This window comes from Pan troglodytes, chromosome 10, assembly GCF_028858775.2.
Source record: "Pan troglodytes isolate AG18354 chromosome 10, NHGRI_mPanTro3-v2.0_pri, whole genome shotgun sequence".
Lineage (NCBI taxonomy): Eukaryota > Metazoa > Chordata > Mammalia > Primates > Hominidae > Pan > Pan troglodytes.
The window spans coordinates 82974164-83112500 of record NC_072408.2 but is presented as its reverse complement, the minus strand read 5'-3'; the positions used below and the strand labels follow the sequence as shown (position 1 = coordinate 83112500).

The 138337-nt window shown below is 42.2% G+C and overlaps 1 long non-coding RNA gene and 1 pseudogene across 1 annotated transcript; one reads left to right on the top strand and one right to left on the bottom strand.

Annotated features, from left to right (window-relative positions):
• Positions 1 to 18710: 18710 nt before the first annotated feature.
• LOC134807534 (tigger transposable element-derived protein 1-like) lies at positions 18711 to 27383 on the top strand (annotated as a pseudogene).
• Positions 27384 to 28553: 1170 nt separating this feature from the next.
• On the bottom strand, positions 28554 to 83477 carry LOC134807491 (uncharacterized). Its single transcript, XR_010148089.1, has 4 exons — positions 83379 to 83477; positions 42266 to 42420; positions 40529 to 40721; positions 28554 to 30041 (listed from the first exon to the last, which is right to left on the bottom strand). It is a non-coding gene; the product is annotated as an uncharacterized LOC134807491 (long non-coding RNA).
• Positions 83478 to 138337: the final 54860 nt, after the last annotated feature.

Below are 138337 nucleotides of genomic sequence, written 5' to 3'. Positions count from 1 at the left end.
CATTTTTTAATTTTTTTATTTTTTGAGATGGAGTATAGTTCTATTGCCCAGGCTGGAGTGCAGTGGCACAATATCGGCTCACTGCAACCTCCACCTCCTGGGTTCAAACAATTCTCCCGCCTCGGCCTCCTGGAACAGCTGTGATTACAGGCACGTGCCACCAGTCCCAGCTAATTTTTGTATTTTTATTAGAGACAGGATTTTACCATGTTGGCCAGGGTGGCCTCGAACTCCTGACCTCAGGTGATGCGCCCGCCTTGGCCTCCCAAAGTGCTAGGATTGCAGGCGTGAGCCACCGAACCTGGATAAGAACAGTGACTTTTAACAACACTCCTGCTGCATTCAATTCATGAGAAGTGAGTCACAGAGTCAGCTCACACTCTAGGTGAGGGGAATTAGTCTCCACTCTTTATTAGAGGGAGGAGTGTCAAAGAATTTATAGATGTGGTTTAAAATCATTAAGTCAGTAAAACAGAAACAATAAGATCGACCTTATCTTACACTTTAAAGGGTCAAAGGTAAACATCAAGAACCATGCTGGCTTGGAAACATATATGCATTTACTGAGTCTTCATTGAGTACCCTCCTGGGCTGCACACTCAGGATTAAACAATGAGCAAAACTCATAGAATTCCTGCCCTCATGAAGCTCACAGTTTAAAAATGGGGAAGATTGACATGAATCAAATGTTACATAAACAAATGTAAAATTGCTGCCTCAATATATGCATGGTGCACAGTAGAGGGATTTGATCTAATCAGGAAAGTTTCTCTGAGGAAATTATGTTGACACTGAGATCTCAGGGTTGAGTAAGAGTTGATGAGGTGCAGAAGGAAGAGAAGAGAGTTCTAGGTGAAATATTCAACAGACATGAGACTTGTGGGCGGAGGCGTGGAGAGGACAAGGCACTGAGGAGGCCTTGTCCTCCTCAGTGGGGCAAGGGAGGCTGGGGCAGGGGAGGCTGCACTTGGATGCAGGAGAGGTGTATTAGTCCATTTTCACGCTGCTGATAAAGATATACCAAGACTAGGAAGAAAAAGAGGTTTAATTGGACTTACAGTTCCATATGCCTGGGGAGGCCTCAGAAGCATGGTGGGAGGAAAAAGGAGCTTCTAACATGGTGGCAGCAAGAGAAAAATGAAGAAGAAGCAAAGGCAGAAATCCCCTGATAAACCCATCGAATCTCATGAGGCTTATTCACTACCAGGAGAATAACACAGGAAAAACTGGCCCCCATGATTCAATTACCTCTCCCTGGGTCCCTCCCACAACAAGTGGGAATTCTAGGAGATACAATTCAAGTTGAGATTTGGGTGAGGACACAGTCAAACCCTATCAAGAGGGAACAAGGAGTCAGACCTCACCCTACTCATCTGTCTCTAATAAAGGAAGAGAAGAAAACATTTTATACGCTTATGTGAAATCAGTGGTTGCCAGGGAATAGAGTCTGGGGTAAGGATTAACTATGAAGGGGAATGAATGGACTTTTGGGGATGATGGGCTGTTGTGTATCTTGACTGTGGTGATGGCTACAAAACTGTATGTGCTCATCAGAACTTATAGAACTGTGGACTGAACAGGATGAATTTTACTATAAGTAAATTATGCCTCAATAAACTGGACCTTTTTTTTTTTAAAAAAAAAAAGACACTTTTATGCAGGCACTTTAACAGAGGGGTACCATAACATAGTGAATTTTTCTATGATATGGGTTTTGGATTTCATCCAAACAGGTGTAATTCCTGTCACATCAAAAGAAGACTGTCATCACGAGGCTTAACCTGTCCAGTGGTTATCTGTAAAACCTCCCAGTCAATGATAGTGAGCTGTGTGTGTGGGTGTGTGTTTGTGTTTTGGTGGGAGAGATAAACACATTTCAAGGTAAATTTAGTAGAGTTTTTGGTATTAAAATAACAAGTTTTCATAACTTTGCAAAACACAAAGGGAAGGAACATTTTAGAGGTAATGAATCAAGTGACTATATAATATAAATGCTCTTTTTTGATTGCTCTGTTTTTATTCTGAAAAGTTTGTTGTATAAATACGATTCTAAGATAACAGTGATGCTTAACAATGGAATTTAAAAGATTATTATTTGTTACAAAACCTTTAACAGATATAAAGCAAAACAGGTTTTCCTAACTCAGAAGCTGATATAGTACTTGAGATATTATCCTTAGGCACGACACTGATGCCATTAAGCTTTTGTGAAATTAAAGATTTGAGAAGAACATTGATCATTGCAGCATTGGACTTCAACAGCTAAGCTCTCAAGGTTTTCAATGTAAGATGTTGTTAATGAAAATGAAAGGTATAGTATTCCACTATATAAATATGCTACCATTGATTTATTCATTACAAAGCAATGGGAATGACAGCCCACAACTACACACAATACTGTGAATTGACCTCATAAATAAAAGAAGGCAGGTACAAAAGTATATACTGTATGATTTCACCTATGTAAAGCATCAAACCTGGAAAAGCTAGTCAATGCTATTGCAGGCCAGTGCAACAGTCCCCTTGCAGGGCAGCAAGGGGATCTAGTGACTGAAAGAGAGCATGTTGTGGATTTCTTGGTATGGATAATGTTCTATTTCTTTATCTGGGATCTGGTTACATAAACGTGTTCAGTTTGTTATTCATCAAGCTATACACTTATTTGCATTTATATATATGCTATACTTCAATAAAAAGGTTTTTTTAAAATAAAAAAGAAATATATGGCACAATAGCAGAAGACCGTGTCGTAAAACAGAAAATTAGGACATTAGCCTACACTTCTCATGATCACCGATTGCTCTAACAAAAGGCTACTATACACTTGACAACAGAACTGTCCTATCTGAGCAGATGCCCCTCTTTGGTTATTTTTTAAATTTTTTAAATTAACAGATAAAATTGTATGTATTTACTGTGTACTACATGATGTGAAGTATATATACATTGTGAAATGATTAAATTTAGCTAATTAACATATGCATTACCTTGCAGAGCTATTTTTGGGATAACACTTGACATCCACTCTCGGCATTTTTCAAGAATACAATATGTAATGAACTATAGTCGTCCAGTTGTACAATAGATGCTTTCAACTTATTCCCAACCACCTTATTCCCTGGTAACCATCATTCTACTGGCTACTTCTATGAGATTACATAGAAGTAGACTCTGCATCTAAATGAGACCATGCAGTATTTGTCTTCCTCTGGCTGGCTTATTTCATTTAACATCATGTCTTTCAGGTTCATCCATGTTGTCACAAATGGCAGGATTTCTTCTTTTTTATGGCTGAATAGTACTCAGTTGTGTATGTATACCACATTTCTCTTCATTCATTCATGTACTGATGTACACTTAGGTGGATTCCGAATCCCGGCGATTGTGAATAGTGCTGCAGTAAACATGGAAGTGCTGCTATCCCCTCAACATGTTGATTTCATTTCCTTCGCATATGTACCCAGTAGTGGGATTACTGAAACATGGTAGTTCTGTTTTTAATTTTTTGAAACATCTCCACACTGTTTTTCATAATGGCTGTACTAATCTACATTCCCACCAATTGTGTACAAAAGTTGCCTTTTTTTCCATATTCTTGTCAATGCTTGTTAACGTTTGTCTTTTTGATAGTAGCCATTCTAACAGGTGAGATGTGATATATCCTTATAGTTTTAATTTGCATTTCCTTGATGATTAGTGATGTGCAGCACTTTTAAATATACCTGTTAGCCACTTGTATGGAAGACCCCCTACCCCTCTCTTTGGGCAGGCAGCTTCAGGAGAGGTTCAGGAGCAAGGGAGCACAAAATCAAGCCTAGCAGCCAACAAGGTGACAGACATCATAGCCCAATCACCTTCATGTTCTCATTAAAAGATTTGGGACTTTTACATAACAAATTCAGTTGCTTAAAAACTGAGCCAGACATTAATACGTCACAGTGTTGGGGCATAGCACTTCTATAGGGCTTGGAAGTTGGAAAATCTGTTCTCTTGTATTTCTCCTGCTTTCACTAATTATAAGCAAATTTATCAAGCACAATTTTATGCAATTCCCTTTGCCAGAAGCTGTGGGGGATGAAAAGATACGTAAGACACAGTTCTTGACTTCAATAAGCTTGTGATTTCATAGGGAGAAAGCCTCACACCATGAAAAGATTAACCAAAAATACATAGCGGTATGTAAAGGTTGAATGGGGGAGTGCTGATTAAATGCAGCTTTTATCATGTGAGGTGAGAGCTTACTGTGGGCAATAAAGGACAGAGAAAGCTTATCAAAGGAAAGTAAACTTGAGTCGGAATTTGAAGGAAAGGATGTAAAGGAATAAGCCAGACATGAAAGTAAGCTAGAGGGGAAATTTCAAGAGAGAAATAATGTAAATAAAGATGCTAAGGGATCAATACACAAAGGACATTTAATTGGGATTGCCTCATGGCGCAGAGTCTGAGAAAATATATTCAAAGAAACAGTCCAGCAATTAAAAGTAATTCAAATCTTTGCTGGAATCTTTCAAAGGCTGTCCACAGGGATCTATCCAATTGGTAATCCCAAGCATAATTTCCTATAATATCCTTTTCTACATTTCTTGAGGTCTAATATCTCTCACATATTGCAGCTATAACTAGACCAAGGGTTGGCGAATTTTTTCTGTAAAGAACCAGATAGTAAATATTTTAGTCTTTGCGGGCCAGATAGGATCTGTTGTAATTATTTCACTCTGCAGCTGTAGCCACAAAAGCAGCCATAGACAATATGTTAATGATGAATATGGCTGTATTTCAATAAAACTTTATTAGCAATAATAGGTGGCAGGCTGCATTTGGCCCGCAGGCCATAGTTTGCATATCCCCGAACAAGACTTATTTCCAATACCCCCAGCAAAGTCAACCTCTCCTTACAACCTAAGTTCTCCTTTTCTTTTTTATCCTTCCCCTGTCCTTTTTCTTGTCTCTCACAGTTAAATTTTATTCCCTATGATGCCAGTTCCTGTTTTTCATTAAGAATCAGGATCAATGGGTAGAGAAAAACAGAATAGGAATCATGACATACCAGGGAACTATTGACCATTTCTAACAAGGAAGAGTGAGTCAACTCAAGGAATATTTTAAGAAAATTAACCTGGCAGCACTGTGTGGGATGGATTTTAGTGGGTATTAGCAGGAAGCAAAGAGACCTGTTAAGAGGTTATGGCAAAGAACTGATGCAATAGATGTGGAGTATAAACTAGAATGTCAGATAGGAATGGGAAGAAGGGATGGGCGTGGGACAAAGTGTGACTCAAAGATTAGCTGGAATTGACACTGATTAGATGCAGGGGAAGGAGTCAAAGTCAGTAAGTGGAGGATTCCTGAGATACAAAAGCTGAGTCAGTAGGAAAATATTTGAATCATTTTTGTCTAATTTTTGAGTTTTTCTTTTTGACCCGCAAATGTTAGTGTTCCTCAGGTTTCTTTAGCTTTCTCTTCTCTTCTCTCCTCTTCTCTTCTCTTCTTCTCTTCTTCTCCTCTTTTCACTTAATAAAATTTTCCTGGGTAGCAGGATTTAAATTCTTGGCTTTGACTATGACTGCTCAGCTGATAATTTCCAAATCTGTTATCTCTAGCCCAAATGTCTCTGGTGAGCTGCAGACCTATTTATTCAACTCCCTAGTTGGTGTTTCCAGGAAACAGGAAGACCCCAAGGCCCCTCAACTCAGGGTCCAGTTGACTTTTGATTTTATACTACTTTCAAGCAAATAAGTTAGCCTGTTACTATTTTATGGATGCAGACAGAAGAAACTGAGTCAGAGACAAAGGTCCTTTTTACTCACAGCACAGCAAGCAGCATGAGCATTAGCATGCTGGCATCAATTACCCTTGCACCCCAAATCCCATGAAGATGAATTGGGGGGCCCGATGGAGGCCCGCACATGCAGTTGATTGTGTTACAAGAAAGGACAGGAAGCTTGAGGAACCTACTATTTTATAGCAGGCAATGAGCAAGCTTGCTGCCTGTTCTGGAAGGAGTCCTTCAAGGTTGCTCACTGCAAAAAGAAGGCTGAGATATGGCCCAGGTAAAGAGTGGTCAAGGCCAGCTGGGCACAGTGGCTCATGCCTGTAATCCCAGCACTTTGGGAGGCCAAGGCAGGCGGATCATTTGAGGTCAGGAGTTTGAGCCCAGACTGGCCAACATGGTGAAACCCCATCTCTATTAAAAATGCAAAAATTAGCCAGGCATGGGGGCGGGCAACTGTAATCCCAGCTTCTCAGGAGGCTGAGGTGCAAGAATCACTTGAACACAGAGGGCGGATGTTGCAGTGAGCTGAGATCGTACCGCTGCACTCCAGCCTGTGTGGCAGAGTGAGACCCTGCCTCAAAAATGAAACAAAAGAGTTGTCAAGGCCTTACATTCTTAGCATATTCAGATGTAAAGGATCACAAGAGACCCATGGAAGATTGTTCCAACACTCAGCATGTCCAAAACTGAATTCACCAGCTTCTTCCTTCAACCTGCTCTTCTATTTCCACACTTGGAAAAGGGCACCATCTCCTATTGTAATCACTCAAACCCCAAATTAGCAGTTATCTCAGGGTCCTCCCTATCACTTTATTTGTTTCCTGTGACTGCTTAACAAATTAGGCCAGGCATGATGGCACATGCCTGTAATTTCAGCTATGTGGGAGGCTGAGGCAGGAGAATTGCTTGAGCCCAGGAGTTCAAGACCACCCTGGGCAACATAGTGAGACCCCATCCCCTGCCAAAAAAATGAAAAAGCAAATGATCACAAACTGGATGGCTTAAAACAACATAAACTTATTCTCTCACAGTTCTGAAGGCCAGAAGTCACTGAAGGCATTGGAGGGCTGTTCTCCCTCAGAAGGCTCTTGAGGAAAATCTGTTTCTTACCTCTCCCAGCTTCTGGGAGCTCCAGGAGCAGCTTAGTTTGTCATCATATCACGTCCAGCTCTGTCTCTATGGTGACATCGCCTCGTCCTCCTCTCCCGTCAAATCTCACTTGACCTCACCCTTATGAGGATGCTTATCACTGGATTTAGAGCCTACCTGGATAATCCAGGCTAAGATCATCCTCTCAAAAATCCTTACTTTAATCACATGTTTTGCCATATAAGGTAATAATCACAGGTTCTAAAGATTCGGGTGTGGACATATTTTTGGGGGCCACCCTTCAGTTGACTGCAGCCACCAAGTTCTCTAAACTCTCTGGCATAGTCATTTTTAATGCAATAAATATCCATTGAATTTAGGAGTTAGCTGCATAGAAATAATAGTTAAAGCTATGAAAATAGATGAGTCTCACTTCAGGAAGGAGAAAAGAAGGAACTATTCTTTATGGAGCTTGGAGCTTGGTGTTCTTATATAATTTTTTTTTTTTTTGAGATGGAGTCTAGCTCTGTTGCCCAGGCTGGAGTGGAGTGGCGTGGTCTCGGCTCTCTGCACCTCCGCCTCCTGGGTTTAAGCGATTCTCCTGCCCCAGCCTCCTAAGTAGCTGGGACACAGCCGTGCACCACTATGCCTAGCTAATTTTTGTATTTTTAGTAGAGACCAGGTTTCACCACGTTGGTCAGGCTGGTCTCGAACTCCTGACCTCATGATGTGCCCACCTTGGCCTCCCAAAGTGCTAGGATTACAGGTGTGAGCCACTGCGCCTGGCCCTCTTATAAATTTTTTAAAAAATAATCACGACCAGGCGAGGTGGCTCATGCCTGTTAATTCTCACACTTTGGGAGGCCGAGATGGGAGGATGGCTTGAGTCCAGGAGTTTGAGACCAGCCTGGGCAACATAATGAGACCCATCTCTATGTTTTTTAATAAATAAATAAAATAAAAATAAAAATAATCCCATAATTCCTATAAAGGAAGTATTTTATTTCCATTTTACACAAGATTAAACTCTGGTTCACAGAGGGCAAGGAATTAATTTTTGAAATCATTCTGGTAATAAGTGACACAGTCAGGATTCAGATCCAGATCTGAATGAAGAAAAAAAATCCATCATTTTTCTACTGTATCACTCACAATTCAGCAGCCTACCTCTGGAGACATGGTGGCCCCTCAGTGCATTTGTCCAATATGTGAGGTGAGTGAGTGTGGAGTAAATGTGGATTTTCTACAGGAATTGGGGCATGAGAAATTCTCAAAAAAATGCTTGTGGCTTAGGTGAAGGACAGGCCAGATGTGGAACACACACGGCCCAGCGTCTGGGTCTATCTGGAAATAACTGCTTGGCACAGCGACTTCTTGCAGGCAGGCTCTTAGGAGTCTGTGTGGAAGGAGACTTGGACAAGCAGAAGTATGCAGAGTTGGAGTGGGGTGGGGAGAGGAACAAGGCAAGGCTGGAGGGACAGCAGGGACCAGGTGGGAAACAAGGCAGACACTGAAGACAGCATCTGTGCGGTGAGGCCTGGACACTGGCGTAAGAGATCAGAGTAGGCTGTGTACGATGTTAAATGACTTGACGGTGGTCAATTAGATGGAGAGGGCAGGAACCTTGAAGGTCCTGACACTTGTTGAATGGAACTTAAGTATTCTCAGGAGTGATCAAATTGGAGACTGGGCATCAAAAACTATACCTGATATTAAAAACAGCAACAAAAGGCTGAGCTCACACCTGTAATCCCAGCACTTTGGGAGGCCGAGGTGGACAGATCACGAGGTCAGGAGATCGACACCATCCTGGCTAACACAGTGAAACCCCGTCTCTACTAAAAATACAAAACATTAGCCAGGCGTGGTGGCATGTGCCTGTAGTCCCAGCTACTCAGGAGGCTGAGGCAGGACAATCGCTTGAACCCGGGAGGCGGAGGTTGCAGTGAGCCGAGATCACGCCACTGCACTCCAGCCTGGGCAACAGAGCGAGACTCTGTCTCAAAAAAAAAAATTTATGTATTTATTTATTTATTTATTTATGTATTTATTATTATTATACTTCAAGTTTTAGGGTACATGTGCACAATGTGCAGGTTAGTTACATGTGTATACATGTGCCATGCTGGTGTGCTGCACCCACTAACTCGTCATCTAGCATTAGGTATATCTCCCAATGCTATCCCTCCCCCTCCCCCCACCCCACAACAGTCCCCAGAGTGTGATGTTCCCCTTCCTGTGTCCATGTGTTCTCATTGTTCAATTCCCACCTATGAGTGAGAATATGCCGTGTTTGGTTTTTTGTTCTTGCGATAGTTTACTGAGAATGCTGATTTCCAATTTCATCCATGTCCCTACAAAGGACATGAACTCATCATTTTTTATGGCTGCATAGTATTCCATGGTGTATATGTGCCACATTTTCTTAATCCAGTCTATCATTGTTGGACATTTGGGTTGGTTCCAAGTCTTTGCTATTGTGAATAATGCCGCAATAAACATACGTGTGCATGTGTCTTTATAGCAGTATGATTTATACTCCTTTGGGTATATACCCAGTAATGGGATGGCTGGGTCAAATGGTATTTCTAGTTCTAGATCCCTGAGGAATTGCCACACTGACTTCCACAATGGTTGAACTAGTTTACAGTACCACCAACAGTGTAAAAGTGTTCCTATTTCTCCACATCCTCTCCAGCACCTGTTGTTTCCTGACTTTTTAATGATTGCCAATCTAACTGGTGTGAAATGGTATCTCATTGTGGTTTTGATTTGCATTTCTCTGATGGCCAGTGATGATGAGCATTTTTTCATGTTTTTTTTGGCTGCATAAATGTCTTCTTTTGAGAAGTGTCTGTTCATGTCCTTTGCCCACTTTTTGATGGCGTTGTTTGTTTTTTTCTTGTAAATTTGTTTGAGTTCATTGTAGATTCTGGATATTAGCCCTTTGTCAGATGAGTAGGTTGTGAAAATTTTCTCCCATTTTGTAGGTTGCCTGTTCACTCTGATGGTAGTTTCTTTTGCTGTGCAGAAGCTCTTTAGTTTAATTAGATCCCATCTCTCAATTTTGGCTTTTGTTGCCATTGCTTTTGGTGTTTTAGACGTGAAGTCCTTGCCCATGCCTATGTCCTGAATGGTAATGCCTAGGTTTTCTTCTAGGGTTTTTATGGTTTTAGGTCGAACATTTAAGTCTTTAATCCATCTTGAATTGATTTTTGTATAAGGTGTAAGGAAGGGATCCAGTTTCAGCTTTCTACATATGGCTAGCCAGTTTTCCCAGCACCATTTATTAAATAGGGAATCCTTTCCCCATTGCTTGTTTTTCTCAGGTTTGTCAAAGATCAGATAGTGGTAGATATGTGGCGTTATTTCTGAGGGCTCTGTTCTGTTCCATTGATCTATATCTCTGTTTTGGTACCAGTACCATGCTGTTTTGGTTACTGTAGCCTTGTAGTATAGTTTGAAGTCAGGTAGTGTGATGTCTCCAGCTTTGTTCTTTTGGCTCAGGATTGACTTGGCGATGCGGGCTCTTTTTTTGGTTCCACATGAACTTTAAAGTAGTTTTTTCCAATTCTGTGAAGAAAGTCATTGGTAGCTTGATGGGGATGGCATTGAATCTGTAAATTACCTTGGGCAGTATGGCCATTTTCACAATATTGATTCTTCCTACCCATGAGCATGGAATGTTCTTCCATTTCTTTGTATCCTCTTTTATTTCATTGAGCAGTGGTTTGTAGTTCTCTCTTGAAGAGGTCCTTCACATCCCTTGTAAGTTGGATTCCTAGGTATTTTATTCTCTTTGAAGCAATTGTGAATGGGAGTTCACTCATGATTTGGCTCTCTGTTTGTCTGTTGTTAGTGTATAAGAATGCTTGTGATTTTTGTCCATTGATTTTGTATCCTGAGACTTTGCTGAAGTTGCTTATCAGCTTAAGGAGATTTTAGGCTGAGACAATGGGGTTTTCTAGATATACAATCATGTCATCTGCAAACAGGGACAATTTGACTTCCTCTTTTCCTAATTGAATACCCTTTATTTCCTTCTCCTGCCTAATTGCCCTGGCCAGAACTTCCAACACTATGTTGAATAGGAGTGGTGAGAGAGGGCATCCCTGTCTTGTGCCAGTTTTCAAAGGGAATGCTTCCAGTTTTTGCCCATTCAGTATGATATTGGTTGTGGGTTTGTCATAGATAGCTCTTATTATTTTGAGATACATCCCATCAATACCTAATTTATTGAGAGTTTTTAGCATGAAGCATTGTTGAATTTTGTCAAAGGCCTTTTCTGCATCTGTTGAGATAATCATGTGGTTTTTGTCTTTGGTTCTGTTTATATGCTGGATTACATTTATTGCTTTGCGTATATTGAACCAGCCTTGCATCCCAGGGATGAAGCCCACTTGATCATGGTGGATAAGCTTTTTGATGTGCTGCTGGATTCGGTTTCCCAGTATTTTATTGAGGATTTTTGCATCAATGTTCATCAAGGATATTGGTCTAAAATTCTCTTTTTTTGTTGTGTCTCTGCCCGGCTTTGGTATCAGGATGATGCTGGCCTCATAAAATGAGTTAGGGAGGATTCCCTCTTTTTCTATTGATTAGAATAGTTTCAGAAGGAATGGTACCAGTTCCTCCTTGTACCTCTGGTAGAATTCGGCTGTGAATCCATCTGGTCCTGGACTCTTTTTCATTGGTAAGCTATGGATTATTGCCACAATTTCAGCTCCTGTTATTGGTCTATTCAGAGATTCAACTTCTTCCTGGTTTAGTTTTGGGAGAGTGTATGTGTCAAGGAATTTATCCATTTCTTCTAGATTTTCAAGTTTATTTGCGTAGAGGTGTTTGTAGTATTCTCTGATGGTAGTTTGTATTTCTGTGGGATTGGTGGTGATATTCCCTTTATCATTTTTTATTGTGTCTATTTGATTCTTCTCTCTTTTTTCTTTATTAGTCTTGCTAGCGGTCTATCAATTTTGTTGATCCTTTCAAAAAACCAGCTCCTGGATTCGTTAATTTTTTGAAGGGTTTTTTGTGTCTCTATTTCCTTCAGTTCTGCTCGGATTTTAGTTATTTCTTGCCTTCTGCTAGCTTTTGAATGTGTTTGCTCTTGCTTTTCTAGTTCTTTTAATTGTGATGTTAGGGTGTCAATTTTGGATCTTTCCTGCTTTCTCTTGTGGGCATTTAGTGCTATAAATTGCCCTCTACACACTGCTTTGAATGCGTCCCAGAGATTCTGGTATGTTGTGTCTTTGTTCTCGTTGGTTTCAAAGAACATCTTTATTTCTGCCTTCATTTCATTATGTACCCAGTAGTCATTCAGGAGCAGGTTGTTCAGTTTCCATGTAGTTGAGTGGTTTTGAGTGAGATTCTTAATCCTGAGTTCTAATTTGAGTGGTTTTGAGTGAGATTCCTAATCCTGAGTTCTAATTTGATTGCACTGTGGTCTGAGAGATACTTTGTTATAATTTCTGTTCTTTTACATTTGCTGAGGAGAGCTTTACTTCCAAGTATGTGGTCAATTTTGGAATAGGTGTGGTGTGGTGCTGAAAAAAGTGTATATTCTGTTGATTTGGGGTGGAGAGTTCTGTAGATGTCTATTAGGTCCGCTTGGTGCAGAGCTGAGTTCAATTCCTGGGTATCCTTGTTGACTTTCTGTCTCATTGATCTGTCTAATGTTGACAGTGGGGTGTTAAATTCTCCCATTATTAATGTGTGGGAGTCTAAGTCTCTTTGTAGGTCACTCAGGACTTGCTTTATGAATCGGGGTGCTCCTGTATTGGGTGCATATATATTTAGGATAGTTAGCTCTTCTTGTTGAATTGATCCCTTTACCATTAAGTAATGGCCTTCTTTGTCTCTTTTGATCTTTGTTGGTTAAAATCTGTTTTATCAGAGACTAGGATTGCAACCCCTGCCTTTTTTTTGTTTTCCATTTGCTTGGTAGATCTTCCTCCATCCTTTTATTTTGAGCCTGTTTGTGTCTCTGCCTGTGAGATGTGTTTCCTGAATACAGCACACTGATGGGCCTTGACTCTTTATCCAATTTGCCAGTCTGTGTCTTTTAATTGGAGCATTTAGTCCATTTACATTTAAAGTTAATATTGTTATGTGTGAATTTGATCCTGTCATTATGATGTTAGCTGGTTATTTTGCTCGTTAGTTGATGCAGTTTCTTCCTAGTCTCGATGGACTTTACATTTTGGCATGATTTTGCAGTGGCTGGTACCGGTTGTTCCTTTCCATGTTTAGCGCTTCCCTCAGGAGCTCTTTTAGGGCAGGCCTGGTGGTGACAAAATCTCTCAGCATTTGCTTGTCTGTAAAGTATTTTATTTCTCCTTTACTTATGAAGCTTAGTTTGGCTGGATATGAAATTCCGGGTTGAAAATTCTTTTCTTTAAGAATGTTGAATATTGGCCCCCACTCTCTTCTGGCTTGTAGAGTTTCTGCCGAGAGATCTGCTGTTAGTCTGATCGGCTTCCCTTTGAGGGTAACCTGACCTTTCTCTCTGGCTCCCCTTAACATTTTTTCCTTAATTTCAACTTTGGTGAATCTGACAATTATGTGTCTTGGTGTTGCTCTTCTCAAGGAGTATCTTTGTGGCGTTCTCTGTATTTCCTGAATCTGAATGTTGGCCTGCCTTGCTAGATTGGGGAAGTTCTCCTGGATAATATTCTGCAGAGTGTTTTCCAACTTGGTTCCATTCTCCCCGTCACTTTCAGGTACACCAATCAGACGTTGATTTGGTCTTTTCACATAGTCCCATATGTCTTGGAGGCTTTGCTCGTTTCTTTTTATTCTTTTTTCTTTAAACTTCCCTTCTTGCTTCATTTCATTCATTTCATCTTCCATCGCTGATACCCTTTCTTCCAGTTGATGGCATTGGCTCCTGAGGCTTCTGCATTCTTCACGTAGTTCTCGTGCCTTGGTTTTCAGCTCCATCAGCTCCTTTAAGCACTTCTCTGTATTGGTTATTCTATTTATACATTCTTCTAAATTTTTTTCCAAGTTTTCAACTTCTTTGCCTTTGGTTTGAATGTCCTCCCATAGCTCGGAGTAATTTGATCATCTGAAGGCTTCTTCTCTCAGCTCGTCAACGTCATTCTCCAACCAGCTTTGTTCCATTGCTGGTGAGGAGCTGCATTCCTTTGGAGGAGGAGAGGCGCTCTGCTTTTTAGAGTTTCCAGTTTTTCTGCTCTGTTTTTTCCCCATCTTTGTGGTTTTATCTACTTTTGGTCTTTGATGATGGTGATGTACAAATGGGTTTTCGGTGTGGATGTCCTTTCTGTTTGTTAGTTTTCCTTCTAACAGACAGGACCCTCAGCTGCAGGTCTGTTGGTGTACCGTGTGAGGTGTCAATTTGCCCCTGCTGTGGGGTGCCTCCCAGTTAGGCTGCTCGGGAGTCAGGGGTCAGGGACCCACTTGAGGAGGCAGTCTGCCTGTTCTCAGATCTCCAGCTGCGTGCTGGGAGAACCACTGCTCTCTTCAAAGCTGTCAGACAGGGACATTTAAGTCTGCAGAGGTTACTGCTGTCTTTTTGTTTGTCTGTGCCCTGCCCCCAGAGGTGGAGCCTACAGAGGCAGGCAGGCAGGCCTCCTTGAGCTGTGGTGGGCTCCACCCAGTTCGAGCTTCCCGGCTGCTTTGTTTACCTAAGCGAGCCTGGGCAATGGCAGGCACCCCTCCCCCAGCCTCGCTGCCACCTTGCAGTTTGATCTCAGACTGCTGTGCTAGCAATCAGTGAGACTCCGTGGGCGTAGGACCCTCCAAGCCAGGTGCAGGATATAATCTCCTGGTGTGCCGTTTTTAAAGCCCATCAGAAAAGCGCAGTATTCGGGTGGGAGTGACCCGATTTTCCAGGTGCCGTCTGTCACCACTTTCTTTGACTAGGAAAGGGAACTCCCTGACCCCTTGCACTTCCCGAGTGAGGCAATGCCTCGCCCTGCTTCAGCTCGCGCACGGTGCGTGCACTCACTGACCTGCGCCCACTGTCTGGCTCTCCCTAGTGAGATGAACCCAGTACCTCAGATGGAAATGCAGAAATCACCCGTCTTCTGCATCGCTCACACTGGGAGCTGTAGACTGGAGCTGTTCCTATTCGGCCATCTTGGCTCCTCCCCCACCCCAAAAAAAATTTAACCAGCAACAAAAATGTTGATGATGATAATGATCTTGATGATAATGACAGATTAAGACTGACACACACACACACACACACTCACAGAGAAAGAGAGAGAGATGATGTGGGGAGATAGATAAATAGATTAGATAGAAAGATACATAGATACATAGATTGAATCTATTGTGCATCTATGTGGCAGGCACTTATCAAACATTATCTCATTTAAGCAAGGAATAGGCCCAATGAATGAGATACTAGTGGAATTATTTTTATAGGAAACCCATGCTCAGCAAGGGGAAGTGATTTGCCTGATGTCATACATGTAGCTATGTATGAACAGCTATGCCAGATTCAAACCCAGACTGTAGGACTCCAAAGTCATGCACTTAATCACTAACTTGTACTGTCATCTACCCTTTTTAACATTACTAAATATGTTCAAAAATCAGTAGCTGTAGAAAGGAAGCATAGGCTTAAGTCTCACCAATATCCACTAGACTCTTGGCCTGGCAAGGGTTCCATGGACCATAAGAAGCCCTTTGCACCCTCATTGCCCCCAAAAGCCTCCCCCTACTGAAAATTAATGTGGTGCTTGGATGGCCTATGACTCAGTAACCAGAGAACTGAATTCCCTTCCTTGCCAGTTCCTTTGGATTTTCAGTTCAGTGCCCTGAGTTCCAGTCTGGGGAGTAAAAATGTCCATGACCATCATCTGTGTTCCCAGTGAGTTCTCTAAGGGGTAGTTGGTGCAGTATGATGAGAGTCAGCACTGACGAGAGGCATTGATATTCAGCTTCTCATTTTGCTGAAAGAACAGTGATGCAGGAGAAAGGAGGTGGAAGCAGAGGACCTGATATCAGACAGTCCTGGCTCTAATGCCAGCTCAGTGATCCTAGGAGAGTTGCTTAACCTCCCTTACCTGTACAATGGTGATAATAATTGCAATTGTTTCATACATTCTTGGGGTGATGAAAGGAGGTGATATACATTGAGGTCTGGGCACAATGCCATGTAACAAGTGGTGATGTTCCATTCGGAATAGCCACAGCTCATTCTTCCACAGGAGACCCTGAGCTGATTTTGCCCAGTTCCAACTTAGATAGGTATAAGAGCCCTCCTTTCATGTCAGTACCACACTTGCAAGGGTATGCACTTTCCATTCCTGGAAAGGGATCTCACTTTCCATTCCTGGGATGTCCTGCCAGTGCATGGGTGTTTCTCTCACAGAGAAGTACAAGCACAGAGGAACATTATTTCTGATGGGCAAGGGACAGGCAATGTGCTGGTGGATGGAGTTTTCTCCTCCAAAGGCTCATCACCAGATCTTGTCATCTCTTATCTTAGTGATCCCTCCCCTTCACCTGTGTTAGCACCAGATATGTTTTAGCTAGCCTGCAGTTGAAGAAACTGCAGATGTATACCTCAAATGTATATCTGCATATGTATAACCACAAATGTATGTCCTCTCCCAGTCTTAAATTGGCAGCTTTAAAATTTAGTAGCCAGGAGCCCAGGAACTATACTGGTTAAATAAAAGTCCCTGGAACTGCACCTGCAAAACTTGCAATAGAATGACTACCTCCTGGTGTAGTCAATTTTCTTTGTAGATTTTATATTCTGTGACCTTGTTTATACATGGGCAGGTGCTCTCAGGCTCTTGTAAAGTTGCTTCTACAGTTCTTAAGTCATAAACTCACAGCTCTTTTGAATTGTAAATATAACATAAATACAACAGGTTTCAAGTTGAAGATGTTCAAGATGTCAGACAGGGAATACATCAACTGCTTTCCCTCCCAAGATCCCATTGAAAAGACAGAAATAATTTTAAAGTGATAAATAAATAGCATTGAAAACTCATTGGAGACTAGGAAAAGGAGACTAGGAAAAGGTCTTCAGAGGGCCAAACATGTAAGGAAGAGCTGGAGGAGAGAAAGTAGAGGGATTGGGTTGACTGAGAAAGCCCAGAAACCTTGGAGAAATGTTAAGCCCTGAGTAACATGTGTACGCACTACTTCTATTTTTTTTAATTGTGTTCTTTGCTTTCTGATTTTTGAGTTTTAAAAGGTCTTTTTATATTTTGGATAAAGTATTTTATATGATATGTGTTTTGCAAATATTTTTCCCAATCTGTAGCTTGTGTTTTGATTCTCTTAATAATGTCTTTTGCAGAGCTAAAGTTTTTATTAATAAACTCTAATTTATTATTTTTTTCTTGATGGTGTTTTTGATGTTGTATCTAAAAACTCATCACCATACCCAAGGACACAGATTTTCTCTTATGTTTTCTCTCAGAAGTTTTATAGTGTTGCATTTTGTATTTAAGTCTATGATCCAGTTTGAGCAATGTTTGTGAAATCTATTTTTATTAAAGAAGAAAAAGATAGGACGAGGAGGAGGAGAAGGAAAAGCAGCAGAGAATTTTTGTCCTCTAGGCCTAATGAGAACACTGGAGCATAAATCCTTAGGACTTATGAAGCACTTTATATTTCATAAGCACTTACCTAAATTAATCACGTAATTAATCTCCAAGGATGGTAACCAAGTGATTTCTTCTAAAAACTATCATTATTTATTAATAGATTAGAAAGCTGATGGAGAGTTTTGCATAAGCTTCCATAGGGGAAATTGGAGTTACTGAAGAACCAAATCCCAATCTCTTCAAGGTCTTTCAGCTGAAAAGTAACAGAACCCAAACTCATGGCAGCAAGTGGGACCACAGAGGTGGAAGACTGGAGTCTGCCCAGCCACACTGTGTGACAGTCATAAACAGTAACTAAACCCCGCGGGGTGTCCATTTCTCTGTTGCTAACCACAACACGAGAATCCTGCCCCGCTGCCCTTGCTGAGCTGACAAGGTAGTCTTGATTGAAATGAACATCCTGGGAATGTTGATTAAATTGCATATTACATTAATTTGAAATAAACTATAATTAAACAAGAATGCTTTGAAATCATGGATCCCTGAACTATCAGTTATTACGTAACCAGCTTTGCTACAGTTATAGCGTATTGTGTTGTAGTGGAGAACACAGGCTCTGGAGCCAGATTGCAGGATTTTGATCTCATTTACCACCTAGGTGAGTTTGGGCAAGTTACTTGCAAGTTACCACCTAGTTTTTTTTCTCCCCCCCATAAAATGAGCATCACGATAGTACCTGCAAGACAGGGTCGTTTTGAGAATTGAATGAGTCAAATATGTGAAAGCATTTAACCTGGGTCCAGGTACATGGTAAGTGCCCAATAAAGTTTCATATCTACACAACCCATAAAGGACTTGGACATTTTATCATAACAAAGAGGGAACATGGATATATCACCACATTTCTTTTCTGTTTCCACAACCTTTAACTAGGTGGGTCCTGACCAAGGGTCCTGCAGATCCACTCACCTGCCTAAGACGCTCTTCTCTGTTCCTGACCTCTCTTTGTCTCTGTCTCTGTCTTTCTGTTATTCTAGCTCCTTATCTTCTCCTTCCTCCCCTTGTCTTTTCATCCCCCTCTGTCTTTTTCCTCAGTATTCAGGATAAGGAGGGACCCTACAATTCGCTGGGTTGGCTTGTGGGAATTATTTTATCTAATGGAGCATCAGAGAAAAACAACCAGGCCTGTCAAGGCGTCTGAACTGGCTCCCTCTGTGGCTGTGTCTCTATCCCACTTTTGGGGAGCTTGTTTGGAGGTTCTAGCAGGGGAGCGCAGTTACTCTTGGCCTTGACGGAAGACCGGTCTATCGGGGATGGTCGTCCTCTTCCAGGGAGCGCACAGCTTCAGGAGAGACACACATGGAGCCATGAGGGAGGAAGGGGACACCCACCCAGACTGCCAGATCAGCCGATTCAACCCTGGCAGTCAATGGGGTGACAGATGTCACAGCCAGATCACTCTCATATCTCCCACTTTTTATATCTCTCTCTCTGTCCGCGTGCCTCTCTACTTGTCTCTGCTTCTGTCTGCCTCTCTTGGTGCCTCTTACATCTCTTTTTTGCTCTCTCCATGTCTCTTGGCTTGCATGTCTTTCTATTTCTCTCTGTATCTCTCTGATACTATCTTATGATGTGTGTGTGGGGTTGGGGGAGGGGACAGTGATTGTGTACAGATGTGTCCTGTCCTTTTAGCTATGTATGTCCCCTTAGCTATGGGAGATGAGCTCCCTGGGCCCTCTGATATCCTGTGGGGATGGGAGAGGAAGAAAAGGGAGAGAGCCCAATACTTTCTTCTTCCCTGCATTGGGATGCGGTTGAGAGGGCTTTCTCAAACTACAGTACCTGTCAATACAGCCTGGCAAGCAGTTCTGGAATCTGGGGAGTCAGGCCCCTCTTGATAGCCCCTGAAGTAGCAGGGACTTTAAGCAATGTCTCCGTGAACGAGTGTCCAAGCTGCACACTCCACGTACTACAAAGTCTGAGCAGAACGTCTAAGTAGAGCAGAGCCCATCATTCTAATCAAGACAACGTACATGAAAGTTAACTGGGCACATATTTAATGATACACATGATTATGATTGTGCTGCATGGTAATTAAGCATAAATGGTGAGGGGCTCATGTAAATGACTGTAATTAGTATTACTTTTTCACAGCTAAGCCAAATTTCATTTCCCCTTTCTACATTGCTAATTTGCCAGCATCTGTAATCAGTGTCAATGTTGATAATTTCTGATGTCACATACTGTTTAATCATCACATCCCATGAACATACACAGATCCAGGCACAAAAATGCACATGGATGCACACACATACACATCCCCACGTGCACACATGCTCACCCCACCCCTGCCTTCACACACACACACACACACACACACAGAGCCTGGAGGTAACACTGAAATGAGGGGACCTGGTCCCTGGTCTATGTACCCCATTCTTCAGGGCAGAGGTTTCCTGTGTTTCTTTTTTTCTCTCTTTCTTCCTTCCTTCCTCCCTCCCTCCCTCCCTCCCTCTCTTTCTTTCTTTCTTTCTTTTTCTTTCTCTTTCTTTCTTTCTTTCTTTCTTTCTTTCTTTCTTTCTTTCTTTCTTCTTTCTTTTCTTTTCTTTCTTCTTTCTTTCATCTTTCTTTTTGACAGAGTCTCACTCTGTTGCCCAGGCTGGAGTGCAGTGGCGCCATCTCAGCTCACTGCAACCTCTGCCTCCCAGGTTCAAGCAATTCTCCTTCTTCAGCCTCCCAAGTAGCTGGGATTACAGGCACCTGCCACCACACCCTGGCTAATTTTTGTATTTTTAGTAGAGACAGGGTTTCACCATGTTAGCCAGGCTGGTCTTGAAATCCTGACCTCAAGTGATCTGCCCACCTCAGCCTCCCAAAGTGCTGGGATCACAGGCATGAGACGTCACGCCCAGCGCTCCTATGTTCCAATTTTCCTACTTTCTGGCCCTGGAGCAACTGAGGCCACTTTAGAGAAGTGACAGCTTGACCACCACCTGAGATCATCTGAGGTCTTAATTGTAAAATTCTATTTTAAAAATGCTAATATTGGGAGTGGTGATGGTGGTAAAATCATATTTTTATATTTTTAATATACATAATTTTATTTAATTATTTACTTTCATGTTATCACCATTTTTATAATCACAAAAATTACTGTAATTTTGGATTTTAATATATGTCAGACACAATGGCATATTCTTTACATGCATTATTCCTCTAAATTTTGAGGTACATGTTATTCCCCATTTCCTAAATAAGAAGCTGGGGCTTACTGAGGTTAAGTATTTGCCCAAGGTCACGGAATCAGTAAGTGGGAAGCCAGGACTCAAATTCTGTGGATTTTGAGTTAAAGTCCATGACTGTAACTACTCTGCTCTTCTGGCAAAATGATGAGGACAGATATTTCCTTTCCTAAATCTTAATTTTTTCACCAGTAACGATGTTCATAGCTCACATCTGTCTTATTTTTTATAGAGAAGAAGGGGCTTGGATATTTGAAAAGGGTTTTTCTGCCAAAAAGAGGAGAGAGAAAAGGATGAAGAGGCACCCAGCACTGCCAATGCAGGCATGAAGCCAAACCCGTTTGTCTTCCCTGGTACACAGAGTGACCACAGGGGTCATTTTAAAAGCTCTAGGGAGTTAGAGAGTGCTGAAGAAGAAATCTGGGCAGCAGGGCTGCGGCCAGCCTTTCAGCAGTTTGTGCTGGGAGCTGCTCCCCACTGAGACTTTCACCTCAGCTGGGTTTGCGCTCCGTACTCCCTAGGCTGAAAGTTCTCTGGATTGGTCTCCTCGAAGCAGTGCTCCCGACAGGCAGCACTGAGCCTTTCACCTGGAAGGAGGAAAAGAAGGGTTTCCTAGACACAAATGGGGAGGAAGGCGAGGGCTGCCCTGTTACTGCGATGCCCTCATCAGCCAAGTCTGGGCTGCTCCCTTTTTTTTTTTTTTTTTTTTTTTTTTTTGAGACGGAGTCTTTCTCTGTCACCCAGGCTGGACTGCAGTGGCGCTATCTCGGCTCACTGCAAGCTCCACCTCCCGGGTTCATGCCATTCTCCTGCCTCAGCCTCCGGAGTAGCTGGGACTACAGGGCTTGCCACCGCGCCTGGAGAATTTTTTGTATTTTTAGTAGAGACGGGGTTTCACCGTGTTAGCCAGGATGGCCTCGATCTCCTGACCTCGTGATCCTCCCGCCTCGGCCTCCCAAAGTGCTGGCATTACAGGCGTGAGCCACCGCGCCCGGCCCGCTGCTCCCTCTTTTTAAAGAGCGGCTCCTCCCCCTGTTCTAGCTTTCAGGTCTGACCAGAAACAGTCTCTTCTTTGACTCTGCCTCCTTGACCACAGTGAGTGGTCCAGGGATAAACAAGTCAGATTGACTGAAGTGGGGAGAAGGCTCTCAAAGGTCCTGAGACTGTAAGATGTAAGAGACTCTGAAGAAATGAAAAATTTCCACTGTAGGCCTCCATGTCCTTGTCCACTGTAGCTGTACCTCCCCACCCCCGCCGCTCACACATGACCGGACTGTTCCTCCCACTCCTCTTGGTAAAATCCAAGTTGTCCAAACAGTGACCGCTAATTGCTAAAGAAAATTCCTTCCTTTTCTAGGAACCATCTTTGTTCTTAAAACAAAGTGAACTTGAGCTGACCCTGCCTGCTGAAGCCCTATAAAAAATTCCACCCTCCTTCCCAAGTTAGAACGCTCCTTTTCACGCCGGCATTACTGAAAGGCTTATGCTAATGGTGCTCTTGGTTTTTTCCACAGAGGATATAAGTTAAGAGATGTTGAGATGCTAGCAGCAGGTCTACAGCTTGTGGAGAAGCCAGTCTGGGAGAAGGAAATTAACGTGCAAACAGGTTAAGAAATAAGTGGTAGAAGGAGAGACAGAGAGATCCCCTCGCGTTTAATTTTCCATCTTGCTTCTCTAAGACCAGGATTCTTCCCTGTTCTTCTCATTTTTGGTTATGTAAGTAAATTAGTTAAAAATGTAAGATTAAAAAAAGGAGCACCACAACATCTTCAAATGTGGCTGTGCAAACGTAATGTTATAACTGTATACTGAAAGAAATTCGAATTTAGAGCCTCGGTGTCCAGGAATAAGGGTAAACATTATCTTGTCCTTTCACATAGCTCTGTCAGCTCACTCTCTTCTGGGTAAATGATGAGTCAGAAACACAGGATTCTTCTCTCATTCAATGCCACCCTCACTTCTGGGAATGAATAAGTTGCTGGAGAGTCAGGATGTTGAAGAGTAATTTTTAAAAAACACATGCAATTACACAATGCCAAAAATCTTGTTTCACTTATTATTTATTTATTTTTACTTATTTATTTTTTTTGAGACGGAGTCTCGCTCTGTCGCCCAGGCTGGAGTGCAGTGGCACAATCTCCGCTCACAGCAAGTTCTCCCTCCCGGGTTCACGCCATTCTCTTGCCTCAGCCTCCCGAGTAGCTGGGACTACAGGTGCCCGCCACCACGCCCAGCTAATTTTTTCTATTTTTAGTAGAGACGGGGTTTCACCATGTTAGCCAGGATGGTCTCGATCTCCTGACCTCGTGATCTGCCTGCCTCGGCCTCCCAAAGTGCTGGGATTACAGGCGTGAGCCACCGCGCCCAGTCTATTTCACTTATTATTTAATAAGGAAACCAGTAAGAAGTAAAAATTGGTTGAAAGGAGAATTCAAGGACAAAACACATATATAGGCAATCAGAAATATTGAATTAATTTTGCCTATAGATGCAAAACTAGCCTCTTCCATAGAGTGGAAATCAATACACCTTCATTGGACAAAAGTCATTCTTATTTCTAACAACAGGAATCATGTACATCACCACCAACCTTCCACCACTTAACTTCAATTTCTACAGATTTGCAAAATAGTCAAGGACAATGAAAGACACAGACCCACGTAGAATTTGATAACCCTGAAAGGGTCCTTTTTCCAGAAATTTTGTCAAGAATTCAATCTGTGTAATTTGATCCCCTACACAGGATCCATAGACTGGCTTAAATAGATGTGAGATTTGAATAACTGAATTTGAGAAATTGCCGGAAAATACACTATACATTTCCATCAAACCAAGAATATTCCTCTATTTTCATACAGTCCCCAAACTCAATTCACGGTCATTGTGACAACACAGCAACCACCTACATTTCTAGTTTGCCCCATAAATTTTAGTTATGACAGGTTAGCCAGGCACACTGGAAAATCTCGCCACCAGCCCTTTGCACCCCACAATGAGATGCATGTGCAGATGGAGAGCTGTTGCAAAAACTAGGGCTTCCGTAGGGAGAGGGGGAAGGTTTACAGATTCCAAAATCAGAAGAAACACAACATCTGAATATGAACTTGTAGCCCCAATTAGGAAAATCTGAAAATCATGAGGGAAAGACTTTTAAACCAGCACCTCTCTTATGGGGCCCCTACCTGCTGCTTGGACATGATATACTCACATTTTGATATTCCATCCTGACTGTTTGTATTAGAAAGTATGATCCACACTCTTTCTTAGGCAAAGGCTCAAGAAATAAAAATGCTCAGTCTGGTGTGATTGTTCCTCAGAGCTTATGGTGGATTTTCTTGCTTCTTACTAGGAGAAAAAAATGGTCAAATAAAGCAAATTGAACACCTCACAAGCAAGTAGAGAATCAGCCTTGGATAGTTTCCCCATTCATAGCTGTGAAAGAGGTGGACACAGAGCCTGAGAGTCAGTAACTGCAAAGACAAAGCCAAAGGAAGGATCAGCACAGGCCCAAGTGAGGGAGTGCCACGGTAGACTTACAACTCTGGAGCAAGTCTAAAGACTCTTACTGTTGTCGATAGAGCATGACTCATTTATTTGGCATGGTTTGGGATGCTCCCCTATGGTTGAAATACCAGAGTTGGTATTGTACCTGGTAGTACAGTCTAGGTTCATTCTTTTATCCATTTCTTCATTCACACACAGGCATACCTTGTTTTACTGTTTTTCACTTTATTGCACTTCTCAGATACTGCATTTTTAAAACATGGAAGGTTTGGCTGGGCACGGTGGCTCACGCCTGTAATCCCAGCAGTTTGGGAGGCCAAGGCGGGTGGATCACCTGAGGTCAGGAGTTCAAGACCAGCCTGCCTAGCATGGAGAAACTCTGTCTCTACTAAAAATACAAAATTAGCTGGGCTTGGTGGTGCATACCTGTAATCTCAGCTACTCAGGAGGGTGAGGTAGGAGAACTGATTGAACCCGGGAGGCGGAGGTTGCGGTGAGCTGAGATCGTGCAATTGCACTCCAGCCTGGGCAACAAGAGCAAAACTCCATCTCAAAAAAACAAAAAACAAAAAACAAAAACAAGGAAGGTTTGTGGTAGCTCTGTGTTAAGCAAGCCTATCAGTTCCATTTTCAACAGCACGTGCTCACTTCGTGTCTCTGTGTCATATTTTGGTGATTCGCACAGTATTTTTAACTTTTTCATTATTATTATATATACATGGAGATCTGTGATCAGTTATTTATTTATGTATTTATTTATTTATTTATTTATTTTTGAGACAAGGTCTTACTCTGTCATCCAGGCTGGAGTGTAGTGACATGAACACAGCTCATTGCAGCCTTGACTTCCTGGGCTCAGGAGAGCCTCCCCTCAGCCTCCCGAATAGCTAGGACCACAGGTGCACATCAACATGCCCGGCTAATTTTTTAGCTGTTTTTGTAGAGATGGGGTCTCACCATATTGCCCAGGCTGATCTTGAACTCCTGGGCTTAGGTAATCCTCTTGCCTCAGCCTCCCAAACTGCTGGGATTACAGGTATGAGCCACTATGTCCAGCCTTTGATCAATGATTTTTGATGTAACTATTGTAATTGTTTTGGGGCACCATGATCCATGCCCGTAGAAGATAGTGAACTTAATTTATAAATGTCATATGTGTTCTGACTGTTCCGCCGACTGGCTGTTTCCCTTTCTCTCTCCCTGATCTTGGGTCTCCTATTCTGAGACATAGCAGTGTTGAAGTTAGGTCAATTAATAACCCTACAAAGGCCTCCAAGTTTTCAACTGAAAGGAATAGTTACTTGTCTTTCACTTTAAACAAAAGCTGGAAATGATTAAGCTTAGTGAGGAAGGCATGTCTAAAGCTGAGATAGGCCAAAAGCTAGGCCTCTTGCACTGGTCGGTGAAGTTGTGAATGCAAAGAAAAAGTTCTGGAAGGAAATTAAAAGTGCTACTCCAGTGAACACACAAATGATAAGAAAGCAAAACAGCCTTCTTGCTGATATGGAGAAAGTTTTAGTGGTAGGATAAAATTTCAAACCTGCCACAACATTCCCTTAAGCCAAAGCCTAATTCAGAGCAAGGCCCTAACTCTCTTCCATTCCATGAAGGCTGGGAGAGGTGAGGAAGCTGCAGAAGAAAGGTTTGAAGCCAGCAGAGGTTGGTTCATGAGGTTTAAGGAAAGAAGCCATCTCTATAACATCAAAGTGCAAGGTGAAGCACTTTCTCCAAAAGCAGAAGCTGCAGCAAGTTATCCAAAAGATATAGCTAAGATCATTGATGAAGGTGGCTACTTTAAACAACAGGTTTTCAATGCTGATGAAACAGCCTTCTATTGGAAGAACACGCCACCTAGAACTTCCATAGCTGGAGAGAAGTTAATGCCTGGTTTCCATGTTTTAAAGGATGGGCTCTCTTGTTAGGGGATAATGCTGCTGGGGATTTGAAGTTGAAGCCAATGCTCATTGACCATTCAAAAAATCCTAGGGTCCTTCAGAATGATGCTAAATCTACTCTACCTGTGTGCTCTAACTGAAACAACAGAGCCTGCGTGACAGCACATCTGTTTATAGCATCTTTTACTGAATATTTTAAGCCCACTCTTTTTTAATTTAAAAAATTTTTATTACTTTTTAGTTCTTTGTAGAGATGGGGTCTCCCTATGTTGTCCAGGCTGATCTTGAACTCCCGAGCTTAAGTGATCCTCTCGCCTCAGCCTCCTGCAATAATTGGGTTACAAGTGTGAGCCACCATGCCTGGTCAAGCCCACCATTTAAGACCTATTGCTCAGAAAAAAAGATTTCTTTCAAAATATTTCTGCTCATTAACAATGCATCTGATCACCCAAGAGTTCTGATGGAGATGTACTAAGAGATTAATGTTGTTTCATGCTTGCTAACATAATATCCATTCTGTAGCACATGGATCAAGGAGTAGTTTCAACTTTAAAGACTTATTCTTAAGAAAAATGTTTCTTAAGGCTATAACTGCCACACGTAAGGATTCCTCTGATGGATCTGGGCAATGTATATTGAAAACATTCTGGAAAGAATTTACCATTCTGGTTGCCACTAAGAATATTTGTGATTCATGGGAAGAGGTCAAAATACCAACATGAGCAGGAGTTTGGAATAAGTTGGTTCCAACCCTCATGGATGACTTGCAGAGGTTCAAGACTTCACTGGAGGAAGTCACGGCAGATGAGGTGGAAATAGCAATAAAATTAGAATCAAAAGTAGAGTCTGAAGATGTGACTGAATGCTGCCATCTCAAGGTAAAACCTGAATGGACAAGGAGTTGCTTCTTATGGATGAGCAAAGAAAGTGCTTTCTGGAGAGGGTATCTACTCCTGGTGACGATGCCATGTACAATGTTGAAATGACAACAAAAGATTTAGAAGATAACATCAACTTAGTTGATAAAGCAGAAAGCAGTAGCAGGTTTGAGAGGATTGTCTCCAATTTTGAAAGAACTTCTATGGTGGATAAAATGCTATCAAACAGCATTCCATTCTATGGAGAGATCTTTCATAAAAGGGAGAGTCAATTGATGCAGTGAACTTCATTGCTGCCTTATTTTAAGAAATTGCCACACCTACCCCATCCTTTGGCAACCACCACCCTGATTAGTCAGCAGCCATCAACATCAAGGCAAGACTCTACCCACAAAAAGATTACTGAAGTCATTGAAGGCTCAGATGATCATGAAAATTTTTCCGCAATAAACCATTTTTTAAATTAAGGTATATACATTGCTTTCTTAAGACATAATGCTATTGCACACTTAATAGACTACAGTGTAGAATAAACACAATTTTATGTGCACAAGGAAACAAAAATATTCTTGTGACTCACGTTATTGTGATATCTGCTTTATTGCAGTAGTCTGGACCCAAACCCATAATATCTCTGAGGCATACCTACATATACAAAGCACACACTGTCATCTTGGTGTCCCTATGTCTTCCAGCCTTGGGTAGTATATGTATACATTTAATGTTAAAATAAAAATGGCAGCCAGGTGTGGTGGCTCATGCTTGTAATCTCAGCACTTTGGAAGACTGAGGCAGGAGGATCATTTGAGCCCAAGAATTTGAGACCGGCCTTGGCAACATAGTTAGACTCCATCTCTACCAAAAAAAATTTGTTTTTAATTAGCTGGGCATGGGCTGGGTGTGGTGGTTCACCCTTGTAATCCCAGCACTTTGGGAGGCCGAGGCAGGTGGATCACTTGAGGTCAGGAGTTTGAGACCAGCCTGGCCAACATGGCAAAACTCCATCTCTACTAAAAATACAAAAATTTAGCCAGGCGTGGTGGCAGGTGCATGTAATCCCAGCTACTTGGGAGGCTGAGGCAGGAGAATCGCTTGAACCCAAGAGGCAGAGGTTGAAGTGAGCCAAGATCATGCCACTGCACTGCAGCCTGGGCAAAAGAGCAAGACTCCGTCTCAAAAACAAAAAAAACAAAAAACAAAAAACCCAGCCGGGAGTAGTAGTACCTGCCTGTCGTCCCAGCTACTTGGGAGGCTGAAGCAGGAAGATCACTTGAGCACAGGAAGTTGAGGCTGCAGTGGACCATGATTATGCCACTGCACTCCAGCCTGAGTGACAAAGAGACCTTGTCTCAATGTCTCAAAAAAAAAAAAAAAAAAAAAGACTCAAGTCCTTATCCTACATACTGTGGAAAGTTCAGTGCCTTTCCCATGATTTCTGCAAACCCTAAGGTGCCTCTGTTGCTGGGGTCACTCCTGCTTAGATTTCCTGGTCCCACTAAACTCTCAATCCACCTCACATTCCACTTCTTATGGTTCTTCTCTTCTCTCTGTTACTGTCCAACGGGTTCTTCCTGCCCACTGCAAAACAAAATCAATTCATAGAGACCATGGCATTGCAGTAAAGAAAGAGTTTAATTGACACGAGGCCAGCCACGCCATGTGGGAGACAGAGTTATTACTTAAATCAATCTCACCAAAGAATCAGAGGTTAGGAGTTTCTTAAAGATAGTTTGCTGTGCAGGGGATAGGGTATGGGTGCTGCTGATTGGTTTGGGATGCAATCATAAGGGTGTGGAAAACAGTCCTCATGCACTGAGTCCATTTTTGGATGAAGGCTATAGGACTGGTTGAGTCACGGGTCTGCGTGGGGCCATCTAGTTGTCAGAAATGCAAAAGGCTGTCAAAAGGCCAATCTTAGGTTCTACAATACTGAAGTTATTTACAGGAGTAACTGGGGAGGTTGCACATCTTGTGACTTCCAGAATAATGGCTGAATTCAGGCCCTTCTCATCCTCCTAACTTGGTGGCCTTTCATTAATTTTACAAGGGTAGTTTAGTTTTGGGGAAAGGCTATTATCGTTTACACTATAAACTCAATTTCTGCCAAAGTTAGCTTGGCTCATGCCCAGGAATGAGCCAAGACAGCCAACCTGTGAGGCTAAAAGCAAGATGGAGTCTGCCATGTCCAATTTCTCTTATTGCCATAATTTTGCAAAGGTGGTTTCATCTCCATCCATTGTCAACTTACAAGGGAAAAACAGCATCATTTTTCTCTGATTTCCTTAACAATGCAAGAAGTTCATGTGTATCAGACATTTACCGAAGTTTGAAATAACCCATAGTTTTATAAGACCAAGGAGCACTGCAGATAATTTAAAATAACAAGCATGACTCTTCTTTAAAAACCCTTGGAGAAAATAGATGAGGTAAATAGGCCAAAAAGGTAATAACATCTAAAACTGGATAGTTACACAGTGTTATCTTGCTATTTTATTTGATTTTTAATATTTTATTTATATAGTTTTTATAATGAGTTTAAACAACGATATTAGTCATGGGGCCACAGAAGATACTTTGCTGTCTGTGTTAGGATAAAGGCAAAACTGCCATAACAAAGAATTTCTGAAATGCAGGGGCTAGTGATACAGAAGTTTATTTCACCCTCACACAACAGTCTTCGGGGTGAGTGGCCCAGGTGGGTGAGATGACTCCACATGGCCACATAGGGATCCAAGTTGTTGGGTCCAAGTTGTTCCATCTTGTTTCTCCACCTTCCCCTAGGGCCTTGTACTTTGCTGCACAAAGTCGGGCTGCAGACACAGCCATGTTCCCATTCACAGATAAGACAAAGAGTGGAAATGTAGGGCGGTCATATTTTTTTTAAAACCAGTGAACCCAAGTGCATACATCACTTCCACTTACATTCCATTGTCACGTGGCCACACCTAGCCACAAGGGTGACTAAGAGGTGCAGTCTTTAGGTAGGTAGCCATAGGCCCAGCTAAATGCTGTTCTTCTGGAAGAAAGGGAGAATGGCCTTTGGTGAATTCATGGCAGGCTCCACTTCACTGTCGGTCTCCCTCTATGGGACCCTGGCATTCCTCCCTGCGGTGGCGCTCTTTTGTCTAAAAGGAAGTGAAAGGCTTTTCTCATGAAATACGATTTAAACAGAGACTTGAAGGCAGCTGCGTGGGTATCTGAGTAAGAACATTCCAGCACAGGGAACGACAAGTGTCAGAGGCATTTAAACCAAACAGACTCCATCTTGAAAAGTGGCTGGGTAAAATAAGGCTGAGACCTACTGGGCTGCATTCTCAGGAGGTCAGGCTTTCTTAGTTATGGGATGAGATAGGAGGTTGGCCACAAGGTGCAAGTCATAAAGACCTTGCTGATAAAACAGGATGTGGTAAAGAAGCTGGCTAAAACCCACCATAACCAAGATGGTGATGAAAGTGACTTCTGGTCGTCCTCACTGCTTACTATACTCTAATTATAAGGCATTAGCATGCTGAAAGATATTCTCACCAGCACCACGACAGTTTACAAATGCCATGGCAACGTCAAGAAGTTAACCCTATGGTCTAAAAGGGAGAGGAACCCTCAGTTCCAGGAATTGCCCACCCCTTTCCCAGAAAACTCATGATTAATCCACCCCTTGTGTAGCATATAATCAAGAAATAACTATAAGTATGCTCAGTTGGGCAGCCCAGGCCACTGCTCTGCCTATGGAATAGCCATTCTTTTATTTCTTTACTTTCTTAATAAACTTGCTTTCACTTTATGGACTTGGCCTGAATTCTTTCTTGCGTGAGGTCCAACAGCCCTCTCTTGGGGTCTAGATCAGGACCTCTTTCTGGTAATACAAGTACCAAGCCCATCCAGACACTGCAAGGTGCCAGAGGTCTCAGAGAGTGAAAGGAAGTGATGCCCATTGTCAGCCATAGCCAAGCAGTTGGATTGATTCTGAGATGATGTGTCACTGGAGGGCTCCAAGCAGAAAAGTAATATGATCTGGTTTATACTTTATAAGGATTATTTCAGCTGCTGTGTGAAAAATAGCCTGTGGGGGTAAGAGTGAAGACTGACAGGCTCATTCGGAGGCTACTGAAATAGTCTAGGACAGAGACACTGGTGGCTTGGGTGTGGAGGTGTTGTGGAGGTGGGGACAAGTGGTCAGGCTCCAGACACATTTTTTTCGATGGAGCCAAAAGGACTTAAAGGAATGCATGTAGGATGTGAGAGAAGTAGAGGAATCCAAGATGACTTCAGAGATTTGTCCTGAGCCACTAATAGGCTGGCATTGCCATTGACAGAGCTGCATAGGGCTGGAGAATGAATGGGTTGGGGTGGTGGGGCAAGGAATATTGAGCTCATTTGTAGATATATTGGCAACGCCATGTTGCAGAGTGACTGACTATACAACTCATGGGAGGGCTAAGTCATTAGTATATAAATAGCATTTAAAGCCATGGGCTTGGATGAGATCCCTAGGAAGTGAGTGTAGCCAGAAAGGGAGAGTGGCCAAGGCTGGAGCTCTGGGAGCTCCAATATTCAGATGGCAGGAAGATGCAGACCAAAGGAGTTTGAGAGAAAGCAGCCAATGAAGTAAGAAGGGAACTCAAAGTGGCATGACATCTGTATCAGTCCACTTTCACACTGTGATAAAGATACTACCTAAGACTGGATCATTTATAAACAAAAGAGGTTCAATTGACTCACAGTTCCACATAGCTGGGGAGGCCTCAGGAAACTTACAATCATGGTGGAAGGCAAACGAAAAGCGAGGGAAGACTTACATGGTGGCAGGAGAGAGCGTCCATAGGGGAAACTCCAGACACTTAAAAAAAAAACAAACAAAAACAAAACAAAACAAAAAAACAAACAAAAAACACATCGCGTGAGAACTCCTTCACTATCATGAGGATAGCATGGGGGAAACAGCCCCTATGATCCAATCACCTCCCACCAGGTCTCTCCCTTGACATGTGGCGATTACAATTCGAAATGAGATTTGGAAGTGAGTGTAGCCAAAGCATGTCAACGACCCAAAGGGAAATTGCAGAAAGGGCCCCAAGGAGGTGAGATGAGTGCTGGGAATTGACCACAGGGCTCAGCAATTGGAAGCACATGGTAATAGCACTGTCAGTGAAGTTGTGGGCATCATGGCCTGGCTGGAGTAGATCCACGAGAGAATGACCCATGAGAGGAGCTGGAGACAGAAACTAAAGATATGGCTCGTGAAGTTTGGCTTAAAGGAGATCAGGGAAATTGGGTGGTAGCTTGAAGAAGATGTGGATTTAAGGGAATATTTCTCTTTTTTTTTCTTTCTTTTAAAAAAAAGATGAAGAGATATGAAATACTGATGGGAATTACCCAGTAGGAAGGAAGAGGGCACAACTGCAGGAGCCGAGTGCTTGAGTAGGTGAGAGGGGCTGGGACCCACTTCACAGGACTTTAAGGAGAGCCCAGGTGGTTGATGGTAGCAGGAAGGCTGAAGGCCAGGTGTGAGGCGCAGGCACAGCCTCCTCAGGAGAATCCGTGGTGGAAGCAGGTGAAGGTTATCTTCTGATTTTCTCAGTAAATTAAGAATTTGAGGTTAGGCACAGTGGCTCACACCTGTAATCCCAGCACTTTGGGGAGGCCAAGGCAAGAGAATCGCTTGAGGCCAGAAGTTCAAGACCAAACTGAGCAACATAGCAAGCCCCTGTCTGCAAAAAATGTAAAAAAACAAAATTAACCAAGTGTGGTGGTGCGTGTCTATAGTCTCAGCTACTCAGAAGGCTGAGGTGGGAGGATCACTTGAGCCTGGAAGGTGGAGGCTGCAGTGAGCTTTACCATTGCACTCCAGCCTGGGTGACAGAGCAAGACCCTATCTAAAAAAAAAAAAAAAAAAAAAAAAAAAAAAAAAAAAAAATTCAGATAGGAGGTTGTGGGTGTCACAGGGGAAGGGTCATATGAATTTGGAGGAGAGGGGAGAAGTATGAAATTGTCTCAAGATGGGGAGAATAAGTTGACTAGGGAAGTGGCTCTCAAACTTGACGGCACATCAGCATCACCTGGAGGACTTGACAAAGCAGATTGACAGGCCCCGCCTTCTGAGTTTTTAATTCAGGAGGTCTGAGGTGGAGCCTGAGAATTTGCTTTTCTAACAAGTTCCTGGTGTGATATGGTTTGTTTCTTCTCACTTTCCTCCTGCTGCCTTGTGAAGAAAGTGCCTGCTTCTCCTTTGCCTTCCACCATAATTGTAAGTTTCCTGAGGCCTTCCCAGCCATTTGAAACTGTGAGTCAACTAAACCTCCTTTCTTTATAAATGACCCAGTCTCAGGTAGTATTCATTATAGCAGTGTGGAAATAGACTAATACATGGCGATATTGATGCTGCTGGGCCAGGAACCTCACTTCGAGAACCGCTGGACTAGGAAATGTGGAGAGATTCCTGAGGAGCATGAGAGGTCCTTGTGAGGTTAGTGTCCTGAGAACTGTGAGCAAGGGTGGGTGTTTTTCTCCAGCCATGTGCAATGTCTCAGGTGCTGGCATGGATTTAACCAGAGTGGTGTTTTGCCAGATAAACAGGAGAGAGGCACTGGGTATTTATTATAATGGATTATGCTGTCTAGCTTAGGTAAGAAGTAAGTTAGACTGGGGCTAGTGTGAGGCACAGGCCAGGTGCCTAGGGTGCACCATTTAAAGAGACAAAATTTGCAAGTGCCCACCTGCTCTCGCAGGACCCTGAGAGTGTGTGTTTCCTTAGATGTTGCACCCTAGGCTCTCCCTTGTCTCACTCTAGTCCTGGCTATGGAAGTGAGGACATAGGGCATTTGGGGGAGTAAATAGGTAATAGGATCAGTAGTTTAGAGATCCTCACTGGGTTGAAGAATTATTAAAATTGGGGTACTAGAGGAAGTGACTCAAAAATATGAGATAGTTTAAGATTTAGATGTTTGAGTGTAAGACTATGGAGTAAACGTGAGCAACATAATGAAATCTTTATAAAAAATAAAAAATTAGCTGGACACAGTGGCTCATGCCTGTAGTCCTAGCTACTTGGGAGGCTGAGGCAGGAATATTGCTTTCGCCCAGAAGTTCAAGGCTGCAATGAGCTATGACTGTACCACAGCAGTCCAGCCTGGATGACAGAGCGAGACCCTGTTGTCTCTTAAAAAAATTTTAAAGACTATGGAGTAGATACAATTCTTGCCATTCATGAAGTCTAGACACGTATATGACTAAGGGAGTAAGCGGGTGGCTAAGAAGTGGAGGACAAAATCATTACAGGTGAAGCAGTTGAGGAAATTTTAAAGGCCAGGGAACTAGAAGAATCATCTTCATGGACACTAAACCCCCCAAGAATCATGACTAGAGCTGTAGAGATAGAACTAGTAAACCTGGACCTAAAATTTTCCAGGAACGAGGGAGAGTAACTTCAGGTCCTACATAATTGAAACTTCTGTGATTCTGAGATAATCCCTTAGGAATTCTGTCCCTGCTGGGGAAGTCCCGGTGTGACAGCTGGTGTGACACAATGCCTGCTTACTGGATCAGACATTTCCGATGCCTCACTCAGGAGGAGGCTGAGATCCTGATATATATTAAATATATATTTTTAATATATTTTAACATATATTTAATATATCCAGGATATATTCAGAGTTGAGCCCAGTTGTTGCATGGAATCCTTAACCAGAGGTTTAACGTCCAGATGAAGTGCTGCTCCTATTCCATGTTGAATGTTTTCTGACACAAAAGCAAGAATGCTCTCCCTGCCCTCCAGCTGTCAATAATTATAAAAGATGACCATCAAGAACATAAGTATAAAACAGAAGATCTGGTCACAGCCCAGTGTGGGTTCTCTTGAGTTTTCATTTGCACAGAACCACGGCCACCAAACCACAGCATAGGTTTCTGCTGTTTTTGAGCCAGCTCATGGGTTAATGTTTGCCAGTCCTGGTCATTTGGAGTCAGTGGTCCACAGTGCATACTATGCATTTGCTTCTTCATCCATTCCCATCTTAATCCCTACAGTGACACTTCTAGTCACCCCCAATCAAAAAATGTATAATTATTTCCAGTCTTCATTCTTCTTGATGACATTCTATCATAATTTGCCTGATGACTGTCCTTTTCTGGTTTGATCCCCCACCCTTTCCCCTGCTGGTCCCTTTCCTTGCACCCTCTTCATTCTGTGATCTCGTATCCCTTTTGCCCTGTAAGGGCTCATTTGTTGGCTCAAATTCATCCCAGACTGAACTGAACTAGACAATTTACAAATTTTCTGAATTTATAAATTTTCTAACTTAGTAATAAGCTGATGTTGCTGGTGGTCCTGTTCTGGCTTTGTTACCCTGGGAGTGGGACTAGGTTTCTACCTGTCCATACTTTCCAGAAGTTGAGTCCTAAACACGCTGGAGGAGGCTTTGTTCCTCTTAAGATGACAGGCAGCTCAGATTAGTTCTCTCCTCTGTCACATTAGACCAAGCGCTTACCACCTGACCTCCTGATTAAGACAACAGACTTGTTGCTGAATTATTTGGCTCTGGGGTCTTCCCTTCTCTAACCCCTTAGACGCTGTTGCCAGCAAAATTTTCCCAAAGCACACGTCTACAGGAATGACATTCAAAAAAACCAACAACTGGTAAGGCAACAACTGGTATGTGAGCCACTATGTCTGGCCCATAATTTTCTTAATAATACTTTATTTTCTCTAGTTTACTTCATTGTAATAATACAGTATATGATCTATATAACATATAAAATATGTCTTAATTATTATTAACACAGGCCTGGCATATTGGCTCACACCTGTAATCCCAGCATTTTGAAAGGCCAAGGCAGGCGGATCACCGGAGGTCAGGGGTTCAAAACCAGCCTGGCCAACATGGTGAAACCCCATCTCTACTAAAAATACAAAGATTAGCTAGACGTGGTGGCGAGTGCCTATAATCCCAGCTACTTGGGAGGCTGAAGGACGAGAGTCACTTTTATCTGGGAGGTGGAGGTTGCAGTGAGCGGAGATTGCACCACTGCACTCCAGCCTGGGTGACAGAGCGAGACTCCATCTCAAAAAAAAAAATTATTATTAACACATATTACTGTGTTATCAGTGAGATTTTGGTTAACAGCAGGCTATTAAGATTTGGGATAATCAAAAGTTATATGCATATTTTTGACTACATGAGGCTCAGCACCCCTAACCCCTGCATTGTTCAAGGGTCAGCTGTATGTCAAAATTCTAACAACTGCTATAGTCATGTTGGCATACTAGGTGAACTCTAGACTTCTATAATGTCATTTCTCTTCTCAAGAACATTCAATAATAGTCCATCTTTAAGTACTGGATCAATGAGTATACATCAAAGTGCATTGTATCAGATACCAATATACATCTTTAGGAAGGTGGGCTCTGAAACATCTCAAACAGGCACCTTTACAAGCAAACCTCATTCCTTGAAAATAATTTGGAATGGCCTCACCTGAACCCTAGTATTTGCACTTTGTCTGCAACAAGACTGTAACACAGAGGTGTATATTACACAAGGGCATTTGGGTAGAAGACTGTGCAGAAAAGTTATTGGAATTCCAACAGAAGAGAGTTTCAAATGGGGATGCAAAGTGGCTATTCAAGGCCGGGCATGGTGGCTCATCCCTGTAATCCCAGCACTTTGGGAGACCAAGGCAGACAGATCGCTTGAGCTCAAGAGTTCAAGACCAGCCTGGGAAACATGGTGAAACTCTTTCTCTACAAAAAATACAAAAATTAGCCAGGCATGGTGGTGCATGCCTGTAGTCCCTAGCTATTCAGGGGGCTGAGGTGGGAGGACGACTTGAGCCCATTGTCACGCACGTCCGTGTGAAGAGACGACCAAACAGGCTTTGTGTGAGCAACAAGGCTGTTTATTTCACCTGGTTGCAGGTGGGCTGAGTCCAAAAAGAGAGTCAGCGAAGGGAGATAGGGGTGGGGCTGTTTTACAGGATTTGGGTGGGTAGTGGACAATTACAGTCAAAGGGGGTTGCTCTCTTATGGGCAGGGGCGGGGGTCACAAGGTGCTCAGCGGGGGAGCTTCTGAGCCAGGAAAGGAATTTCACAAGGTTAATCACTCAGTTAAGGTGGGGCAGGAACAAATCACAATGGTGGAATGTCATCAGTTAAGGCAGGAACCAGCCATTTTCACTTCTTTTGTGATTCTTCACTTGCTTCAGGCCATCTGGATGTATATGTGCAGGCTTGGGCTCAGAGGCCTGACATTCCCGTCTTCTTATATTAATAAGAAAAATAAAACAAAATAGTGTTGAAGTGTTGGGGCGGTGAAAATTTTTTGGGGGTGGTATGGAGAGATAATGGGTGATGTTTCTCAGGGCTGCTTCGAGTGGGATTAGGGGCGGCGTGGGAACCTACAGTGGGAGAGATTAAGCTGAAGGAAGATTTTGTGGTAAGGGGCAATATTGTGGGGTTGTTAAAAAGAGCATTTGTCATATACAAAGATTGGTGATGGCCTGGATGCAGTTTTGTATGAATTGAGAAACTGAACAGAAGACACAAGGTCTGAATAAGCGAAGGGGAAAAACAGGTATTAAAGGACTAAGAATTGGGAGGACCCAGGACATCCAATTAGAGAGTGTCCAAGGGGGTTCAGCGTAATTACTTGTTTGGTTGGTGAGTTTTTGGGCTCTATTCTTGACAGAGTCCTTTTTGTTAAGTTGGAGGCTGAGCTTGGTGAGGTGTGTTTTTAAAAGACCATTAGCCTGTTCTACCTTTCGTGAAGATTGAGGATGGTAAGGGGTATGAAGGTTTCACTGAATACCAAGAGCCTGAGAAACTGCTTGGGTGATTTGACTAGTAAAGGCCGGTCCGTTATCGGACTGTATTGAGGTGGGAAGGCCAAACTGAGGAATTATGACCGCAGTGGCCTTTTCAGACCCTGTAGGAAAGGCCTCTACCCATCCAGTGAAAGTGTCTACCCAGACCAAGAGGTTATTTTAGTTTCCTGACTTGAAGCATGTGAGAAAATTCAATTTGCCAGTCCTGGGCCGGGGCAAATCCCTGAGCTTGATGTGTAGGGAAGGGAGGGGGCCTGAACAATCCCTGAGGAGTAGTAGAATAGCAGATGGAACACTGAGAAGTGATTTCCTTAAGGACAGATTTCCAAGATGGAAAGGAAATGAGAGGTTCTAAGAGGCGGGCTAGCAACTTGTAACCTACATGGAAGAGATTATGAAATGATGATAGAATAGAATGGGCCTGTGAGGCTGGAAGGAGATATTTTTCTTAGTCCAAGAACCATTTGCCTTGTGTGGGAAGAGATTGATAGGTGGAAGTTTCAGTGGGGGAGTAGGTGGGAGTGACTGATGAGAGGGAGAAAAACTGGCCGTGAGGGACAGAAGTTGGAATGCTAGCTGCTTCTTTAGCTACCTTATCAGCATAAGTGTTACCTTGAGCAATGGGATCTGATGCCTTTTGATGGCCTTTGCAGTGAATGGCTCCAGCTTCCTTTGGAAGTAAAGCAGCCTTGAGAAGAGTTTTTATTAAGGAGGCATTAATGATGGAGGACCCTTGAGTAGTGAGGAAACCTCTTTCAGCCCATATAACAGCATGGTGGTGTAGGATATGGAAGACATATTTAGAGTAAGTATAAACATTGATGTGTAGTCCCTTTCCAAGAGTGAAGGCCTGAGTTAAGGCAATGAGTTCAGCTTACTGAGAGGTAGTGGAGGGAGCAGAGCAGTAGCCTCAATGATAGATGTGGAAGACACTATAGCATAGCCTGCCTTTGTTGGTGAGTGGCTATTAGGCCTGCTGGAACTGCCATCAATAAACCAAGTGTGATCAGGATGAGGAACAGAAAAGGAGGAAATATGGGAAATGGAGTGAATGTCAGGTGGATCAGAGATACAGTCATGGGGGTCAGGTGTGGTATCAGGAATAATGTGGGAGGCTGGATTGAAGTCCGGGCCAGGAACAATGGTAATTGTGGGAGACTCAACAAAGAGTGAGTACAGCTGAAGGAGCTGGGGAGCAGAAAGTATATGCATCAGGTGGGAGGAAGAAAATAGATTTTGGAAGTTATGAGAACTGTAGAGAGTGAGTTGAGCATAGTTTGTGATTTTTAGGGCCTCTAAAAGTATTAGGGTGGCGGCAGCCACTGCACAGAGACATGATGGCCAGCCTAAATGGTAAAGTCAAGTTGTTTGGACAAAAAGGCTACAGGGTATGGTCCCGGTCCTTGTGTAAGAATTCCGACTGCACAGCCCTGCACTTTGGCTGTGTGTAATGAAAAGGTTTGGGATAAGTCAGGGAGAGCTAGTGTGGGAGCAGTCTCTAAAGCTGTCTTCAAGGAATGGAAAGAGGAGTGGGGAAAGGATTTAGGATCTATGGGGTCAACTAGGTTTCCTTTTGTGAGTTTATATAACGGTTTCGTTAGGAGGCAAAACCAGGTATCCAAAGGCGAAAGTATCCAACCATGTTTAGGAAGGAAAGGAGTTGTTATTTTGTAGAAGGGGTTGGGGTTTGAGAGATCAGTCAGACATGATTGGCAGGGAGAGCACGTGTGTTTTTATGAAGAATTATGCTGAGATAGGTAACAGATGGAGAAGTAATTTGAGCTTTGGAGGATACCCGATATCCTTTGGAGAATAAATGTTGAAGGAGCAGGAGGGTGTCTTGTTGAGAAGATTCAAAGCAGGGGCTACAAAGTAGAAGGTCATCAATATATTGAATAAGGTGAGAAGTGGAGGGGTGGAAAGAAAGTAAATCATGAGAAAGAGCTTGGCTGAAGTAACGAGGGCTGTCCCTGAAGGCTTGTGGCAGCATAGCCCAGGTAAGCTGCTGGGACTGATGGATGTCAGGGTCAGTCCAGGTAAAAGCAAAGAGAGGCTAGGACAAGGGGTGTAGGGGAATAGTGAAAAAAAGCATCTTTAACATCAAGAATGGAATAGTGAGTTGTGGAGGAAGGTATTGAGGACAAAAGAGTGTACAGGTTGGGCACCACAGGGTGGATAGGCAAAACAGTTTGGTTGATAAGGCACAGATCCTGAACTAACCTGTAAGACTTGTCTGGTTTTTGAACAGGTAAAATGGGAGAATTGTAAGGAGAGTTTATAGGCTTTAAAAGGCCATGCGGTAACAGGTGAGTGATAACAGGCTTTAATCCTTTTAAAGCGTGCTGTGGGATGGGATACTGGCGTTGAGCGGGGTAAGGGTGATAAGGTTTTAATGTGATGGTAAGGGGTGCATCATCCATCGCCAAGGAGGGAGTAGAGGTATCCTATACTTGTGGATTAAGGTGGGGAGATGCAAGGACAGGATGTGAAGGAGGCTTTGAACTGGGGGGAAAGGCGGCAATGAGGTGTGGCTGTAGCCCAGGAATAGTCAGGAAAGCAGACAATTTAGTTAAAATGTCTCAACCTAATAAGGGAGCTGGGCAGGTGGGGATAACTAAAAAGGAGAGCATAAAAGAATGTTGTCCAAGTTGGCACAAGAGTTGGGGAGTTTTAAGAGACTTAGAAGCCTGGCCATCAATACCCACAACAGTTATGGAGGCAGAGGAAACACGCCCTTGAAAAGAGGGTAATGTGGTGTTGGTAGCCTCTGTATTGATTACGAAGGGGACAGACTTACCCTTCACCGTAAGAGTTATCCAAAGTGTCTGTGATGGTCCCATAGGCTTCCCAGGCAATCAAGCAGTGTCAGTCTTCAGCTGCTGAGCCGAGAAGATCTGGGAAGGAGTCAGTCAGAGAGCCTTGGGCCAGAGTTCCAGGGGCTCTGGGAGTGGCTGTTGGGTGAGTTGGACAGTCCAATTTCCAGTGGGGTCCTCCACAGATGGGACATGGCTTAGGAGGAATCCCAGGCTGTGGGCATTCCTTGGCCCAGTGGCCAGATTTCTGGCACTTGAAGCAAGCTCCTTGGGGAGGAGGTCCTGGAGGAACGCCTGGCCACTGCAGTTAAGACGTTTTGAAGTTCTTGTGTGCTGGAGATGTGGCTAGAGTTTCTCTCACAGTAGAGGCAAGTAATTGCAACTCAGAAATATGTTGCTACTTGGCTGCCTCTACTCTATTATTGTACACCTTGAAGGCAAGGTTAATTAGGTCCTGTTGTGGGTTTTGAGGGCTAGAATCTAATTTTTGGAGCTTTTTCTAATGTCAGGAGGGGATTGGATAATAAAATGCATATTGAGAATAAGACAGCCTTCTGGCCCCTCTGGGTCTAGGGCGGTAAAGTGTCTAAGGGTTCTTGCCAAACGGGCCATGCACTGGGTTTTCATACTTGGTGAAAAAGAGCCTAAACGCTAACTGACTTGGGAGAGGTTGGATAAAGAAAAAGGAGCATTAACTTTGGCTATGCCTTCAGCTCCAGCCACCTCTCTAAGAGGAAATTGTTGGGCAGGTGGGGGAGGGCTAGTCGCCGAATGAAGCTGTAAGCCAGACCAGGCGTGAAGAAGGAAGGTAATAGAAGGGTTATAGGGTAGGGGAGCGGAGGCTGAAGAAGAGTTGGGACCTGGATCGGCCTGGCAAGGAGCAGCCTGGGGAGGAGGGGAAAGGTCAGATGGGTCTGTAGAAAACGAGGATTCCCATGACTCAGAGCTTGGGGTGGAGACTGAAGGAACTGACAGGAGAGAAAGAAGAAAGATTTGGGACGAGTCGCATTGGGAGCAGAGACTAGGGAGAGACTGATGTGTAAAAGAATGCCTGGACGTCAGGCACCTCAGACCATTTGCCCATTTTTTGGCAAAAATTATCTAGGTCTCGTAGGATGGAGAAATCAAAAGGGTCATTTTCTGGCCATTTAGAACCATTGTCAAGTTTGTATTGGGGCCAAGCGGTGTTGCAGAAGAAAATAAGACACTTAGATTTTAGGTCAGGCAAGAGTTGAAGAGGTTTTAAGTTCTTGAGAACACAGGATAAGGGAGAAGAAAGAGGAATGGAGGGTGGAAGCATGCCCATAGTGAAGGAGGCAAGTTTAAAAAGAAGGGTAGAGACACGGAGAAGGGGTGTGGGGAGCAGCCCTGGGCTGCAATGTGGGTGAGCAGCCAAAGCAAACGTCCCCGTGACTGACTTGCCACCAAGGGAATGTGGGTGAAAGACCAAGGCAGGCGTCCCTGCGGTGATCAGACACCAATGGATTGTGGGTGAATAATCAGGCAGGCATCCCCGCAGTGATTAAACACCAAGGGAAGACTGTCTTCCCAAGTCCATGACTGGCGCTAGAGTTTTGGGTCCACGGATAAAATGTGTCTCCTTGTCTCTACTAGAGAAGAAAAAGAACTGGAATTGGAAGGACAGGGAGATTGAAGGGTAGCAAGAGAGGAAGATTGAAGGGTAGTGAGAGAGGCTGGAGAAAAGTGAAAAGACCGCTTACCCGATTTGAAATTGGTGAGATGTTCCTTGAGCTGGTTGGTCTGAGGACCTGAGGTCGTAGGTGGGTCTCCTCACGGAGTGAGGGCAAGGACAGGGGACTGGTCCCCCAAAGGAGTCTCTCTGACCCGGGTCTTCAGCACCAAATGTCACGCATGTCTGTGTAAAGAGACCACCAAACAGGCTTTGTGTGAGCAACGAGGCTGTTTATTTCACCTGGGTGCAGGTGGGCTGAGTCCAAAAAGAGAGTGAGGGGAGATAGGGGTGGGGCTGTTTTATAGGATTTGGGTGGGTAGTGGAAAATTACAGTCAAAGGGGGTTGTTCTCTTATTGGTCAGGGGCGGGGGTCACAAGGTGCTCAGTGGGGGAGCTTCTGAGCCAGGAGAAGGAATTTCACAAGGTTAATCACTCAGTTAAGGTGGGGCAGGAACAAATCACAATGGTGGAATGTCATCAGTTAAGGCAGGAACCAGCCATTTTCACTTCTTTTGTGATTCTTCACTTGCTTCAGGCCCTCTGGATGTATATGTGCAGGCTTGGGCTCAGAGGCCTGACACCCATGAGGTTGAGGCCGCAGTAAGCCATGATTGCACCACTGCATTCCAGCTTGGGTGACAGAGCTAGACCCTGTCTCAGAAAACAAACAACAAACAAACCAAAAGAAAAAACAAAAAACCAAAGTGGCTCTCCAGCCAGCACATAAAAATGTGTAAAGACAAAGGAAGATTATATTGACACATGGAGAGAAAAGAAGCCAACCCATTCCCTTTATTAGAAGGCTGGGATCTCTAAGAAGCAGATTACAAAATAAGTCCAGCAACCAAGCACACAGGGGAGGTCCCTCCATAAATGGTGGGTGAGGAGACATGGAGGGTAAAGATCAGCCATGTGAATGGGATAAGTATTCAGATAACATTTTGGGGTTCAAGCAATTTTGGCTTCTACAAAAACATTGACTTGATCTTTGTTGCATGCTACTTGCAAATGTTGTTTTCTTTTCCAGAAAACTCTTTGGTAATGGTGTCTATTCTGCAATTCACATACTTTCTGAAATTCTAGGAAAAGGGGAATAAGTCAACAGCAGCCATATTCCAGGAATTTAATGGCAGGGGAATTGTTGAAACCAGTGCCCAGAAATAAGAGTAACATCTGTTTGTTACTCCTTTCAGATCTGATCTTAAGACGTTCCTGTTGCATCTATCTTCCACAGTTACATCCTCAGACTTTTGACATCCCCTACTTGGCTATTCTGGGTGTCATTTTGCTAACCTCTTCAGTCATGCCAGTCTCAAGTTTATCTCTAACCTGTCCACTTGATTCTTCTGGTCCTCCACTGATTTTCATCTGTCTCAATCCTGCATTAAGAGCTCACATCATCACCATTAGTAACATGGCAGAGTGGATAATTCCCACCTCCATATTTTTATTCATTTTTTTGAGACAGTCTTGCTCTGTTGCTCTACAGGCTGGAGTGCAGTGGTGCGATCTTGGCTCACTGCAACCTCCACTTCCTGGGTTCAAGCAATTCTCATGCCTCAGCCTCCTGAGTAGCTGAGACTACAGGTGTGCACCACCACGCCTGGCTAATTTTTTTGTATTTTTAGTAGAGATGGAGTTTCACTATGTTGGTCAGGCTGGTCTTGAACTCCTGTCCACAAGTGATCCACCCTCTTTGGCCTCCCAAAGTGCTGGGATTACGAGTGTAAACCACTGTGCCCAGCCATATTTTTATTCATTTATTCACCCATTCATTCATTCAATAAGCATTGAGTACCTCCTATAGCTCAGGAAATATGCTAGATCCTGGGGCTTGAGAGATAAATGAGACACAGATTCTGTCCTTTTTAGAGCTCATAGTCTAGTTCATGGGTGGGAATAGATGTGCTAAGAAGTAATGGGCACATAGTGTATTATATGTCCCCAATCTGCACATAGTATAATATATTCCCCAATAGAACCATGCAAATGGCATAATATAAACAGAACAGGGGGTAAAGAACTCTGCTGGAGGAAGGCACAGAGAGGACTTCCCAGAGGAGGTAACATTTGATGTGTCGTAAAGAAGGTTTCCGTTCAAAGGAAGGGATAAGAGCATTTCACACAGAAGGAATGGGAAGACAACGGTTTCAAAGGAGTATGGCATGTTCAGGAGATGGCAATCAGTTTGACAAGGCAAAGGAGGCTGTTTTGTGCTTAATCATGCATGGTTTTAAAGCTAGACTGTATGAAAGTACCCAGTGTGCATTTCGACAAGCTATTAAACTTATGTGCCTCAGTTTTCCTATATGTAAAATGTGGATAAATACAGCTTCTATCCCATAGGATCGTTTTGAAATTTTAATGTGTTAACACACCTAAACACTCAAAAACAAAGCTTTATATGTTGTAACTGCACAGAAAAATGTTTGGTGTCATTTACTTATTGCCATCATTGTTGTCATCATCATCATCCCTGCTTTGCCTCTTTTTATCCTTACATTTAACTAGTCACTAAGTTGTCTCTGTTCTACTCAATATTTCTCAAATCCATATCCTTATTACTATCCCCATTCCTATTGCCTTAATTTAAGCTCTTATCCTCTAATACTTAGTCTTGCTGCCTCCGATGATTTCTCTAGCAGTTGAAGTCGTACACATTCCATCAAGCCTTGGAGGAAGGAAACCAATGGAGATGAGATTAGAAAAGTAATCAGGGACTAGATAATCAAGAGTCTGCTATGGCACCATAAGAGGTTTTGACTTTATTCTGTAGCTTATGAAGAGCCATTAAATATTTTAAGCAGAGAAGTGGCAATAGGATTTGCACTTTATAAGGACAATGTGGAAATTTAGAGATGTAGTCTACAGGTGTCTTTGGAAGATTGGCTGGTGAGGAGAAGAGGAGAGGCAGGGGAAGGAAGGAATCAAGAAGACGCTTAGGGTTTGGGGCTTGAGAAACTTGGTGGATCAGGTACCATCTTCTGAGATGACTGGAGTATGGAGTTTGGGAGAGGGTGTGGCTGGAAATGAAACTAGAGAGGAAAGAATGACTTAAATCACAAAACACTTTGGGTTTTATCCTCTGAGTCCAGAAGTACAGGCGAAGAAATAGACACTTTTTTTTCTTGGGAAAAAAAGATAGGAAAAATTAGAGCATTCATTCTCTTCTGTTGGCTTCTCTTCCTTGCATCCTATGATAAAGTCCTTCTCTTATCCAATCCTTGAATGCCCTCATTTGCCCTTTCAGGTTATTTAAAATGTAATTGTCATTAAAGAACCAGAGAAAGTCTATCTCTTCTCAACATTGATGGAGTCTGACTACCTCGGCCCACACTAAATCTCTTTTCTGATTGCTTATTGTATTAAATATTCTGATGCTCAGTTTAGTGCTTAATAGGTCTCTACTTCCTGTCATAGCTTTATCTTCCTAACTACATTGAATTGCTACCTTTAAAGGCAAAAAAAATTACTGAATCCTCCAAAAGGCATACAGTAGAAACTCTATACTACCTTATGGGTTCAGAGAGTGTTAGAGGGAACCTTAAGACTAACTTGTCTAGTGGTGTTCAACCTAGAATTTCACATTCCAATATGGTTATAATAGTGTCCGCATGCTGTTTTTCTTAGTTTAAGCCTCTAATAGCTGTTGCATATTTTCTTATATAAAGTCTGTACAAGCTTCTTTGGGCAATAGTTATATTAATCCAGTTTAGTAACACTGGGGATCACATAAGAAATGAATCAGTTACTTAACAACTTCTGGTTGATTAAAAAAAATTCTTTCAAAAGATAGCAAGTATGAGAAAGGATAAAAGCATTTCTTGGTGGTAACATCACTAATCATCAAGGATATACAAATCAAAACCACAGTGCAATGTCATTTCACACCTGTTTAAAATGGTTATTATCAAAAAGATGAGGCAATTTTTGGCAAGAGTGTGGAGAAAAGGAGACCTTTGTACATGGTTGGTGGGAATGTAAATTAGTATAATCAATATGGAAAACAGAACAGAGGCTCCTCAAAGCTAAAAATAGAAATACCATATATCCAGCAATCTATCTATGGGTGCATAACCAAAGGAAATGAAATTACCACCCCCATGTTTATGCATTATAATTATGCAGCATAATTTATTGCAGCATAATTCACAATATCCAAGATCTGGAAACAATAACCAAGATATGGAAACAACCTAAGTGTCCATTGATGAATGAATAGATAAAGAATTTATGGTACATGTCTATAACGGAATATGATTCAGCCTTAAAAAAGAGAGATCTTGCCGTTTGTGACATGGTTGAACCTAGAGGACGTTATGCTAAGTGAAATAAGCCAGACATGGAAAGAAAAGTACTATATGATCTCATTTATGTGCAATCTAAAAAGAAAAACAAAGCTCAAATGCATAGAAACAGAATAGAACAGGGGTGGGGAGATGAAGAGACAGAAGTCAAAGGGTAAAAAGTTAGTTATGTAGGATGAAGAAATCTGGAGATCTAGTGTATAACATAACTATCCTATAGTTAACAGAATTGTATTTTATACTGAAAATTCACTGAAAGTAGACCTTATGTACTTTTGCCACCCACACTAAAAAAGTAACTATGTGAGATGATGAATATGCTAATTTGCTTCTTGACTGTAGTGACCATTTCATTATGTATGTTTGTCAAGACATCATGTTGTACACCTTAAATATATACTTTTTTTTTTTTAATTACTTGGTGGTAGAAATTAGCAAACACTAATCTAGGCCAGCTCTCTTATTTTAGTGGTGTGCAAACTGAGACAGAAGGCCCTAGCTGAGGAACTAGCCCAAGGTCATAACCTACTCAATAGCTGGCACAGGGCTGGAAAGCAGACCCTCACACTCTAGCTCGGTGCTGGTCTACCGAGAGTTTCCCATTTCTACTGGGAATTGCTATTGACACATGCAGGGCAGAGGAAAAGGAAACTAATAATTGTTGAAGGCTTAATATTTACAAGTCACTGTATGGATGCTTTATTATGTATTATCTCCTTTCTCCTCTGCACACACACGCACACACATGTGTGCACACACACCCACACAAAACCCTACGAAGTGGCTCTTAATTTCCTTTCTTTCTCTCTCCTTCTTCCTCTTTTTCTTCTTTCCTCCTCCATCCCTCCCTCCCTCCCTTCCTTCCCTTTCTTTCTTTCTACAAAACTGAGACCATCAAGGATTAAGAAATGCTGCCCAAGTCAGCCAAGTCTAAAGTGTCTCTCCAAATCTAGAATATTTCAGGATATTTACATGGCTCTCAAGTGCACACCTTCCTGTTTTTGAGAAAAGTTCATGGGATGGGAACCTTGAAAGGTCCTGGGAAAGATATGGTGGCCTAGTGCTCAAGAGAGTACTAGAGAAAATGGTAAAAGTCCCAGGTAAACCAGAAAATTCTTCAAACCCAGTTCTTTTCAGATTTTGTATCTGGCCTGAACCACATTATCTGCCTCCCTCTACTCTCCAGTTCTCTGTCTCTATTGGCACAGCCCAGCCCCTCTCTCCTCCCCTAACCTTCTGAGATCTCCACTAAGGGACAGTCTAAGCAATGGAAATAGGCAACTTTGCCCTTTATCTCTAGGTCCTTCCTCTATCCTGACACGGCTATCTAGTTGCAAATCCAGATATCAAGTTGAACTTCAAGTTTACAATGTGTCAATCTTCAACTAGCTCCTCTTCCACTATTTCCCATTTCTGCAATGGCATTATGATCTCCCCAGTCAGCGAGGCTTGACCCTCAGAAATCTCTCTTGTCTCACATCGTTGCAGGTCTAAGCCCTGTAGGAGCCACTCCCTAATTTCCTTCACAGTCTTTCCTACCATCCACGGCCACCACCAATTCTCCATCACAGCCTTCATAGCCCCTCACCTGGATTACTGCGATGACCTCTTGCTTTCCTGTCCCATCTCAATCACTCTCTCATTCTGTCCATCCCATTTCCATATCTTGCCAGGTTAATTTTTTTGAAAGCTCAGCTCTGATCATGTCATATGACTCCTTAAAAACTGCCAGTGTTTTCCTGTCACTACCAAGGTAAATACAAAGCTTGACTCATGTTCAAGCCTCACCCAATTTCATTTCTCATCTCCAGTATCCCTATAGCATCTTCTATGGATGACAACAGTAAACTGCTTCTATACCATTATTTCCCCCTGACTCTTCCATCTCAAAGCTTTTCCATCTCCATGGAGCAGTTGATACTACCGTTCCCTTTTCCTGGGATGCCTCCACATTCAAGACAAGGGATGAAAGGAAGGATGATAGGAAAATTATTATAGGACTTTTCATAATCATTTTAGTTTGTTATAGGCAAACACTGGTATATGAGGAATGACATTTTGACTGCTTGGGGGAGGTATTTTTAAAACATCTTTTGCAGTGTATGTACAAAAATGAAGCTGCTGCTTATACTCAAGTGCTGGTCAACTTTCTGGTATTTTCTGCCTTTGTGAACCAAGACATTTCATGTATTTCCTACGCTTCCTTGGTGGAAAAAAAAAAAAAAAACCATAGTGTTCTAGAAAAGCATGAGAAAAAATAGCCTTTCCACCCAAACACAGGCTTTGTTACCAACCAGGCAGCTTGAGGTGTTGGGGACCCATCAAAGAGGAGGGTTGAGACTTTAGGTTGCAGGCCTGGGCAGAGAGTGGTGGGTGGGGCCCAAAGGCAGACTCTGCAGGGGCCTGGAATTTAACCTTGTGACCAGAGAAAGTGCTTGTGTTTGCATTTGCAACATGTGTTTATTGTAATCATTACAAAAGAATCCTAATTTAAGCCTGTGTTCTCTGCGTGTGGTCCATAGACCATCTGTATCAGAATCAGCTGGAGAGCTTGTTTAAAGGCAGGTTACTGGGCCCCTGAGAATTCTATCAATCAGGACTGAGGCACTGGGACCCTGGCATTTCTGTTTCCAACAAGCCACCCGCCTCTGAAACTTGGGAGCCCCTGTAGGCTGTGCTCTCCTCACAGGCAGAGACGCTATGGAGAGGTCTTGGGTCCAGGGCTGTTCGTCTACTTGTAACAAAACCACTGAAGCCCCCAATTTCCACTTCCTACCCTTCCTGATAGCACATCTTCCCAGAACAATGACATATTTGTTCCCTACTAGTTACTGATTTTTAAACTCTTTTTTCTTTATTCTGTCTTCTATTTCTCCCACTTCCTACTCATTGAGACCATAGTTTTATTCAGTCAACCAGAGTCCTAAGTTTCCATTGTTAGGGAAATTTTGCAATTTGTCTCTCAAGTTGCTCTCCAAATCAGTCACAGTCTGGCCAAGATTGATCTCAGATGTACTCTACAACTCCGGTAATACTTTCCCTGTGAAATTTCAGAATTCTTTTTGCTCCAAATTTGAGATATACTTTCAGTCCTTTAATGTCCTCTGTGAAATGTGGTACCTTTATTTCAATAATTCCTTCCTTGGCTGAATGTGCAGACTTTCCTGTGTCTTCTTTCTTGGAAATAATAGAATCATGGAAGAACAGAACCACTAGGCAGGTGACCGTAATTGTGTGTGGAACTACACAAATATTTTTTTTTTTTGCAGAGCTCTTGTCTATATTAACAATTGGAGCCACTCCAAATCAGCATGTCAGCATCATTCTGGTGGACCAATCTCATGTGATCCTGTTAAAGAAACATCTGCTGGCCAAGCCGCCCTTCTGGCATACAGGCCAGGCAAGAGCGTTCCACATGTCCCCATAGGTATGAGTCTGGTCCAGGTTCGCTGTACCCCATCCAGATGTCACTGCCAGCTCTGGCTGGCCCCAATCACCAGAGGTAAACTAAAAATTCAAGGAAGAAGTTCCAAATTCTAGGACACTTTGAGTCAAGGCCCTGTTGGTCCAGCTCTAAGGGTGAGACTGCCAGTATCAACACCATAACTTCCAGGTTGAGATCAGTTAGCTGTATCTAAAGACAGCTGAGGATGTTCATTTGTTTACCCTTTATGAGGTAGTGGTTGTTTTATATTATTTTGAAAGTTTTTACTTCTGATAATGAGAAAACTCCTATTCTAATACTAGGTACTATATGAATTATATCCCTTCTTCTCTCCCTCCCTTCCTCCCTCCCTTCCCTTCTTCCTCCCTTCCTCTTTTCCTTCCTTCCCTCCTTCTTTCCCTCCTTGTCCTGCCTGCCATGGTGAAATGCACAGCTGTACTAACTTGCCTGGCCTAACACAAACCATTACAAAGGGCCACAATTGAAGGCCCTGCTCACACACCCAAGTCCAAGCCCCAAAGTCACCAAAATCCTCTCTACAGGTATACAATATTTCTTTCAATCAAAATTCCACTGTTTTATTTGCTCAGTTAAATGCTGAGTGGACAATGAAATTGCTCAAGGACCAAATTATTTTCTGAGGAGTCAGGCCTCTTCTCATCTGAGTTCTTAACTGAGAAATAAAACAAAGGGTGACCGAAAGAGACATAAATATAATGATTGTTATTACCAGTAATAATAAAATCTGAGGCACGAATAGGGATTTGTAACTAAATTAGGCAGAGAGTCACAGCAGAGCCAATGACCAATTTCCTTCCAAGAGTAAAGTCGGTGAAGCTGAGGGGAACATGCCTGGTTTATTTTTTGTCAAGGTTGCCAATCTGGGTAATCACCGTCCTCCTCATGCCCTTCTCACAGGCTGTGTGCAGGGCTACAAAGGGAGGGCCAAGAGTGATTAACCGGAAGCCATCCATTTGGAAGTAAACATAAATGAAAGAGTTATTTCTCCCGCAAAATTATTTTATGAACCAAATTGTTATTAGAAGTCCATAATTCTTTATCAAAATCAAAAGAGCTGTCAAAAAAAAATTTCTTATGAGTTTGCAAAAAAACACGTGGTGGCAAAATCTTACCTAAAATGACATGAGGTTACCTAAGACATTTACTTATCCCATCTAATTGAATATTTATATGCTTTGATACTAAAATATAAAAGTTTTGATTATGGGGTGCAGACACAGTTGGGTATGCTATTTTAAATGCAGTATGTGCACCACGTTACTGTTCTGAAATGTATACAATTCTGAGTCATGAAACGTAATGATGGAGTAGCATATGCATAGAATCATAGGTAAGAATGAAAAGGAGAAGGAGGAAAGAGAACATACATTCCTTCTTTATCCCCCATCAATCCTGAGAGGTAGATATTCTTCCCATTTAACAGTCAGAGAATGGTGGTCCAGGAAAGATGGACAAACTGAGGCCCAATAAAAGGCCAGGGTTAGGACTCAGGCCAAGGACTCAGTCAGTTTGGCTAACTTCCCTCCTTCCTGACCATGACCCCAGAAGTGCGTTGGTCAATGCCATCATGTTAGGATGAGGAAATTGGAGACCAAAGAGTAGAGTATCTTGCCCTGGGACTAGAATCCTGGTGTGTTTCTGGCTACAATTTGCCTCCTCTGAAAATAAAATTTCATACCAATTCCTCCCCTTCCCCACGATACAAAAACAATGACTGAACAGAATGAAGGATTTCTAGATCCTTGCTTTCATGTATAGATTTCCTTTATAAAAATGCATTTAATGTGTGATTGTTCATTTGCATGTCCATTTTCCGACAATATTGGTCCTTAAAGCAGAGGACCAGGTCTTTCTTTTTTGTACCCCTCAGAGCTGAGCACAATTCTCAGCATGTAACAGGTGGTCCATCAGTAAACAGAATGAATAAATGAATGAATGAAAAGTTTGAGGTCTCTGTGTCTGCAGCGTTAATCCAGGCTGCCTGGGGTAACTCCTATCTCACCTCCACATTTTCCCGATCCTCCAGACCTTAGGGTACCCCCTACCCACAGACTCCCACCTACAGAACAGCAGGTACATTGCAACACAAACCCACCAAGGGACAAACATCAGAGAGGATATGAGAACCTGTTCCTATAAAGCATAGGTGGGTCTTACTGGAGTTCTCTGTTTATCAGGCCTCTCTAGGATCTTTACCTTTAGAAACAACTTAGAAAGCAAGAGAGAAAGAGAAGGTGGTAAAGAAGACAGGAGTCTTTAATTCTGGGTCAACTTTCACTTCTTTACACGCAGCAAGGTCTATTAGAAAATGCTACCACAGCAGGAGTTATTGTTTCCTAGGGTATCAGAGAAGAGAGAAACTGATTTAAAGCTGTATATAAGTACATAACATTTTATGTCAATTTTTTGAAATTAAAGTTTAAAAAAGTCAGGTGTTAACGGAACCCAGAGAGCAGGAGAACATTTTCCCTTATTTTTATTTTTTAGAAGGAATCTCGCTCTGTCACACAGGCTGGAGTGCAGTGATGTGATCTCGGCTCACTGCAACCTCTGACTCCTGGGTTCAAGCGATTCTCCTGCCTCAGCCTCCCAAGTAGCTGGGATTACACGTGTGTGCCACCACACCCAGCTAATTTTTGTATTTTTAGTAGAGACGAGGTTTCACCATGATGTCCAGGCTGGTCTTGAACTCCTGACCTCAGGTGATCCGCCTGCCTCGGCCTCCCAAAGTGCTGGGATTATAGACGTGAGCCACTACGCCTGACCAGGACTCGATTTCTTTAAGCTCCTCGTGTTCTCTGTGGCTGATCCATCACCTCTGTGGCATAAGTAAATGTGGGGAAGACTGCTACTTCTTCTAGCTGGTCAGAACCTTTATGGAGACATAGATTTAAAAAAAAAAAAACTTTCCTGCAAGGCTGGATAGCCAGTTATTTTAATGATCTGAAATCACCTAAGATTAAAGTACTTTGAATTTGATTTTGATACATAGTGTTCTATAGAAAGCACAAGCAAAAATAAATAATTCATGAATTACGTAGTACATTTATGATTTACTTACAGCTCAGAACTCATGCTAACTCAGAGAACATCAAACGCCCTACACCCTGGCCTGCCATTTAAAGCAGCATTTAGGGGGATGAAGGATAAGACAGAACACAGGAGATGCACTGTAACTTTATATATGGCAATAAAAAACTTACATATTTGCTGGGAAATAAATTGAACAATGATGAACATAAAAGGTGGCTTTGAGAAAACTAGAAGTATCAAGAGATTGACTACTGATGCCATGAAATAAATCATAATTGAGCCTTTAACAACATGGGGATTCGGGGCACTGACCCCCTGAGCCCTTGAAAATCCACAGATAACTTGACTCCCCCAAAACTTGACTACTAATAGCCTACTGTTGACGGGAAGTCTTACTGATAACATAAACAACACACATTTTGTATGCTATAAGTAGTATATACTGAATTCTTACAATAAGATAAGCAAGAGAAAGAAAATATTATTTTAAAAATCAGAAAAAGGGAATATATTTACTATTTATTAAATGGAAGAAATCATCAGAAAGATCTTCATCCTTGTCTTCATGTTGAGCAGGCTAAGGAGGAGGAGGAGGAGGAGGAAGGAGTTGGTCTTGTTCCAGGAGTGGCAGAGGTGGAAGAAAATCTGCGTCTAAGTGGTCCCACACATTCAAACCCAAGTTGTTCCCGGGTCCACTGTATGTCTGTTATGTTACAGCCTTCTCGCTAGGCTTTTTCCTAATTAATTCTTCATAATATCTTGTGATTTTTTTCAGTCTTTTCTGAATATTCCTGTTTCCTAATAAAATTTTAACTATTAAAAAAAAACCCTAAAATCCCTACAATGATCAGGAGAGGAACATAATTTTGTAAGTTTCCAGTGTATTTACTAGATCATTGTTTTGCAAACATTTTGTTAAATAGCACAAATCTGTCTCCCCCTCACCAGCCATTGTCCTCCTCCTTTAGCCCACAGAGCCTCGGCTGGGAGGCTGTTTCAGGCATGACTCCTTCCTGCTGCTGTGTTACATTAATTGAGTTACCCTATGGGTGATCAAACAGTTGTAGAGGTGTAGGGGTGACATAGTATCTGCCTTTGGTTAAACTGTATTTTCATCACAAAAAAGTGATTATATCAATTAAATAGAGAAAAATAATGAAAAATTACCTTTAAATCCTTTATTAGTTTTATAAAATGCAATCCTTTGCACTCTGGGGACATCAAGGCTAATGAGCACCTTCCACCTGGCCCTAGCCCAGGGGAAAGTACATGTGTCCTGAACCAGGGCAGGGATCAGATCCTTCATTAGTTCTATATCCTCCATTAGTTTATTAGTATATTAGTTTAAATCCTTCATTAGTTTTATAAAATGCAATCCTTTGCACTCTAGGGACATCAAGGCAAATGAGCGCCTTCCACCTGGCCCTAGCCCAGGGGAAAGTGCATGTGTCCTGAGCCCGGGTAGGAATCAGATGGGAGGCCTTGGCTACCTGAGGCTGGAATTGACCCTACAATTTCAGTTGAGGTGAATCCTCAATGACGAACAAGCTTGTAGTGAAAAGAGGTTCATTCCCACTAAGTTCTGCCTTTTCCATGAAGCCGCCTCAGTTGTAAACACCATCTCACTAATGTCTTTGTCTTTGTTAAAGATAAACATCAACAGTAACACCTCATTCCGAGGGGGAATTGTCATGCATATAATGCCCTCCTTCCACCTCTGTATGGATGGAAATAATCACTCTTCCTGGAAAACCAGTCCTTAGCAGAGGTTTTATCTCTTTCCTTCTCTTCAAATGTAACTAATTCTTGTGTGAAACTTCTAGTCAGTTTTGGCCTGCTATAACAAATTACTATGGACTGGGTGGCTTATACTCAATTTATTTCTCACAGTTTTGGAAGCTGGAAGTTCAAGATCAACGTTCTGGCAGATGTGGGGTCTGATGAGGGTTCTCTTCCTGATTTGCAGATGGCCACCTTCTTGCTGTATCCTCACATGATGGAGACAGAGATCATTTCTCTCATGTTGCTTATTGGGCACTGATCCCATTCATGAGGGATCCACGCTCATGATCTAATTATGTTCCAAAGGCTCTACCTCCAGATACCATCTCACTGGCGATTAGGGCTTCAATGTATGAATTTGGCGGAGGAGGGGGCAAACATTCAGTCCATAGCAGAATTTATTCCTAAGTTAAAAAAAAATCAACCCCAGAAATTCTGAAAAGATGAAAGATACTCAGTAGGCTAAGACCATAGAGGTCTGTGAGATCAGGGCTGCCAGCTGTGGTGCAGCATTTGATAACACCAAAAATTAACTATCACACCTGCTGCATGACTAGCCATGGTTGCTCCAGTGACTCAATCATTCTAAGGCTTTGCAAGAGGCATGTTAACCTATGTAGGCAATCAGAGTAGCACTTAGGGTGGCACATAAAGGAGATCTCCATCATATTAAATTTTTGCCATATTCAAGCCTGTCTTTAAGGCATGATATCCACACAAAGCAGGTGTGATAGCCAACGTGGCAGGTACCAGGCTGCAGAACTCTTGATAAGATCATAAGACGAACTGACTCCATCAACTATAAAATAAGTGGTTCTTTCCCCCACTTCCCCTCCCTTGAGTTTTTGAGTTAGTCTATGTGACATTATTAGCATCTGTCTTACTCGCTCTTTTAAAACAAATAAGACAGTCAGTTACTTTAGGAGAAAGAATAAGTCTTGCCAAACAGAGAGGAGAACTGGGCTCTTTGGAATGTGCAGGCCCCAGTGGAATATGAAAAAGTGAAGTAGACCCCCAGTCATTGAAGGAATGCACACAGAGCTCCTCAAAGGGAAATCCTGCCACCCACTCTGTGTGGCATGGGCATTTGGGCATTTTGTATAGCATGAACATCTCCCACAGCCACACACACTACCATGCCAAGCCCAAGCAGCAGCCTAGATTATGAGGCTTTTAGGGAGCTTGAACACACAAGCAAATGACGTTCACCAATGGCCATGAACAGACTGGATGTTGTGCACCAGTTTTGTGAGTTGGTTCATCTAAAACAGTAGCCTCCGTGGGGTAGCGTCTCCCCGAGATCAGCCTTCAGCATTTGCCACTACAGGGGTTGGAAGAAGGGTACAGGGATGGGAGGCTTGTCATGAAATCTGCTTTAGCTAAGATAAGACCCTCATCCAAGCCTCTCTCTCTCTGGAGCAAACTACCAGGATCAGGATCAGTCTTCTGCCATGACCTGAAGCGACCAGGGGGCAACTCACCTAAAACGGGACTGAGCCTACAGCGGAGCAGCCTGTGTGGTAGCTGAGAGTGGGTCAGAGAGAACCAGCTAACCAAGGTGTTTATTTCAAAATGCTGAAGTCCTCTGGTCTGCATGACAAGCACAGTACAGTGGACTGGGGGGATTCAGTATGGGCTGAAAGTGATCAGATGTGAGCTTGTACACAATGGCAAATGGGTTTTAATGGATACATTAAGCACCTCTGGCTCATAGATGCTCTCTTGGGGATGATCTGGAGGCTGTATCTGAGCCCAACAGGAAAGAGGACCATGATTAGTGGTGCTACGATTAGTGGGAATATCTTCCATGGACCAGGGATGGAAGTGTGGTGGCACATGTACCCTATACATACCATCTCTGAGCTACACACTGACATTAAAAGTTCTGTGTCTGGAAAAGTAAGTTGGAATCTAATCATGGAAAGCTTTAAATGTTAGACTGAAGAATTTGGCCTTTATTTTGTGGAATTTTGTGGTTTGTCTGGTCAGAACACTAGCTATAAAAATAAAGACAGGAAATGCCTTCAGCAGGATTCACACTCTGCACCTGCCGGAGGAGCTATGCAGCACCCTAGTGTCTTATGCTCAGTCGTGTCTCACATTTAAATCACCTGACGGTCTTCCAGTTTGCAAGCCTGCTGCAGGTATTAGAAAAACACTGAGGAACTGAGTGTTGGAAAATGACATTATCAGAAGGTATTTTAGGCAGGGATGTGAAAGTTGGATAGAAGAATGGAGAAAAAAGGGTAGAAGCTGCAATACTAGTTAAGAAGCATTGAAAGTCTCCATTTAAGAATCATACATACCTTGATTAGAACTGTGAAAATAGAAAAGAGGGAAAGAGCTAAGAGATGTTGCAGAAGTGAGCCATATTAATTTAGCTTGGGTGTAGGGGACAGAGAGAAGAGAGACTTCAAAAGTGTTATGTCAAAGTTTTAAACCTAAGGGACTGGGGAAAGACTGCTGGTCCTATGAACAGAAATAGGGAATTCAAATAAATGAACAAATTTAGACTGGCCTGTGGGGAGGTGGGGAGGAAGGAGATGAGTGGATGCATTTTAGAACCCAGTTATTTTTTGATGATGCCACTGTTACAGACAAACCCACTCACACACAGCCTTTCCCCGACAAAAGACATTGTGTCTTGTCCTATCTTTCCCAGACTAAGGGAGGACATCCAATTAGGACAGCTGGCTGGGTTAAAGGTTCAGTCTGTGGCCATGGACTAAAGCCAAATTAACTGGGATGGAATCTGTGCCCTTGACCAAAAGAGCAAAGGACTAACTGGTAATCAGTTTCAGCCATTTCTGCTGTAACATCTAATCAGATATTGGCTTCCTGTCCTCAGCCTTCTTGCCAGCTGGATGGTCACCTTGCCTTACTGCCTGTCCCAGCTATGGGTAGATGTCACACTGAACGTGTTCATCTTTCAGCTGTCTTCTCATCTCTCTCAATCAAGGGTGAGAATGGATCAGGGAGTGGGAGAGTTTGGCTAGGTCAACAAAGAAACGTGTGTAATGCCATGCCGGATGCCTGGTAGTGGTGCACTCTGCCTGTCCATCCAGTTTCTGAGTCCTGCTGTTATGCCCAGACCGTTTGTTTCTTAAAGAAGACCACCAGAGTCCAGAGTCAAAGCCAAGTGGCAAGGATCTTTACTACAAGTTCGAACCTGGTCCCTCCATTTCACCGCATACAAGAGGGCCCCGAACAATGCGAGTGTTTGCCTTTTTATAGCCTGAAAGTTACAGGGGAACAAAGGAATTCTTTTGGTTCCCGCTCTTTCAGTAAAACTTTGAACGGCTGTCCCCTCATCTGTCCCCTTATCGGAGACTTTCCTGGTGGTGTTTGTACTGGGCTTGTCTGTTTTGAGCCCGGGGGAAGTTTAAGAGATATATGGTGATATGTGGTGGGATGGGAGGATGGGATGTGTTTGTACTGGGCTTGTTTGTTTTGAGCCCAGGGCTGAGGAATGTGCACGGCTCTTTTCATTCCCCCCCTTTCTTTTCAGGTATTTTTTAGAGCCAATCTTGGGTCTTATAAGTCTGATTCTGTTTCAGCGTTTACAGGTTGGTATTGGGCTCTGAGGACTATGAGTTGTACAGTGTTAAACCTTTTTTTAACGAACCGCAAAATTCTGTTAACAACACAAGGTCCTACGGTAAGCAGAAATAGTAGACTCAGCAGGGGTCTAAGGAAGGGGGCTAACAGAGAAAACATAGATGAGTTCCACCATTGGTCTGCAGCTGAAGCAAACTGCCGTGTTCTTACTTCTGTGCTTAACTTGCGTAACTGTTGGACTCGGTCTTCTACGAGTCCTGATTCATTTATGTAGAAACAACAGTCTTCCTTTAGAAACATAACACGTTCTTCTTTTTTCAGCAGTGAGTAGGTCTAAGGCCTTCCGGTTCTGCAAGGTTACCTGTGCTAGGGACGTGAGCTGCCGCTGGAGGGAGGCAAGGGACTTAGCTGACTCCTCCATAGCAACGGCAAATTGTTGGTACAGCTTGTTACTTTCTATAAGGGTGTGACCTAGGGCTCCCCCAGCCAGTCCGGCCACCATGAAGGATGCGGTGAGGGAGATTCCTGCAATGAGGGGGAGAAATATGGCTCGTGCAGGTCTCGGTCTAGGGTCTGGGTGAATAACAGCACTAGTCCAGTTACCGGTATACTTTAGGAACTCGCCGGCAGTAAGTAGAGTTAACCGGGGAACTAATGTGACAGGAAGACACAGTAGGTTGGTAACAGAGGGGCTTGATAGGTTTTTAGATAATGTTCCATTACACCAGAAGAATATGCCTGACGGAGCCTTTAAGGTGATGTTAGGGGGCGTTGCAGTGATGTTGCAGAGGCTGGAATTAGTTCCTGAGAAACAGTAGGGAAACTTCTCTTGACTGGGGCACGTTAGGGATAGGGGCATATGAGAGGTTTTGGTGGTTGTTAGCTTGGGCAGAGGTGGATGATCCTTATGGCAGGGGGACAGCGGTTAGCGGTGGACGCCTTAAAGTGGCACATAGAAAGCAGCCAGACAGGCTGTGAAGTCCTGTAAGGTTGGCAAGTTCTAATCCTTCTTGCAATAATTTTAACCAGGAAAAAGGACGTAAATCTTGTGTCAGGCGGTTTTCTTGTCGCTGGATATTTCCATGGACCAGGGGCCATACCTGCACTAGACCCCGCCACAGATAGAGGTGACTGCTAGGCCATGTGGAGGCGGAGGAGTAGTATACAGCCCCGTGTTGAGGCGTGGTCCAGCGGGAGTTCCAGGGGTCTCTAACTATCCATGTATATGAAAGGTCTCTATCTCGTCTGCGATGGAAGGGCCATCTGGGATCTATCTGTTCTTCTTCACCTCACCATTGGTATTTATGGATGTTACAATAGTTATAAGGGCAGCCGGCACTTTGGTGCCACCAATAGTGCTTACAATTGTATTCAGTCTGATCATACTCGAAGCATATTATTGGTGCCACTGGTTTGGCTACTGGGAAATCGGTAAAATTTAGTAAAATTGGGCTATTGCACCCTGAGGAGGGGCAATCTGCACTGGCCACTAATTTCCTGGGCTTATGAGGTTGCCTAGGGTGGGTTTGGTTTTCATAAAGCCAGAATCTCCAGACAAAGGGATTAGGAGCTGGCTTTATGTTTTCCTCAGCGGCCACTAGGGCGACTAATGTTAGAGTTAGACTACTTAACTGCATGTTTGCAGTGAGTTATGCTGCCGGCGCAGGGTGAGTTTTAAGGGGTTGTTCTTAGCTTTGTCCACAGTCTACGTGTCCGGTGCTTCAGCCGCCGCCGCCGTGATTGGCCTTAGAAGGTCGGAGGTTGGGTCCACTGGCTTGACGTGGGTGTAGTGGATCCACGACGCAATGCCTTCTACCTTCAGGGTGGTGGGTGTGGTCAGGAGTACTTGGAGTGGTCTTTTCCACCTGGGCTCTAGGGTCTTTTGTCGGTATCGCTTAACCAGGACTCAGTCTCCTGGCTGGTACGGATGGGGTGTCGGTGGGGGACTGGTCTCATATAGCTCTCTCAGCTTGGGCCAGATTTCTTGGTGAATTTTCTGTAAGGCTTGTAAGGAAAATAAGAATTCAGAGATATTTTCTGTTTCAGACTTAAGCAGGTCATCTTTTAAGCTAGGAACCAGGGGTGGAGGTCTGCCATACATGATTTCGTAAGGGGTGAGGCCTAGTTTGTAAGGGGTATTACGGGCCTGGAACAGAGCATAGGGGAGAAGGACTACCTAATTAGCGCCAGTCTCTATAGTCACTTTAGTTAAGGTCTCTTTTAAGGTCCGATTCATCCTTTCTACCTGTCCTGAACTCTGGGGCCTGTAAGCGCAATGTAGTTTCTAATTTGCCTTAAGGATGGAAGCCAAGTCCTGACTTACCTTAGCGACGAAAGCGGGCCTATTATCTGACCTTATCTGGATGGGGAAGCCATACTTGGGAAGGATATCTTCCAGAATTTTCTTTGCTACGACCTGAGCAGTTTCTCTTTTGGTTGGGAATGCTTCAGTCCACCTTGAAAAAGTATCTACAAAGACAAGTAAGTACCAGTACCTGTACTTTCCTGGCTTTATTTCAGTAAAATCTACTTCCTAGTAGATACCGGGCCTGGTTCCTTTGAGCCTTGTTCCTGCTGCAGCTTGAGATTGGGGGTATGCGTTGTTAAGCTGGCAGACTTTGCAACTTGTCACGATACTGCTGGCCGTCTCAGCTATATGTCTGATTTTGAGCTTGGAGCGTCTGATCAGGTCTATCATCCGCCGGGCCCCCAGGTGGGTGGTTCGGTGGATGTGTTCTAACACCTGTTGTCTTAATTTTTCTGGTAGGATGGTTTGGTCATTAGTATCAGTCCACCACCTATTCTGGATTTGTTTCAGGGGAAGTTTGTCAATCCACTGGAGATCTTGTTCTGAATATTCAGGGAAATATGGCAAGTCCTGGGGGCCCGGGTCAGGGAGCTGGAGTGCAAGGAGTTGGCTGGGAGCCTTCGCCACATTTCTTGCAGTTTGGTCTGCCAGAAAGTTGCCTTGAGCAGTTGGAGTAGTTAGTTTCTGATGCCCTGGGCAATGTACAATGGCTAATTTTTCTGGCCTCCATAGGGCTGTTAGCAGGGCTAGGATCTCTTGCTTGTTTTTAATCTCTTTTCCTTCAGCCGTCAGTAACCTTCGCTCCTTGTAAATGGCCCTACGTATATGCGCCGTTGCAAAAGCATATCGGCTGTCTGTATATACTGTCAGCTTTTTCCTCGCCCCTAAGGTAAGAGCTTGGGTGAGCGCTATCAGTTCGGCCTTCTGGGCCGAGGTCCCCGGGGGCAGGGGTTCCGCCCAGATTACCTCAGTCTCTGAAGTTACTGCCGCCCCAGCGTACCTCTGGCCTTGATGCATGAAGCTGCTCCTATCAGTGAACCAGACGAGGTCGGCGTCAGGAAGTGGGCGGTCCTGCAGGTCTTCTCGAACTCCGTGCACCTGAGCTAGTATCTCGGTGCAGTCATGGAGTGGGGCGTCCAGGTCCGGGTTGGGCAGCAGCAAGGCAGGGTTTAAGGTCGTTGGGGGCAGGAAAATTATCCTGAGAGGATTTAGTAGTAGTCCTTGGTAGTGGGTGAGCCGGGCGTTACTCATCCATCGATTAGGTGGCTGTTTGAGTACACCTTCGATGGCATGTGGAGTAACGACCCGCAATTCTTGCCCTATGACAAGTTTATCAGCATCTTGCACCATCAGAGCCGTGGCCGCAATCATTCGGAGACAAGGGGGCCACCTGGCAGCTACTGGGTCTAACTTCTTTGACAGGTAGGCAACTGGCCTCTGCCAGGGGCCTAAGTTCTGAGTTATTACCGCCTTGGCAACACCTTTATTTTCATCCACGTATAAGTGGAAGGGCTTGGTAACATCAGGTAGTCTTAGTGCAGGCGTGGAGAGTAGGGCGGTTTTAATCTGTTGGAAGGCCAACTCGGCTTCGTCTGTCCAATTAAATGGTTGTTGCCCCCGTGTTGCCTGGTACAAGGGTTTAGCCAGTTCTGCGAACCTAGGTATCCATAGTCGGCAAAATCTTGCTGACCCTAGGAACTCTTTCACTTGTCGGGTGGATTGTGGCCTGGGGATCTGCAGAACAGTTTGTTTCTGGGCGTCTGTTAGCCAGCACTGCCTTCCTTTAAGCAGGTACTTTAGATATATTACCTCTGGCTTACAGATTTGAGCTTTCTTTGCCGAGGCTCGGTAGCCTAGATTCCTTAGAGCTTGTAAGAGACCCTTGGTGCTTTGGATGCAAGCTTCTTGGGTCTCAGCAGCAATCAGGAGGTCATCAACATACTGGAGTAAAATTATTTCAGGGTGTTTACATCGGTACTCACCTAGGTCTTCATGGAGGGCCTCATCGAACAGGGTAGGAGAGTTTTTGAATCTTTGCGGCAGCCTGGTCCATGTCAGTTGGCCACTTATGCCCTTATCAGGGTCATTCCACTCGAAGGCGAAGAGCTTTTGGCTCTGAGGGGCTAAAGGCAAACTAAAGAAAGCATCTTTCAAATCTAAAACAGTGTACCATTGATGTTTAGGGTTTAAGGTACTTAGGAGGGTATACGGGTTAGGTACAGTTGGATGTATGTCCACAACCTTCTTGTTGATTTCTCTTAAGTCTTGTACAGGTCTGTATTCTTCACTATTAGGTTTTCCTACCGGCAACAATGGAGTATTCCAGGGTGAGTGACATGGGCGTAGGACCTCTTGGTCAAGGAGCCGGCGGATATGCGGGGCAATCCTTCTCTTGGCCTCTAGGGGCATCGGGTATTGGCGTACCCGCACGGGGTCTGTCCTAGGCTTAAGTTCAATAAATAAGGCAGGACGGTGTTTTGCTAGACCTAAGCCCCCCGTTTCCGCCTACGCTTCTGGATACTGCTGGAGCCAAGTTGCTATGTCCTGGTCAGGGGCCGCTTTCTCCTGGTGGAGCCGGTACTCATCTTCTAGGTTTATAGTCAGGATGGACATGGTTCGATTGTGGGGGTTGGTCACGACGGGCCCCTCAGGGAGGAAATGGATCTGTGCTCCTATTTTAGTTAGCAGGTCTCTCCCCAATAGGGGACAGGGGCTCTCAGGGATGACCAGGAAAGAATGGGTTACATTCTTGGCTCCGAGGTTTACTGTTCTTTGTGTTGTCCACGGGTATTTCTTAACTCCTGTGGCCTCTTGTACCCATGAGGATTTGGAGGATAATTTCCTATTAGTTTTAACTAAGACCGAGTGCTGTGCTCCTGTATCGACCAAGAACTGGACTGGGGACCCCTCCACTTGCAAAGTTACCTTAGGTTCGGGGAGGGGGTCCGAACCTCGTCTTCCCTAGTCTTCGTCTTGAGTGACTAGTACGGGTGTAGACCTAGGGGGTCCGGGTCCTTGTCTTCGTGGTTTCTTTTTGGGGCAGTCTTTTACTTAGTGGCCAGCCCTCTTACAACAGGCACATTGGTCTTTGCTCAGATTATCATGCCGGGGGGGCCGCCTGGGTTGGGTGTACTTTGGCTGTAGATGCTCTTTCTGTACTACTGCTGCCAGGACCTTGGTCATTTTTTCAGTGGCCTTAAATTGCTTTTCCTCTGGAGTATCTCTGTTATTGTAAACCCGCTGGGCTATCTGAAGGAGGTCCTGAATCCGCTTTCTTTCCAAGTCTTCTAATTTCTGGAGTTTTCTCTTAATATCTGGGGCTGCCTGATTTACGAAAGACATTACAACAGCTGCCTGACTTCCTGGAGCCTTTGGATCTATGGGGGTGTACTGTCTAAAAGCTTCCATTAATCTTTCTAAGTAGGTAGCTGGGCTTTCTGTCTTTCCTTGCAGAATAGAATATACTTTAGCCAAATTAGTGGGCTTGCGAGCAGCTGCCCGGAGACCCGCCATTAGAGTCTGGCGATAAAGGTGTAGCCGTCCTCTACCTTCTGCCGTGTTGTAGTCCTACGCCGGCCTGGTCAGAGGAAAGGTTGCGTTTATGAGGTCGGGGTTGGCAGTCGGTTGACCGTCGTCCCCTGGGACCAGCTTTCTAGCTTCTATCTGTATTCTTTCTCGCTCTTCCGTGGTGAACAAAATTCGGAGGAGCTGCTGACAATCATCCTAAGTGGGCTGGTGGGTGAACATGACACTATCTAGTAAAGCCAGTAAATCTTTGGGGTTGTCTGAAAACCGAGCACTTTGAGTTTTCCAGTTATACAGATCACTGGTGGAGAATGGCCAGTACTGGAGCCTGGGGATTCCTGTGTCATCCGGGGGTCCTATTTCCCGAAGGGGTAAAGCCACCGTGGAGTCAGGCGGCTGAGGGGGGCTGGTCCGCGAAGTGCGCCCTCGCATCCTCCCCGCCAGCCCTTCAAAGTTACTTTCCCTTTCAGCGGGCCCGTGAGTGCCGGCCGCCTCCCGTCCGCCTGCTCCCTCCCGCAGCTCAGCCAGGGGGGCTGGGGCCTGGGGCCCGGAGGGGTACGGAGGGGGTTCTGTGAACAGTGGGTCCCCGCTGTCAGGTAAAACAGGATGGGGGGGGGCAGTTGGTTGCTTGGATTTTAGTGGTCGAGCAACTAGTGCCTTACAGGGTTCAGAGGCCAATTGGAAAGGGGACAGCCAAGGAGGCGGGTTCTCAACAAGGTCCTGCCATATGACGATATATGGGATATGATTTAAGTGGCCTGCACGCCTAGGTAGGAAAATCTTGGACTTTACCTTAGTGATGACAGCAAGTCGGAAGGTCCTTTCGGGCGGCCACCTCACATCAAAGGCAGGCCATTCGGAGCGACACAGAGTAATTAGCTTTCCTTTCCTGATTTCTATACTAAGATCATGGCCCCTTGCTCTAACTTCTTTGAAATTACTCGTAAGGAGAGATAGAGGAGTGCTTTGGGTATTACCTATCCTGTAATAATTTGTAGTCTCTTCCTGTAAAGGAATGTGGGTTTGAATCCTTGTAAAGGAAATCTGATCTGACTTACTTATTAATGATATCTAATCGCAGGCGCACTTTGGCAGCCCTGGTCAGAGGCAGCTGCTGCCTGCCAAACCGGGGCAGTTCAGATCGCAAGCGCGCACCGGAAGCCCGGGTCAGAGTCGGCTGCCTGGATCGCGGTCGCGCTGGGGCAGCCCAGATTAGAGACAGCTGCTGCCCGCCCAACCGGGCAGCTCAGATACGGCTGCTGCCTGCCAAACCGGGGCAGCTCAGATCAGAGACAGATGCTGCCCACCCAACCGGGCAGCTCAGATACGGCTGCTGCCCGCCAAACCGGGGCAGCTCAGATCAGAGACAGATGCTGCCCGATCAACCGGGCAGCTCAGATACGGCTGCTGCCCGCCAAACCGGGGCAGCTCAGATCGCAAGCGCGCACCGGAAGCCCGGGTCAGAGTCAGCTGCCTGGATCGCGGTCGCGCTGGGGCAGCCCAGATTAGAGACAGCTGCTGCCCGCCCAACCGGGCAGCTCAGATACGGCTGCTGCCCGCCAAACCGGGGCAGTTCAGATCGCAAGCACGCACTGGAAGCCCGGGTCAGAGTCAGCTGCCTGGATCGCGGTCGCGCTGGGGCAGCCTAGATTAGAGACAGCTGCTGCCCGCCCAACCGGGCAGCTCAGATACGGCTGCTGCCCGCCAAACCGGGGCAGCTCAGATCGCAAGCGCGCACCGGAAGCCTGGGTCAGAGTCAGCTGCCTGGATCGCGGTCGCGCTGGGGCAGCCTAGATTAGAGACAGCTGCTGCCCGCCCAACCGGGCAGCTCAGATACGGCTGCTGCCCGCCAAACCGGGGCAGCTCAGATCGCAATATAGATCAGATGAGAGCCAGGGGACGTCTCCTACCGGTCTCCGCTGGCCGTCCTATAGCGCGTCCGCCAGGACTGTGCCAGCTCCAGTTTCAGACCTCGTGAGTCACAGATTCGGATTCAGAACAGACACGGACAGACAAACGGAGACGAGCCAGCTCACCTATCAGTAGATCGATCCTAGCAGATCCGTTGACCAGGGGTCTGGTGGGCTTGGGGAATCCCGGACGAGCCCCCAGATGTTATGCCCAGACCGTTTGTTCCTTAAAGAAGACCACCAGAGTCCAGAGTCAAAGCCAAGTGGCAAGGATCTTTACTACAAGTTCGAAGCTGGTCCCTCCATTTCACCGCATACAAGAGGGCCCCGAACAATGTGAGTGTTTGCCTTTTTATAGCCTGAAAGTTACAGGGGAACAAAGGAATTCTTTTGGTTCCTGCTCTTTCAGTAAAACTTTGAATGGCTGTCCCCTCATCTGTCCCCTTATCGGAGACTTTCCTGGTGGTGTTTATACTGGGCTTGTTTGTTTTGAGCCCGGGGGAAGTTTAAGAGATATATGGTGATATGTGGTGAGATGGGAGGATGGGATGTGTTTGTACTGGGCTTGTTTGTTTTGAGCCCGGGGCTGAGGAATGTGCACGGCTCTTTTCACTGCTTTATGATGCCAGACTGGAGTTTGCAAATAGTAGTTCCTGCATATCCTCCACCTAATATTTTCTTGTAGATGCTTGATGCCAAGACCCTGTCTCACCTGTTGAGTCCTGGTTCTGTTATCATCAGTTAGCTTAGTAGCTTGATACAAACTTTATTATTTTTCATGATTCCATGGGTTGACTGGGCTCAGATGGATGTCTCACAGGACTCTTATGCAGCTGTGGATGGGTCTGGAACATCCAAGATGCTTCATTCCTATATCTGGCCCTTGGCAAAGAGAGCTGGAAGCTGCGCTCAGCTGGGCTGCTGATGACTGAGTCTCTTGCTCTCACTATGTAGTCTCATGGCCTCTCCTCTTCCATATGGCCTCCTCACAGGGTCTCCCTAGCAGGGTAGCTGAACATCTTACACGGCACCCAGGGATCTCCAAAGCACAAAAGCAGAAACTGTCATGGCTTCTGATGACTTAGGCCCCAGACAGGCACATCTCCGCCAATTCTGTGTTGTTCTGTTGGTTAAGTGGATCATAGAGCCAGCCTCGTTTGGGAGTTAGGAAAGGACTACGTAACCATGTGGATTTGGGGAGGCTCAATTCATTGCAGACACCAAGTGTGTTTTTACCTCACGCAGAATATAATCCTTTCAGGGATTCTGTGAACTGCACCCCACACCCTCTGACCTCAACTCCACCTTCCCTTCCTCCCTCCCCTCTCTCTGGCAATACTGACGTCTGCTTTCCTTTTGTGGGCTGGAAGAAGGCATTCAGGGAGGTGGTGCTGGGAACCTGAGTATTCCTTGACACGTAGGAATCATTTAGGAAGACTAGTAATGTTAAGGGAATCTAAGAGAGGGAAGAATGTTTAAGAACACTGAGGATGTGGAAAACTTCCTGTTGTAGTTCTAATCCTGTTAGGGTTAGAACATAGAGTAACTACTGGGGTATTGTGTAAGGTCAGGCAAAACAGACAAGGAGGGGCCAGGTCATGAAGAAAATTACATTCCAACCTAAGGAATTTCAGTTTGGTTTCCTAGATATTGAAGGGTTATAAGCAGGGAAAACTTGATCAGATTTGCATTTTAGAAAGAACACTCTGGCAGTTTGGGAAATACACTAGAAAGTGAAGAGATTAAGAAGGAGGTAGACCAGTTAGGACCAAAGATTAAGCAAGACATGGTGAAGGTCTTAGCTCAGCATGCCCCACACCCCTAGGGCGAGTGAGTCTATGGGCAAATTTAGAGTGTGGTGGGGGAGGCATGTCTGTATAATCAATTTGATTTGAAATGTATTATAAAATTTATGAACCTATGAAAGGTGATTAACTGATAAACATTTAGAAAATGGGTAGAGGGTACACATAGCCATTTTCTATCCAATCAGTGCATTGAAAAATTCTTCGTAATGTCCAGGCCCCATCAGCTCCTGTTCAGGTCTTGGAACTATCTCCTCATACTCTTTATTGTTAAATATGCTGTTCCTGGCTAATTTATATCTCCCGCTGAAAGAAAAAAGTAGCACTGTAGTTATTACTCACAATGGCATGGCTCTTTGCAAGCTATTTGTATAGAAACAATGTAGATCTTTTTCCTCTTCCAGTTTCCTAGTACCAGTTATTTTGTGCTGGTTACATTCTTACTCATGACATGACATCATCCATCATGTTGACTGTGAATGCTGATTTCCAGTGACTCTCTCAGAGATTGTTATGGTGCTTCCTCGATGATGACCACAAATGCGCCTGTTACCCAGGGCGTGCAGGAAAATGTGAGCAATAATCTGATTTTCTGCTCACGTTAAATTTATTGTTCAGACTTTTATACCACAAATGTAAATTAACACATATTCCAATCATGTTTTCTTTTGAACTCTTGAGGCCATAATCATTGCACTCCTAGAATGTCATCTCTTTTAATTTTGGACACACTTCTGCCTCCCACACTGCTTTCTGTAGGGAAGAGAGGAAAGGAACCTCTAGGCTTGGCAGGAAAAGTACAATCCCATTCATCCAGGGAATATCTATCATCTCTCAGACCTTAAGACCAACCTGGGAGAGCACAGCATCATCATATCCATCAATCAGAGGCAACACTGCACAGCAACAGCCTCAGAAGCTCTCAGAAGAAACAGACCTGGGGTCACCCCAGAGGACTTCCTGACATGTGTTATCCTAGCCTGTAAAAGGTGTGGCGGGACTGGTAGTAAAAGATTCTGTTAACACTCTCCTTACCCTTGGGTGCTAGAGACCAGAGATAGGATTGCAAGGTAACAAGTGCCAATGCACAGGCCCATGTGTGTCACACTGGCCAGTAGGAGCAATCTGCTTCCCTCCTGGAACAGGGGCCCAGCCACAGGACCCCAGAACAACCCCCCAGAAGCATGGTTCAGAGTTCCTTGGGGCACTGGTTGACCACATATGTCAGGTAGAGTTTCAGGGAACACTCTGAAGAAGCGAAACAAGGACCAGGAACCATGTGGGCTGGAGTGGCCTGTCTGGATGCTACTGAAAGACCAGCCAGTCCCAGACACTGGAGAGAACTTAGAAAATGTCAAGGAATGGGCCAAATGTAGGGGCGCATGCCTGTAATCCCAGCACTTTGGGAGGTTGAGGCAGGGGGATCACTTGAGCTCAGGAGTTTGAGACCACCCCAGGCAACCTAGTGAGACCTTGTCTCTACAAGAAATCAAAAATTAGCTGGGCATGATGGCACGTGCTGTAGTCCCAGCTACCTGAGAGGCTGGGGCAGAAGGATCACTTGAGCCCAGCAGGTGTGGCTGCAGTGGGCTATAATTGTACCACTCCACTCCAGCCTGGGTGACAGAGTGAGAACTTATCTCAGAAAAAAAAAGAAAGAAAGAAAGAAAGAAAATGTTGAGGAAAGCACTCTGAAACACAAGGCTCCCTTTTGCTTCAAGGCCTTAGATAGGCGCCCTACTTGCCCCAGTCTAAGAGTGGTACCAGCAGTTTGAAGGAGCAGTGAGTTCAAAAGCCGCAGGTTCATTTGAGAGACTCTGTGAAGATGTTTAGGGAAATAATCCATAATAAAGATGTCCAACCTCTCTCTCTCTGACTTAAATATATTTTAAAAATATATCTTACTGTAAACACCAATATTAAAGCAGATACTAGCACAGGTGTTGTGGTTGAAGTGGAAGATAAGAGTTCAGAGCCTAGCTGATGGCCTGAGTTCAGTACCACAGCACACCTCTGTCTCCATGAAATCCCAGGAAAACCTTAGGGACCCATAGAACACAGCCTGAAGCTATGCATCTAAAGAATGTGCACACAGGCTAGAGGCAAAAATGAAGGCTAAATTATCATTCATGCAAATATTAATATTGCAGATATCCACTAATATTTCCCATATGGTATAGTGTAACCTGCTTTGAAAGTTTGTTGGCCAGGTGCAGTGGCTCACGCCTGTAGTCCGAGCATTTTGGGAGGCTGAGGCAGGCAGATCACTTGAGGCCAGGAGTTTGAGACCAGCCTGGCCAACATGGTGAAACCCCTCGATTCTACTAAAATTACAAAAATTAGCTGGTGTGGTGGTGGGCCACTGCACTCCATCCTGGGTGATAGAGTGAGACTCCGTCTAAAAAAAATAAAGTTTGTTGTTTGTTGAAGAACTCAGACCACTTTCTTGAACTTTTTCAGTTTTTTTCCTCAAAAATCCAATACAAATTTTTATTAATTCTTTGTAGTTCTCCCCTGTTACCCACTACTCTCTGTAAGACCATAATGAAATTTTAGAAAAGGAAGTTTCTGTTATTTACAATTTATAATGATTCGGAAAATAAGTTATAAAGAAAGAAAAAGAAAGAAAGGAAATAATAATAGAAAAAAAAAATGGCCCACCCAAATCCTTACAGTCCAAGATGAACTGGAACAAAACACATTAGTGAGTGTCTCATACCTGTGCTTGGTTCTGTGTTGAGTATCCCTGCAATTCCATTTAAGACTTGCTAGGAAATTATTTATTTCTACTGGAAAATCACACAATGTTCTTTAAAGAAATCCTGTTACTAAATGGCTCCAGGAGAGTTTTGCTGATTTCTAGAGAAGAACAGTCATGCTCTTTGTCTTGAACTGAAAGGCTGACAGCAAAGGAGGCCAACCTCGGGTGCCCTCGCCGCCAGACATAAAAGGGCTGCTTTGAAATTCTTGCCAACTGGTTGACAGTATTTTCATTATTTCTGTGAAGCCTGACACAGATCTTTTAATGAAGCTGCAGTTGTGTCTCACTGGCAGGATAAATTAGCTGAAATTGTGCATATTCTACCTGTCCTGAGGTTCCCAGGGGCTAAAGGCTGACGACCTATAGAGGTGAATTCACTGAAGAAGTAAGAAGGAAACTCATACAAGTTTTAATAATAGCAGCTCAACCCCGACCCCTGAAGAAAATGCACAACAATTGAAAGGGGTCTCTATTTCAGCTGGAAACTGAGGGGAGGGAGAAAAGATGGGAGAGCAAGAGTCAGAACAGGGGTGGGGTCTGTTCCCACCGGGGGATGGAGTAAGTTCATGACAGGGGAAATATCTTTCCATCTCTTTTCTCTTTGAGTGCTGTCAGAGTGACCCCCTGATGTTTCTAGCCCCACATCTTACCAATCATTGAGAAGGTGCCACTTTGGGAGGATCATCAGACTTGCTCCTATTGTCCTCCTTCCACTTCCACCACCTGCAAGGCCCCTCATGTCGGGAGGTACACATTGTCAGCCCACTCATGCCCATCCATCAGGGCACAGCTCATTTGTCACCTCCTCTGCGGACTCCTTGTTCCTTTATTCTGAATTAAGCTATGTTACTACCATGTGCTTTAAACCTTGTCTTTACGCTAATGCCTTGCACTTTATTGCATTATCTTTCAATAGGCTGATCCTTGCAGGCATGAATACTGTCTCTTCTACAGTTGATTATCTGACAGCATCAGCACAGTATTGACTTTTCTGGATTTTTTGAAACTTGGATGTTAGTTGAGAATTCTACATGCTTGATGGAAATGAAAACAAATAACCATTGTGTTTATTGGTCTTCTTAATGAGCTCTTTTGTGAAGTATATGTCTGTCTTTTGTCTACTTTTCTATTGAGTCACCTGGCTTTTTCTTATGGACTTGTAGGTTTCTTTATAGATTGTGGCTAAGACACCTTTGTTGGTTGTGAGTGTTGCAAATATCTTTTCCTTTTTTTTTTTTTTGAGACAGGATCTTGCTTGCCTAGGCTAGAGTGCAGTGGCATGATCTTGGCTCATTGCAGCCTCTGCCACCTGGGTTCAAGCAATTCTCATGCCTCAGCCTCCTGTGTAGCTGGGATCACAGGCATGTACCACCCATGCATGGCCAATTTTTTTTTTTTTTTTTTTTTTTTTTTTTTAGTAGAGATGGGATTTCATCATGTTGACCAGGCTAGTCTTGAACTCCTGGCCTCAAGTGATTTGCCCACCTCAGCCTCCCAAAGTGCTGGGAATACAGGCATGAGTCACCGCTGCTGGCCATAAATATCTTTTCCTATTCTGTGGCTTCCCTTTTCATTCTCTTAATGATATCTTTTGGTGAAAACAAGCTCTTAATTTTATAAAGTCCAACTTATTTTATTTATGGCTTATGTTCTTTGTGTCCTAAGAAATCTTTGCCTAGCTCCAAATCATAAAGGTGTTCTCCTAAATTTTCTTCTAGAAGAATTATTTTCCCTTTCACATTTAGATAATCAATTCATCATGTGAGAAAAAGTGATTTTTTTTGAGACAGCTGTGTAAATATTTACAGATCTCAAAGTTACCATCATCCAGCCTCGTTTTACAAATCTATAACAATCCCCTGTGTAACCTCTTAACACTTGCTTCTAATATCTTAAAAGAGAATACTAGTCAAGAAAGTTGGCCAGACATGGTGGCTCATGCCTGTAACCTCAGCACTTTGGGAGACTGAGGCAGGTGGATTGCTTGAGGCAAGGAGTTCAAGACCAGCCTAGGCAACATGGAGAGACCCTGTCTCTACAAAAATAAAAAATTAGTTGGGCATGGTGGTACATCTGTAGTCCTAGCTACTCGGGAGGCTGAGGCGCAAAGATCACTTGAGCCCGGGAGGTTGAGGCTGCACCAGTGAGCTGTGTTTGCCTCACATTACTCATGCGTTTGCCTGGGTGAGAGATATAATTTTCTACACTGTACTAACTTCCCTGGAGGCCTTTTGAACAAAGAGCTAGACTAAAAAAGACAGAAAAGCAGTCTAGTCAAAAAACAAAACAAAAAAAACTTTGGTATTAAACAACAGCAGGTTTAAATTCCAGTCCTATTTTTCAGTTTTTTGTGACCTAGGACAAGGCGTATACTGGCTTTCAGCCTTGGTTTCTGCTCTGGAAAGTGGTCATAATGGTAGCTGAGATGTTTTACTGTTTGCCACGTGCCAGACTCTATGCCAATGCTTCACCTGCACAATCTCATTTAAATCTCGGAACCACTCTGTTACATATGAATAGTTAATATATCTTCTTTATAGATTATAAACAGAGAGGAGCCATACAGTTACCCAATGGTGCATCCAGGATTTAAGTTTGGGCAGGCTGATCCCAGGGCTTACATATGTAGACACTGTCCTTACTTCTTTCCTATTAAAATTCAAAAGCCCTAAGGTGGCAGTAAAGTGAGACAAGCCGGGAAAAGTGCTTAGCCCAGTGCATGGGCCCTGTTAAGTGCTTAATAAATACTAAAGTTTGTGAGTGTAGCAACAAATAACTAATCCATATTGTCCCCATCCCCAGGCACTTTGGAAGAGCTAGAATCCATAGCCACTTCAGGAAATGACATAGGAAATCTTTCAAGGTACAGGTAAGAAAATCATGAAAGTTGCATGCTAATGTGATTGGGGTTGGAAATACTTACTGATTACCCAACCAATATTATAATCTTCATTAATTAATTAATTCTCCTTACTCTCACTCTATTCTTCCCTTCCTTTCTTCCTCCCCTCTTTCATCAAGGAAATACTTATTGAGTGCTTACTATGTGCTAGGTCTGTTCTAGGAGCTGGTAACACAGCAGTGAAAACAACAGTCAACTTCTCCACCCAAACCAAATTTCACTATGGGTTCATTGTCTGGTCTATACAATAAACAAATAAATCAGTAAGTACATAATATTTAATAAGTGCTATGAAGGTAAATAATGCAGGTTGAAAGAGTAGCGGGTGAGGAAGCAGGGGAAAAAAGGATTCATTTATGGATGGAGAGGTCAGGGAAGCCCACTTTGTGGGGGTGACATCTGATTAGACATCAGAAGAGGTGAGGAAGATGTTGTGAGGATATCTGGTGACAAGGAGAGGAGAGGACAGTAGTTTCAGAGGCCTGGAGTGGGGGTGTGTTGGAAATATTCAAGTAACTGCAAGGAGTCCAGTTCAACTGGAACAGAGTGAGCTTAGAAGAAAATGAGACCAGAGAAATGTGAGGGGTCAGATTGTGGAAGGCCTCAGTGCCCTTGGCAAGGTAGGGTTTTAGTGAGAAGCAGTTTTGCACAGTGGTTAAGAACATAGTTTCCACCAGTGAGTTCTATAAGTTCAAATACTAGCTTTAATATTTACATAAATTTGAGCCTTGTGTTGTGCCTATTTGTGCCTTAGTTTCTTCATCTGTAAAATGGGATTAATAATATCAAATTAGACTTGAGAAAATTCTGGCAATTTCTTGGCATCCAGGTAAAGAGCTGAAATTAAAGCATCTCTTGCTTGAACTTGTAATTCACAGAAGGTATTAAACCTTTACTTACACCAATACCAAAAATAGATTTTGTATTAATAACATAGAGGTGGCTTTTCAGACTACTATCACAAGTTTTTGTTTTTTGGGGGGTTTTGAGACAGGGTCTTGCCGTGTTGCCTAGGCTGGTCTTGAACTTCTGGGCTCAAGTGATCCGCCTGCCTTGGCCTCCCAGAGTGCTGGGATTACAGGCGTGAGCCATTGCATCTGGCCAGCTATCATAAGATAATTGAACAAAAGAATATCCTTGGCTAATTATTGATCAAATTTCAATTAGCAAATGACTGCATATTACCAGTGAGTTTTCAAAGGGACTTGAGAATAGGTCTGGATCAGATCAGATATCAAAATAAACTTTCTCCCAGACAGATTCAGAGCATTTCATCAAGACGATTCAAGTAACATGAATGAAGACAAATCGGGGCCAAAAGGATGTAGCCTGCAAAGTATGACAGGGCTTGATGGAATAACATCAATATTGGTGTTCTAATATGCAATATAATTAGATTTCAGATCTAGACTCTTCTGAAAATAATGCAGACAGAGAAGTGCCTCAGGTCAGGATTTTAATTCAGAGAGTAAGATAAGAATAAATATCTTGTGGTAGTGCTCTTTTTTGTTGAAGGGTAGACTTTACTACAGAGTACATGTTGAGGTCTGATATATTTGGCAGTGCCACCATCTTCAATGTCTCTGATTTGCTTCCCAAAGTAGAGAAGGGAACACAAGTGAAAAGGAAGGTGGGATTTATTTGGATCCCAGGTTTCCAAAGACAGCATTTACACCTCTTACTGCCTCAGTTAGCCATAGCTCAAAGCTAGAGCGATTTTTGTTTCTCCTCCAAGGTAGCAAGGAAGCAAATAACTTCAGTGGTATCTTTTGTGCTACATTCTGAGATAGACGATGATTGTGATTATAGGAAGTCTTGTTCCATTTTAATTTATTCAACCATCACTTCATAAAGCATCCCCTAGGTTGGCCATAAGCAGCTCAGAGTTCCACATTCCTGCTACCTTTGCTCTTCCCTCAAGTACACCATCAAGGGCAAGAAGGGTCACTGAACCCTTCTTGGGGTTTACAGTCTTAGTGGAAAACATTAAACCAGTCAGTTCATGGAAAAATGTTCTGCTGACACTGACTCTTTGGCCACTTTTTATCCTAAGAGATCAGAGAAGATGGGCCTGGATGTTAAGCCTATTGAACAATGGGTCAAAGATAAAAAACAGAGACGCAGTTGACAAGATTTTAGCAGCTCCTCGTGCTCCCTCCACTTCCTCTCATTTCACTCCCAACGGGGAAGGGTGTGGCCATGCTGTAGGCTTCAGGATGCCTTTTCTTTTGCAGGGCCAGAGCCTGAGACAAAAGCCTAAGAGCTCAGCCTCGTCTAGGCAAAATACATTCACCAAGTTGCATGTGGTCTACTCCAGTTCACAAGAGTCTACACTGGGGCTTGAGCCAGAGCCCAGCTAAATAGAACATGCCTCTTTGCCCACCATCCTTTTCTGTGTATATCGTTTACTGCAGGACAGATGGAATTCAAGTGTGCAGGATCCCTTAGCCATAAATCCCTCCAGCTCCCTATATTCCTACCAGATGGCATAGAGTTGGGGACTGAGAAGGCATATTCACTGGGGACCAGCATTTGGGCAGTAGAGGCCCTAAGAGAGTGAGGGAAGCTCTTGGAGGATTTGGTATTGGTAGTAAAAAGGACTCCTTTTGGGTACTAGCTTATCCAGAACTTAAAATGTTGGAGCAGCAAGGAGCTGTGAGTCCCATGGTAAGCTCATCAGTCAGCTCAGCCCAAAGGATCTGGAGGCCCTGACGGCTGCTTCTCTGGAATCTGAGCCAAGGAAGGCAAGCCAGGAGGATGAGATCACAGTCACCTCATTAATGTACTATGTGTAACACAAGTGGGTGGCAAGAAGAGCTCTCGTTTCAGAGAACACTTTGTCTTAATGCTTAGTCAAACGAGGACAAGTACATTTCAAAATGTGTGACATTTTAGCAGTAGACAGGTACAGATTCATAGTCCTTTCTCCACAATTATAAAATTTAAAAGGCTCTGAAAAACAGAAGCTCTTTTGTCAGTGTGGGAAAAAACCTCACATAGTGGCAAAAACCGTTTTGACCATTGGTTATGTTTCAGAGCCCCTACCCAGCACTATCATGTCTACTGTGTACATTTTTGTTATTTTGAAATTTGGGGTTAATTTCACTCTTTGAGAAGAGTTAAAGCTGCCCTTATAGGTAACAATGAAGAGAGGGAAAGGAAGAAAAGGAAGTGCCTGTTGAAATCAATAATATTATAAGTAAAGTTATTACAGAAGATAGATCCTGCTATCTGTCTTGAAAAATACAGTATCAGAATCAAAACAATATATGACTTAAAAAACAGAACGGCAAGTTGTAGAAGATTTCCTGTGCAACAATGACTAAGAACTAATGAAAAATAGGAAAACACTTTAAAGGGCAAAGAATGTAAATCATGATGATGTGTTAATTAAGTGGATTTGACAATGAAGCGAACATATACTACTAGTTTGTTATGAAGCAAGCTATTATACACTGCAAAAATTGAACATTGAAAATAACGTGAATATTTAGAAGGCTGTAGTGGTGGGGGGCTGGTAAATCTGAAATCTGTAGGGCAATTCCATAGGTTGGAAATTCAGGCAGGGTTTCTATGTTACAGTCTTAAGGTAGAAATCCTTCCCGACAACAATCTGGTTTTGCTATTAAGGCCCTCAACTAATTGTATGAGGTCCACCAACAATATCAAGGGTAATCTCCTTTACTTAAAGTCAACTGGTGGTATATCTTAACTGCATCTACAAAATACCTCACATCAACATCTAGACTGGTATTTGTCCAAACAAATGGTCATGCCAATGATCGTGGTCATGGTCATGGTCTAGCCAATCTGACACACAAAAATTTAACCATCACAGCTGCCTACAGAATTTAAGAGCTTTAATGCTAATAGAGTAAAATAGAAAAAAAGACACAGAATTTAAGAGCATCATGGTGTAAAATGCCTTACAAATATGTAATAAAATCACTCCTGATGATGTTGAAACAAATTAAAGATATTTTTAAAATTATTAAATTATTAAAATTAAATAATTTTAATTATTTAAATAAATAAATTTATCAAATGTATTTATTAAATAAATTTAGTATTTATGTAATAAATTATTAAATACTAACTTAAATTTATTGAATTAAATTTATTAATAAATAATAATTAATTTGATTTATTTAATTTTAATAATTCAAATATTAATTATTTAATAATAATTTATTAATTATTTGATACTTCAAATAATAGTTCTTTTTTATTCAGAACTAACATATCTTAGAAACAACCAAAATCTTGATAAACTTGTTAAAATACTGTCTGATGTAAACCTTAGTCCTGAACCTATTTATAATTTTGATATTAAATTTGATATTAAAGCTCTATATTGGTATTGTTTTCCCATGGTACTGACTCATGAGAAAGCTTCTATAGGTTTTAATAACACTAAACTCAGATGGACTGTGCTTGGCATGCAGCACTGTGTTTTGTTTTTTTTGAGACAGAGTCTCACTCTGTCACCCAGGCTGGAGTGCAGTGGCACGATCTCCGCTCACTGCAACCCCTGCCTCCCAGGTTCAAGCGATTCTCCTTCCTCAGCCTCCCAAGCAGCTGGGACTACAGGCACACGCCACCACACCCAGCTAATTTTTGTATTTTTAGTTGAGATGGGGTTTCACCATGTTGGTCAGGCTGGTCTTGAACTCCTGACCTTGGGATCCACCCACCTTGGCCTCCCAAAGTGCTGGGATTACAGGCATGAGCCACTGTGCCTGGCCAGCACTGTGTTTTTAAAACAAGATAAAATTGACAGTACCTGAGGAAAGCCTACACCCAAGAAATTTGAAAGGTATATGCAAATTACCTGTGCAAACAAGAAAGTATGAGTAATTAGAGAACTACTTTATGATGATTCAATGGCCACTTTGTACCAGCAATATGGGCTTATTACCAGCAAGCTGATGTAGAAGAAAAATGTAAAGTTCTATTACTTCTGGACCATGGCTTTACAAACCCTCCTCTTGAACTTCTTGCACAATGTTTTCAGTTTTTCTTTTCCTTGCAACATGACATCAGGAGTGTAGCCTTGGAGCCAAAGAGCTTTAGAGACTGAAAAGCAAGTCTGAGCACTTCTTTCCAAACTGTATGTTTGCTTCAGTGAACAGAAGCCAGGAATCTAAGACTTCCTTAAAGAGGTTATTCTCAAGGATACCATTTACAGAGCTGCCAATGCTCAGAATGATATTATTAAGTCAACATCAACAAATGCTAGGAACAGAATTTTGCTACTCCAATGTTGGAAAATAAAACCACCAACACAAACTTAGAAATATGTGGGCCCATTGATGAAAAAACAATTATGTCAATCTTTATTATTACACTAAGTTTTTATTGGCTGAAGTTGTTAGAAGAAGCTGATAGTAAAGAAATACTGATCATTGGTAGTGATGCAGTTGTGTATTTTCAGTGATGGGGAGATTGCTGAAATGTTGCAAATATAGTAAGTGTGAGGATTACAGAAGATAATGATGATGATATTATAAATATAGGTGAAAAAAACACCACAGATGATCTGGTGATGTTACTTAATGTGAGGTAGTTTATAGCTAGCCTGGAGTAATATGCTTTCAATGATGATGGAAAGATTGTTGACATTTACTCAAACACAAATTGTTTAGACAAAAATCCATGTTAATAAAACGAATGACAGGAGAAAGTTTGGTTTTTATAAAAAAAATTTTTAATCCGTATCATTTCTTATGATCCTGTGAATCCCAGTCCAAAGGCAGGAGAAGACCGACATTCCCGCTCCAGCATGCAGGCAGGAAGGGGACAAATCCCTTCCTCTGCTTTTGTTCTATCAAGCTTTCAACGGGTTGAATGAGGCCTCCCCATATTGACAAGGGCAATCTACTTTCCTGAGTCCACCAATTCAAATGCTAATCTCATCTGAAAACACTCTCACAGACACACCCAGAAGTAATGTTTAATCTGGGCACCCCGTAGCCTAGTCAGTTTGACCCATAAAATTAACCATTACAGGAGTTGAGGGCTTCAACATATGAATTTTGAGGGGATACAATTCAGTCCATATCATCCGCAGACTCCACTGATGGTATTATGTAAAATATAATATATGAATGTATAACCTTTCTAAAAATCTCAAAAATTCTAAATTATGAATTATCCAGCCAAAACCATTTCTGACAAGAGATTGTTGACCTATACAAAATATCCTATAACCTCTTTCCTTAAAAGAGTTGAGAGTATAAGACTATTGATCTAGAAAATAATAAAATTTTAGAAAAATGGAAGAAAATATTTCTATTGCTTGTTTCTCCCTTTAAACTCCTTTTATTCTAAGGAGAGTGCGGGCTTTTAAGAACTTGATGAAAAGGGTCTAGAATATCTCAACCATGATTGCATTTCAGCCCTCAGCCTACTCTGTACTTTTGTGTGAAGCCATCCAGGTCCTCAGAGTCTCATTTACTAGTCAGGAACAAGGCAGGACTGTGACTCTTACCCCAGGAACGTGCTCTTCCAAATACAGCACTCCTATCTACTCTAGATCTGCCACTTGCTGGTAGAGTGGTGGGCAATCCTCATCTCCAAAATGATAATAATGGCAGTGCTAACCGCAAGGGTTATTGTGGGGATTTGATGTGATGATCCCTGTGAAGTGCTTAGAACAGTGCCTGCTGTGTGATGGGCTCTCGATAAATGTCATTTATTACTATGAAAGGTTAGGAAGAGTAAAAATTACTTTGGTCTTTTCCATTAAGGTGAAATTGCCTCTGCAGATAACATGATCTTATATATGGAAAACCCTAAAGACTCCACCAAAAATCCATAAGAACTAATACATAAATTTAGTAAAGTTGCAGGACACAAAATCAACACAAAGAAATTAGCTGCATTTCTATACACTAACAGCCTATCTGAAAATGAAATCAAGAAAACAATCCCATTTACAATAGCTTTAATTAAAAAAAAAAACAAAAACTTAGTACTGGGTGGAGTGGGTCACACCTGTAATCTCAGCACTTTGGGAGGCTGAGGTAGGAGGATTGCTTGAGCCCAGGAGACCAGCCTGGGCAACATAGTGAGACCTTGTCTCTACAAAAATTTTAAAATTTGGCCAGGTGTGATGGTGTACACTTGTAGATACAGCTTCTTGGGGAGCTGAGGTGGGAGGATTGCTTGAGCCCAGGAAATTGAGGCTGCAGTGAGCTGTGATTGCACCACTTCATTCCAGCCTGGGCAACAGAGCAAGATCCTGTCTCAAAAAAATAAAAATAAAAATAAAAATATAAATAAACACTTAGGAATAAATTTAACTGACATGAAAGATCTGTACAGTTAAAATTATAAAACACTGATGAAAGAAATCGAAGACACCAATAATGGAAAGATACCCTATGTTTACAGATTGGAAGAATTGTTAAAATGTTTATACTATCTACATAAAGCAATCTACAGATTCAATGCAATCTCTATCAAAACTCCAGTGTTTTTTAGAGAAATAGAAAAAATAATTCTAAAATTCATATGGGATCCTTAATGACCCTGAGTAGCCAAAGCAATATTGAGAGAAAAAAAAAAAAAAGCTGGAAGCATCATACTATTTGATATCAAAATACACTACAAAGCTATAGTAATCCAAATAGCATGGTATTGGCACAAATACAGACATGTAGACCAGTGAAACAGAGATCCCAGAAGTAAATCCATGTATTTACAGTCAACTGATCTTTAACAATGGTGCCAAGAATACACAATAGGGAAAGAAGAGTCTCTTCAATAAATAGTGCTGGAAAAACTGCATATCCACATGCAGAAGAATGAAATTAGATCCTTATCTCATACCATATACAAATATCAACTCCAAATGGATTAAAGACTTAAAGTAGATCTGGAAAAAGGAAACTCTCTAAACAAAAGTCCTCCTCCCTACCCCTCTTCCAGCTGCTTTGCATCTGTTTGTGGAGCTCCACTTTTGTCCCGTTAAAGGTAAATGAGCACTTTCCTCCTTCCATTTCCACTGCACAGGTAACTCTCAAAGGACTTCACACTCATTAACTCCAGCATGGAGAGCAAGGGACTAAAGAGCAACACTTTTCGGAGACAGGTTTTTAGAACATTTATTTTCTGATGATGATGGTCTTCCTCTGTTTTCCCAGAGTTGGATGCCTACCTAGAGAATATCCAAAAAATGCAACAGTGTGCTTTGATGTTTGCCTACCATAGTTACCATTGTTAAATACTATTTATGGGTCCGGGCACTTCTAATCAAAAAGTGCCTGTAATCCCAGCACTTTTTGATTAGAATGTTAGAACTTTCAGCCCCATCCACCACTCCTATCACTATGCAAGGGAAAGGGGTTGGAAATTGAAGCTGGATGAGCACATTGGCTCACGCCTGTAATCCCAGCACTTTGGGAGGCTGAGGTGGGTGGCTCATTTGAGGTCAGGAGTTCAAGACCAGCCTGGCCAACATGGTGAAACCCCATCTCTACTAAAAATACAAAAATTAGCCAGACGTGGTGGCAGGCACCTGTAGTCCCAGCTACTCATGAGGCTGAGGCAGGAGGATCACTTGAACCCAGGAGGCAGAGTTGCAGTGAGCCAAGATTGCACCACTGCACTCCAGCCTGGGCAGCAGAGCGAGACTCCGTCTCAAAAAAAAAAAAAAAAATAGTGAATGACTCAGTCTATTTGGGCTGTTATAACAAAATAGTATATACTGGGTAATTTATAAACAATGGAAAGTTGTTGCTCACAGTTCTGGAGGCTGGGAAGTTCAAGACCATCCTGGCCAACATGGTGAAACCCCATCTCTACTAAAAATACAAAAATTAGCCAGGCATGGTGGTATAAACCTGTAGTCCCAGCTACTTGGGAGGCTGAGGCAGGAGAATTGCTTGAACCCGGGAGGTGAAGATTGCAGTGAGCCAAGATCGTGCCACTGCACTCTAGCCTGGGTAACAGAGTGAGACTCAGTCTAAAAAAAAAAAGGAAAAAAAAAATATGGGAGGCCACTGTTTTGGACTGATTCCTGCACTAGGCTCCATCAGCCGGGACCAAATCAAAATGAAATAAATTCTAGCTTCCACATAATTAAACTGAATTTAGAAATGGGCCAGTTAAAAAAAAAAATCTAGGAGATTCTCAGCAACCAATCCAAAGCCACCAAGTCAACCTGAGCTGACATAACATGAAAGGCCCCTCTGCTTTAACCCATACAAGGAAAGTTAACTGAAGCCATCTGATGTTAACCAACCCACTTTTGGCATGACACCATTTCTTTCTTGCTTAAGCTACCTTACAGAAATCGACTGTTCTGCCAACCCTGGAGGAATGTCTTTCCATTTTATGAATGGGATGCTGACCAACTCATAATTGCTAATAAAAGCTAATGAGATCTTTAAATTCAATTTGTTGAAATATTGTTCTCTGTCATCCTCTACCCCATCACCTGTGCTCAGCACCACACCTCTGCTTCACTGTGCCCCTTTATTATTTTTCTAAAGCTGAACAAATCACATGGGCCCCACAGTTAGTGTTTACCTTATGCAACGACCTGTGTGGCCCCTATCAGAGCAAACAGAGAAACAGAAAGATACTCTTCCCCCCAAATTAATTCCTCCTCTGCTCAAAAATGGCTTAAATTTCTTGAATTTCTTCAAGCCAGCCAAATGACAATCACAGTCATTATCTAAATGCAAACCCTTCTGAGATAGTGCTTTAATTCACAGTAAGATTCAAATAAATCATAACATCATATCTCAAGGGCAGATTTTCTTAAATGGGTACATACCGTTTTCATCAGTTGTTTTCTTAGAGCTCTGGATATTTCTCTTGTAAGAGGAACAATCTGTGCAATTACAGTTCTGTAAAATACAGCTACAGAATGCTCTGACTTAAGTGTCAGGAGAACAGCCAAGGAGCAAGTTGAGAACTGCCTGGAAGGACCTCTGGCATTACTTTAAAGCCCTGCCAGATCACTTCCGGTATCACATCATCAATTTCCTACCCCAGCTTCACTGACTCCCTATATTAGCATTTCCTGTTAATGTTTTTCATACCCACATGTGAGGGTTACATGGGATTTTAAGTTAGATTCAATAGAAGGAGCAGCAGTATAGAAATACAGTTATTAAAATTCCACTGGTATCTTTCTACTTGTTTTAATGACTACTAAAAACTTAAAAATTATATTGTGTGGCTCACACTATATTTCTATTAGGCAGTGCTGCCTTAGAAAATTCTAGTCATTTTCTAACAGAAAACCTATATGTACAATTAAAAACACTTAAACTGTGGGGGGTTACTAACAACATATACCCTTTCCCCCATTCGGTTTCTCTCTGTAAGCAGTTTAAATTACCTCTTCATTTGCTGAAGATAAAAACTTCAACATTTGAGGATTAAGAAGAGCAAAAGAGGGTCAGAGAAAGGAGATGTTCCCTGCCAGCAGTGTCCTTGTCACATGCTGGGAAGTGAGTTGGCCTAATGGCATTTAACAGTTTGGCATGTGAAAAAGAAGAAAACAAGCTGCCTTTTAATCCTGGCATCCTAACCTCTCTCTTCTAATCTCTCCCTAGCCTCTGTCTTCTAGGAATGTGGGATACATTGGGTTGGGAAGTAGAGTGACCTTTGACAGAGATTGGGATGGGGTCCAGGGCAGCTGGCTCCTCTGAATAAATAGGTAAAGACAGGTACAATTCAATAGGGAGTAAGCATTTGCTCAGATGCAGTAGTCCACTAGGAGCCAGTAATCTGTCTAAGTCAATAGAATCCAGAGAAAGTCAAGGTAGTGTGAAGACAATGACGGAAAACTTCATCCACAGAGAAGAAAGAGTAGAATGAACAGATGACCACAGTCTTCCGATGGTTGAAGAACAAGCTGTCCACTAAGACTTGTCCCTCGTGGCTAAATTGCAGTACCAAAGTTATCTTTCCTGAAGCAATTAGTCTTACATTTTCTCTCTTGCTGTTCACATATTGTTGTTCTGCCATTGAGAAGCAAATGATGGCCAGGTGCGGTGGCTCACACCTGTAATCCCAGAACTTTGGGAGGCTGAGGCGGGTGGATCAGGAGTTCAAGACCAGCCTGGCCAACATAGTGAAACCCCATCTCTACTAAAAATACAAAAATTAGCTGGGTATAGTGGTGGGAACCTGTAATCCCAGCTACTTGGGAGTCTGAGGCAGGAGAATCACTTGAACCCAAGAGGCGGAGGTTGCAGTGAGCTGAAATCGTGCCGCTGCACTCCAGCCTGGGTGACAAGAGGGAAACTCCATCTCAAAAAAGAAAAAAAAAAAGAAGCAGCAGCAAATGATGTGTAGAGACTATGGAGACTCTTCTGTCCTCCCACAGATAATGTGCAGATAACATCATTCCAACATCTAAAAATGTGTTATTCATTTATTTCTGCAGAGGCAATATTCTTAGTATTGTACCAGTGACAGCCCTTGGGAGTTACTAACTGTTTATAGAAGAAATTTTTCCTGATGAAATAAAGATTCTGAGTTAATGTCTCTTTTAATATCTTGGAACATTCTGGGGGAGGTTGACATTTTAAAAATATCTTGCTTTGAATATAGGGTCTCTACAGTTGATATATCTAAGCACAATATCAATATGGAATCAGAAATTAGAATAAAAGTGAGCTGGGTATGGTGGCTCATACCTGTAATCTCAGCACTTTGGGAGGCCAAGGTGGGAGGATCACTTGAGCCCAGGAGTTTGAGATCAGCCTGGCCAACATAGTGAGACCTCATTAGAAAGAAAAAAAAAAAGGGCCAGATGCGGTGGCTCATGCCTGTAATCCTAGCACTTTGGGAGGCCAAGGCGGGCGGATCATGAGGTCAGGAGATCGAGACAGTCTTGGCTAACACGGTGAAACCCCGTCTCTACTAAAAATACAAAAAAGTTAGCTGGCATGGTGGTGGGCGCCTGTAGTCCCAGCTACTCGGGAGGCCGGGGCAGGAGAATGGCATGAACCTGGGAGGCGGAGCTTGCAGTGAGCCGAGATTGCGCCACTGTACTCCAGCCTGGATGACAGAGCAAGACTCCATCAAAAAAAAAACAAACAAACAAACAAAAAAAAAACAAGAAAATTCTTTCTTTTTCTTTCTTTTTTTTCTGAGACAGTGTCACTGCATCCTCAACCTGGGATCTCAGCCTGGGTCCACAGGCATCTACCACCATGCACAGCTTATTTTTTAATTTTTTGTCGCGATAGCGTATCTTACTATGCTACTCAGGCTAGTCTTGAAATCCTGGGCTCAAGTAGTCCTTCCAACTTGACCTCCCAAAGTGCTGGGATTATAGATGTGAGCCACCACACAGATGCTAACTTGCTGAAGATATTATTGAAAAGTTATCCTATTAAGATTTTATTAATATTATAAATTATTAAATATTTTATTGTATTATTATCTTGGTATCTGATTCATTCTCTCTTCCCATGGTTTCTTTGTAACTTAGGCTAAGATATTTATGTGTGTGTGTGCGTGTGTGTGTGTGTGTTTATGACACCAAATATGTCATTTCAACACAACAAATTCTCCAATTCTCCAGCACCAACTCGGTGCCCAACAATTCAATCCAGTTCTAACACTAACTGCCCAGAGTTAGCACAGACCTCATAGGTTGAGGGCTCAGGACCACAAGCCTACTCCCATTTTAGATGTCAGCCACAAATGAAGTCCCAGGGCTACCCACACTTCTGGCCAACTGACTACCGGTTTGGGGATTCCTATGACACTCCCCCCAACCAACTGGGGTTTGATAATTCGCTAGAGTGACTCAGAGAACTCAGGAAAATGCTTTCCTTATAAAGGGTACAATTCAGGAAAAGCCAAATGAGAGAGATGATCATTAGGGCAAGGTATAGAGGCTTGGGATGCTGAGAGTCCATGTCTTTTCTGGGCAGGCTCATACCTTCCATGTCCACCACACATCATGTAGGCATAGTTGATTAAATCATCGACTGTTGATAATTGCACTCAATTTCCAACCCCTTTCCTGTGTGTAGAGGTGTGAGGGGGGATGGGGCTGAAAGTTCTAACCTTCTAATCAAAAAATTTTTTTGGCAACCAGCCCCAATACTGAAGCTAACTAGGTTGCCTCCACAGTCATCTAAGTAGCATACAAGCAACAGTAAATGCCAAGGGTTTTAGGAAGGAATAAAGACCGCATATTTATTTTTTATTATACTCCAACAATGATCATGGTAAATAATATTAATCATTAACATTTGTTGGATGTCAGGCAGTGTTCTAAGAACCACATAGGCATTTGCTCATTCCTATGTGGTGGAGGCTGATGAGGTGAGGGTGGAGAGAATGTAGAACTCTCAGATTCTGATATAGTAGGCAGAGGATGGGGCTCAGGAGTCAGCATTTTTAATAAGCTTTCCAGGCGACTCTAATTCAAGTGGCCCACAGATTACTCCTTGAAAGGAGGAAAATAACCCTTGAGAGGAGTTGTGACACGGTTCTACCTTGTTTAGTCCAACGCTGCAATAACACCAAAAGAGATGTCTTTATTCAGATTCAGAAATGTCTCATTTATATTCTCTGAAGGTGATGTATCTAATGCTTGTGAAAGATTTTATTCTAATGCTAATTTGGTATCACAGAACTCAAGAGACAGTCCCATTTAGTTTCTGGAATGGAGAGTAAAGTACATGAAAATCTCTAGTCCCCCTGGAGACTTGACTTACACCCCAGCAATAGACTGAATCAAAGTAGAGTGTCTAGACTTTGTCATCATTGACATTTGGAGCTGGATAGTTCTTGGTTGTGGGGAGCTGTCCTCACATTGTAGGATGTTTAGCAGCATTCCTGACCTCTATTTACTAAATATCAGCAGCATCTGTCCTCCACCTGCCAGTGCTGATGACCAAAAATGTCTCCAGACATTGCCAAATGTTCTCTGGGGGACAAAATTGGCTCTAGATGAGAACACTGTTCTAAAGGATATAGGTGAAGAGTGCTGTGATGACCCTCATACTCTTGGCTCTCTCTTTTTGTTAAATGGGTTTCTGTTGTGGGGACATCCACGAAGCAGCAACATTCAGTGAGGAGCCAAAGACAGCACTGAGCTCAAGGGAAATAAGAACAAATCCCTGGATCCAGCTCGGGCCAACCAGATGCCTTCTTGACCTTAAGTGAGGGTCTCAGTAGGGTGAGGTGGGGACGAGAATCTTGCTGGCGGCACTTTCCCCCAGAATTTAAAGTAACCCTGAAATGTAGATGAAATCATTTTCACACATCTTCACCACAACTCAAAGTACCCAAATGAGTCTGCTGAAAAACACCAACCTATCAACAGAAACATTTCCAGGAGCAGTTCTTGGGATTGTGAATGAGCAATTGCCTCAATGCATGCCTGTAACTACTATTACCATCAGAAGCAGGACCTGGGATGTCAGGGCCTTTTCAGGGGGATTAGCAGTGACATGAACATCAGCTTAGGAGATATTGCCAACATTATTAATAGACACTTTGCCCCAGCTTGTTGAGAATGGTCCAAGCAGTTCTATTTTCACAGAATAAATTCAGGTGGCCTGTCCACTAGGAGAAAGGTAAAAATGCAATCATCAATTTCTCTGTAGATTCAGGAACTTTATGTGTAGTGAGGGGGAAGAAAACAGAAATGAAATCCTCTTCCCACCTTTGCTGCCCAGAAAATGAAATATGTCCTCCTAGAATCTGTTAGGATGATTCCATTGGAACAGGATGATGCACCTGTAGAAACTCCTTTTAATTTTTCAACATGGAAAGAAACAGGGACCCCTGAAATTATAATCATAAGGAACTGTACAGGGACTCTTTCCCCTGATGGACACTGGACACATGTACTTGGAGTATGTGTTCAGTGATGTGTCCAAGAGTGAGGGCTACCAGAAGGACTCCTTTCCCTAAAGCTGCTCCCACAGTCTCTCAACTCTGTCTGAAATTAGAGAAGCATTCAGATGAAGGAAGTTACAGCTTACATCCTGTCAACAGCAGTTTAAAAAATTCAAATGTCCTTGTGAAGAGTAACAGTGAAGATGACATCAACCATTCACACATTCGTGTAAATTAGTTTATTATCTGGCACAAGAATGGGGAATTAGCTTGGAACTTTTGAGGGCATGGGAAGGAAGGAATGTTTGGGAGATGCTATGTTAAGACCAACCATCTACAAAGAAGAATCTGAAGCAAAAATTGTTCACAATTTTTTTTAATTTAATGCTTTATTATTATTGCTGTTTTAAACTATAAAAGTAATACATGTTAAATTGAACAATATAGAATGGGGTCCCCAACCCCCAGGCTATGGACTGGTACCAGTGCATGGCCTGTTAGGAACCAGCCACACAGCAGGAAGTGAACAGCAAGAGGTGAGCAGTAGGCAAGCAAGCATTACCTTCTGAGCTCCACCTCCTGTCAGATCAGCAGTGGCATTTAATTCTCATAGGAGCACAAGCCTTGTTGTGAACTGTGCATGTGAGGGATCTAGGTTGCGCTCCTTATGAGAACCTCTTTTGTTTTTTGAGATGGAGTCTCACTCTTGTCTCCCAGGCTGGACGCAATGGCACGATCTCGGCTCGCTGCAACCTCTGCCACCTGGGTTTAAGTGATTCTCCTGCCTCAGCCTCCTGTGTAGCTGGGATTACAGGCACCTACCACCACACCCGGCTAATTTTTGTACTTTTCCTTATGAGAATCTAACCAATGCCTCAAGATCTGAGGTGGAACAGTTTCATCCCCAAACTGCCCCCTCCCCATGGAAAAACTGTCTTCCACGAAACTGGTCCCTAGTGCCAAAAAGGTTAGGGACTGCTGATAGAGAAGTATACAGAGTAACACGGTATGGTCTCCTCCTCTCACATCCAGATCCACTGCCATGTAAATCTGTTAGTATTCACTTTACTGGCTGTCCATTGGGAATGTTTTTCCATGTTTATATGAACTCATATGCATATACAGTATATAATATAGGTTCTGTTTTTTAGATTTTTTAACAAAAAAAACATACTTAGCAATTTATTATCGACATCTTTCCAAGTTAATGCCTTTCCCTCATTCTTTATAATAGCTGCGTATATTCTGATATAGATATATCATTATTTATTCATTAATCTTTGTTTGCAGACATGCTTTTTTCAGTTCTTTGCTATTAAAGGCAATGCTTCATGCTATAAGAATCAATCAGTAAACTGTGATGTCATATAATGGAATATCATCATTAAACTGACAGGCTAGATGTATATGTAACATGTTTCAATATTAAAAACCTTGAGTGAAAAATATACAGAATAAAATTATATACTATATAAAAATTAAGCATATAAAACAATACTATATATTGATTATGGAAACGTACATATGTAATAATTTTTTTTTTTGAGATGTCTTGCTCTGTCACCCAGGCTGGAGTGCAGTGGCGCAATGTCAGCTTACTGCAACCGCCACCTCCTGGGTTCAAGTGATTCTCCTGCCTCAGCCTCCCAAGTAGCTGGGATTACAGGTGCGCGCCACGACACCTGGCTAATTTTTGTATTTTTAGTACAGACGGAGTTTCACCATGTTGGCCAGGCTGGTCTTGAACTCCTGACCTCAGGTGATCCGCCTGCCTTGGCCTCCTAAAGTGCTGGAATTACAGGCATGAGCCACCACACGGGGCCTAACAATTTTAACAGAAGAAAAAAATAATTCTTCAGAAAATATCCTAGTACATATATCTTCATGTGCTCATGCTTTTAGTTGTGTGAGAGAGATTTATAGGATATGCTGCCTAGGACAAAGACCAACAAATTTCCATTCCTTTTCCACATGACATGTTTTGGGCAAATTCACTATTCCGTTTACCAGCTTTGAAACAAGTTTCAGTTTGATTAGTAACTTAAATTTTCCTATTTGGAAAAGGAAGAGATATAAGAAAAATAATAATAGTTAAAATGCCTCTTCAAGTGTAGCACTTGAACATAAGCTTCTGGAGGAGTTTGGAGAGGATGCAGGTAACCAGACTCCTCGCTTTCCCTGTTCTAGATCCAAACGTAGAATCTAGTTTATTTAGAGATGACTAAGATTTGTGTTCACTTTGTGGGCATCAATCTTATTCATAGTTTAATCCTGACTCTTGAAATTATATATATTTCTAAAAAGACCTGAGATGCATTTTTCTTAATGGTTCAAATAGAAAGGTTGGGCAGTTTATCCACCCTGAAAAGATACAGAATAAAATATTTAGGACTAGGCAAGTCTGTGACCTTGACTTTTAAATTCAAAAACTTACCCATTTTATGCGGTATAGGTATCCAGGATGGAAACGTGGAGTGCAGGAGACAGAGTGTGCACACGGACACACAATCTACCCCTGCCTGAATGCTAGACTCTGTTCCTTTGCAGGCGTCATTCTATCAGTGCACGAATGTACTTCAACAGCCCAGCAGTCCAGGACCCGTAGCCTTGCAGGTGCCACTTTGGGAAACAGCCTTGGGTGCAGCGTGTGGCTGTGGCGCCTGGGCTGGTCTGGGTTCTCCCTCTGCAACGCCAGGAAGCTCATCTGCCTAGTGCCGCTCCTCAGATTGGCTATGCTCTTGCACTCTTTTGCGTCCTTTGCCAGAAATCTTTGGCAAGGGCAATTGGGGCAGAGTAAAACAAGAGGCTTCCTCCTCTCCTCCTGTAAAGTGGAGCAGAAGCACTCTCTACAGAGTTATGTTAAAAAACAAAAACGAAAACAAAAACCCACAAAGCCAGACATGGTGGCTCACGCCTGTAATCCCAGCACTTTGGTAGGCCAAAATGGGTGGATCACCTGATGTCAGGCAAAACCCCGTCTCTACTAAAAATACAAAAATTAGCCAGGGGTGGTGGGACATGCCTGTAATCCCAGCTACTCACGAGGCTGAGGCAGGAGAATCACTTGAACTTGGGAGGCAGAGGCTGCAGTGAGCCAAGATCGCGCCACTGCACTCCAACCTGGGTGATAGAGCAAGACTCCATTTCAAAAACAAAACAAAGCAAAAACAAAAGACCAAACAGACGTAAACACCCCCACAAAAACCCTCGTATCCCCTCCACTTCTCAGAATTCCTCCTTTTAAAGTAAATTATCTTACCTTAAACATTCTCTAGTTGCCCAGGTCACAAACTGAGGTCACCCTCCAGGCTACAACTAATAGGAAACAAGGTCACCTGGGGTGGGGGAGGGGCAACGTGGACCCCACTCAGCGGGCACATTGACCTCTGGTCCCAAGTTCGGCCTCTGCCTCTGGCGCCTCTCTACCCTCGAAACCGTCTTCCATGTTATTTGTAATCTACCAAAACTAAAAAAGGGTCGGGGCCCTTTCTCTTTGTCCTTTTTCTCACTATGCTTGCTACTATCTCAGAATGTATCACATTCCTAAGATTTCCAAATGAAAGTATTAGAGAAGATGTATTCCAACTGATACCAAGTCTCTTTAGGTCTTAATCCCCTAATACAAAGCCAAATTTATTATATATCTTCACTGAGCCATGGGCAGTGTGATTCTGTTCCCAAAGGACACACCAGCCTTTAGGTACTAGACTGTATTCTTACTGCACACCTGGACTCCCCTGCTTCCCCACAATAAATGTAACTAAATAAGTTCTAAAAATCGAGTAGCATGTCCCATCCTAGTTTGGGAGGCCTGTCCTGTGCATCTATTTTGCCCAGCATTGTAGGAGAATGCACCCTGATCAGTCTCAGTCTACTAGATTATAAATGTCTAGGATTCAGGGACTGTGTTTTATTCATCTTTTTTTATTTGTAGCTCTCAGTACAATGTCTTGCACATAATAGGCACTCAACAAATGTTCATTGAAAAATTGTGAAATGGGGAAAAAAAAAAAGAAGAGGGAAGGCAACAACATTCATGGAGCACCTATGGCATGCCAGGCACTGAGCTAGGTCCTTTACAAACTTGAGTACAGTATTTGTTATTTGTTAGTGCTCTCTATGGTGTATGGCTCCAGGAAGAGTACTAGGACCAGGGGAAACTAAAGGAAGACACGTTTGAGTTCAATATGAAGAACTCTCTAATGTTCACAGCTGACTAAAGATGCAGGTGGCTGCCTCAGGAAGGGCGAAGTGCCTGTCATTAAGCATAGACTGGAGATGTTATATGGGGATGCACACATCAAGATGTGGTACTTGGAGATGTTATATGGGGACCCACACATCAAGATGGGGTACTATCAACCAAATTAGGCCCTACACTCAGATGCCTACAGAGGCAAGGCAAAAAAATATGAATGAGAGAAGAAGCCAAGTGTAAGAAGCTCTTCATGTCCCCCTTAGCTCTAGGAAAATAGTGACAGTATCATGACAAATAGTGGCTGGCATTCGGCCTCTGCATTGGAGACACAAGAGGGAGGAGGGGCATCTGTGCATATTTCTTCTAAAGAGCAGCATTGTTACTCAGACCAATAGACAGTTTTCATGCGGGAATGTGAGTCCTGTGTTGAAAAATCTTTTGATTTTTCAAGAGAAGCCAGAAATCTTCATTTTTTATGTAAAACCTTCTGATTTTTTTGTATGTATGTATGTAAGTTTATTTATTTTTCTTTTTTTTAATTATACTTTAGGTTCTAGGGTACATGTGCACAATGTGCAGGTTTGTTACATATGTATACATGTGCCATGTTGGTTTGCTGCACCCATTAACTCATCATTTACATTAGGTATTTCTCCTAATGCTATCCCTCCCCCATCCCCCTAAAACCTTCCGATTCTTAAATGTGCTATCAAATTCCATTTGAAAAAAGAATCCAAACTGCAGGCCCCACAATGTGTCTACACACTACATGGCCCATGGTCAGTTTGTGACCCCTGAAACTAATCATGTTTAAGGTGACTCTAAGTTGTGAGACTCTTGGAATATTTACCTTTTAGCATGGCTATAATCCAGTGTTTGGTTATAAATGTTAAATCCTGATATTGAATGACAATGCCCTGGGTTCACAAGCTCTCTGGCTTAAAGTTTTAAACAAAGGAATGAATTTGTTCTAGCTCTGTTTCATCTCACTACTTTTTGTCACTGTGATCTTTGCATCAGAGGCTTATCTGATTATTTTATGTTATTTCATCAACCACAGAGTTGATAGATGACACAGGCACATAGAAAGTCAGGCAATCTTATTATGCCTTTCAGTGCAGAACTCAGCTCCCAGCTGGCTCAGACCAACCACAATGAATTAAAACCCTGTCCAAAAGGGTACACGCATGGGTGGTGTTATCTTGACAATCCCAGTTTTAAATTATCTCTCCAGATGTTCTCTCAGCAACATGATAGAAGTCCTATTTTCGTGAAGGTCCTTGAACTACAAGGTGAAAAATGACTGATAGAAGAAGCTTTTATTCTTCTATAAGGTGATGTTTTCCCCTTCCTGATTTGGGTAAATGGAGATTATTTTCTAATGTCTGGGGTTTAGGAAAAGTGGCACAGAAACCACAAATGTCTTCTCTAGGGAGGAGATAGTGCTGATGGCCAACTAGAAGGTTATGGTTGTTGATTTCTAAGGAGTGATGAGAAGTGGCTTTGATTTGGCTCTGGGCAGGTCTACTCCATTCCTTTCTTTTCTTTGTTGGGTTAGATTTTTGGGGGACTTTGTTTTGTTTTGTTTTGTTTTTGCCTCGTCCTATTTGCCATACCTACAATTTTGGTGTGGTCCTAAAGGGATGGTGCAAAGAAGGCTACTTGGCCAAGTTTTAGTGTTGTAAGACTTAGAGACACCTTCTCTAGGATAAAGAAGACCCTGTAGTTCCATGTGGTCCATCCTCTTCACCAGGAAACAATTAGGGTTAAGGATAAACCTATGGTAATGAACAGAGTGAATTTTCTTGGAGCAAGTCTATTATGTATCTGTTTCCTAATGTAGCTGGTGTTGGGAGAATGGCGTCTCCCTACCCTTCCAGGTTCTTTGGGCTACAAATTAAATTGACATAAGACAGATTAATAGGAGAAAAACAATTTCAATTATATTATGTATGCATGAGAATCACACAGAAATATGAGACTCAAAGGATTAGATAATTGAAGCTTATATAGTAAAACAATCTGACCTACAGAAAGGAACAGGAGCTTGGGATTTCTACGGGGTGGTGGAAATAGGTTACAGGAGAGTGAGGGTAAGAAATGCATGGCGAATAAGGCTTGCCTTGTTATACAGAAAAAAATCTCAGGTAATAAAGGTTGTCTGCAGAGTAACCTGATACAGGTTGCATCAGGGGTGTCTAATCTTTTGGCTTTCCTGGGCCACATTGGAAGAAAAAGAATTGTCTTGGGCCACACATAAAATACGCTAACAGTAAAAATAGCTAATGAGCTTAAAAAAATTGCAAAAAAATCTCATAATGTTTTAAGAAAGTTTATGAATTTGTGTTGAGCTGGATTCAAAGCCATCCTGGGCTGTGGGTTGGGCAAGCTTGGGTTAAATAATCTCTTCCTGATAGAGATACCTTGACTCATAGAAATTTCCTTTATAGATGTAAATTTCTTTTACAGAAAAGCAGCTTTTCAGAGTTACTCTGCTGTCTGCAGTTTCTCAAAATAAACAGCTAATAATCAATATGCCAAAGAGGACATTCTAGGGTGGTTCGTCCTGAGCCAAACAGTGACATAAAGTAAGCAGCGCTGAGCCACAGTTCTCCAAAGTTCTCTTGGTTTCTGCAGGTATTGCAAGTTAGGCACTGACTGCCCTTTGCTCCAGATCATCTTCTCAAGTATGATTATATAGTGAACAGTTGGAAGATATAGTTTCTGCCTTTGAAGAAAAATCACTTTTTTTTTCTTTTTTTTTTTTCTGAGATGGAGTTTCGCTCTTGTTGTCCAGACTGGAGTGCAGTGGTACAGTCTCAGCTCACTGCAACCTCCATCTCCCGGGTTCAAGTGATTCTGCTGCCTCAGCCTCCCGAGTACCCGGGATTACAGGCGCCTGTCACCATGCCTGGCTAATTTTGTATTTTTAGTAGAGACAGAGTTTCACCATGTTGGTCAGGCTGGTCTCGAACTCCTGACCTCAGGTGATCCACCCACCTTGGCCTCCTAATGTGCTGGGATTACAGGCGTAAGCCGCTGCACCTGGCCTAAGCATCACATTTTTTTACAGCTTTGGAAAGCAGAGATAGTGTCTTTCTTCAGAACAAAGAGTATGCTCACTGGCTATTAGAAAAGATTCAAATTACCTAAATGCAGGGTTCCTCTCCTGTAACGAAACCCACTTTGTTTGCATGTGTCATCTGGCCTTCTTCATGCTGTTCTGTGGGAATTAGGGCTCAGAGAACTGGTGAAAAATGCTGGATTCTCTGGCTACTGCTATTCCTCTGAGTAATAAACAATCCTTTGCTTATTACAATCCTTTGTGTCTGATCCAGGAGACTTTTATTCTGCTAGTATCCACAAAACTGTGGTAAGCTAACTTGTTAGCTTATAAATAGAGTAAAATTTCACATATTTAATTCTGGACTAGCAGCGGATTAAGTGTTCAAAAATCTTAGGTAAACAGGCAAAGAAGTTACCTAACTGGCTGGGGAGATGGATCCTAACTATGCAGGAGAAATTGGGTTGCTGCCATGCAGTGAGGCAGAGACAACTATGTCTGGAAGCCAGAGGAGTCTCTAGGGGCACCCCTTAGAACTTATCCAATAGTAAAAGCTGATGAAAAACACAGCTGCAATCAAATAAAGAAAGGACAATTGAGGATTCAGATCTTTGAGAGTAAATGTGGACCATTTCATAAGGTAAAAATACCGACGATGAATTTGGAGAAGACACATTCCTATATTCATTGAGGAATATAGAAATTACATTTTATACTTCTACAGAGAAAATTTAATACAAGAAATTGGTCACACAAGTGTTGGAGGGATGAAAGAACAATAAGAGATCAATGAAGTGAAGGAGATAATAATGGCAGGAAACAGCTGCCACTGCTGTGGTTGGGGAAGCAAGAGAAAAGTTGGGCCTCTCAGAATCTACACGTTGGGAAAGAGGTCATGGCCTTGGGTCTTGGAAAGGGGATGCTGCCCAGCTGGTGCTGATGCCTCAGAAGGGGTGAAAGATTGTCACAGCTCTCTACATTTTCTTCCTGGCTAATTTCTTTGTTTATTCCTCCTTTTTTCCTCTTACTGGGTAACTTTATAATACAGTCTTTGTATTATACTCTACAGGCAGGCGGGATTATGACTGAAGTAGAAGAATTAACATCCTTCAGAAATACTGTGGTCCTCTGCCATAAGTGAATATCATGACTCCTGTAACTTCGTGCCTTCTTTTTTGGGGAGGAGACGGGTGTTGGAGTGTCTTCATTTATACTAAGGGTACTTGCATCTTGTCAGGCAGAAGCATAAAGATGTTAGTGGCGAGATTTGGAAGTTCAAACATATACAGAGGAGTGTCTTGTTCTCATGTGTGAACACGTATAGGGATGGATGGTACTGGTAATTTACCTATAATAACTCAACTCCAAATCCACCCTTCTTTACCAGCTGGCTTCTTGTTGGACTCTGCCAACAGAAGATGTTATTAAAAAGGGCAGAAAGAGGGGTGCTATGATTTGAATGTGCCCCTCCAAATACAGGTGTCGAAACTTAATGTTCAACATGATAGAATTAAGAGATGGATCCTTTAAGAGATTAGGTCATGAGGGCTACCCTGCTTTGTGAATGGGCTAAGGACCTTATAAAAGAGGTTTCATGCTTTGCTCTTCCACTTTCTGCCATGTAGGGACACAGCATTCGTCTCTCCAGAGGATGCAGCAAGAAAGTACCATTCTGGAAGCATAGACTGGGCTCTCACTGGACACTGAACCTGCTTGTGCCTTGAACTTGGATGTCCCAGCCTCCAGAACTGTGAGAAAATAAAGTTCTGTGCTTTATCAATTACCCAGCCTTGGGTATTTTGTTATAATAGTGCAAATGAACTAAAACAAGGAAAAGGGAATTCCTTCTTCCTGTTAGGTTTGCTCTATTCATCAGTATCACTCCAGAAACAGCCCTTAATCCCAGCAGGGACAGCTGGTTACAGACTCTAGCTTTTTTCTGGTATGCCCAGAATCAACTACCTTTCACTCCTTCTGAGATATCAGCACCAGCTGGGCAGCACCCCCTTTCCAAGACCCAAGGCCATGATGTCTTTTCCAAACATGTAGATTATGAGATCCCAACTTTTCTCTTGCTTCCCCAACCATAGCAGTGGCAGCTGTTTCCTGCCATTATTATCTCCGTCACTTCATTGATCTCTTATTGTTCTTTCATCCCTCCAACACTTGTGTAACCCATTTCTTGTATTAAATTTTCTCTGTAGAAGTATCAAATGTAATTTCTATATTCCTCAATAAACCCTATTATATAAGACCCTAAATATAAGACATAGTCTTTATATTTCTGTTAGACAATTTTGTTGTAGATGAGTATTAGTAGTACTTGTAACTGCTACTTTGATTTTTATAACTTCATTTTAAGCAAGAAGTTTGATGGAGGAAAGAAGTTAAAATTATGAGCAAATGTGCATTCTGAGATAACTTATACATTTCAATTAACATCCAACTTCCTATGTGTCCTTGTGTTTCAAGTATTTCTTAGGAATAGCATTTAGGTCAGTTTTTGTTGTTGTTGTTGTTGTTGTTTTGAGATGGAGTCTTGCTCTGTTGCCCAGGCTGGAGTGCAGTGGCACGATCTCTGCTCACTTCCACCTCCGCCTCCCGGGTTCAAATGGTTCTCCTGCCTTAGCCTCCTGAGTAGCTGCGACTACAGGAGCGTGCCACCATGCCCAGCTAATTTTTTGTATTTTTTTTTCTTTTTAGTAGAGTTGGGGTTTCACGGTATTAGCCAGGATGGTCTCAATCTCATGACCTCATGATCCGCCAACCTCAGCCTCCCAAAGTGCTGGGATTACAGGTATGAGCCACCGTGCCTGGCCAGGTCAGTTTTAATTGCTTAAATTCAATCACCCAGTTCTGACTTTAATTGGCAAATTCAGTCCATTCACAGTTAATGTAAAAAATATGCTTGATTTTAATTCTTCTACTTTATTCTAATTTTTTAAAAATTTAAGTTATCTGTTGTTTCCATTTTCCTTTTCCCTATTTTTCCTGGTTTCATCATCCTAATTTTCAGCCTGATTTCTCTGAATAGTCAAAAGCTGACTATGTGATTTTCAAAAAGAATATTTTTCTTCTTTGAGATAAAGACCAGAGTTTAAAATGCTATTTTTCTAATGGTCATGATCTCATTTATATAGTTCTGCCAAAGATTCCCTTAGGGAAACAAGGTTGGCAGATTACATTCAGAAGATCTCATCGCGAGTACTTTAGACTCCATAATGGTAGATTGCTTTGGCTGTCCACTGAGTAACACCCCAACCCTACTCCCACACACTTTCTCTGAAACATTAAGAAAAGTGAATTTAAAAAGGAAACATCTAAATAAAAAAAGTTATGCTAAAGTTATGCTATGAAGAGCTTACTAACTGAATTGATGTGAAATTGGTTGCACACCTTCATGCTCTGGGATGCTTCGGGATGCTTTTCCCCTGTTCAGAATGCACTGCTTGCATTGGGTGACTCCTCTTCATCTTCTGAGATGCAGTCCAAAGGTCTCTTCTATCAGTCCTTCCCTGACTATCCTCTCCAAACTTGCTTCCTTCTCTGTGCCTTCTCCATGCTTTATGCTCGCCTCCATTATAGCCCCTATATTACAGGGGTGCCCAACATCCAGGCTGCAGCTGGGCACAGGTCCATGGCCTGTTAGGAGCTGGGCTGTGCAGCAGGAGGTGAGGGGCACAGAAGCGAGCATTACCGCCTGAGCTCTGCCTCCTGTCAGATAAGCAGTGGCATTAGATTCTCATAGGAGTGGGAACCCTATTGTGAACTGTGCATGTAAGGGATCTAGGTTGCATTCTCTTTTTTTTTTTTTGAGATGGAGTCTTGCTCTGTCGCCCAGGCTGAAGTGCAGTGGCGAGATCTCAGCTCACTGCAGCCTTTGCCTCCCGGGTTCCAGCGATTCTCCTGCCTCAGCCTCCTGGGTAGCTGGGATTACAGGCATAGGCCACCATGTCCAGCTAATTTTTGTATTTTTAGTAGAGATGGTGTTTCACCATGTTGGCCAGGCTGGTCTCGAACTCCTGACTTCAGGCAATCCACCTGCCTTGGCCTCCCAAAGTGCTGGGATTACAGGCATGAGCCACCACACCCAGCTGGTTGCATTCTCTTTATGAGAATCCAATGCCTGATGATCTAAGGTGGAACAGTTTCATCCCAAAACCCCTTCCCCCCTAATTCTTTCATGTAGAAATTGTCTTCCAGGAAACCAGTTCCTAGTGCCAACAAGGTTGGGGGCTGCTGCCCTATAAAAGTTTTGCAATATTGACTTCTGCTCTAAGCTATGAGCTGTTTGAGGGCAAAAACTTTGGTTTATTCATCTTTGTGTCTCCAGAACTTAACACTCATGCTTAATAAATGCTTGTTGAGTGAATGATTGATCTTTTCACACATAGCAGTGGTGTTTATTTACAGTAATACATTTCTGGCATCTCTTTTACTTTTGCCTTAAGCAAAAATCTTTGCCTAAAGCAACAGAAAAAAAAATAGTTAATGTTACCTCTAAGGAATATAAACAGTATATTTACTAGTCGTATTCATGTATTTTCCTAATACTTTGAGAATTTGGATTGAGGCCTTCTGCAGCCATGTGACTCTCTGTGCCTCAAAGATTCTTTGGCAGCTCCCTTATGAGCATCAGTGACTGACTAACCATCTAAAGTCAGTTTTTCAGACTCCTTGCTCATGGAAGCAAATAACTTGGCAACTATCCTGACTGGTAGACTCACCAGCTAAAATCATTTCTAATGAGATTTCCTTACGGATAATCCAGCTTTTGGTGATTTGGACTTTTTTTCAGAGATGCTTTCATGAACCCCTATCCTATAATCTAAAATCATCTTTTAATCCCCCCTCTCCCAGCCTAAGGCCTTTAGCATAACAGCAACTTAATGTTCCCCAACTCTGACTGATATTCAACTTGACATTTAGATATTGACATTCAGTCAATACCTAAAATCAAGGCAAGAAAAGAGAAGTCCAAAGGCCTGAAGTATAAATTTATCAAGGCTTAAGGTTTTCTGGGAATTTTAATGAATAAGCACACAGTCACTCTGCTGTAGCCATAAAAATAACACTGTGAGTTTAAACTAAAATAAGCAACTTGGTTCTCTTTTGTAAGAATTTCATTATTTTTTAAAATGCAGAAAAACTATTGGGAAATAATTTCTACAAGTTTAGGGAACCTTCAGTAGTGAATGTCTCAATCTATTTGGGCTTTTTTAAACAAAATAGCTTATACTGGGTAATTTATAAACAATAGAAATTTACTACTCACAGTTCTGGAGGCTGGGAAGTTCAAGACCAAGGTGCCAAAAGATTGAGTGTCTGGTGAGGACCCCTTCCTCACAGATGGTGCCTCCTATGTGTCCTTACATAGTAGAAGATAGGGAACAAGCTCCCTTGTGCCTCTTTTTGTTTTGTTTAAAAAATATATATTTTATATATACATATATATATAAAAATATATATACTAGCACTATATATGTATATATACACATATATATACATACATATACATATATATACACATATATATGTGTATATATATAGTGCTAGGATATATATAGTATATATATGTGTATATATATGTATATATGTTGTATATATGTGTATATATAGTATATATGTATATATAGTATATGTGTGTATATATAGTATATATGTATATATATAGTATATATATATGTGTGTGTGTATATATATGTGTATATATATATATAGTGCTAGGATTACAGGTGTGAGCCACCATGCCCAGCCTCGTGCCCCTTTTAAAAGGGCAGTAAACGCATTTATGGGGGCAGAGCCATCATGACCTAATCACCTCCCAAAGACTCCACCCTTAATATTATCCCATTGAGGATAAAGTTTCAACATATGAATTTGGGGGAGGAGGCATGGAACAGGGGGATATTCAAACATTCAGACCATAGCAGTGAGAATAGTTTATTTTCATTTTATCTGTTACAGGGGGAGGTAATAGCCAAAAGATATTTCCCTAACTGGTCGAGTGGATCTCTTATGTTCTCCTGTCTATGTCAGAGGCATCCCACCACAGCTTAGTCATGTCATTCCCTCCACAGGGAGTGCTCTCTCTGTTCCTTTTTGTCTAGATATTTAAGTCTTATGTTATTTTTCCTTCAAGACTGAGCTGAAGCCTTCCATCCTGGACCAAGAGAATTCATTTCTATTTGGAACTATTATAATTTTAAATTTTTATTTGTTCATGTTGGACTTTTTGTTAACAAAAAGCCGTGGATCTTTTTCATGTGAATTGCTCTCAAGCCACAAGACTCCTGTTCTATACTTTCACATTTTTTATTCTTAAATTTCAGCTATCTCTGTCTTCAGATCTTTAGAATATTATATCCATCTCTCCACTTGATCAGCAGAAGGACATGGCCCTGGCCACAGGCTGGGCTGCTGGGGTGCACGTCCTGCTTGATACTGTGAGGCCACCTTCATGCTTTGGTCTTTCCCCTTGAACAAGCAACTGAAGCTGGAGCCAGCTGGGTTATTACTACTGCATCCAGCCTTCACATCTATCCTGAAGGAGAGAATTCTACTGCTGGGTGTTGAGTGAATCATTGGAGGTAGTTTAGGGAAAGTAGGTACACAGAATTCTTTCTTGCCCTACCTCCTCGTGTAATGCAGGGGCCATCTGGAACAATTATAATATTTCTTAGGTAAGCTAAAGCTAGCATATGTTGGGGTGATCAGACCCAACACCAGGCCATGGGGGCTTCGAAGTCTGGCGGAGTCAAAGGAATGAGAAAAGACAGGTTAAGAGTACATAAGTTGGGTCCAGGGGGCCAACGCTGGTATGGAAGCTGCAAAGGCCTCGAGCTCTGGGAGCCCACACTATTTATTGGTGATCAAACAAAGAAGCAGGTGGTGAGGACGTGAGGATGTGGGGGTAGAAAGGTAGTAGTGCATCAAATGTAGCTGTGACGGTTTAGCATTTTCTTTGACGCATATAGAATATGCTCTGCTGCTGGAAACAATGGAGAACATGTTTATGAGCCTGGGAGAGCAACCAGCAAGTCTGTGCACATTCCAGAGGCCACGAGGGGCTTTATGTCATGAGCCCTGGATTCCATCAAAGCCACGAGAGGTTTTATGCTCTGGGCTTAGATTTGTGGTGCGGCAGGGCAGCCTTCCACCCTTTGGCACAGAGCTTGGTGTTCCAAAAGCCACGAGGGGTTTTAGACCCTGGACCCTGGACATTTTCCAAGACTCTTTTATATTATGACAGACAAGCCAGTTCTGCCTTAGTTCTTCTACCAACAAGCATATATACATGAAGGCCAGCAATAAGGACTGGAGGTATGCACTAGGCAGGCAGACACATGAGCAGGGCTCTTACCATAGCTTGGATATCAGATCCCTGGGTTATTTTGGTGCTAAGAACAATCTTGTCCTATCAGGGTGTCCCTCAGTGACCTTACCTTCTAGGTCTTCATATAGGCAACTAAGTGAATTATATCCTGTATAAAAACAAGAATAGAGACTAAGGAAAATCCCTAGAGCCTTCCTTTACATTAGTACTAGAAAAAATTTTTTTTTGGAGACAGGGTCTCACTCTGTTGCTCAGGCTGGAGTGCAGTGGTACCATCATGGATTACTGCAGCCTCTGACTAACAGGCTTAGGTGATCCTCCCACCTCAGCCTCCCAAGTAGCTGGGAATACAGGTGCATGCCACAACTAACACCTGGTTAATTTTTTTGTATTTTTAGTATAGACAGCATTTTGCCATGTGTGGCCCAGGCTGGTCACAAACTCCTGGGCTCAAGCAAGTCCCCTACCTTGGCCTCCCAAAGTGCTGGGATTACAGGTGTGAGCCACTGAGCCCAGTCTATATTAGTATTAATTATATACTTTGGGTATTGCTATGGTGTGAAAGTTTGTGTCTCCCTCCCTACCTGTCCCCCCGACCCCCACCCTCCCTGCAGATTCATATGTTGAAACCCGACCCCCAGCATAATGGTTTTAGGAACTGGGGCCTCTTGGGAGATGATTAAGTCATGAGAGCAAGGTCTTCATGAATGAAATGAGTGCCCTGACAAAAGACACCCCAGGGAGCTCCTTTGCTCTTCCACGATTTGAAGATACACCAAGAAGACACAGTCTATGGAACCAGGAAATAAGGCCTCACTAGACATCAAATCTGCTGGCACTTTAATCTTGGACTTCCCAACCCCCAGAACTATGAGAAGTAAATTTAAGTTGTTTATAAGCTATTCAGTTTATGGTATTTTGCCACAGTAGCCCCAATGAACTAAGACAGGTAATATTTGCTCTATCATGGTCTTTTTGTGCACCTGCAGAATTCAGCTCTACTTCCAAAGCAAACTATGATATTCCATAAGTACAGGTACAAAATAATATTGGTAAACTGAATAAATCTTGACCTAGTTAGTGGCTTATGTAAAGTGGTATCTCCTGAGTGTCCATGAACAGGCTAAAGTAGGAGTTTCTGCCTAGTAAATATGAGGTAAAGGCAAGAATGTATCTGACCTTCTTTCCCTTGGTGAGGCCTAGCCCAGAATGAGGACCTCGGGGGCCCACAGGGAGCTCAGTGTGAGAGTGGGTGGGGCAAAAAAGTTTCAGGATCCAGAAAAAAAGCAGTGAGTAAGAGAAAGGAGATTCAAGGTTCAAATCCAAGTCTATTAGGTACAAAGTAAAACTGGACTACTAAATAAACGTTTCACAACAAAAGACATATGAAGAAGATAAAGCCAGAGAGGTTAAACTCTATGCTGGGGTGGAGTGAGGGTGCTGCCAAAAAAAAGGAGGTGGGGCGGTGGCAAAGGGAAGGAGAGGTAGCTATTACTGAGGGCACCAGGACTTTTCAGACTATGAGGGTTGATGGATAGTTTCAGTCACAATATTTCCCTAAAAACTAGAACTATAAAAAATAGAAGAAACCTGTACATTAATACATAGCTTTATTTGTAATAGTTCAACACTATAATCAACCCAGATGTCTTTCAACAGGTGAGTGGTTAAACCAACTGTGGTACATACATAGCATAGCATACTCAGCAATAGAAAAAAAAGAGCCAACTATTAGTACACAAAACAACTTTGTTGACTCACCAGGGAATTACTGAGTAAAAAAAAAAATCCAAAAGGTTACATACTGTGTAATTCTATTTATACAACATTTTTAAAAGGTAACGTGTTATAGATGGTGGGCGAATTAGTGTTTGCCAGGAGTTAAGGACTCAGGGTGAAAGCGTGGGAGGGAGGTGAGTGTGGTTAGAAAACGGCAATGGGCTGGGCAAGATGGCTCATGCCTGTAATCCCAGCACTTTGGGAGGCCAATGTGGGCAGATCATTTGAGGTCTGGAGTTCGAGATCAGCCTGACCAACGTGGTAAAACTCTGTCTCTACTAAAAATACAAAAAAAAAAAAAAAAATTAGCCGAGCTTGGTGGCAGACACCTGTAGTCCCAGCTACTCAGGAGGCTGAGGCAGGAAAATTGCTTGAACCCGGGAGACGGAAGTTGTAGTGAGCAGAGATCGCACCACTGCACTCCAGCCTGGGCAACAGAGCGAGACTCCAACTCAAAAAAAAAATAAAGAAAAAGAAAAAGAAAAAAAAGGACAACGCTAGAGATCCTTATGGCATTGAAACTGTTTTGCATCTTGGTTGTGATGGATGTGCAAACCTACACAGGTGATAAAATTGCATAGCACTTTCACACATACACGTACAGGTAAAACGAGAGGAATATGAATAAGACTGGTAGATTGTGTCTATGTCAGTATAGTGATTGTCTGTATACTATAGTTTTGCAAAATGTTACCATTGGAGGAAACAAAGCAAATACACAGGGGATTTTCTACATTATTTCTGCATGTGAACCTACAACTATCTCAATAAAAATTTCAATTAAAAATTGGAGAGAGGCTAAGCATGGTGGCTCATACCTGTAATCCCAGCACTTTGGGAGGCTAAGGTGGGACGACTGCTTGAGGCCAGAAGTTTGAAACCAGCCTGAGAAACATAGCAAGACCCAGCCCCTACAAAAAATTTTCAAACTAGTCAGGTGGGGTGACACATCTGTAGTCCCAGCTACTCAGAAGGTGGAGGTGGGAGGATCGCTTGGGCCTGGGAGGTTTAGGCTGCTGTGAGCTGTGATTGCACCACTATACTTAAGCCTTGGTGACAGAGTGAGAACCTGTCTCACTTGGAGAGAGTTACAAAATTAAATGACTCTTGTTAAACCTAGAAGCAATTTAATAGAATTCAACATAACATACTTATATTGGGTGCCTGCTAAGTGACAGTGCTAAGTGCTGAGGAAATGCAGAAGGTCTGGTACCTTACCCCAGGGCTTTCCTAGACAGAGGGAATCAGACACCTGATTTCACTAAGGCTTCTCTTACGAAGACAGTAAGGGACTCCGCCCTCGTGTCTTGGGATTCAGGAAAATGTGTATCTGACAGTCCGAGAGACATACACAGCGAACACCATAAAACTGGCTTAAACACAGGGTCTAACAATAACAATTGATGTCATGAAGTACTTTTGAAAGGAATTGGTAGCAATACCAATTCCTCAAAAAAGTGTTCAGTTTGTCTTAGGAATTTGTGGAGGTTGAAGACCAAAGGAAGATTCTAAGAGATCCATGGGCACATTTGGCAGAATAGAGTTTCATAGAGCGCTCCAGGAAATAAAGACCCTAGAGGCCTCTTGCTTTTATCTACTGACGGGCTGACACCATAATTACTCACACAACCTGCAGATGCCTGTCTGATAGTGGACGGAAGCTTGGATAGGTTGAGTCACATTATTTTCCTTTCCTCCTTGGCAAACAGACTGCATTTCCCAGCCCTTCTAGAAGCCAGGTGTGGCCACATGCCTGAGTTCTGTGAATTGTACAGAGGCAAAAGTGATGTACCACCACGCACTGCATAACGACGTTTCAGTCAATGGGGGGATGCATATACAACAGTGGTTTCATCAGATGATAATACTGTATTTTTACTGTACCTTTTCTGTGTTTAGATACACAAATGCTTACCACTGTGTTACAATGCCTATAGTATTCAGTACAGTCAAATGCTGTACAGTTTTGTAGCCTAGGAGCAACAGGCCATACCATCTAGCCTAGGTGTGTAGTAGGCTATGCCACCTAGGTTTGTGTAAGCACAAAGACGAAATCACCTAAGGACGCATTTCTCAGAACATATCCCCATCATTAAGTGATGCATGAGTATACTGCATGTTCGGGGATGAACCTAAAAATTGTCTACCACTGGCTCATTCTGTCTGCTAGCTGAATGCTAATATTCATGGTGACCTTGGAAGCAATGTGTTTTCAGAGAGTGGGGCCTCTGTTAGCCTGAGTCCCTGAGTGACTATGCCCCACCCCGGCAGCCATTGCTCTGCATGAAGGTGAGAGTTACTATTGTTAAGTCACTGAAATTTGGGGATTTATTTATTACAGTAGCAGAAGTAACTGCATCTAGAACTACCTCAGAACACTCAGAATTACGCCCCCTTCTGTTTTTCCCCAAAACTGAGGATATGGCTGGAAAGAAATGATATTATGGCAGACCCTTCCCCATTTAAGCTCTCAAAAAAAGTGGGCCTGTGGTTTCTGCCTCTGTGTTAAATGTTCAGCTTCTCACCTAGAGAGGTTTATTAGCCTAGTTTGATAAGGGAGCACTTGCACGTGTGTGTCTGTGTGTGTGTGTGTGTCTTTTGAGACAGGGTCTTGCCCTGTCACACAGGCTGGAATGAAATCACGGCACACTGCAGCCTCAAACTCCTGGGCTCAGCAATCCTCCTGCCTCAGCCTCCCAAGTAGCTGGGACTACAGGTGCATGCCAGTATGCCCTGCTACTTTTTTATTTTTATTTTTTGTTGAGATAGGGTTTTGCTTTGTTGCCCAGTTTGGTCTCAAGCGATCCTCCTGCCTTAGCCTCCAAAAGTGCTGGGATTACAAGCTATTCTTGCTTTTTTTTTTTTTTTTTAAGATAAATTCTTGCTGTCACCCAGGCTGGAGTGCAGTGGTGTGACTTCAGTTCACTGCAGCCTCCACTTCCCTGGCTTAAGCAATCCTTCTGCCTCAGCCTCCCAAATAGCTGGGACTACAGGCACACATCTCCACGCCTGGCTAATTTTTGTATTTTTTTGTAAAGACGGGGTTTCACCATGTTGCCCAGGCTAGGAGTTATTCTTGCTAGCTGCTTGGATTAACAAAAATCTCCTGGAATAAAATTTTTGGTCTCCAAAGTCAGCCTGAACATAGGCTGTAGAAATATCAGCTTCTCTAAAGCAGAACCAGAGGCAGCGGCTGAGGCCAGCAGCCATTCCATCTCAGGCTTAGGCCTGATGAGGAGGAAGGTGGGTTCCCAAGGCTTGTAGTTCTTGGTCTTTCAGATGGTGAAGGCGCTGATAGAGGTTGGAGGGGTATTGTGTGAAAAAGTATGAGAGATGACACTTGGCCAGGGACTCAGGGCTCCAATATTCTGTTTGGGGGTACAGGATATTAAGAAAGAACTTTCTAGAATTTAGAGCCATCTGAAAATAGAATGAGTATTCTCTCATGATCTGCCTTACTGAAGTGTTTAAGTAGAAATTGGCTTGCTCCGGGATGCTGGGTTGGGATGTTTCGCTTGGGATATCTGTTGGAAGATGTTGCTGATACATTTTCTGACTAGGATAAAAATTAGACTAGATTAATGGGTCTCAAACTTTCAGATGCACATCTGTGAGTGTTATAAGAATTGATATTCCTGGACTCCACCTCTAGAGATTTGGATTTATTGGACAAAAGCCTCAGTAATTCTAAATTAGACAATTTAAAGAATACACTTTGAAATATGTTGGACTGTTATCTCTGAAGACTTTTGTACATTAAAAATTCATATTTATTACCATCTATATTTCATGGTATTCTTTAAAAAGAAGGCAAAAATCTTAAGTATTATTATTCAATATAATATTACTTTAAAAAATTCAAGTTGTGGCTGGGCATGGTGGCTTATGCCTGTGATCCTAGCACTTTGGGAGGCCCAGGTGGGAGGATAACTTGAGGCCAGGAGTTCAAGACCAGCCTGGATAAGACAATGAGACCGATATGGTTTGGCTGTGTTCCTCCCAAAGCTCATCTTGAATTGTAGCTACTATAATTCCCACATGTCATAGGAGGGTCCCAGTGGGAAGTAACTGAATGACAGGGGTGGGTCTTTCTGGCGCTGTTCTCGTTGTAGTGAATGTAAGTCTCACGAGATCTGATGGTATTATAAATGGGAGTTCCCCTGCACAAGCTCTCTCTTGCCCTCTGCCATGTAAGAAGTCCCTTTGCTCTTTCTTCATTTTCCACCCTGATTGTGAGGCGTCCCCAGCCATGTGGAACTGTGAGTCCATTAAATCTCTTTCCTTTATAAATTACCCAGTCTCAGATGAGAACAGACTAATAAAGAGACCCTGTCTCTACAAAAATAAAATAATTATTGATAGGTAAGGGCCTACTACCACTTTGTTAATCGATTTCTGCCATTTTGTTAATTGTTTTATAGTTCTTTTGCTCCTTTCTTCCTCTTGTGCTATCTTCCTTTGTGATGTTTTGAGTTTTTGCTGGAGTCCTTGGCTGGACTGGCCTGGTGCTTGGAGCTTGAGTCCTCTGAAGCAGGCCTGGAGCTTGAATCCATGTAGTTGGGCAGTGTGGAGCTTGGCACTACTGGTGCTAGTCTGGTGCCTAGGGCCTTGGGACCAATTAATTTTAAATTGAAATTAAAAATTCAAGTTATTATATAGAAATTATAAGCTTTCTCCTACAGAAAGTTTTTCTAGACCATTTTAACCTGAGTACAATTTTGGACATCTGGAAGTGGTAAAACATGTATAGACTGGGACTTGTATTGAACAGGATTCAATTGCACACAGTAGAATTCACTCTATATGAAAGAATTTAACATAGGGGATTGGGTTCTAGGAAAGCCTGTAAAGTAGTCACTGGTCCTTAGGCTGAGCAGGCAGGAACAAAATCCAGGCCCCAGAAGCTCCCTATGCCTGAACGGGAAAGCCACTGCTGCAGCCTCCACAAATGTTAAATCAGGAAGCTGCTGTTGGTACTGCTGACTGCAGAAACAATTTTACCACTCCTGTTGTCCTCAATACAGGTATAGTAAGATGCCAAATCAGGACATCACTGGCTGCAGAACCACCCTGTTCTGCCACCATCTGTGCTGTCAAGTAGATGGCATCTAACGGTTCTCCACTGAAGTCACACCTACATGGAAATGATTGGTGGAACTGTAGCTTCAATGGAGTGTGAGATATGATATGTGGGTTTTTAGAAAAAGAAGTTCAGTGGCCTGCTACAGCCAGCTTCTATTAGCTCTCAAAAGCCAAATGTTAGTCTCTGTCCTCAAATCCATGTTTAGTGGTGTCCACTTTAGTAGTTTGAAATCAGCCATAGTGGGAGCTTTTATACTGCAGATATTGGCAAAAGCTACAAAGCAAGGATTTTGGGAGGAAGAGGAGAAGGAGCCAGCATACCACTGAGTAGTTAAGATGGTTGTTAAGTAAGACCATCCACAGTGATTGCCATAATACTTTCTGAAACAGATGTTTTTAAACATTATGTAAATATCATAAACAGATTTCTAGAAAGCACTTTGTCATTATATGTCAAGAGCCTTGACATGCTTGCATGTGAAAGGCTCGATTTTTGGAAGTAAACAATACAAACATATTTATTATGGCATTAATAATTGAAGCAAAAAATTAGAAACAATATCTTGGTAGAAATTAAAAACATATACTGGTACTCTAACAGCAGTGGATATTATGAATATGAAAAATAACACTTGCAAAGAGATTTCAATCATGTGGTAAGTGATTATTGTTAAACTAAGTGAAAAAAACATAATACAATTTTTTTTAATTTTAAGTAATCCAAAATGGGTTTTTAGAAAAGTAGAAAAAAGACTAGAAAAAATATCCCAAAATATTAAGGTTAAAAATGGAAAGAATAGACAGGTTCCAGAGTAACATCAGCAAGATAATGGAATAGGAGTTTCCAGTGCTCAACCCTCATAGAAAGGTAAATTCAAACAACTATTCATGCTCAGAAACACCTTCACAAGAGCTAAGGAATGCAGGTGAGAGACCACAGCACCAGAGCAGAGCACAGAAATAAGAAAATATGCTCTGAAGAGATTAGGAAAGACAGTTTCTCACATTACCCCTTCCCTAAGCCCATGCTCACAGAGGGAAGGGAGATACCTTCTGTGTGGGGGAAGGAGAGTGAAGTGAGCACTCAGCTTTGCCATGGACCCCAGCACCAGGCCTGCCCTCATGAACCCTGTCACTAAGTGACCGCCCCCTCGCCATGGACCCAGGGTATAAGCCTGTCCCAGCACCAGCTTTGTCCTTGAACCAAGGCTCTAGGCCACCATGGCCCCATGCACCATGCTGGCTGCCATAGCCCGACTGTCCAGCCCAGCCCCTGTGTCCCCAGATTCCATGCTTGGGCCCTCAAACCCAGGCTTCAGGCCTGCCCCTGAGTACCTAGGTTTCAAGCTGCCCCAGTGCCAGGCCAGCCCCCATGGCCCCAGTTTCCATGCTGATCCCAAGGCCCTAGGCACCAGACTAGCACCAGTAGTGCCAAGCTCCACACTGACCAACCACATGGATTCAAGCTCCAGTCCCGCTTCAGAGGACTCCAGGCCAGTCCAAGCACCAAGCACCAGGCCAGTCCAGCCAAGGACTCCAGCAAAAACTCAAAAAAATCACAAAGGAAGACAGCACAAGAGGAAGAAAGGAGCAAAGGAACTATAAAACAATTAACAAAATGGCAGAAATCGATTAACAAAGTGGTAGTAGGCCCTTACCTATCAATAATTATTTTAAATGTAAATGGAGTAAATTCTTCAAGCAAAAGACAGAGAGGGTGGATGAATACATAAAAAACCAAGACTCAATGATATAATGCCTACAACAGACTCACTTTAACTTTAAGGACACACATAGGGTGAAAGTGAAAGGATGGAAAAAGGTATTCTATGTAAATGGTAACCAAAAGATAGCAGGGTTGTTATGCTTATATTAAACAAAATAGATTTTAAGTCAAAAACTATTACAACAGAGAAAGACCGTTATGATACGACGATAAAGTGGTCAATTCATCAAGAAGATAAAATAATTATAAAGGTGTATACACTCAATATTGGAGCACCTAAATATAGAAAGCAAATATTAACAGAATGGAGGGGAGAAATAGACAGAAATACAATAATAGTAGAGGACTTTAATACCCCACTTTTAACAATGGGTAGATCATCCAGACTGAAACTCAGTAAAGAAACAGCAGACTTGAACAACAACATAGACCAAATGGACCTAAAAGACATATACAGAATGTTCTACCCAACAGCAGCAGAATATACATTCTTTTGAAGCACAATGAAATATTCTCCAAGATCATATGTTAGGCCACAAAACAAATCTTAACAAATTTTAAGAAGATTGAAATCATATTAAGTATCATTTCTGACCATAACGGTATAAAACCAGAAATCAGTAACAGGAGGAAAATTTGAAAATTTACAAATATATGGAAATTAAACTACACACTCTTGAACATCCAGTGAGTAAAAGAAGAAATTAAAATGTTTATCTTGAGGCCAGGCTTGATGGCTCACTCCTGTAATCCCAGGACTTTGGGTGGAAGGATCACTTGAGCCCAGGAGTTCCAGACCAGCCTGGCAACATACTGAGACTCCATCTCTACAAAAAATAAGAAAAAAAATGAGCTGGGTGTTGCGGGGTGTGCACCTATAGTTCCAGCTACTAGGGAAGCTGAGGTGGGAGGATCACTTAAGCCCAGGAGGTCAAGGCTGCACTAATCTCCAGCCTGGGTGATAGAGTGAGATCCTGTCTCAAACAACAACAACAGCAAAACAATAACAACAACAACAACAAGCAAATCTTGAGGCAAACAAAAATGAAAGAAACAAAACATACCAAAAGTTGTATACCAAGAATGCAACAGAAGTATTTCGAAGAAGGAAGTTTATAACAATTAATGCTTACATTAAGATTAGCAACCTAACTTTACACCTCAAGAGAAACTAAAAAAAGAACAAACTAAGACCAAAGTTAGCAGAAAGGAGGAAATAATAAAGATTAGAGCAGAAATAAATGAGAAACTAGAAAACAATAGAAAAGATAAACATAACTAAGAGTTGATTTTCTTTGAAGATAAAATAAATAAACCTTTCACTAGACTAATTAAAAAGAGAGAAGACTCAAATAAATTAAAAATAAAAGAAAACGTTGCAACTGATACCCCTGAAAAACAAAGGATCATAAGCAACTACTCTGAACAATTATATTTGAACAAATTGGATAACCTAGGAGAACTGAATAAATTCCTAGAAACATACAACCTACCAAGACTAAATCATGAAAAAGTAAAAATCTGAACAGACCAGTAATGAGTAACAAGACTGAATCAGTAATCAAAAACCCTCACAACAAAGAAAATCTCAGGTCCTGATAGCTTCACTGATTAATTCTATCAAGTATTTAACAATTTTTTTAATTTTTTGGCTGGGCACAGTGGCTCACACCTGTAATCCCAGCACTTTGGGAGGCCGAGGTGGGCAGATCACGAGGTCAAGAGATCAAAACCATCCTGGCTAACACAGTGAAAACCCGTCTCTACTAAAAATAAAAAAATAAAACAAAATTAGCCGGGCATGGTGGTGGGCACCTGTAGTCCCAGCTACTCAGGAGGCTGAGGCAGGAGAATGGCCTGAACCGGGGAGGTGGAGCTTGCAGTGAGCTGAGATCCCATCACTGCACTCCAGCCTGGGCAACAGAGCGTGACTCCATCTCAAAAATAAATAAATAAATAAAATTAATTAATTAATTAATTTAAAGTAGATTGTATATGTATTTTTATAGAGACAGGGTCTTACTATGTTGCCCAGGCTGGGTTGAAACTCCTGGCCTCAAGCCATCCTCCTGCCTTGGCCTCCCAAAGAGCTGAAATTACAGGTGCGAGCCACTATGCCTGGCCCTACCAAGCATTTAAAGAACAGTTACCACCATTCTTTATCAAACTTTTCCAAAAAATTGAAAATGAGGAATTACTTCAGTCAAGTTATGAGGCCAGAATTACCCTGATACCAAAGCTAGAAAAAGATACAAGAAAAGAAAATTACACATCAATAACCCTGATGAACAGTCTCAACAAAATACTAGCAAACCAAATTCAACAGCACATTAAAAAGCATCATACACCATAATCAAGTGGGATTTATCCCTGGGATGCAAAGATACAAATCAATAAATGTGATATACCACGTTAACAGAATGAAGCATAAAAATCCTATTATCATCTCAATAGAGAAGAACCACTGGAGAGCACTCAACATCTTTTCGTGATAAAAGTATCTCAGCAAATTATGGGGCTGGGCGCGGTGGCTCACGCCTATAGTCCTAGCACTTTGGGAGGCCAAGGTGGGTGGATCACTTGAGCCTGGGAGTTCGTGACCAACCTGGGCAACATGGGGAAACCCCGTGTCTATATAAAAATTTTTTAAAATTACAAAAATCAACAAATTAGATGTAGCAGGAACATACCTCAACATAATAAAGAACATATATGATAAGCACACAACTAATATTGTACCCAATGTTAAAAATCTAGAAGCTTTTCTTTATGATCTGGTACAAGACAAGGATGTTCACTTTCAGCACTTCCATTCAATTAAAAAAAAAAAAGACATCCAAATTGGAAATAAAGAACAAAATGGTCTTTGTTTGCTGACAACCTGATAATATATATAGAAAAAGCCCTGAAAACTCCTCCATCAAAAAACCTGTTAGAATAAACAAAATCAGTAAAGTTACAGGATACAAAATCAACATGCAGAAAGTAGTTGCATTTCTGTACACTAACCAGAGCTATTCAAAAAAGAAATTAAGAAAACAATCCCCAGGCCTATAATCCCAGCACTTTGGAAGGCTGAAGTGGGAGGATTGCTTGAGTCTGGGAGTTCAAGACCAGCCTGGGCAACATAGTAAAACCCTCATCTCTACAAAAAATAAAAATAAATTTGCTGGGCATGGTGGTGCACACCTGTAGTCCCATCTACTCAGGAAGCTGAGGAGGGAAGATTGCTTGAACCTGGGAGGTTCAGGCTGCAGCGAACCATGTTTGTGCCACTACACTCTAGCCTGGGCAACAGAGAGAGACCCTGCCTGTAGTCCCAGCTAATTGGGAGGCTGAGGCAAAAAGATTACTTGAGGCTAGGAGTTCAAGGCTGCAGTGAGCTATGATCACACCACTACACTCTAGCCTGGGTGACAGAACAAGACTGTCTCAAGACAAAATCCAACCAACCAAACAAAACCATTTAGAAATAAATTTAACCAAAATGAAAGACAGTACACTGAAAACTATAAAATATGTATGAAAATGAAGAAGACATAAATAAATGAAAGACTATTCCATGATCATGGATTGGAAAAATTAATATTGTTAAAAAATCCATTCTACCTAAAATAATACAGATTCAATCTAATCTCTATAAAAATTCTAATGGCATTTTCCAAAGAAATATAAAAAACAATCCTAAAATTCATAGTCAAAGGAATTTTGAGGAAGAAGAATGAAGCAAGAGACATTACAGCACCTGATTTCAAAATAGACTACAAGGCTATAGCAATCAAAATAGTATGGTACTGGAATAAAAACAGACACCCAGACCAATGAAACAGAATAAAAAGCCCAGAAGTAAATCCATATATTTGTGGTCAATTGATCTTTGACGAAGGTGCCAAGAACACACAATGGGGTAAAGAGAGCTTCTTCAGTAAATGATCATGGGAAAACTGAATATCTACATGCAGAAAAATAAAATTGAACCCTTATCTCACACCACATGCAAAAATTAACTCAAAATATATTAAAGAGTTAAACATAAGACCTGAAACGGTAAAACCACTAGAAGAAAACATGAGTGGAAAGCTGACACTGGTTTGGACAATGATATGAACAAAAGCATATGAATATTGGTTTGGACAATGATATGAACAAAACCATACAGATATGACCTCAAAATCCTAGACAACAAAAATAGGTAAATCCTATTTTTAGGTAAATGAAATTGCATCAAACTTAGAAGCTTCTGCACAGCAAAGGAAGCAATCAACAGAAAATAGAGACAACCTATGAAATAGGAGAAAATATTTGCAAACCCTATATCTGATAATGGGCTAATATCCAAAATATATAAGGCATTCGAACAACTCCACAAGCAAGAAAACAAATGACTAGTTTAAAAAATGGGCAAAAGACCTGAATAGGGATTTCTCCAAAGAAGACATACAAATAGCCAAGGGGAATATGAAAAACTGCTCATCATCACTAATCATCAGGAGAATGCAAATCGAAACCACAATGAGATATTACCTCACACCTGTTAGAATGGCTATTATCAAATAACAAGTGTTGGCAAGGATGTGAAGAAAAGGGAATACTTGTATACAGTTAGTGGAAATGTAAACTGGTATAGCTATTATAGAAAATAGTACAGAAGTTCCTCAAAAAAATTAAAATAGAATTACCATATGAGCTAGCAATCTCACTTCTGGGTATATATCCAAAGGAAATGAAATCAGTGTGTTGAAGAGATATCTGCACTTCTATGTTTATTGCAGCATTATTTACAATAACCAAGATTTGAAATCAAGCTAAGCATCCATCTGTGAATGAATGAAGAAAATGTGGCGCATATATATATGTGTGTGTGTGTGTGTATAATACAATGAAATATGAGTCAGCCTTAAAAAGGAAGGAAATCCTGTCATTTAGGACAACATGGGTGAATGTGGAGGACATTTTGTTAAGTGAAATAAACCAGGCACAGAAAGAAAAATAAATACTGCGTAATCTCACTTATATATGGAATCTAAAAATGTCAAACTTACAAAAGCAGAGCAGAATGGTGGTTGCCAGGCACTGAGGGATGGGGAAATGGGGAGATGCTGGTGAAAGAGTACAGAGTTTCAGCTCTAAGATGAGTAAGTTCTGGAGTTCTAATGTACAGCATGATGACTATGGCAAATAATATTGCATTGTATGCTTTTTTTTTTAGACAGGGTCCTGCTCTGTCGCTCAGGCTATAGCGCAGTGGTGCCATCACAGCTCACTGCAGCTATGACCACCCTGGCTCAGGCGATCCTCCTACCTCAGCCTCCTGAGTAGCTAGGACTACAGACATGCCACGTGGCTAATTTTTGTAGAGAGAGGATTTCATCATGTTGCCCAGCTGGTTTGGAACTCCTAGGCTCAAGGGACCCACCTGCCTTGGCCTCCCAAAGTGCTAGAATTACAGGCGTGAGCCACCACGCCCTCAAGAGTAGATCTTAAGTGTTCTCACCACACACACACACACACACACACACACACACACACACACACACACACACAATGTGAGATAATTAGCTTGATTGTGGTACTCATTTACAATATATACATATATCAAAATATTACACTGTATGCTTAAATATATACAATTTTTATTTGTCAATTATACCTCAATAAACCTGGAAAAAAATTGAAAGAATACGTTCAACAAAAATCCATATCACTTCACCTAAATTCAGTACTGCCCCACACTTTACAGATCTCCTTTGCTTGTCCTCAGCCTTGCCCATCCCCAAGGGCTGGGGAATATTCTGGCTGACGGGCATGTCCATCTGGGGCCTATCTCCCACCTCTCCTTATTATTTTTATTTCATGATTCAGATATCCTAGAGTACAGAATCCCTGCTACTTTCATCTTTTTGGAGTCTGCTTACTTGAGGTTAGACCATATTCACTATGCACACTCCTAGACCAAAAGGTGGCCAAGGACCAACTGTGGGAGTGGGAGTGGAGAACTGTAGCATGGATGGTGTTTGAACACATGAACTGGGGTGTCCACACACATGTGCAGGATGGACCGAGGGCTAGGAGGAGAAGGGAAACCCAGCTCCTGGCCAGATGACTGGAGGCTGGCTCTCCTTGCATTGCTGTGTGCTAGCATAAATCTTATAGGAGTTTGCAAATTTTAAATGTGATCTTGGCTTCTAAGTTATTATGAAGATATGTGGTCAAAGTAACAGTTAGTACATCTTTTTTTATTTTGTTAACTTGCCTTATAAAACTTTAAGTATTTAGGCATGTGGCTGAATAGTCTTCATTTGCATTTTTGTCCCAACCATGGCAAGAGTTAGGACAGGATGGCTTGGATACACTAATTGCATACAATAATTGTCAGCATTTGCCACATTTGCTTTCTCTCTCTGTCTGTCTGTCTATCTGTCTATCTACCTCCTATCTGCCTATGCAGCAATGTGCCTCTTTTTAAAGCTGAGCCTAGCCAGGTGCAGTGGCTCATGCCTATAATCTCAACACTGTGGGGACCCAAGGTGGGAGGATCACTTGAGCCTAGGAGTTGGAGACCAACCTAGGCAACATAGTGAGACCTTGTCTCCACAAAAAATTGAAAAATTAGCTGGGTGTGGTGGCACACATCTGTGGTCCCAGCTACTCAGGAGGCTGAGGCAGGAGGATCACTTGAGTTTGGGAGGTCTAGGCTGCAGTGAGCCATGGTTGGGCCACTGCACTCCAGCCTGAGTGACAGAGCGAGACCCTGTCTCTAAGTAAATAAATAAATAAAACTGAGCCACTTGAAAGTGTATTGCAGACATCATGAGACTCCATCTCCAAGTACTTCACCATTGTTTTCTAAGAGAAAGGACATTCTTTTTTATGATCACAATTCTATTATCACACCAAAGAAGTTTTACGTTAACATAATAAAATTATCTAATATCTACCCACTGTTCAAATCTTCTCCATTGTCTTTAAAATGCCCTGTTGAGGTTTTTTTTTGTGTTCTGTTTTTTAAATCTAGGATCCAATCAAGAATAACTACCACATTTGTTTTTTGTGTTGTATATAATAGTAATGACATTAGGAAATCACCAAAAAAGCATTTATCTTAAGTAGAGCTCAGGTCAGATAGCTTAGTGTAATTGGTGAAGATGTTAATACACTAAATATATTATATTGAAATAGAATGCAATGTCTTCAACATTTTAAGAGATGAGGGAAAATAAATGCCAACCACCTTCAAGCTTCATTTTATACTTTTTTCCCTCCATATTGTTATTCCTAAATGATATGTATCTGCTTTTCTTTCCGTAGTCTTCTATTATGACTTTACCTTTGGCCTAAAATTTAGATGAAGAAAGGGAATTTCAAATGAGGGAATTTTTGTAAGGAAAACTTTAAGCAGGTTGTGTTCTCATGTTTTTAATTTGCAAAAATTTAAACTTTTGCACATTTGCAAATCCTTTGCAATGTTAAACACTGATTTTTCTCACCTCTCTCTGCCAGATATTTCTTTCTCAGTGTCTTCGTGTGCACAGTAAAACATTGATGTTTGTGAAAACTCAATCATTTCCTGTTAGCTCAATTTTTTGTGTGTGCCAACGTACTATAATGTTATAATCATAGGGCTATATCTGTCTTGTAAAAGTTTATTCAAGAATAAAAAGATATGCAGATAAGTAAATGGTTTTTAAAATCTCATTATAGACTATGTCTTCTATATATTTTTTATCTTCCCAGGTGCCCATTATAGTGTTCTACACATATTTAAGATTATTGACTAACAAAAAAGCAAAATGAACAAAAACTAAAATAAAATAAAAATAAAAAGAATGTTCTTCACAGGAAACACATGAAACAGATGAACTTTGGGTGTTAGTGATCAATATTCCTAGATATTCATTTGGGGAGGTCATATATATATATATATATACACATATATATATATACACATATACATACACACACACATATATATACACATCTATATATACACATACATATATACACACATATATACACGCATACACACACACACACACACACACACATATATATATAAAAAATAAGGAGTTTTGCTTTGCTGCCCAGGCTGGAGTACAGGGGCGTGATCTCGGCTCACTGCAACCTCTGCCTCCTGGGTTCAAGTGATTCTCTTGCCTCAGCCTCCCAAGTAGCTGGGACTGCAGACATTAGCCACCATGCCCAGCTACTTTTTTTTTGTATTTTTAGTAGAGACAGGGTTTCACCATGTTGGTCAGGCTGGTCTCGAACTCCTGACCTCAAATGATACACCTGCCTTGGCCTCTCAAAGTGCTGGGATTACAGGAGTGAGCCACCGTGCCCAACCTATATTTTTATTTATTCATTTATTTTGAGATGGAGTCTCGCTCTGTCGCCCAGGCTGGAGTGCAATGGCACGATCCCTGCTCACTGCAACCTCTGCCTTCTGGGTTCAAGCGATTCTCCTGCCTCAGCCTCCTGAGTAGCTGAGATTACAGGTGCCTGCCACCACACCCAGCTAATTTTTGTATTTTTAGTAGAGATGGGGTTTCGCCATGTTGGTCAGGCTGGTCTCGAACTCCTGATCTCAAGTGATCCACCTGCCTCGGCCTCCCAAAGTGCTGAGATTACAGGTGTGAGCCACTGGTCCCAGCCTCCAATATATTTTTATTTGAATCCAAGAGTCCATTGGAAACGTTGACACCTTTGAGTATTTATAAGACTGCAAGAAAATGAGAAAATAAGTTAAAAGATCTTTTCAAACAAAATCTTATATCCTTAAAGATTATCAACTTCAAATGATTTGTTTTATTTTAAAGCTATAAATAGTTAAATATCAGAAGATAATATGGCCTAAAATAAAACATTTCTATATATAAACAGGCTAATCTTCTATTAGCACTTGAAACCATTTTTAGGAAATACAGGAAACAATGAAAGATATGGCATGTCAAAGCACTTGAACATTGCTTTTTACATAATGTTTTTCTCTCTGGTTTATTTTCTTCTTCTCCAGTCACCTTTCCCTTAGAGTGTCCACACTATCCAAGAAAGGCTTCAGTCAGGGTCAATAACCACATTTGCTTCGCTTGTGCCTCAGAGTCTTCCATCAGGATGGGTGTGAACCTCCTCCCTCTCTCTCATCGACTGTTCCTTATTGGTTCATATCTTCCACACCCGTCAGACCCTTCTTCATTTCTGTCTGCTCCTCCTCCGTCATAGCAGGTCCTGAAATCCCATTTTCTCTGCAAGTTTTCCTTGCATTAACCTCATCTCCCTCAGATCACTCCATTAGATAATGTCAACTTTTATATATATTTGGTATGATTTTAAATTTTACTCAATAGTTTGCAGTTGTTCTCAAACCATGCTCCTTGACGGCCACCCACTTCTGCACACAATCCATTTGGATTCTAAGTTCTGGCAGAAAACTAGTGGCTACTTCTGTTCTAGAATTGCAATGCCCAGTACAGTAGCCATTAACTATTTAATTTCAAATATTTAAATTTTAAATAATTAACACTAAATAAAGTAAGTTGGCCAGGCATGGTAGCTAACACCCATAATCCTAGCACTTAGGGAGGCCTAGGTGGGAGAATCACCTGAGGCCAGGAGTTCAAGGGCAGCGTGGTCAACAGGCGAAAACCCATCTCTTCTAAAAATACAAAAATGAGCCAGGCATGGTGGCAGGCACCTGTGATCCCAGGTACTAAGAAGACTGAGGCAGGAGAATCGCTTGAACTTGGAGGTGGAGGTTGCAGTGGGCCAAGATTGTGCCACTGTAATCCAGCCTGGGCAACAGAGTGAGACTTCACCTCAAAATAAATAAACAAACAAACAAGATAAATTAGCATTAAATAAAATTAAGAATTCAGTTTCGGCCGGGCGCGGTGACTCACGCCTGTAATTCCAGCACTTTGGGAGGCCGAGGCAGGCGGATCGCGAGGTCAGGAGATCGAGACCATCCTGGCTAACTCGGTGAAACCCTGTCTCTACTAAACAAAATACAACAAATTAGCCGGGCGTGGTGGCGTCCTGTAGTCCCAGCTACTCAGGAGGCTGAGGCAGGAGAATGGCGTGAACCCAGGAGGCAGAGCTTGCCGAGATCGGGCCACTGCACTCCAGCCTGCGCGACAGAGCGAGACTCCGTCTCAAAAAAAAATAATAAAAAAAAAAAAAGAATTCAGTTTCTTATTTGCATTAACCAGATTTCAAGGGCTCAATAGCCACATGTGGCTAGTTGCTATCATGTTAGACAGTATAGATACAAAATATTTCTATCATTGCAGAGGGTTCTTGTTGGGGCTCAGAAAATCATACCCCAAAGCATGGCACTTTGACATGGTGAGTACTTTAAACTAAAAAGTAGCCTCAGAACCAAGGTCTCTCTGAACTCCTCCTGCCCTCCAGTCCATCCCACAGGGACAAGCTTTCTCTGAAGTTTCTTTATCTGAGGAAGGAAAGCTCCCTCAGAAGGAATGCAATTGTCTTGAGCCCCCCTCCCTATAGCCTCATTGAACAGGGATGATTAACTCACAGGAAAGAAGACTAGTTACAACACCAGACCTAGAGCCCAGAGGAATTTTTTCCTAGGCTATTGTCTGCTCTTTGGGGCCATTCATCTCCCCTAAAAATCACTTACTTTTTCTCTAAAATGCCTACAGCCCCCACTTCCCTCTCCCCTATTAAGAAGGTTATTTAAGCTTCTGAATCTCATTGGATTATTGGACAGTCAGATTCCTGTGATGTCACTGTGCATGTAATAAACTTGTATATCTTTTCTCCTGTCAATCTACTGTGAGTTTATTTCAACAGACTCAGTTATTAAACCTCCAGAGGGAAGAGAGAAGGTTATCTCACTACTACATTCTACTGGACAGCACTGTTCTAATATTCCTCATAATACCCATTATAGCTCTCTGTTTATAAAACACAGTCAGCATAGGAGTAAGCAATGTAGAACACATAGTATTACTAATAAGATGACTGTTGCTAAGATCGAGAGAAGTCACATCTATGAAATACCATGTTTTTATAAATTAAAGGGTTGAAATGGAAGGAGATAGACATTGAAAGACCTTTATTTTTCAAAATACAGCAAAATAAATTGTGTTATTTAGAGTCAAATGTAAAAACTCTTTCTGAAATAACTGAATTAAATAGCAAAGGTGATATTTAATCAAAGACAAACAGTCAGCTGTGACTCTGTTTATTATAAAACTGACTATGGGGTGCTTCATATTTATTAGAGAGTGAATTAGATTGACCACTAAGTAGCCACACATCATTGATATTTGACCTATCTTGTCAAGAGACACTTTAATTTTCATAGATGTGTAAGTCTGAGGTTTGGCTCTCCACTGTGTACTTCCAGATAATAACTTTTTCTCTTTTGGCCTCACTGACATAGAAATGGAAATAAGTTTACCGGAATCTCTGAGATTCAGTTTGTATATGCTACAAGGCAGTGAGGGAATAAAACCAATGATAATACTTTGATTTTTTTATGTGCCCCAGAAAGACATTTGCACAACTTCAAATGCTCTGAATACTGGAATTTTAACATCCTGAAATAAGATTACGATGGTCTGCAGTTGTGTCAATATTCAAACTGGTAAAGAATGGTGTCATTTTTAGACTTGAAGGTCATCACCTAAATCCAACAACAAATGACAATGGAATGTGAAACCATGTCAGTCATGAGGATTTAGTTAATCTATGTCTGCCCTTTGTGGTTAGTTTTGAGCACCTGAGTGTCTAAAACTTAGTTCCTTTGTCCACATTACCATGTGTGCATTTAAAATTAAAAATAAGCATAATGAAGGAAAGTACATTCTATGATCAACATACATACCTGGAGAGTTCAGTAGCAATAAATGCAAGACCCTAACTCACTGAGGGCCTTTTTAAAGTATATAAAGAGACAAGTATTTACATAAGTCTTCGTTGCTAGACCATAGCATATTCTCAATGTATTATTATAATATTATTGTAACTTTAAGAGGAGTAATGTTTGGTGCTCATTGAGTAATAAGAGAAGAACCAGGCCAGGCGCAGTGGCTCACGCCTATAATCCCAGCACTTTGGGAGGCCGAGGCGAGCAGATCACCTGAGGTCAGGAGTTCAAAACCAGCCTCGCCAACATGGTGAAACCCCATCTCTACAAAAATACAAAAATTAGCTGGGCATAATGGCGGGTGCCTGTAATCCCAGCTACTCAGGAGGCTGAGGTAGGAACATTGCTTGAACCCGGAAGGTGGAGGTTGCAGTGAGCCGAGATCATGCCATTGCACTCCAGCCTGGGTAACAGAGTGAGACTCTGCCTCAAAAAAAAAAAAAAAAAAAGAGGAACCAGCAACAATGGTAGAGATTATGATAGCAAACATCTATTTAGTGCTTTGTCTCTGCAGGCTCTGCAATAAGCACTTTACATACATTAATTCTCCCAACAACTCTGTGATGTAGTTACTATTCCCATCATTCCCATTTTACTGATGAAGAAACTGAGGCAGGGTTGTTGTTATGGGCTAAATTGTATCCCTTCAAAATTCTTATGTTAAAATCCTAATCCCTAGTACCTCAGAATGTGACTGTATTTGGAGATAGGGTCTTTAAAGAGATAATTAATTTAAAATGAGATAATTAGGGTAGTCCCTAATCCAATATGACTGGTGTCCTTATAAGAAGAGGATATTTGAGTTTTTCTGTTATTTTATTTTTATTCGTTATTATTATTTTTGGAGATGGAGTTTCACTCTTGTTGCTCAGGCTGGAGTGCAGTGGTGCTGTCTCGGCTCACTGCAACCTTTGCCTCCCGGGTTCAAACGATTCTCCTGTCTCAGCCTCCTAAGTAGCTGGGATTACAGGCACCCGTCACCATGCCTGGTTAATTTTTGTATTTTTAGTAGAGATGGGATTTCACCATTTTGGCCAGCCTGGTCTCGAACTCCTGACCTCAGGTGATCTGCCCACCTTGGCCTCCCAAAGTGCTGGGATTACAGGTATGAGTCACCATGCCCAGCCTGAAGAGGACATTTGGACCAGACATGTACAGAGGAAAAACCATGTGAAGACATTGGGAAAAGATGGCTATCTATTAGCCAAGGAGAAGAGAGGCATCAGGAGGAACCAACCATGCCAACACCTTGACCTTGGACTTCTAGCTTCCAGAGCTGTGAGAAAATACATTTCTCTTATTGAAGCCACTTAGGGTGTGGTGCTCTCTTAAGACAGCTCTTAGCAAACTAATACAGTCATTTATTTAACCAATATTTACTAAGTGTCTGCTACTGGCCTAAGAACTAGGAATAATCAAAACTTCTTTGCCTTCATGGAATTTACCATGTAGTGGTGAGAGATGTAGGGGAGGAAAAAAATAATTTTTATTTCTACCCTTTATATTCTTAGTTGGGGCAAACTCTTGGTTAACAAGAGAAAAAAATAAGTAAGTTTATTAACTGGTGGGGTTGTGGGGGGTTTTTTTGTTTTGTTTTGTTTTGTTTTGTTTTGTTTTGTTTTGTTTTGAGATAGGGTCTCACTCTATTGCCCAGGCTGGAGTACACTGGTGTGATTATAGTTCACTGCAGCCTCGAATGCACAGGCTCAAGTGGTCTTCCCAGCTCAGACCCCTGAGTAACTAGAACTAGAGGTACATGCCACCATGACTGGCTAATTTTTTATTTTTTATTTTTAGTAATATGTTGCCCATATAGTAATATGTTGCTCAGCATGTTGCCCAGGCTGGTCTCAAATTCCTGGGCTCAAGCAACCTCCCACTTTGGCCTCCCAAAGTGTTGAGATTACAAGTGTGAGCCACTGCACCTGGCCAACTTGTATATCTTATATATGCATGGGAAATACCTAGTAAAATGAGCAAGTCTCACAGAGGTACCTTTGAATTCAGAATTAAATGTCATTGTCTGCTGGAACAAAGAAACAAAGGAGTTGGGGGAGCCATTATGGAGGGGTAACCAGGAAAAGCACAGTAAACAAGGGTCAGGTTTGTTGGTGCCTTTTCCATTGATAAGAATCTCTAGTGGTTTAGAGTCACTCTTCTCTTCATGGTACAGAGAGAGACACCCTCAGAAATGGAGGTTTCCTTTATATATGTAAATTTTCTTTATAAAAGGGTAACTTCTACTCTGTTTTTATAGCTCCTCTTGTGTCTGCTGTTTCTCAAAATAATCAGCTTGAAATAATCTGTATGCCAGAGAGGCATATTTTGGGGTGGTATATTCTGATCTCCTAAGGAGACAAAAAAATATATAAATACATCAATTATATGAAAAGTTAGAAAGTGATAAGTAATAGAGAAAAGTAAAGCAATAAAGAAGGAGAGGGTTCTGTGAATGTGCTTGTGTGGGGGTGCAATTTCAAACATAGGATGATGGACAGAGCAAGCCTCACTGAGAAGGTGATTTCTCAGCAAAGATCGTGGGAGAGGAGAGAGAGACCCACACAAATGCCTGGCCAGAGAATATTTCAACAAGAGCAAACAGCCAAGTGCAGAAACCCTGAGGAGGTACCTGGAGTTTTGCAGACAGTGTGGAGGCCCCTGTGGGTGGAAGGAAGTAAGCATGCAGTTGGGGAGCCTGAGAAGAGGTCAGAGGCGTAGGAGGAAGAGCCGGATCCTGTGGTCCTGGCAGACGTCAGCTTTCACAGAACTGAGAAGTCTTGGGAGGGGTTATTGTTGTTTTAGCAGTTTTAGGTTCACAGCAAAATTGAGAGGAGGGTACAGAGATTTTCCACAGGCTATCTGCCCTTGCACCTACATAGCCTCCCTATATCACAACCCCCTACCAGACTGGCACATTTGTTATAATTGATGAACCTACGTTGACACATCATTAGCATCCAAAGTTCATAGTTTATGTTGGGTCTTATTCTTGGCGTTGTACACTCTATGGGTCTGGAAAAATGACCTGTAATCCATCATGTTATGTCAAACACAGTATTTTAACTGCCCTAAAAATCTTCTGTGTTCTGCCTCTTCAACATCCCTCCCCACAAATCCCTGGCAACCGCTGATCTTTTATTGGCTCCATAGTTTGCCTTTTTCAAAATGCCATATAATTGGAATTATACAGTTTGTAGCCTTTTCAGATGGGCTTCTTTTATTTATTAATGTGCACTTAAGTTTCCTCCATATCTTTTCATGGCTTGATAGCTCATTTCTTTTTAGGACTGAATGATATTCATTGTCTGGATGTATCACAGTTTATTTATCCATTCACTGATTGAAGGACATCTTGTTTGCGTCTATGTTTTGGCAATTATGAATAGAGCTGCTGTAAAAATCTGTGTGTAGGTTTTTGTGTGAACATACGTTTTCAACTTTGGGTAAATATCAAGAAGCGTGATTGCTGGATTTCATGGTAAAGAGTGTGTTTAGTTTTCTAAGAGACTGCCAAACTGTCTTCCAAAATGGCTGCATCATTTTTCATTCCCACAAGCAATGAATGATTGTGGGGATTATTTAATAAGTTAGAAAGTGATGAGTGATGTAAAGAAAAATATATCCTGTTGCTGCACATCCTTGCCAGCCTTTGGTGTTGTCCATGTTCTGAATTTTGGCCAACCTAATAATATGTAGTGGTATCTGATTTGTCATTTTAATTTGCATTTCCTTATAATACATATGATGTAGAGCATCTTTTCATATGCTTATTTGCCATCCATATGTCGTCTTTGGTGAGGTGTCTTTTAAGGTCTTTGGCTTATTTTTAAATTGGGCTGCTTGTTTTCTTATTTCTGAGTTTTAAAGTTCTGTTTATATTTTGGGTAACAGTCCTTTATCACATGTATCTTTAGCAAATATTTTTATTGGTAAGGTTTTGAACAGAGACATAATATGATCTGACTTTCATTGTAAAAATATTATCTGGGGCCGGGCGTGGTGGCTCATGCCTGTAATCCCAGCACTTCAGAAGGCCAAGGCAGGAGGATAACCTGAGGTCAGGAGTTTGAGAGCAGCCTGGCCAACATGGTGAAACCCCATCTGTACCAAAAATACAAAAATCAGCCAGGTGCAGTGGTGGGTGCCTGTAGTCCCAGCTACTTGGGAGGCTGAGGCAGGAGAATGGCTTGAACCCAGGAGGCAGAGGTTGCAGTGAGCCAAGATCACACCTCTGCACTCCAGCCTGGGCGATACAGCGTAACTCCGCCTCAAAAAAAAAAAAATATATATATATATATATTATATATATACACATATATGTGTGTATATATGAATATATAATATTATCTGGATGTTATATTGAGAATAGATGATATTTTGGTTGACTGGGGATGAGATGCTGGTAGGCTAGGGCAGAAACCAGAGCGATGGTTTAGGAGGCTGTTATAGTTTGGATGCGTGCCCCGCCCAAACTCATATTAAAGTGTAATCCCCAGTGGTGGAAGAGGGGCCTGGTCAGAGGTAATTGGATCATGGGGTCGGTTTCTTGTGAGTGATTTAGCACCATTTCTCTTGGTACTGTCCACGCAATAATGAGTGAGTTCTCATGAGATCTAGCCATTTAAAAGTATGTAGCACCTCCCCCCTCATTATCTTGCTTCTGGTTTTACCATGTGATGCGCCTGCTTCTCCTTCGTCTTCCGCCATGATTGGAAGCTTCCTGAGGCCTCCCTAGAAGCATATGTCGGTATGCTTCCTGTACAGCCTGCAGAACTATGAGCCCCTTAAATATCTTTTCTTTATAAATTACCCAGTCTCAGGTATTTCTTTATAGCAATGCAGGAACAGCCTAATACAGAGGCTATTACCATAACCTGAGAACTCTGGAAACTGTTAACAATATTTGGGTGAGCAATGAGAGGGTCTTCAGCCAGGATAGCTGCACTGGAAGTGATGAGAACCATCAGATTCTGGTTATATTTTGGAGGTAAAGTCCATAGGATTTGCTAATAGATTGGACATGAGATAGAAAGATAAGAGTAAGGATGACCAATGACCAACAGGAAGAGTGAGGTTGGCATTAACTGAAGAGGAAGACTTAAAGAGGAGCAGGCTTAGTAGAATCAGGAATTCAGTTTCGATATGTTGCATTTGACAGGACTATAAGAAGTCTGTGACAGGCAGAATGATGGCCCCCAAAGGGGCCATTCAAGGTCCTAATCCCTGAAACCTGTAAATATGTTTGGTTACATGGCAAAGGGGAGTTAACATAGCAGATAGAATTAAGATAGAATTAATTAGCTGACTTTAAAATCAGGAGATTTTTTTCCCGAAATATTCAGGTATATCCCAATGTAATTGCAAGTCTTTAAATATGGAAGAGGGAGACAGGGAAGTTGGTATCTCTGAGAGATGCAATGTGAGAAAGACTTGACCGGCCACCATTGACTTTCACCTACATGTGAAGGACTGCAGGCAGCCTCTAGAAGCTAAAAAGAAAATGTATTCTTCCCCTTGAGCCTCAAGAAAGGAATGCAGACCTACTGACATCTTGACTTTAGCTCAGTGAGATCGATTTTGGACTTCTGACCTCTAGAATTATAAGATAATAAATGTGTGTTGTTTTAATCCACTAAGTTTGTGACAATTTGTTGCAACAGCAATAGGAAAATACAACATCCAAGTGGAGATACCTGGTGGGTAATTGGATATACAAGTCTGGATTTTGGGTGGAGGTCCGGGTTAGAGATACAAATTTGGAAGTTATCAGCATACTGATGATTCTTAAAACCAGAAGACTGGATGAGCTCACCAAGGAAGTTGTAAGGAGAGGAGAAGAGAAGAGGAGGAGGGGAGGGGAAAAGTGCGAAAACGGTTCTGGAAGGCTTTGATATTGAGAGATCAGAAAGATGAAAAGGAAACAGCAAAGGAGACCTAGAAGGAGAAGCTGGTTGTGTAGGAAAGCAACCTGGAGGATGTGCTGTATGGAAGCCAGGTAAAGAAAGTGTTTCAAGGAGAAGGGAGTGATGACACATGTCAAAAGCTGCTGATGGGTCAGGAAAGATGAGAATAAGGAATGGATTGCTAGATTTAACAATGGAAAATTACTGGTGGCCTTGACTAAAGCAGTTTGGGCAGAGTAATGGGGGCTAAAACCTTTTGGAGTGGGTTTTACTAAGAATGGGAAAAACAGAAATGAAGACAGTGAGTACAGACTCCTTTTAAAAAGAGTTTTACTCCTGTGTTAATTTGCTTAGGAAAAAAAGAATTTTGCTATAAAAATGAGCAGAGTGGGTTTTTGGGGCGGCGGGGTGGCAATGAGAGAGAAATAACAGCATATTTGTATGCTGATGTGAATGATCCAGCAGAGAACCAGAGAGGTTAGGTAACTTGCTCACAGTCACACGACAATGTATAACAGAGATGAGCAGTCCCAGCTGAAGTTAACCTAGACAAACTCAGCCTCAGAAGTGGAGCCACTTAGCCTACCCAGTAGATGACCACATACTCATCATGAGCGAGCCCAGCCAAGACCAGTAGAACTGCTCAGCTGAGCCCAACTGAAATTGCTGACCCAAGGAATTGTGAACCTAATTAAAGGTAGTTGTGTTAAGCCAGTAGCTTAGTAGTTTACAGGTAGTTGTTATGCAAAAAAGTAACTAATATTGGGTTAAATTAGTTACATTTGTTGGAGTTACAAGTGGCCACATAAGTTGAAGATCATAACTAATGTAGGGGTCAAGAGGCATAACTGGTCTCATTGTAATTAGGCTATAATAAGAGATCTTTTGCTCTCAAAGTTCTGCTCAGATAAAATAATGTGTATTTTATGCTAAATTTATTGTTCTTTCTTTTTTCTTTTCCTTTTTTTTTTTTTTTTTTTGTGTGTGTGTGTGTGTCACCCAGGCAGTAGTGCAGTGGTAGGATCATGGCTCACTGCAGACACAATCTCCCAGGCTCAAGTGATCCTCCTGCCTTAGCCTCCCTAGTAGCTGGGACTACAAGCACACACCACCAGGCCTGGCTAATTTTTTTATCTTTTGTAGAGATGGGGTTTCTCCATGTTGCCCAGGCTGGTCTTGAACTTCTGGGCTCAAGGCCACCCACCTCGGCCTCCCAAAGTGGGGATTATAGGCTTCAGCCATCGCATCCAGCCTCAATAACTTATTTACGACATGATGACATGAAAATTGACACATCTTTCTCTCAATAGGTAGCAAAATAAGAATAAATAAATAACACCATCACTGCTCTCTGAATGCTTGTCTGGACAACACTCAGTGACTGCTTTCTCTTGCCCTAATACTAGGCTGTAATTTAAATATGTTATAGTTTGTCTTCATTTCTTTGGTGAAATCATGAGGAAATAGTTTGCAGCTCAAATATTTTTTATTTGAAAACATCATTTTTCAAAACCTTTCTTGGCTTTAGTTCTGACCCACAAGTAATTGGGAAAACTCACTTTTAGAGTATTATGACTTTTGTGCAAGAAGAACTGTGATAGCCATAAATTATTAGCTTTTGGCTATAACTGTTAAAAATCTAGAACTAGAACCTAAGGAATTTATTTTAGAATTTATTTTAGAATAAATTCCTTCTGGATGAACCCATTCCTTTTCTCAAAGAACACTGATCTGGGAGACCAGGAGGATAAGGGAGTTAGGAGCAAAAAAGTTTTCACAGCATCTTATGCCTTCCTTATGTCTCTAAGCGCAGAACTTCTTGCCTTGTATTCATTTCTCTTTCCTGTTTCCTGTAGGGTAAGGACATGATAGTTTACCTCAGGGCCACTGGCCCCAGAGCCTTCCTTCTCTCTCCGCCCACAAGGCTCTCACAATCTCATGATCAGAGGAATCAGGACGCACTATACTCTTGCTGATATTTTCTTTGTGTAAATCTAGTCATTTTTATTTTTACTAGAATTTATATTATTGACCAGCCCGTATCATTGGTCCTTGTATACCTTTGATGTAAGAAAGATCCAGCATACTATATGAAGCTTGTATCTTTGCAGACCAGGTAAGGTATGTACACAGTTTCCTATAAGCATGGGGCAGCAATTTGAAAGTTTAAATCTAAAAAATATGTTTGACCAAAGGTGCAGCAATGTGTTGATAGCCATTCCTGTCCACAGAGGTTGTTGAGTCATTTTGTGCTGTATTATTGTAAAATGATGTTTCTCTGGTATATCAGGAAGCTTTTTTTTTTTTTCAGATGGGTCTCACTCTGTTGCCCAGGTGGAGTGCAGTGGAGCTAACTCTGCTCACTACAACCCCTGTCTTCCAGGCTTAATCCTCCCACCTCAGCCTTCCAAGTAGCTGGAATTACATGCACACGCCGCCATGACTGGTTAATATTTTGTATTTTTGGAAGAGATGGGGTTTCACCATGTTGTCCAGGCTGGTCTCAAATTCCTGAGCACAAGTGATCTGCCCGCCTCGGCCTCTCAAAGTGCTGGGATTACAGGTGTGGCCAGGAAGCTTTTAAGAGAGAACAATTTTGTTCATGATTCTATATGGAGAAATAAATGCTATGGAGAGGGGCTTTAATTGGAATTAGGGTCGCTATTCTGAACTTGACATTCACTACAGAGTCCAGGCTGTGTTAATGGACTTCCTCAGTTAGTTGGTGCCCAGGTATTAAGCACTTTCTCGTATTAAGCATTTCCTTATTTACATAATAGTCAACCTGCACTACCATATAAATAATGGTTTTATTGAACATTCCTTTTTTTTTTTTTTTTGAGACAGAGTCTCGCTCTGTCGCCCAGGCTAAAGTGCAATGGCGTGATCTCGGCTCACCGCAACCTCCGCCTCCCGGGTTCTAAGTGATTCTTCTGCCTCACCCTTCCGAGTAGCTGGGATTACAGGCATGCACCACCACGCCTGGCTAATTTTTGTATTTTCAGTAGAAATGGGGTTTCACCATGTTGGCCAGGCCGGTCTCGAACTCCTGACCTCAGGTGATCCTCCTGCTTTGGCCTCCTAAAGTGCTGGGATTACAGGCATGAGCCATTGCGCCTGGCCAGTTTTATTGAACATTTCTATGCCAGACTGTTCTAAGAGTTTTGTATACATTACTTCCTAAGGTGGGAAATGGAATCCCTAAAGGACTTGAATTCCACTCATTTTAATTTTTAAAAATTCTTTGACCAAAAAAAAGTATTCAAAGTTCTTCAAAGATCGTTTCGTCACAAAGAGCAAATATATGAATTAAGGAAGTACTGAAAAACAAACAAGTACTATGAATGTGTTTCTGTTAAAGCAATCAATTGACTTATGGTACAACTAAGTAAGAAAGCATGACATGGGGTAATACAGGCAGCCATGTAAGAAGGGAATTGTTGGCAACAGCAAGGTGCAACCTTGAAAGAACAGAGATGGAAATCATAATGAGATCACTGCAACATGCAATGATGTAGCCATGAAGATGAGTTTAAAACCAAGTGGCTACACAAATGCTGGCACTAACATATGTCTTTTCTTATCAGACATATGTTACCAAACACTGCATAAGTTCCAGGAATGGTGAAATCAACACTGGTCATGTGCCCAGGAGGAGGGAGGATTTTGAATGAGAAAGTGTAATAGTTATCTACTGCTTCGTAACAAATTACCCCCAAATTTAGCAAATGAAAAAATAAAAATGTACATCTAAATAGTTTCTGGGGGTCAGGCACCCAGGAGCAGCTTAGCCACATGGTTCTGACTCCTGGGGCAGCAGTCAAGATGTCAGCTAGGGTTGCGGTCTTCTGGAAGTTTGACTGAGGCTGAAGAATCCATTTCCAGACAACCATGTCGTTATTACAGATGGCTTCAGTTCCTCACTTTTCATTTTTGTAACCCAGTCTAGGAAGTAATATATAATCACTTCTGTTGTATGCTACTGGTCAAACAGACCAACTCTAGTATGATGTGAGAGGGGACTCACAAGGGTGTGAATATTAGGGGCTGGAATGATTGAGGCCATCTTGGAACTGGCTACCACTGGAAGTTTGTTAGTAGTTTGTTCCTTTATAAAAAGTCATTTGGCCCAGCCAGTTAATGAATCAGCATCTGCAGATACATCTATGTCCTTGTGGGTTATACAAATAATAAATACAGAAACATGGAGCTAAAAGAGCTATAGAGATGATCTAACCCAAGTCTTCATTTTCTTTTAAGATTCATCAGAAAGGAGTAAGGAAAATAAAGCCCAAAACATATAAATGACTTGTTTAAACCACCCTCTCCCCGATCAAGAGCTGATTCAGAATTTCATTTTAGACCTATCAGCAACTTTTTACAGAATATTTGAATCTACAGTCTTTTGTTTATGGTTACCTTAATGATAAATCAGAAGAACCCAAATGTTGAGTTAAATTTAATTTTTACAGGTCAGCCAGTATTCACTCAAGTAAATGTTCTTTATTTTATTTGCTAAAAAATATATGTATTGAATGTTATCTCGTGCCAAACGCATGTTAGATAATGGGTATACTATTTAACATAAGGGGAAAAAAAAATCCCTTTCCTTGTCAGTCCTGCAGCCTAGCCTACTGGAGGGAGAAGATATATTTACCAAGCACTGAAATAGGCACTTCGAGGAACACAAAAATGAGGAAAATATTATTCTTGTTCTAAAGGAGCTTAAAATCTAATACAATTAATTTTAGAATTATACATGCCAGATGCTAATTGCCATAATTTGTCTTTTCTTATGACTGGTCTTTTGGCACTGGTGAGGAGCTAAAAGGCTCTGGAGCCATGTTGGTGGCAGCTGGATTTGCTGCTGGCAGTCAGACTGGGTCCATGTTGCTTTAATGGGTGTACATTTTTAATGTTTCTGTAACATAGTCTTGTTATACATGCACTTGGAATATATGCATGGAAGAGAAAAATGATAAACAGGGTGCTTGTAGTTAAGAATCTCTAATTTCGTGCTTTGTTAGGGTGCTTAAGGAATGCTAAATGATGACGATTGTTGCAATGACCAGTAGCTTATGGTAGCATCATACCTCCTTAGGAAATGGGCTTTTAAAATAGAGTTAGCATCAGGTTCAAGGTCTGTATGGCACCACAGACGATGGATTTTTTTCCCAAGGACCAAGGGTGGCCAATTTTTCCTTCCAGCTCCATGGTTATTGTAGCTTTATCAGTCAAAAAATGTTTGTATCCAGGAACTAAACTATAAATTTTTAGAAGAAGCTGATGTTTGTGAGATAAACTGCTTCTCAGCAATGTCTACTTCAGAAACATTTTGGATGGAAAAGTTCTTTCTGGATGACTTCTGTGAACCTCATCCTGTCTACTGATAAAACTCTTATGACTTTTCTCTCTGATTGCCCTATACATATTGGCTCCTAATTACCTGTGATTTGGGTTGGTGTTGTATGTACAATGTGTCCTCTGCTTATTCATCTGCACCAGTTCTGACTCTCCCAGTGAGCAGCCAATTGGAGGATGAAGTGGAGCCAGAGATGAACCATCCAGTTTAATTTTTCTGCACAGTACACAGCAAAGCATTACATACAAGAGGACACATAATAAACATTCTTTGATAAAGATAAGAACTGTTGCTAGCAGAGTTTCCAAGTTCAGTATAAGTTGGACTTGTTTTTTTCTTTTCTAAGATAAGCTTGAATTTAAGCCTTTACTTTAAAAAGTTATTTAGTATTACAAAGTACCACAAAGGTAAAAAGAAGATATGAGGGACACAAAGGATCTGAGTGTATTATGGTGATAAGGGAATGGGCTTTGGGATTAGAGCAGTTTTTATTCATTCATCTAACAAATACTTATTGAGAATGTACACATACTAGTGAAGAAAACTAACAAAAAGTCCTACCATTTTTAAACTTGCATTCTAGTAAGTCAAATGTGTGGTATGTCAGATAGTGATAAGTGCTATGGAGAAAAACAAAGTGAGGAAGAAGTGAGGACGAGAGGTGGGTGGGGTGCAATTTTAATAGGGTGGTTAGGGAAGGCCTCACTGAGAAGGTGACATTTGAGCAAATACATGGTGGAGATGAGAAACGGAGTGGAGTTCTGTGGATATGGGAGAAGAGTGTTTACGCAGAGGGAACAGCTGGGACAAAGGTCCTGAAACAGGACCAGCAAGCCAGCCAGCATGGCTGGAGAGAAGACCTGAGTTTAAATCTAGTCCTGCTTCACAATTGACCTCACCTCCTTGAGCCTCCTTAGTTCCCTCTGAAAAAGTAGAGATGAGGAGGCCTAGATAGTTTGCAGGACTGCTGGGAAGATCAAATGAAATACTAAAGGTAAAGGTCCTAGCAAGTTCTAGATGTCCACATTAGAGCAGTCGTTAAAATGTAAAGGATATCCTATAGCACTGATACTGCCTGTTTCTTTCTAGAAAATGAAGGAAATAACCCCATTTTCTCAGGAGGAGTAAATGCAATAATACCTGCAAGGTACTTAGCCCAGAGGCTGACACATGGTAGACTCATAACTAATGGCAGTTCCCATTACCATCAAATGCTTCAGTGAAGCATTCGTTATTATAGAATAGACAAAATTAGGAGAGCAACTCAGAGTCACTAATCAATAGAGCTAGACAGAAAACAGGAGTTAGGTTAAGAGCCCAGAGGCACCAGCAAATACAAAAGCAATGGATTTGACAATCAAGGAGGGGTGAGGATGAATTGCATCCAGATTTGACTCAAGCCCAGGGCAGGCATTGCGGGTAATCTGATTTATGTGGAGAGGTTAGAGTAGGAGAGACAGCAGAACGGGGGTAAAAACTAGGTGACCTTGAAGCTTTAGTATAAGGAAGGAAATATACCTAATAGGTATCACAGAGCCGAATGAGTAGAATCATCATAGCGCACTTGGCCACAGATGGGTATAACTTATCAAAAGAAACAGGCTAGAGTGGAGAGGAAAGAGATAAACGCTGTATGTCGAGAAGTTATCCACATATGTGGAAACCCATAACTGTTAGGTGGGAGTGCAGTGGAGAACATTTGGATAAGGATAAAAGTAGACAGAACGCATAAATGACATAGTTGTGGGAGGATACTAAAGGCAGTTCCATTAGAAGTAGGAAACAGAGGTTGTATTCCCCAATCAGACAACAAATGCTGTCCGAGCTAGCCAGAAAATTTCTAGATCCCAAGTTCAATTCAGAGCAATGCATCCAATAAAGCCTTGGAAGTCAAAATATCATGGTGGTTAACTTAGTGGACCATAAAGGTGAACAGTTCTAGTTTCAGATGTGTTGTGACCTTGGATAAATGTACCTCTATAAGCCTTGATTTCCTAGCAAGTAAAATAAGGATAATAAATAAAGTTCTTGTGAGGACAACAAATGAGAAGGCTTTTGAAAATGAGTAAGCATTTTTCTAAAATGTCATTTTCTGCTTAATATAGAAATGACAAGGGGAGTTGTTATTTTGGACTTAATTTTAACTAAAAAGGAAGAATTTGTGGACTGAGTTGCGAACTTCAGAAGAAAGACAGAAAAGAACAAAGCCATCAAGTACGTTAGAATACTGGATAAGGAGTGGGGCATGCACTGTCTGAGCCTTGGATCAGAATGTTCCACCCCATTCCACCAGGACTCCTTCAAAGCACAACTTGACAAGAACATTGTTTTTCCTCTTTCAGCCAGACCACCCAGACTGCCACACTTTTCTTACCTCTTTGAAACATTTTCTTCCTTTTGTCTTTCAGTTTGACATTTTTGTGTAAACATTAATTATTTTTTCCTTTAAGTGGTTCTGAAAGTGTTGAAGTCAGAGTCTGGAGCACTCAAGCTGTCTCTTATTTTACTCCTGAGTACATCTCTTCTCTTCTTACCCTTTTCCTTTCTCCTCTCTCTTTTCCCTTTTTCCCCATCCAGACTCATCCCAAACTCAAATTCCAAATATATGGACTGAAAGTAAAGGGCTGAGAGAGCTCAAAATTGGTAGATTAGGGTCAGTGGGGTTGAAGGTACAGGTGACAGCCATTGCAACCTCTTTGTTACTCACCCCAGTTCTACCTTGGGGTAAACCCAGTATCTATTCCTGCCTTTATCCTCAATGAAGAATCCTGATTGTGTTCAGGGCTGCAATGTGCCCAGCCCTAGGTAATGAATCATGATTGGGCACAACAAATCATTACAAACCTGCTCCTTTCCCTATTCTCCTTTGCTGCTACAGATGAGGTGGTAGATATCACTCATGCCCACCATGTTCTTCTCTTCCTGGGCATAATTTCCTTGAAGTTAGGTGTGGCAAGGTGCCTTGTTCTGGCTAATGAAATATGAGTGGAAAGTTTGCCTGTCACTTCTAGATGGAGGTATGTAAGGGTTGGGGCACCATACTCCATGCTCTCTTTCCCTGCCCCCATAATCCAAGCAAAATAACCTTAGCCCTATCCCACTGTTCTAGCTAGTAACACAGCACCCTAACACGTAGTGGCCTAAAACAACCACTATCTCATACTTCTATGGATTGATGGGGGTCAGCCAGGAGGTCTTCTGCTGATCTCTTTTGGAGTCTCATGCAGGTGCAATGAGATTATCGTCTTTGTTTGCACTGCAATAACAAAATACCTGAGACTGGGTACTTTATAAAGAACAGAAATATATTTTCTCACAGTTCTGGAAGCTGGGAAGTCCAAGATCCAGGTGTTGGCATAATTGGTGTCTGGTAAGAACCCAGTTTCTGTTTCCAAGATGGTTCCTTGTTCCTGCATCCTCCAGAGAGGAGGACCAATATGTCCTCACCTGGTAGAAGATAGAAGAGCAAAAGAGTCTAATACTGCATGAAGCCTCTTTTATAAGAGCCTTAATTACATTCATGTAGGAAGAAGCCCTCGTGACCTAATCACTTACTAAAGCACCCACCTCT